This window comes from Strix aluco, chromosome 2 (assembly GCF_031877795.1).
Source record: "Strix aluco isolate bStrAlu1 chromosome 2, bStrAlu1.hap1, whole genome shotgun sequence".
Lineage (NCBI taxonomy): Eukaryota > Metazoa > Chordata > Aves > Strigiformes > Strigidae > Strix > Strix aluco.
The window spans coordinates 60,522,297-60,666,475 of record NC_133932.1 but is presented as its reverse complement, the minus strand read 5'-3'; the positions used below and the strand labels follow the sequence as shown (position 1 = coordinate 60,666,475).

The window sequence follows — 144,179 nt, the reverse complement described above, 5'->3', positions numbered from 1 at the left end:
TATCTGCACGATTACATCACTTAGAAGATGAAATCTTGTCCCTTTTGAGATTTGATTGGTATATATACAATTAATTATCATTGTAGGCTAATACTGTTCTGGAATCAGCTCTAACATCTATCTGTATTCCATGTCAATTTCTCCATAAAGACATCTTCCCGAAGAAACTCACCATCAGAGTCTTAAGCCCTGAACACTCTGTGATGATCATCAATTAGCTGTTAAAACAGAAAAATTCTCCAGTTATTATGAAATATATGCCTTTTATGGATATAAACATTTTTCAGATTTATACATACACTATGTCATCCTGTACCACATCATGAGGAAAGCCAATAAATTATGTAACAATCTCAAAAAACCAGTGATATCACCACAGTCCCTGGTGTAGCTACCTAGAATTATTTGCAGAAGCTATTCCAGGGATGGTATCCAAACTTTTTTAAGGAATGCAAGAAAGCAGATTTTGGACATACCTCACATGAAATTAACACCACTTACTGCATGACAACTTCATATCTTCCAAATAAAAGATTGAAATTGATATGGGAAAAGCTCACATTCAGAAACTTACTAGTAAAATATATTTCTACTGCACACTGAGGCATATAACTCAAAACTGGTCTCTTACAGTATTTAGGAAATATGGAAAGTGTTTCTGGCATCCCTGAATGGAAATTCAATCATTTCTAGCGAGCTTACTCAGAAAAATAGCTTGCTCCAAAGTGTCTGGGCGTGCCTGCTCATACATGAATTCTGTACTTGCAAGTGTCCACATGTAAGTGTCCAATATCACAGACCTATAAATCCTGAAACACTGAATACTTCTATGCAAATCAAATTTCCATGTTATTACATGTTTAAAAATATAAACTTTAGAAAGTACTTATGAAAGAAAAATCCTTTGGTTTTTGACCTATTTACACAGTTTCTATGGACAAATCCATGACCAGGCTTTGTAACTTATGCAACTTGAAAACTTCCTCCTGGAAACTATGCTAGGGCACATGGAAAACAAGGAGGTGATTGGTGACTAAGGGCAAATCATTCCTAACAAATTTGATAGCCTTCTACGATAGGGTTACACCGTTGGTGGATAAGGGAAGAGCCACTGACGTCATCTACCTGCACTTGTGCAAAACATTTGACTCTGTCCTGCATGGCATCCTTGTCTCTACATTATAGAGACATGGATTTAACAGATGGATCACTCGGTGGATAAGGAATTAGCTGGATGGTCGCACTCAAAGACTTGCGGTCAACAGCTCGATGTCCAAGCGTAGAGCAGTGACGAGTGGGGTTCCTCAGGGGTCGGTATTGGAACAGGCGCTGTTTAACAACTTTGCCAGTGATGTAGACAGTGGGATTGAGTACACCCTCAGCAAGTTTGCTGATGACATCAAGCTGTGTGGTGTGGTTGACATGCTGGAGGGAAGGGATGAGCCATCCAGAGGGACCTGGACAGGCTTGAGAGGTGGGCCCATACGAACCTCATGAAGTTCAACAAGGCCAAGTGCAAGGTCCTGCACATGGGTCGGGGCAATCCCATGCACAAATACAGGCTGGGAGATGAGTGGTTGAAAGCAGCCCTGCAGAGAAGGACTTGGGAGTATTGGTGGATAAAAAAACTGACTATGAGCCAGCAATGTGCGCTTGCAGCCCAGAAAGCCAGCTGTGTCCTGGGCTGCATAAAAATAAACATGATCAGCAGGTCAAAGAAAGTGATTCTTCCCCTCTACTCCGCTCTCATGAGACCCCACCTGGAGTACTGTGTTCAGCTCTGGGGCCCCCAACATAAGAAGGACATGGACCTTTTGAATTGGTCCGGAGGAGGGCCACGAGGATGATCAGGGGGATGGAGAACCTCCCTTATGAGGACAGGCTGGGAGAGTTGGGGTTGTTCAGTCTGGAGAAGAGAAGGCTCCAGGGAGACCTTATAGCAGCCTTCCAGTACTTAAAGGGGGCCTACAGGAAAGATGGGGAGGGACTCTTTATCAGGGAGTGTAGTGATAGGACAAGGGGTAATGGCTTTAAACTGAAAGAGGGTGGATTTACATTAAATGTAAGGAAGTTCTTTGCAGTGAGAGGTGAGACACTGGAACAGGTTGCCCAGAGAAGTTGTGGATGTCCTTCCCTAGAAGTGTTCAAGGCCAGGTTGGATGGGTCTTTGAGCAGCCTGGTCTAGTGGAAGGTGTCCATGCTGATCTTTGAAGGTCCCTTCCAAACCATTCTATGATTCTATGAACCTGACCTCTGTAACTATTGTTTGTCCTAAACCTAAAAATACAAACCCTGTGGTTTAAAAACAAACAAACAAAAAGGAAAATATCATTTAAACAAACATATACATTGAGGTTGTGATGGATTATATCTATTCTAGTGGAGACATTTTGTTTTGGATGTGGTTTTTTTACCTTGGAAATACTGTTAAGTCTTCCATAAATAACATTCATAGTAAATGAAAACACAAAGCCTGTTTCTTCCCTGCTTTCTACTTTATGGAACCATGACATAAAACGAACAAGCAGAAGGTGTCAGACACCTCTTAGTCACAATGGGAGCACAGTGAACTTCCCGCTGAGTGCTGTAATGACTATTCCAGGTTTACTTTAATGGAGAATCAAATGAACATCAGTCCAACATGCTTATTTGAAATATCTCTAGAGGGATTTTGTATTAGCTATTTCTTTGTAATTTTCTCCAAGTATCATTAACACCTATGCTGTATTAGAGTACAGTTTATACATATCTCTATCAGGCATTTTAAGAGAATTGGTACCAGACAAATTTCTGAGACAATGTCATTTCCACTACTTTTAACAGAAGGGTAGCTTGCCTCAGGTAGCTGTGGGCCATGGCCAACCCAGATAGCACCAAACCACAGTTTGTCTTAAATAATTTGTAATACAAATGATGCTGGGAAGAAAATTATAATCACTATTGTCTACCACAAGTTGGAGTGCAAGGACAATCCCATGGAGCCCATTCTTATCTATGCTGGATATATCACCTTCACAATTACTGAAGTAGTAAACTGGACTACTGTTGCACATGGTCAGCTTCACTGGTTCTGAAAACCATGTGCTGGCCAAGATCACAGAAAAATGCTTTTGCAGAGTTGCAAGCGTGGACTTGGCAGGATTGCGCTGATGAAAATTCAAATTCAGCATCCTTAGAATGAAAATGGAATTTCAGAATTTAACTTAAGGAGAAACTCTGATTTGCAATTATTTAATTTAGGTTCAGTACAATACAGTTTGGGAAGAAAGTACTTAGGTTACATTTTTAGCCAGGTATATACGTGTGTGTGTGTATGTAGATATATATAATTTATGTATGTATATAAAATTACATTAATTCACCATCTACCTCTGCTGTAAAAAATGCACACAGTTGGGGTTTCAAATCTGCTGACAGATAAAACACATCTGTTTTACTACATGGCTTGACTGCTCAAAATATATCTATGTTTTAACCCTGCATTCATCATTATGCAACCTAAGCAACTCTGTTTCATTTACATATGACATTTTGAGTGCTAGTATTGAGAAGAACAGAAAAACATGTTTATTTCTTCTCAAAAAAAATTTTATGACCTTTAGGGGGCATAGGTCCCTCTCTCATTCTCTCTCCTGGCTCTTAGCAGTGTAGTTTCTTAAAAACCAAAAATTAAAACAAAACCTCTCCTGAGATATTAGAGTCTGAATGCTGCAAATGATTTTATGAGCCTTGTGCATTAATATGCCACAACTGGTGCTACACAGCACCTCCACAGAATAGTAATAACTTCTTTCTATTTCTCTGTGGGAGGATGAAGAAGGAGAACAGTGAAAATCACTTTCGTCTTCTCAAAAAACACCACAAAATATTTCTGAAATATTTTCTGTTAAGAATTTGTATATTTAACATCTACTATTTTTGAAAGTAATCTCATTATTCCTGTTTAGTCAAATTTTTATTGCACAGTCCGTAAGGTGTAATGTGACAAATATGTCAGACAGCCCTATAACAACACAGAAGATGAAGAAATGACACCATCTTTCTAAGATTTCTTCTAGGTTAAATCTCACCCAAGCACTGCCTAGGCCTCATCTAGCCTAAATCATGAGTTTGTACAATGTGCAACTCCAACTTTTCCTGACAGAAACGCTTATATGTAGGGAACTGGAATTCCTAAGGTCTGCTTACAGTTTTTTTAGTTAAATTTAATCCAGGTTCATCAAGATCACCACTTTGTGAACTGACAGGTTATCCTAAAAATGTGCTTTGTCCTCTTTGCAGAAGCCAGTCTCCAATACATTTAACATGCCATTGTATAGCCAGACATATCATGAAAGAATAATAGGCGGTGCTGGAGAGAGCTTCAGGTGATACTGGTATCAATCTGCCTCCTTAAGCTGCTCCTGCTTCAGTTTTATCATATCTAACTCATTCGAAAAAAACTACAAACTCCTTAGCCTCCCTCAGTAACTTACTCCAGTGCTCCAAAAGCTCACTATATTATTCATGTGGTCTGCAGAGGTATGGGAGTGATCTGAAATAATCACTGGCAGATACAAAAAGTAACAGAGAAACTGGGATGCAGGTACAGCCAAGTGCTCACCAGTAGTATGTGCAAGGTTTGGAAATTGCACGCCTGTTCTCAGACCCTCTCCTTTGCCTTTTTGTATAGACATGGACAAGAAAGCCAGCTGGAACAGCTTGTGATTTTATGTAAAATATCAGCTTACAAAACACTGATCTGTCAGACCTCTGCCAGCAAGGCAGACCTCTGCTGGGTCCCCTTGTTCTAAGCTATCATCACATAACAAACTTCAGAGAAAACTGCAGTTTGTAAGGAGTAAATGCATGTTTCTTTGTTACAGAAAGATGCTGAATAAAAATAATGAAACAATTAATTTCAATTAACTGCCAGAGTCTGAGAGAAAACTAACTTGAGGCTTCAGAAAGTAAAAACAACAACCAGAAAGTTCATAAATAAAGCAAAACTGAGAAAAAGAAAAATGGTTAATCAAGTCAAGTAATATATTTGTCCCTTTGAAACAATTAACTCTGCACTTAGAGCTGCAGTAGGGAGAGGAAGGGACAAGGAATGATCACAAATAAAAAGGAAGAACAAGAAAATAAACATAAATGAACAACTGATGCTGCTGCAATTTTCCTCAGTCCGGGCACTGAATCCAAACCTGAATCCAGATTGGAAAAGAAATCAGTAATCCAACAGGTCATTAAAAGAGAAGGAAGATACTTTTAAATGCTGCTCATTAGAGGTTTACTTTAACTGGTTCACACCCACACTAGATACAGTCTGAGCTGTGAAAGTAACCCTGCTGTTTACGGATGGAGATCTGCACCAATCAGCTCTGCAAAGGTTGTTTACTGAACGAATTCAACAGATTTGGACTTCGTCCCGAGGCTGAAGGAGAAGAGTATTGGAAAAGACAGTGTGACTGCTGGCTTCTGGTGTTTTCTTTTTCTTTTCTTCTCTTTCTTTTGCAAGGTATGGAAGAGTTTCCGAGATTCATATTTCTCCTGTTTATGGAGTTTCTATTCAGAAATTTAGTAAAGGGACAGCATTTGCCTGAAAAATCCATTCTCTGGTCTGAAAGATTTTTTTCTTTTTGTCTTTTCTTCTTTTTGCTTTTTTTTGAATAAAGAAATAAAAAGGTTGTCTCTACATTTTATTGCAGGAAAAAAATAATCAGTCATAATTCTACAATTTTTTTTTTTTCAAAATAAAACCTGAAACATGTTTACTGTCCTAAAAACAAATTACCCTTTTTTTTCCCAAGTGAAATTCATTACAACACCTTGTCATAGAAATTGGCCTGAGTTTCAAACATAAGTACAGACACCAAATTTCTGAAAATGTATTTTTTGCTGGATTTTTTTGTTTTATTCTTTTTTTTTTTTTTTCATATAGATGCCAAATCCATATGGAAATCTTTCCAGAGGTTCCCCCTCTAAATACAAAGCTGTCTAAGTCATTCAGATCCTAGCTGTGTTTTGGATGTTACTGATGTCTTCATTTACTACAGGAGAACCCAAGAATCCTAAGCCCAAATCTTAGCCAAGTAAAAAGACAAGCATATCACTTTAGTATACTGTCTTCCACTCATAGATCATCTTTTCATATCTGTAGATACAGTCATGTAAATTTGGGCTTTAAAAACCTGTTCAGTTTGTATGTTTTGCTTTACAGTAAAAATAAAATAAAATTCTACTACTGATATTTATTAGGAGAGGAAGTAGGATTTAGTATTTAGAAAAAAAAAAGGAGTGGAAAAATTGATAATAAAACTATAAAAGAAACATGAAAACAAGTGACATAGAATTATTATCTTGGTAATTTAGAATTTGTGGGGGAAAATTGCTAGAAAGATGTGGGATGCACCTAATAAGACTTTGGCCTCAGCAGTAGTGGTGCAATATCAGTTTATATCTTAGTTGCTTTCTCTTACTTCCCAGACAGATCCCTGGAAGTCTGGACTCACTCAAAGAACTGTTGGAACAGGCCAACCTCACTAAGAAAAATGATCTGTGTGAGTTCTCCATGTTTCTGTAAGAGGGTTTGTGTGGACACATGATTTTCATATATCAGCTGTGTATACGGATAGGGGTTCCCATAGTTTTTAGGCTCAACCCACTTGGCAAAACTTGTAGTCACTGGCTAAGTGGCTGTTGTCATTTCTCGAAATTTAACAAACCATTTCACTCGAAAATATTCAAAACTGTAAAAAGAAAGACTGCTTAAATTTTGTAAGAATCAATGGTGATATCTTTTCCAGACAGATAATTCATTAGCAGGCCTAAGTCTTCCAGGAAAATTTATACTGTCCGGTTTAAGATGCTGCCTTCAGCTTCTCCAGAAGCTTCATGGTGTTTTTAAACACCTTTTCAATAGATAACACATCATCTACTTTCACTGCACTCATTGTATTTGTCAAGAAACAATCAGCAGTAGTCATGCATTTATATGATACACGAAAAGAGACAAAAAACAGTCCACATGTCAGTCAGGAGAAGATTATGCCTTATTAAAAGAGATTAAAACTATCATTTGGCAATGAAAGATTATTTGCTCAAATACTAAACCAAACAGAATAACTAAGTTGTATGGAAACCAAGAAGGTTTAGACATATACATATACATCTGTAGGAAGTTTCCTTCTGCAACCAATTAAATTATTGTGTTCAAAGATCTTTTTAATAAAATACCTCATATGGGTTTCAGTTGTGTCTTACAGATTTTAGCTGATGCGTATGTAATACTTCACACAGCTCTACCCAGAACAGATGAAAACAGGTAACTTTTAGATTGCTAAAATATTCAAAAAAGGTTCTAGGATGGAAACAGGCTTTTTGTTTTTATATCCTCAATTTTCAGGAAAGGAAGACTACTGAAATCCAATTATATATAGCTGTGTCCCTAGGATGAATGTCAAATAGTGGCTCTGTCTCTTATCTTGTCCTTTGACTTTTAGGGTTTTAGAATTATGTCTACAAAGAATTAGTAAGAAAACTAGCAATATCATTTGTATGCTTTAATCTAGTCTTCTATTTATTTCCCTCTGAAGTGCTACCTCTGAATCATACCTGTTTTCTCACACTGCTATAGTGGTCCTGGGCTAGTAGGGAAAAAAAAAAAAAAAAAAAAGTAAGCTCTGTTCTTATTTTATTTTGGCCTACTTCCCTACTCTTAGCAATAACTTAAGCAAAAACTCCAATATCCATATCCTTCATCCTTTCTCCCATATATTTTCTGAGATATTGATTCTTTTTAAAAAAAGAGAAAAGAAAAACCTCAGTTTAAAATTTTCAGAATCAAAAATACATTTCTGTCTCCTGTAATAAATCATTTGAATACAAAAAACTTCTTCAGGCTATCAAAGCATGTGATGCTGAAGAAAGTCAGTATATAAACATCCTAAGAAACAGTCTATAAAACAAGGTATTATGTTCATTAAACATGACTCTTGGTAAAAATAATTTTAAGCAAAGTCATACCAAATGGAAAAACTGGAATAAAGTCTGTCTGGTCACATACTTTTTTAACCTGGAACACAAAACTTCATTTTTTCCCAAAGAATAAAAACATCAGTACAATTTTATTTAACCTGATATCAGTAGAGGTGCTGTTGGTGCCTAACCACACATATAGTAAGAGCAGCTGAAACTGTAATACAGCTTTGCAAAGAAAATCACTAGTGTTTCTGTGTTTCTACAAATATCTACCTTGAGTCCTGCTAAACGTAGGCCTACAGAGCTAGCAGTGGCCTATATTTTGGGGAAAACAGTTGTTCTGCCTGTATATCACATTGCCACAGGTAACCTGGATACTACAAAAACACAAGTAATACAAAATAAAAGTAATCTGGTCTAGAAGATCAGGGAAAGAGACAGGACATAGGTGGTTACATCAGCTGTGGCATGAAGAAGCTCTGAGCTGGAGCTGGCCTGAGCTGGGGAATCCACATGCCACAGCAGTGATTTGGAAGCCGTGTTTTTTCATGTAGGCATATGAAGTGAAGGGTCTCTGCATGGATAATCCAAAATCCATATGATCCCATCCTAACTAATGCAGACTTGGCTATAATCTTTCCAATAATTATGGGCTTAATGATGGATTTCCTTCAGAGTATCTCAGGAAGGCCGAAGAAAGCTCTCAAGTCAAATCAGCGTTGATCAGTGCTCTTGATTTTATTTCCATCCTTAAAAATATGGATTTCAAGGAAGGTCAGTTTTGAGTAAGTTTAACTGTGAGCACTTCAGTGTCTTCAGTGAAGTTCAGCACATTTACAAGAGCAGAGAACTTGGTCATCGAACACAAGTCAACAACCCTTGTGCAAATGGAAAGTAGTTTTCACTAAATTTTTTTTTTTTTTGATATAGCAGCCTTCCCCACCCCTTATTTATGTATCTGTAATTGAATTTACAAGGAATCATTTTTCCTTAAAACTGAGAAAGCTAAGACAATTAGAAAATTAAGATTCTTTTTCCAGAAAAATGGTCATAAATAAAAGAAGAAAACTACTGCAGCATGATGGTTCCGAGATGCTGGGTGGAAGATCTTAGAGCAACTCCCCAGGGAACCCTCTCAGAAAATCAACAAGCCCCCTAATCCTCAGAGGTAACTGTATGAAAATCACTGGATTTTGAAGACTGTAAAGGCTCTCACTGCATTTGTTATTATTTCAAAGGCCTTGTTTCCTCTCTTTCCTATTTCCCAAGTTTCATGGAAGGGACATCAGAAGGCGAAGCAGTACATTGCATTTAACTAAAACACTGTTTTCTGGAAGGCTTCATATAAAACAGGCAAGAACTATAGTTAGCAACAATATCCTAACAACGGACACTGTTATACGTTCATGCCCCTAGCTTTCCCCTTTATGTAGCCATATTCATCTGTCAACCGGCTATTCAAAAGGGAAAATTCATTAGAACATGCTTTATAATGCATTCCCTGAGATCAAATTCATTACTATTCTTGGTAGCTATTTCAGCAATATAAAGCAGACATCATGCTGACTTACCCTTCTCCATTATGCTTGGGTGTCTATTGTAAAAACAGTGGAAAGTAGTAAAACCACGCCTATTTTAATGTTCATATAAAATATTGATCTCTTTTGGATAAAGGTTTTAATTTTTAATGCATAAAATAACATTCCTGACTTTAGTGGTGGAGCTTACAATTTAGGTTATTTGAATTTATTTGTATTTTTCACATGAAAAGAGATTTTCTCTTTCATTTCTGTGAAAACAAGCAAAACCATCGAGACATCTACATCTTCTGGGCTCAATAAAGAACCAAAATGTTTGTTTAATAACAAATGCAGTTTCATTTCTTAACCGGTATATTGGCAAATACAGTTCTCCATAGTTCCCAGGTATAGAGAGTTACCTTTGCTCCCTTCTGGAAAAACGATACAGGTATGCACTATTTCCCAGGAGCCTGATTTCCATAGGAAAGTATATAATCTCCAAGAGGTCCCCAGGATCAGAAGACCAAGCCTATGAAGCATGCCAATGAGGTCATAGCCTCACTCAAGTATAATTCTCATTAAAAGTATATCCTGGGGTTGGGAGACTTCAGCCCTTCTTTCTGCCTCTTCTGCCTCTTCTGATTTTTCCAACTTTTTTCTTTTTCTTTTGATTTAGAGCTGGTACTTGATACACATTAAGGACAGACATCTGTAAAAAAAGGCAACGGCAGGAAAAAGGAAGGGAGGGGAAGGCAAGGCAAGGTCTATGAAAAGTTTTCTCCAATTCAGAAATGTTTTTAAAAGAGAGGAACAATAAGACAGTATTGCACTTTTGCACAAATGCTTGGTGGTCTTGTGTAGAGAAACCTGGTGAAGTACTATGAGTGACAGGTAATCTGCATAGTAATGTCATATGTTGGACTAAACTAGGAATTCAGCCCTTGGTCAGGGCTAGAACCCAGCTTTTCTGAACACCATGCAAGTGCCTAGGCAAGAAGCCCTTACCTCTCTGTGCTTGCAACTGAGGACACCTATGTTGCTTGCTTCTCTCACATAGTTTAAGGCTGGAATGAGTTAAATAATCTCACTTGGCAACTGGACCACAGATGCAGAGAATTTAGTGAAGGCAATGATAAAAATCCTCATACTGTAAAGTTGTGCCCCTTGCAATTTATTCCCAATATCCTGATCAAGCTTTTCGAGCCTTTATGCTTTACAGGCTCCCATTCAGCCAACATCAGACAAAAATCAGGTATCAAATTATAAAAAAGTCAAAGCAAATTACTGGTTTGTAACCCATGATTGAGTCTATCAATCATAGAAAATGACAAGCAAGGACTTAGAGCTAATGCTTGTGGAGAACTGGCCTCTTCTGTGTATTCTGTTTGTTTTCTCCACTAGCTTTTCCATATTTACGCATTCCCTTATGTGGCTTGCTCATCTGTGCATTACGAGTGTAGGCTGTGGGCTCTCTAGGGTGAGGCTACCTTTATATGAAAGGCAGAGTAGCGTCTAACCAGGATTTGTAGCTGTACTGCAAGGAAAATAAATTGATTAATAAAAGGATTTAATTTCACTGAACTTTTCCAATTTAAGAACCAAGAAAATTATTTAACAGGCTATTCTGTTTACCAAATGTTGTATAACCACAGATATATTTTTTTCTCCTCTGACAAGTATATTCGTGCATATGCCAGGATTCCAGAAATACTACGATAAAGGACAGGTATTTTGGATTCCTTCATGTTATTTAATGTGTTTAACCCAATGGGACAAAAGGAATTTTTTTGAATTCTGTGATATATGTCTGGTTCTTTACATAAAACTAAACATCATACGACTGCATCTAAGGAATTTACAAGTTAAGTGGGAGTTTCAGAAACTTGTTCTGAGATAAAGCTGTCATGTTAGGAGAGAAAGATAGTTCAAGTGCACACATATATGTTGGAAATAGGACGGCACATCTGGAATATGTCCTTATGCTTATTATCATCTGAAACACCACTTCTGTACTGACTGTGTGAAAAACCCTACAACATCAAAGTACACTGGGAGAAGATCATCGCTTGGAAAGAACAGCTTACTGAATATGGAGTTTAAGTCCCAGAAAAAAATGGCAAGATGGGAAAGGAAATTCACAATACCTTGTAACATATTTAGAGCACCTAAGCACTCCTTCTGTTCAGAAAAAAACCCTTTTGAATAGGCTTGATTTGCCTATACTGACTACCTTCATTTCTTTTCACTGCATATTCATCATAGTGGTCATTTCTATTTTTCAAAAAAACTGACATGGAAGAGTCTGGTAACAATATGTTTAATTTGCATTTCATATTTTTTACAGTGCTCTTCTTGCAGAACATGATTTTCAAAAGAGGTTGTTGGAGAGCAGGTCAAAAGTTCTCCAGGACAGGCCTGAGCAACTCAAGCGCAATGGGGTCTCCTTGGGGATGATGGTAATATAAATAATAATAAAATGCTAACAATTCTGCCTGCCAGGGTTCCTTCTTCAGGATATTACTGCAGTGCATCTGAATGTGCTTTGACCTGACCAATGCTTTTTGCTTCCCTATTCTGGGAACTCTGTTTCTTCCTACACATTTGTGACTTTCCATTAAGAGAGACATTAAATGATTGAACAGATTTAACCTTACTTTTGGTCAGCAAAAGTCAATGAATTGCTGAAGATTTCTTTTTAATTCTTGGTTTCACAGAAGCTTCAAAACTGCCAAGAGAAAATACTATAGGAGACTTTCCTTCTCAAATCTTAGGAAAACCATACCTTTAGTCATTTACCTAAGTGTCAAGAAACCATCCAGATGCAGTTGCCATAAAATTTATAACCAGAACCTACCTTTAATTAAAACCTTACTGCAACAGCAGAGAAACAGTAGGCTTTTCCACCCAGCCAAGTGGAATCTGCACATTCTGGTTTATAATCCAATTTTTACAATGCCCTTTTCAGAGGAGAATCTCTTCTCTTTCCTGTCTGTCTTCGATTACTGCTGGGCTGGTGCCACTATCATGGTCTGCGTGCCACAAGTCCAAATACGAGTTTACGCACCACAAAAGAGCTGGTCCAGCTTCTCAGTCATTCCAGACTTGCATCTGACAGCACTCTGGAAGCACAGACCTTGCACAAACTGCCAATAAAAGCCAACCTTCCCAACTGCATTCTTTTAAAAGCCACTATTGTTCTCATTCATGACTGAACAGCTCAGCCTTCATTTCAAATGAAAAAAATAAGGCCAGGCTGCATTGAACAACTTCCAGACATTTCCTCCACCCTCAAAGCATTTCAGTGCTATCATAAGGCTTTTGTGTGTAGTACCCCTGAAACTGGTATGGTTGTTATTATTCTCTCCGATAGGACAAAATCTCTCCAATTAATGCCAACTTGATATTTCTTTAATCTTTTAAAAGAAAGTTTCTGTACGTATTAACATGCAGAATTGGAAAGGCAGAGTAGTAAATACATGCAAGGCATAATTTTACTGGCAGACAAGTAGGTGATGTTTTAAATCTGGTGATACTTCAGCTTCTTTGGTAATAAGCCATTTTCATTGTGATCCCAAATTGATATTCTAAGTCATATTCTGGGCTTCAAAACAATGCAAGTGGCTATAATTTATTTTCATTTTACTCAGTGTTATGCTAGAAAAACAATGATCTCCAGGAAGATGTCATGAATGGAAGTGTTTTTAACACAAAGATATCTAGATAGCCCTTTTCACCTATTTTTGATTATGTTTCCTAATTTATCCCTTTACTATAATCACTACCTAAAAATATGCTGCCAACTTCCAGTGTGCTAGAAACCAAAAACAGGGCATGGTCATTACTCAGGAGACATAACGATCTAAAATACAAGGCAAGTGGACAGTTAAATTGGTGAGCTATAAAACAAACATCTGCCAAAGTATATATTTTTTTTAAAAAAAAGTTGTATTTTACCTCAGCTGCTTTCATTTTTTGACACATTTATATTAGGAAAGGAAAAATAAGGATATAGATTATTTATATTGCCTGATATAAAAAATAAAACTGGGTCCTCTGTGGTGAACCAGCAGAGACGGAAATGACCAATATCTATGTGCATGTCAGACAGACTTTGGTGCTTTGCTTCTCATTGGAGCAGGAAGCAAAGCACTGAGGCCTCCCTCCACTGTGCAAGGGAAAAATTGGGTAGATTCAAATTCAACTATTTAAAAAATCCAACCTTGTGAGTAGGAAAGCATTTACAGGAAAACACTAAGTAGAAGGGTGTCTTCGTTCCTACCTTCTGGTGTTTAAGTGACTTTTACTATGAGGAAAACTTCCTTAAAAACCAGAAGCCTCTGCTAAAGGTGAGTCCATGAACAGTTTTGATTAAGCACTGCCCATGGAGGATATAAAGAAAGCAAGCTTCTGTTGAACACACTCCTGGACAGAATTAATCTGTTGGTGTGGGAGCATCAAAAGTCTCCTTCCACCTGGAGGGATTCAGATGCAAAGTTCCCATGAAGCTGGGGTGGGATCATGCCTCAGGCCCCCCAGTGAAGCTGTGCATAAAAATCACTTAAAGCTCACTCTAAGAGGAAGCGTGGAGAGATACAGTGAAAGTGTGAATCTATAGCACACTGATTAGAACATTCAACTGGAAGGCAGATGAGTAGTTATTGATTTATTTTTTGTATCAGGTTGCAAAGTCAAACCCATATCCCCAGTGAAGAGCACTCCTATGAAATACAGACACCTAAGCAGGAGATCCATACAGCCCTGTGGTGAGCTACTTCAGCTACCTAGTAATAAATGCCAACACTAAGGAGGTGTCCCATGTCATTGGGATATGATGTTGTCCCAAATCACCAGTGTTCATCCTCATGAATAGGGCACCTGTCCCAGCTATCTCTGGGATCCTTCTTCTTTTTTCTTTTTTTTTTTTTTTTTTTTTTTTTTTTTTTAAATTAGCTGCTTGAAATAACCCCTTTTTACACAAAATGAAGCAACTAGTATCTCTGATATCTAATGGTCTAGTTGTTCAGCATTTACATTGGAAGTCATAAAGAAGGATAACATTGCAGACTGGCTTTCCTCCATAAAAACAGATAAGCTGGGTTCTATTCCCCATTTGCTTGAGTATTAAAGAATTTTATACATAGTGTAAGTAGCATTAATTAGTGAGCAGGAAAGGACTTTCCTCAGTGTTACATCCACTGGAGAGAAGGTGATGTTGGGTCAAATTTTGACAAACAAAGAAGAAACTGAACTGGATCCTGTACAAATTGGATGAATTTTCTCTCCAATGAAAAGCTGGGAAACCCAGGAACCACTATTTTGGGCACAGTCTAATTTAGTCTAGATACTCAGAACATATCTGTGAAACCAGTCCCTTGGACAACATTAGCAAAAATCAGTGATTACTGTGTCTTGCTGGGACAGTGACAGACCAAATATACCTACTCTGGTTTGGCAGTGGAAGTTACATGCCTGTGAGATAAAGTGGCAGCTGAAGGAGAGTTTTGTGTATCGCACAAGTACATGATGCTGATGTAAATTCCTTCATGGTAAGGAGATGCAAGTTGGCTGGGAAAATCTGTACATAATGGGATGAATAAGATCTGCTGTCCTAATCTCTCTAGAAGAATAATATAGTAAAGCACTGTCTATATTCATTTAAATTTAACATGAGAGATCCTTACTGGTTTTATTTAGAGGATTAATAGTTACCTTATCCAAACATCCTCTTTCCTCTCACTGTTTCCTTCCCTATTACCTGTTTCTCCTCTACAGCTGGGAGGAAGCACCCCTTGGTCCCACAGGACAGTCCACCAGGTCACATTGCATTCAGCCAGTACCCCTCACCCCAGTTTGAGCTGAACACACATATCTTAGAAGTGCCAGAAGCTTAAAATATATGGGCAATGGTAAACAAAGATTAGGGATCAGGAAGTGGGGACAGAGGGAGGAAGCCAGTCATGAAATAGTGAGCTGAGAAGTTATCCCCTCCACTTGTCTCCCTGCTGTTAGGAAGGAGAGATGCTCAGGAAGGTTTCTCATTCAGTACAAGGCTCTCAGCCCTTGTACTGGTGGAAATGGGTATCTGATAAACTCCAATCTTTGTTTCCCTTCTCTGCCATCCATGCTCAGCTCTCCTCTAGGTGCTAGAAGGGAATGAAGTCCCTCTTTCTCCTTCTCCCTGCTCCCCTTCCTCCCTGGACAGACATCCCTTGGCTGCTCTCCCACTGGAGTACCCTTCAGCAGCTCTGCTGATGAGCCAAAGTCACTAGCATATGTGAGGGACTGGCCTTTTTCAGAAGAACCCGGTGACATGGGGCCAGCCGTTCTGCACACAAAACCCTGGAAGGTCCTAATGTGTTCAGCATGTGCAAGCTGATTAAGTTCTGACTACAGGGAAACATATAATTGTCTGCATATAGCTGGAGGTAGTAAGAAGAGAAGTTATTAAACATGGTATAAGCGAGTTTATTAGGAGTAATAGGATGGAATTGAGAAAGCAAACACTTGAACATATGGAAAAACTGCCTGACAATGAGATCAAGTTCAAGTACAAAACGCTAGCATAAGGAAGTGGTAGAAACCATCTTTAAAATTAGACTTAACACTAGAAAATGTGCTGTGGAGAACACGCCTGCCCTGGCAGAGAGATGTGCAGACTGATCGAATAAATCTTTTCTCAGACTCCACGTTTTGAGGCTTCATGCCATCTCTGCTATGATCAGGAGAAAAATGTTATCTTCTTAATATATCTAATGAGCTACTGGAAATTGTAGCTGAACTGAAAGTCACAGAGAAGGTGGGGAAAACAAACAAGGGAGATGAGGCCATCTTTGCACTTATAAAAGCCAAAGAGCACCTTACAGGACTGTGATATTTATTTCCAGACTTGCAATCACCTGTGGCTTTGTCTAAAGATTTTATTATGCATCTAGTATTTTCTGGATGGAGAGGGGAGTGGAAGGAAACCAAGAAGTGGGAGATTAAAAAAGAAAATCCTTAACATTAGGTCCAGGGTGTAGGAAGTGCAAGCAATATGTTTTGTCTTTCTTGCTTTCAGCATAAGGGGAAGAGAGCTGTTGGGAAAGTCTGGCTTGGTTATTTTTACAGCTATGCGACTATTGTTAAACACGCATGTAGACACTGCCGACTGGAAATACCCACCCACCACCTACGTATTTATTGTGAAACCAAGGCAATAGCAGAAGGCATCAGTGTTGCTGTTATCAAGTCAGCTGGGAATACCAGCAATTTGCACATCCTCTCAGCAGCTGGGCGATTCTGCAGCTCCAGCTAGGCAGGGAAATCTCTATTCTCAGCTGATACGACAGTGCATATATGGGTCTAAGAAGGGTTGAATTAAGTGTCAGACATTGCCTCAGGACACAAAGATGCATAGATTTTTCCATTCTCCTTTTTTGCAATTTCTCCGCTTAATCCCACACAGCAATTTCAGTGAAACCTGATAGGTCACTGGTGGGTTGCTTCTTATAACTCCTGTTTTCTTCCTCTGCAGACAGTCTCAAATGGAGCAGCTAAATCAGGTTTAAGTGTCTGGCACGCAAATACCAGAAAAGAGCAGAGGTTTGTGTGGATATACTAATTGGCATATTGATTTTAATGACGGAATAGTGCTTTTTAGGAGGTAAACATGGAAATGGCTAAAGCTATTGTTGCAATTTGGTATTTTTGGAGGGTATTCTGGTTTTAGGACTAGAGATTTATTTTTGAAAAAATTCCTCTCTTGCTCTATTTTATCCTATGTTGCAGTTATACACCCTCATATATGGACTCTGGGGTGTCTTTGGCCTCTTGTACAATTTTTATGTACAAATCAAGAGTATTTCACTGTGTAAACACACACACAAATGAGGCAAATTGAACCATTTCTGTTCCCAACCACCTGCTTTATCTCAGAGCCCCAACAAAGCAATTACACAGCTGAATATGTCTGTGGAATTTCATGCTTTTCATTACAAAATCTTGGCTAAGAATTTCTGAGTTTCTATTTATCATCATTACTGTTAGACTGTGGCAGCATTACACAAGGAAATCAAGTAAGGTCAGTTTCATTATTTCATCCAAATTATATACATTTTCATCATGTGGTTTGTAGAAAATATTGTAAGTAAAATGCTGTGGGGAGTTGATGGAGTACTTACTAATCAATATATCCAAAAAACAATGGCAGGTGGATGCTAAAAAAACATTCAGAAATTATCTAAAGAATTCTGAAGCTGTGTAACGTCACTGTGGAAAAAGTCATTAAACTCAAACATTGTTGGTTTTGATAATATTTCTACTCAAATGCATATATAGCCAAAAGAAAATCAGGAAATCCTACAAGTTTGTGTTTGCTCTCTGTAAGTGAGAGAAAAGACCAGTGTGTGTTTACATCGTTCTTTTAAGTTATGTTTTCAGTCAGCCTGTAAGTGCAATGAAGTTGTCTTCACTTCCATGCAATCTGAAACTCCCCATCTACATTGCAGATCTGGCCTTTGACATAGGTGCCATGATGTGAAATGGCTTCCTCTTAGCCACTGCAGAAAGTGGCTTCTCAGAAGCTTGTCAAGAGTTATCTGAGCTGTCCTGAAGTCTTTGGTAACTCTAATCATCATCATATCTCTTGCTTTTCATTTTAATGTAGATGTATGTGAACAGAATCTACACGGTGACTTTTTCTCTGCTGTGTTCCTGTGCCATGCAGTATTATCAAGGGATTGGTTAGAAAAGAAACAGGCTTTGGAGGTCAGGAGTCTTAGATGGCAGGCTGAATTTAAACTTTTAATTGAGTGGCCCTCAGCAAGCCATTTCATTCTGCACATCAGTTTTCCCTCACGACTGTCATTTGTAATACCATGGATGCTGAGATTTCTGCGTGGGTGGCACTGTTATTAATTATTTGCATGACTCACATCTAAGAGCCCTGGTCACAGAGTCAACCCATCTGTGTTGAACACAGTACAAAACTGATGAACACACATATACAGATTGTAAAACTGTGTGTCAGGGACAAAGTAACAATAATCCATAATGCAAACAACACTAACATTAGCCGTCTTTCATGACTCTTGCAATAGAAAATCCTGAAGGAAGCAGAGCTTTGAAAACAAGACAAATAGATGAAACATCCACTAAAAATGACTTAGTCACAACAAGTTCACTGCTCACCAGCAGATTGTTTTGAAAAGCTATCTGGAATATTTGAGGCAAAGCATCTGTTTCTAGCCACCCCTCCACAGTGAACTCTGCATAGAAGGCATACAGTGAGGATACGTGGAGGCAGTTAGCACCTATATGATGTTACCCTGATGAAATCAAACATCTGAGTTTTGGTTTATTTCATAAGATTTTATTCATTGACAAAGCCAAATGTCATATTCTGTTATCCTAGTCCTTCCCACAAAAGGATTATAGCTGCCTAGTTTATCAGGGTTCATATTTTTGCTAACAATGCCCACATTTCCTCCTCTTTACAGAATGGTAAGACATTAATCTTGATTTTCTACTAATCAGTCCAAGGATTTTAACACTTAATACTTTATGCATGGAAAGCAAAAGAACTGCCAGCATGATATAATTAAATTCTCTCTCATTGACCTTTAAAATGTTTAACAGCACCTCTTGCAGTCACCCAATTACAGTAAATTGCAAGAAAAGCATCCAAATTCAGTCAGATCTCCTGAATAATAACTGCATTCTGCATTCCTGAACCCACAGCTGTTAGCATTGCCATCAAGATGTATTTAAAGAACCTTGAAATAGTAACAACTATATACCAATAGCAATATTAGGTAGAAAATCCTACTTATATCATTGATGATTTGTTAGATATCGGAGACTTCTCTGCAAAATGTTTGATTTTCTGTTCAGAACATGGTATCTAGGTTTTAAAGAAAATAATTTACTACTGTTGTCTCTGCTCTACTTTCTCAGTAACCAAATGTACACAAACATAAAAATTACAGATGTTTCTGATTATAGGTACATAGAAATATCTCTAGGAAGAATCAATGTCCTGGACCACGAGTTTCAGAAAAATTAATACCATCTCAGGCCATTTAGAGGCAAGATTCAAGAACAGATATATGAAAAATTAAATATCAAAACAAGCTTTAAGACTGTCTGTCACTCTCACAGACATGGAAAGGAAGCCAGGGTAGCGACTGCCTGAGTCCTGGGACAGTCCACCCTTTATGTCTGAGAGAGTGCCACCTGAGATTACTGTCACAGACATCCTAAATGAAGATTTTTCTTTTTGGTATTTGTTTAAGGTAACTAACTCTCAGTTTGAATCCCTATATGTATAGGATTATGAAGACACTTTTGAATTGAAAAAAAAAAAAAAAAAAAAGGTTTTGTTTATTCAAATGTTCTTTTTCACAATGCAGAATTTCCATGCAGTAACAGCCAGGATCATGATACACACCAAAACCCCCCTACAAATATTGTCATTTAAAACAAGTCTGAGAAGACATTGGTTTGCCATCTGCATCCTCTGCAGGTTCATTTTCTGGCTATTGATTTACCAGAAATTCCTTCCCTGAGTCCCCCATGCAGGACTGACCATGCACAACTAATTCACTGTGCAAGTGAAGCAGAGGACCTGCATTTCAAGGGATCTCCGTGCTGAGTGAGAGCAGCCACCCTTCTGATTCACACCAGCAAAGCTCTGTTCTCCATGAATCTGACTTCCCTAGACTTTTCCTGCTGTTCAAAGTATCGCCCACTGATAATGCAGAGCAGAAATGGAGGTTTCTTGGCTGCTGGATGCAGACACAACAGCACTCAAGGTTAACAGATGTTTTTGCTTTATCAGAAAATGATCTCAGCTTCCACCCCCTAAATTTCTTATGCTAGGGGAAAATCAGACCAAATCAGCAGAACAGATATTTGAGGAGTGGGAGGAGAACTGTATTTCCTTTAACCTAGGCACCATCAAAAGCCCCAGCCAGCTCTGGCACATTCATCTCCCCTTACTGCTGTGAACGCTTAGGACAGGCAAAAGCCATTTTCCTCTCTGTCCTACTCCACAGCGTGTTCAGGGCAGTTTTCAAGGCTGCTATATGTTTCCCCAGTCAAACATAGCAGCTGGGCCTGTGGCCAGGAGTCCAGCTCGTTGTCCAGAAATGTGATTCTGATTTGGACTTTGTGATGGGTGAGGGAGCTGCGCTGAGCTTCCTTGGGGAAGAAAGGAGTTTGGCCAAAGCTTTTGTAACACAATGCAAGTGTAAACCCCAGAGCTGAGGAATCTATAGTGATAGAAGGAGCTTTGGCCAGCCTCATTTATACCGCTTGCAGCGCAGCTACAACTTGCAGCGTACCTCAACTGTATTACATATAAATGCTAATAGATCATCACCATGTTCACAGCTGTGAAGGGGCACAGGAACCCTTTGACATATGACCTAGAGTAAATGATTCGCACTGACCTCACAGCTGTTTGCCCCTACTTTGGAAGAGGATTAAAAATACACAGAGAGCAAGGAAAGGGGCTCTGTGCTGGTATTCTGCTTGTGTGGGGCCCTCCCCCTTGGAAACTGTAAGTGTGGAAGAGCAGAAAGGCAGGCAGGCTCTCCCTCCCTGAGCACTGGCTCTCTGCAGACTCAGTAGCATCTTAGGTGGATGGGGCAGTAAAACTCAGTAAGCCAGCCTGCCAAGGCTTGGCAACAGAGCTGTAATTATTCGAGCTGTTTGAATTTTGTTTATTTTCTTGATTGTTATATGATTATATAAGTAATCTGTTTTTCATTATTTATTCCTTATCTTTTCAATTTCCTCAGGAAAGAAAGGAACAAAAGAAATTTAATAAGCAAAGGAACCTGAAGTATTTCCAAGGTCTTCTGTCCTACAGGCTCAGGACTAGTGAGAGAGTAAGTTCCTGAGCGTATGATTACAAACTACATCTATTACAAAAGTAGTTAGGATGCTGAGAAAGCAGGGATACATTCTTCCCAGCTAGACTGGTTTATATTGCATAGAAATAATCCCTGGTGCAGGGGTGGAACCCAGACTCCCTACCAGGCTGCAAAACCCTGAGCTTTTGCTCTCTTTCTCATCCACTCATACTGGATCCTTGCCCCTATAATATCATCAAGCTTCAAGAAAAAACATGGTCAAAGCTGAGAAAGTAAATGGTGGTGTCTGAACTTCTGTTTTCATTTTTTTGGGTAAGTAATCACTCTATTTTACAAAAGATGACAGTAGCACCATTTCCTTGGGAGACTGTGCTTTTGTGGTTACCTGTGCCAACCTGTAAGAGAAGATTTGAGGCTTTCACTCAGACTGAGACATCTTGTGATTATTTCTGTGCGTGCCTGCCTAAGCTCAAGAAAGGAGAGGAAATTCAGCCTCACACCAGAAGTCTGCCTATTATTTCTAGCAGGAGCACTTACTTGCTTTTTCACATACACACCTAATTTTTGCCAGTTTGCGAATGCTCCACTATTTCTTACTATGTGAGTAACTGCGTGTCCCATTTTGGCACTTCTCCTAAGGCCAAGAAGCAAAGGTTTAACTGTGGTGGCCCTGTAAGAGGGCAGAGCAGCATTTCAGAGAATCAAGACTCTTTCCTCAGTCACAGAAATCTCTAGGAAATTCACAGCTCCACTTCTTCAGGTTGAGTCTTCTACCAGTTATCCTGTCAGGAATCACGCATCTCTTGTCATACTACTGAGATCTTTCTTGACCTTGTAGGGTCCAAAAAAAAAGAATCTTTCTTTTTAATTTGTCAGCATCAGACAGGATCTGGTTATAGCTCTAGACAGGATATGACACTTTCTGCTTGAAAAAAAAGACCTTTACGTAGAGCAAGTACAAGGTCTGGATTAATTTACACAGTAGGAATTTAGGTAATTCTCTTTCTAAGCTTATCCCATTGGATCTTCATATCTCATTTTAAAATCTTTCAAATCATTGCCCTATAACTTCTGCTGATCTTTGCTTCACTCCTCCTGACCCATATTGCTGCCACCAGACTATCATTCTGTGAAAAGCAGGCACAGCAGTATTTCTGTAGGAAGGCCAGAAAAGGGATAGAGAGACAGAGCAGGTAAGAAACAGAGCAGAAACTGTCTTAGGGGTCCCAGAGGGGTTTTGTTCAGCTAACAGCAAAAGCTAGTTATTAGTAATTAGCCTGCAAAATCAGTTGCCTCCTTACCTCATACCATAATTTTTCCTGGTGTTTTCTCCATCTTTGGCTACAGAAGAAGATTCAGTATCCTTGGCTCTAAATAGTTTTCTCTTCGCTCCGACTACAGTATTTCTGCATAATTTTATTCCAAGAGTACTGAAAAACATAAATTCTCAATCAAATGGCAATCAAAACTCTTAACTACATGAATGTACTGCTAGGCAAAGATACCAGGCAGACACATTTACCCATAGGAGATACAGCACGGGTAGCAATAATATTGGGTGTCACTATAAAAAATTATTAGAGCTAATGAGATTAAGCAATCTATTTATACTAGGAAACAAACTGTTAATTTACAGTACTGGTGCTGCACAATGGATAACTGATACCTAATAAGTAGACTTGTTTTTTACAGGAAAATCTGTGAGAGTGAAGGAGAGAAGCGTATGTTATTACATATGTCACTACAGTAATATATATGTTTATTCAAGTCACCCACAATATAATAAAATAGTATTTATTAAAAGCAATCAAGAGAGAGGACTGCAAGGAGAGGACAAACAACTGCACATTTGCAGCCTCCAGGGACAAAGAAGCCAGGGGTTCCCTGCAGGGCAATTAGCTTTGCTAAGGTGGTAGCAGCAGCCACCAGAAACAGGAGCCCTGCCTGCTGAAACGAACAGGATTACACCGCTGTAAGCTGGGTGGGGTGAGACAGGTCTGTCTTTGCTCCCCAGCTTCCCCTCAGGAAAAGGGGATTTCTCTGCCGACCGACCTATGCCATAAGAACAGGCCTACTCCTAGGGAGAAACACACTAAAAACACTTTAAAAATATTTTTCTTTTCTAAGGAGGTTGCTTCTTCATCCAAGAAGAGGCAAATTAAATCTCTCCCTTCAAGTCCTTTCAGACTAATTTCTTTTCAGTTTTGGCTTTGTGACAGCTTCCCTTTGCTCTCTCAGATTGTGCCTCTTCCCCCAGCTAGCTGTCAGAGCACTGCTTTCTCTCTCTGACTGCTATTTAACATCTGCAAACCCCAGACCACAGGCTCTACCCCCACAAGTCGTCTTTTTTTTTTTTTTCTTTTTTTTTTTTTCCTTGGAACGTGCTTACAGACTCTCATCTTACTAAAATACAATGGAAAAAGACCACTCCTTATTTTGGCTCCCATATTTATGCTACCGTTACAGAAATAGAAGAGACATGCGGGTGTTTGTGCATTGCACAGGGGAATGATTTGACACCGCCACTACAGATGTACTTACCAAAAATACACTTTTGGGTTGCGTGCCTGTGGTTAGCAGATACTGGCAGGTGGAGGGAATCGCTCTGCGTCAGCCATCGGGTCCCTGTCACTCCGGTCCTCCCTGTGTCACCACCGGCAGGGTTTTACCCTCCCCAGTGCCTTCTACTTCATTAATACTAGCAGATGCTTGTGGAGATAAAAGCATCAAAGAATTTTAAGCACTAATTTGACCCCAGAAGGGCATTTACAGTGACTGCTCATGGCAGATGCTGGATAACCACCTGGAAGGTACTAAGCCTTGACTCAAGCTGAAATACTTGACTCTGGGTGCCAGGATCCCTTCAGTACAGCATTCAACAGTGTGCAAAAATCCAGCATAGTTCAGGCCTTCAAGAGAATTTTTACCCACTACTTGGATGTATCTAGGATATTGTGGGAAGCTCAGACTGAAAATGTCTGCAAAAGCTCTTTACTAGATCATGGCACTGTCATTGTACATGGGGATGATACATTTCCAGCCTGTTGAATCACACTTTTTGTTTAATGATCATGTATGGGACCTGGATATGAAAATATTTCAGTGTATTAGTAAAGGTTTTTCTTGTCTGTGAAACCATGTGTTGAAGCATTCTTATGAACTGAATCACTTCATCCTTAATTTATCTCCTAGCTACTTCTCTGGGAGACTATTTAAAGTGAAAACCAGAAATTTTGACTCAGGTTTGGATTTTTTTTTTATTCACAGTACTCTGCTGCTAGCTCGAGTACTATATATTTTATCCTTCAAAATGCCTGATTTATACATTCAAAGTTAATAATCCTTGTTTCATTTAGTTTAAACAGTAACATCATGATGTTAACCTACTATGACTGGCTTAAGGGTGATAGACTTGCTGACACGGGAGAAGTTTTTATCTTGTTTTGTGAGGTGCTTTGAAACTCCTAAGCCCTGACAGGAGAAATAATCTTTCCAATCTCATTACTATGTCCAAGTATAAGCCAAATTTACATAAGCCATTAATGTGATGACAAATTCTATTTTTCAGTGAGAAAAGGCAACCTAAAAGGATAGCAGAGCATACCAATGTCACAACCTCCTTAAATCACATCAGAGCTACTTGTATGACCTTGACTTACTTGAATAGGGAGTCTTTAATGATTACTTGATTAAGCAGCTGCATAGTTTTCATCTGAATACACCTACGATTGCCCCTCTAGGTTAGAACTTTTTAGAAAACACTAGAAAAACAAACGAAAAACAAAATTATGTTTGTTTTTGAAAATGCTCCCATTAGATGCCTCCCAGTTAAACAGACTATGTTTTGAGAGTGGTCTACCACACTCACTGACCCTAGTGATGCTGTCACTGTCAGAATCACTAGTATTTGCAGACATAAATATCACAGTATATATATTTCAATTATAAAATATCAAGTTTGGCAGACTCACAAGGATACAGTAGAAAAATCTTGTGACTGAAGTCTCAAAATCCTTGAGCTTCCTTATATTCTAAGTCCACACTTAATGCTTCAAAGAAATCCTTGATGCTCCATGTGAGCAGAGACACAGCCCCTCCAGAGGTCCGTGCAATCTCCTTTCATCTAAGGAAATTTTGAAGCTCCTTGGCCATTTACTTTGATTCTTGGGACGGAGTCTGCATCTCCTGATTCATTTATACCACTCTTTTTTGAATCAGGACCACTGGGAGGAATCAGAGCACTTGGTGCACAACAGCTGATGTTCTTGTTATCTCACTGTGCTTTGCTGTGCTTTTATTGCTATGTATTATACTTCTAAGATTGTGATCAGCAGTATTAGAAGGCAATACATAATGTATTCAAAACACAGCAAGCTGCAAGTGGAATCACTTCTCTACACAGTAGTATAAAACCATTAAAATGCTTTTAATAGTGCTGCGGCTCATTTTTAAAGAAAAAAAAAAACTTTTTATAACATAAACTGGATTATAAATTCATGCTTTTCATATAAGGACATTCTGTGATCCTTGACTAAAAGGACAGTTCATGGGGGAGTAATGCTTGCCAAGTTCACTAAAGAGTAGCCCGAATTCTCATCAATTCAAACAGGAAATGTGAGAGGAAGAGTGTTCTGTTTTCCTGCACGTCTTTTCAAGTTCAATTCTTTAACTCCAAATTTAGTACTCTTTGGAACTAAGCCTGGTTGAAACAATTGAATGATTTACTATTGTTTAAAAATAAATACAATGACTCTGGAGTATACTATAAAAGTACTTCTGTGGTTATTTTATTTCTTCTTTTGTTTTTTTTTTAGAGGGAGAACAATTCTTCCTCTATCCTCCTGTCACCAAAAGGACAAGAACAATTCAGGTTCTGTTAATTAACAGTGCTCAAATGTTTCTTGACTTCGGTCTGGAATGTTTTTCTTTTTCATAACATGGTATTTCAAAAAAGGGGGATTGAAAGAATAGATTGTGTTATTACTGTATGTACATAAACTGATAGCTAAGTAAATGAGGAATGTATCACAAGAAAGGCATTACTTGGAATTGGCATCAGTCTTCCTCTGTTTTCAATTAAACATATTCCAGGCCAACTCCCATGACACAGTTTTCAGTGGAGGAGGAAGGAGATATACCCTCTGCATTAGTAAAAGCCAAAACATTACAGGGAATTATTCTGTTGACATGAGGCACCCTGCAGGAGCAATATAGTAGTTATACATTTGGGGTGCTGGAACAAAGCTGGGTGAGTGCAGACAGTGCATAACTCTGTCATCCAGCCCAAGGAACAGACGTGAAGCTGCTCCAGCCTTTGCCTTAAACGCCTTTCCCGCCCGAGGTAACATCTCCTTTTCCGAGAGGTCTCGCTGTGCTCCATTCCTGTCTGCCTGTGAAGAAAGAGTTGGCTGGCAAGCCAAACGCAATCATGCTTGGGCTCATGGTTCCTGGAAGGGCTTTTTTGTGGTGACACATTCTCTTTCCACACTCCAGCTAGCCATACGGGAGCTCCTCGGCATTTATGAATCATCCAGACAACCATGTCTGCTAGAAATGCAAGCACAATGTTACAAGACTTCGTTATTTGCCAGCTTGTCGCATCACCATAGAAAGTATTGAGTGGAAATAAAGTTTCACTAGAAACTGATCTGACAGAGGCATATTTTGAGCAGCACCCAGTAGTACTCTTTGGATTCAGGGCACATCCAGCAACACATGAACACACTGGTTTTCCACCCCTCAGTTTGCAAAGAGCTGGGTCCGCACTGACTTCAACCCATCTCCACAAGCCAGAGAAAGGCCACACTAGCCTTCTAGACTTGAGAGGAATGAGGTAAAAAAGCTTATGAACTGCTGGAAACTTGGTTCTACACATGGAAATCAACGAGGCAACATTCTCTCTATTGTGAGCTGGTTGACATACTAAATAAGTTTTCTTCCAAATGAAAATCCAAAGCTGTCTATAGAGACAGCAAATCAGCACCACCTCCAAAGAGAATAACTTGTCATAAGCAACCAGCGTGCAGCAGTTAACATAAACACATAGTCCATTTCATGACTTCAGACCTCCATTAAGTCCAGAGAGGTTAAACAGTCCTTCCCCAGCATTTGACAAGACAAGGAACTGAAAAAATTCCTTAGCTCATTATTTCAACTCTGCTGAAGTTGAAGTTGTGAGAACAATTAATTTACTAGGTTGGTGGCTGTTTGGAAAACTTTAAAATGGAAAAAAATTAATCTAAAAACAAATGCTTTATGTTTTAGTGAAATAAAAAAAAAAAAAAAAGAGCATTGTATGTTTTTTTTCTTAACTTTAGAGGACAGTTCCAAAAATGTCATTTGGGATGAATACAAATACTATTTTATTGTTTTGGCTCTAGATGGCCCTGCGTGAGCAGGGGAGTTGGACTAGATGACCTCCAGAGGTCCCTTCCAACCTCAACCATCCTGTGATTCTGTGAAATGGTCAAGTGAAATTCAAAACTTTTTTTTAAGTATTTCCTTCCCCCCCTCCAAATTAATTTACCTAATTTGATCTTTGAAGTCCTGAGTCCCTCTGGTGTAACATAAGACACCAAATATGGGATTCAGATAGAAAACTTTCAAAACCAAGGAAATAGCACTTCCTCTCCCATTCCTGAGACGCTGCTATTCTTTAGTTTCAAGTACTCTCTCCAGCCCTAGAAGCTGCATCTGCCTTAAATCAACTACTTCATGGGTGGTGAGTTTTTTTAGTTGGTTTTGGTTTTATTCTTATAGAAGTAAGAGGATACAGTATCAAAGGAAATAGGCGTTGAAGATTTTTATTTCGCATAGTCCCTTTTCAAATTTGAAAAAATTAAAACCCCGACCAAAGAAAGGAACACTGTCTAAATGCACTATGGTGATACCAGGAAACAAATGCAACGCAGATTTCTTTTTTTCCCTTCTTGGCACAACTAAACATTTATTATGCAGTGTAACATTTCTATTAGAGCAGTTTGTAGAAAATATTTTTTTTCATTTATTCCCTTACCCAGAGATCCTCTTTTTCCAGCCAATTACATACCCCCCTACTTAACTGACTTCCCCCTATTCAGAATGTGCAAAATGAGATCAATTGCGTAGATGGAACAAGTGACATTAATAGGAGAAACTGTCTTTGATCCTTAAACTTTGTAGCTTAAGACCTTGTTTTAAAGAGTTTTAACTTAATCGTGTTACTGGAAATCCTTTTAAAGACTCTAGCATGATACGGCTTTTTCTCTCTTTTGTCTGTCGTCTACTCATTCATAGTCTTTCATGTGACTCAAAATAATGCATTGTTTCAATTTGTAATTTATTGCTGCTATCTCCCGTAACACCTTGCGAAGAAAGAGGATCAGAGATATTTTTCATAGAATAAACAGAAGTGAACTCCACTGAACGTCACCCTCAGGGCAACAGGGAAACAAGCGCTTCAAAAACAATACAGTAAAATATAGCTATGGATGTCTTTAAAGGCAAATAGCTAAAAGAAGCCACTAAATGCAACTTTTTGGCAATATATGAAACTATACTGTAACTCAAACCTGATTTTCAAGGTGGCTTGTATTCCTCCTTCCAATACATCATACGCTATGGCCCTATGCAGAGAAAAAAAATCCCACACTTTTGGATAACATATGTTCTAAAAGTCATTGACTGTTTCTCTAATCTTTTTGCAGCTTTTCTCTTTTTAGCTGCTTGAAGCTATGCCAATCTAAGATCAACTAAAGAGATTTAGAAAGAAAAAAGTTATGGACTGAATTATTTCAAGTAGGACGAAATCTCTACTCAGTGTACAGAATACACTAGAATCTTAAAGATATTACACAGTGAATGTCTCCTCATTTGCATTTTTATCGCATTAATTACTAATACTGTTCATGGTTTGAAATCAGAAAAAAAACCTAGCACACAGACTCGTAACAAAGGTAAATGAGGAGGATACATTTCAGTACTGTTCATGATTTTCACACTGGCACGTTAAGACAGTCTATTTATTTTTATTTTTTAATTACAATGACAAAAGTCATCACTCCACTGTTTGATCACTGAATCTTCTTATTTTATACTTGGAAATTAAAAAAAAAAAATCTTTTGCAACTCTTGTCTATCACCACAAGCCCAATGAACACTTGTTTCCTAGGCTGATAGATTATCCTTAATGTGGGCTATTTCACTCCATCCTCTGGTAAACTTATTACCTACAAAAAGATATCCGCTCTGCAGAAAACCAAGAAGCTGAAAACTTGCCTGCATCTGCAACTTCACTGTTACTTTGACATCCATGTGCATTGCTTAATACACATACAGGGAAAAAAAAAAAACCCAAAAAACACCACCCAGTGAAAAGCCCCATATTTTAAAGCTGCAATGCCTCGTTTGCTTAAAAAAATGAGACGTCACATGTTGAACCTCCAAGTCATTTAATGTTTCACATAGATACTTAGTAATTTTGAATGTTAAAAAGAAAAGACAGAGTTAACACTAATAACTCAGCTGCTCCTTTTCCATCCAGGTAAACAGTGCTTTTGGGCATAAACCAGAGATTTTACAATTCTATCAAAGACTTACACTTCAAAGTCATACAACAGGCATTTAGAATATCAATGAATTACAACAACCAACAATCTGTTTTCATTAGGTGACTCTCAACATGTCTCATCAATTTCTGAAAGCACCCTAGTAAAATCTATCTAATACAAAACAGAGGACAAGTTATGGAGCATTCATCATGACCTGGATTGCAGTTTTGAGAAATGCCCGGTAGATATCTCAGCTTCACTCTAAGATAATTAAGTAGTGCTGCAGCTGCATTTTTTCCTACTACATGACTTTTGACACCAGGGTGGAAGAGAGGAATGGGTGTCAACTTCCTCCTTTCATTACTCATTCAACAGCTTCATTTTAATCCCCAGCTGAAGAATTGAAATCAGCCCACCTTCCTGATACCTGTTTATTCAGACAATATTTCTCTATTTCCAACCTTAAAATATTTTACATCAAAAGCTTTGATATTTTCAAATATCTTGTTCTTAAATTGAATGCACAGGTTTTCTTTATTTGACTGCTAAGTCAGTGTATTAAAATATTAAAATTTTAAACAAATTAACATATTAATTTCAAACTCGTCATATTTTGCATGTAAATAATCACTAGCTGTAAAAATAAAATTTAAAATGGTTAATTACTGGCAGAATCTACAGTCTCCAGACTTCACAGACAAGTTTCACAATCCAAAAATTCATTATCTCAAAACCAAGGGTCAACAAGAAAGTCTGACTCAAGAGTAAAAGTCACTCATGTACTCATGGCCTGCCTAGAAATAAATAAAAAAACCAACCAAACAAAAACAACCCAAAAAACCCCCAAACACTCTCAATAGCCAGACAGTGAAATTAAAGAACATAGTCCCTAACAACACTTATTTAAGTGATCCACCATCACTTTCCTTCTTGCATCACCAAGATTTTGCTGGGGATTACATGAGTCACAGGAGCTTTATGTAAATATTTTTAAATTGGTTCAAAACATGCTGTTTGAAGTTTGTGTTACTTTACAGCATATTGCAAGTCTTGCTCCCCAAGGGCAAATACCTGCAGAGAGAATAGAAGGACTTCAGCTACAATCAGTTATTGGAAATTCCCTTACAGATCAACTAAGCAGAAGTGGCGCTTTTGATACAAAGTTCAGTTCACAGCAGGGAAACATTTCTCATAGATCAGTTGAGTTAATGGGCTCACTTATTGCTGCTACGTGGATGATGGCAGACGGGCAGCAGAAGGCAAGTGTCATGGCACAGGACTGCGGCGCTGCTTTGAGAGAGACCAGTAAGAAAAATCCAAAACCTGAATATGCTCAAACCATGAACGTATTAATCTGGAACAAACTTCGCTGTTCCTCGATAATGCATTTATATACGTGCTTACATAACACAGTTTAATAGCTCTGCTTCAGTTAAATATTTTTGAAGTAACTTGATTAGAAGAGGGTCCTTAATTAACTTAAAATTTCTTTTTAAATGCAAAATTAAGATGATGTCAGAGAAAGTACTAGATATTACACACAATTTGAAACACTCCATATTTATGACATTTGTTCACTGAACTTCAGAAGCACTGAACAGTTGAGAACCTTTTATTTTTTTATCCTGAATCAAAAGTTGAGCTAATGCTTAACTTCTGAAGAAATGTGGACTTAAAGAAAGCTCCCACTGAAAAGCTCAGTTTAAATATTTGCTAAGCTACTTGGCTACACTCTCACAAAGCTGCTGAAAGAAAAAAGACTTGGTCCTTCAAAGTGAGATAAATATGAAGCTTGACATACATTCACGCATGGCATTTTTTTGAAGGGTAGATGAAAAGGGGGAGTGGAAGACAGAAGGGAAACTGAGGACAGCAGAAGAGTCTTTTACTCTCCCTGTGAAAATCTGCCTAAATTCTGAAACTGAGTTTGTAGCAGCTAGCAGGAGTTTGCACAGGAAAGAGCTCGATATATGGATTATACACCAATTCACAAAGTACTGGGCAAGACTGAGTGTTGCAACAGTGCCAGTTGCTTTCAACCATTTCTCATCATACTGTTACTGGTTAACAGTAGGTCACAGAAGGGTGGGTTCTTGTAAAATGCTGCTTTAACAGGGCTAATGAACCATGGAAGTGAGGCAGATTTGGGAGTAGTGAGTAATGCTATGTATGGTCCTGAAAGTCATACACGAGCAAAACTTACCAGCCCTGCATGAGTGAAAAAGCATATTTAAAATAGTCTTTGTTGGATAAGATACGGAGTTACACGTGCAGTCAAAAAAGATACAGTACTCACATTAGAACAAATGAGCAAAAACTCTACCACATGGCAAAAGGCTGGGGTAAGAACAAGAAGCCAAACCAAATTCTTTACAAACTGAACTGAACACTTGCTAACATTCAAAAGTTTGGTATGTTTTAACTGAGCAGTTCTTTTGATTCATGTCAAAGACACGACTAAAAGCTTGCCAGGGATCGTTGCAGCGTTCCTTCACTTTTCCATCAGCAGTTTCTTGAAGCACATGACATCGTGGTTTAGAGAAAAACGTCAATGCACAAAATTTAGAATTAAGCCAGGCAGAAAGAAAGGACAAAGTTCTGTGTTAAAAAAAATCAACCCTTAACTAGTCCAAACTGTATCCAATTGGTTCTATGCCTACGTCATTATCTCTGCAAGATTAAGCTATCTAGTGGGTAAGAAATAGAATACAATTGACCCAGGAGGAGTAATTTAACACCAATAACTAAACAAATTTTGTTAAAAGTGGACTTCTGAAGTTCTTGATGGAAGATGAAATAAAGGTTTAGTTAGGTGTGCCTGACATCATAAGAATATTTTCTGATGCTTAAAGAAAAAGATTGAAATGAGTGTTCCAGACAGTGTTCAGGTCATTAAGTTGTGAAAATGTTGAAGCAATTAGGGTCATATAATCCAAGTTTAATGAGAAGTCTGAGTTAACACTTTCCATTATCAGTGCACTACCTGAAATGAATTTGAAAATATGCTTTCTGGAGTTTCTTCCATGCCAACTGAAATAATGTTCCACCCCCTGTGTCTTGCTCTGGAAAGACTTAACTCCTAAAAAGAAGAAACAGTTGTTTTTCTACTTCTGTCCTCTTCTTCATTTTTTTGGGATGACGAACCTCTACCTCCTCCCAGCATAAATGGAAGCAAACTAGGTTTAAACATTCAAAAAGATATAAAGGTTTATTAAATGAATCCAGATCTAACAGATATTACATAAATTAAACAGCAATAAAATTTTAATAGGGTTTATGTACAGATCACAGTGATTTTCATTGTGCAATGAGGGCTGACTTTGTAACTTTGAACAGTACTTATGCATGTGAGCTACAACAAGCAACCAGCAACATACAATATTAGTCCAAGTTAACCTCGCAAATCTAGCAGTTCAAACTGATTATGCAGTACACAAATTCCTGCTACCACTATCACTACTTACTACACAACAGAGTATTTATAAAGCAGTCAAGGTTTGCCATAGAAAAGTGCAAAACATGGAAAGTCTGTACACAGTACAGTACAAGAAGGAATCATGCTACAGTCATTGAAAGCTGAAAAATAATTCTATAGCATAGGAAGCACTGCATCACAACTCTTCTGAATGGCAAGCAGATGGGCTGAGGAACAGCCATATCTTAATTGCTTTCAAAACTGCAAAATCCCTGTTCGTCCATTTAAACATAGTTTAGTACCTATATTTGATCCATTAACAATGACTGTCTACAGTGGAAGATCACATTAGTTAAAGCTCAGTAGCACACATATTCATTGATAAGCTAATTTACAGGAAACTCTACAGCATGTTCTCCATTGAAATCATGAAGCATTTACATCATTTGGTTACAAGGCAATTGAGTTTGCAATGCACGTTTATCACTTAAAACCTCAAACTGGGCAATTAAAAATATATATATATATAAAACTCAAAAATAAAGGTTGTTTTTTAATGTTTAACATTCTTGTTCACTGAAGCAGAATACCAAAGGCCTATGGGCTCTTGCAAGAAAACAGTCCTTATGCAACAGTCTATATGCAAAAACACATGTTAACAGGATCGACCAGAATAAACTGAACTTCAGAGAATACCATACTTGAACAGAAAATAAAAAAAGTGTACTAGTCTGCTTAAAAAACCTCATAAATCCAGAGTCCTTAGTGCAGTGTGGATCCAGGGACTTCTGCATGAGCACTCAGACAAAACTACGTTAGTGGGCCATGAAGTCCCAGCAAAGACTTAAAATAAACCAGACTCACTTGTGCAAATAAATAAAACAGGCAGGTAACAACAGCTCATTAGGCTCAAGACTGTAGAGAAAAATAACTGATCACTTAATGCTTCAAAAATGTTTTGGCTTTTTTTTTTTCTAGTTAAGGATTTTAATTAAAAAAATTTGAAAGCAGTTTTGTACTAGAAAGCATGTTGACGAGGTCAGTAGTTAGGCATATGTACACATGGCTCTGGAAATAATGTAAAGTCAATGGATTAGCATTATTAGTAAGATTGTATTTGTTTCTTTAGTCTCTATCATAGTGAGTGTCAGTGCATCCACTGCCAGCAATGGATAAGATTTATAAAAAAAAATCCACTATCTCCTGTTCAAGCACTCAAAACTTCTAACCATCAATGTGGCACATTAGTCAAAAGCAACTTCATTTCCTCAGCTTTGAAGACTTAAACACAGTGCAGTTTTTAAAATTGAAAAAAAACCCAGTATTATATTTAGCACACTTGCTTGTTGCAGTATGTACATATTTAAATAAGAAACTGGTTTTGTAGTACTCAGATTCCATAAAATACTGTAAGCTTACTTGTTAAAAAAAAAAAAAAACCTGAACTGTGCTTCCTCCCCTTAGACAAAGTAAGCTGTGTTTTATGTGCTTCAGTTTTTCTGTTTAATTTGGAATAACTAATTCCACAGATACAAATACAGTGGACCAAATTCATTTTTTCAAGAGAATAAAGTATTTTTACCAGGTTAAAATTATCATTTTCTATGGATTTTTCTGTATTTCATTACACATTCCTACACAGTATTTACTGAGAGGCAGCTGGGGCCATCAACCTGTGGCACTTCCATAACATCAAGATGACTTTGTGATATTCCAGAATTACCACTTTGAAGTATTCCGATTTTGTTACACATTTTGCATTTTTGCAGAGAGTTATGCAATCTCTTAAAAGTTAGACTTGCTTTATGAAGAAATAAATCTAATACCCTAGGATATTGCAAGTTCTTAACAGCTCTTCTGTACTGTTTAGAGCTAAACAAAAGCAAATGGAGGTCATTTTTCCATGAGGAGACTCCAGCTGCAGATCTGTCATAAAATTATAAACATGATAATTTCATTAGTGATTACTAGAGTGTCTAATTCATAAGCATTCAGGAAAATGAATCTTTGGCCTACACTTCTTATGGCATTTCAGATCAAGAATGTGGAAAGCAGTTTGTGGGAGAAACTGTCTATATCATCTACTTAAACAGTTTTATGTAGAGCCATCAGTCATAGTAGTAGGACTCCAGTGAGCTGATGTGCTTTCAAATATTTTTGGTCTAAATATCATAATTTCACTAAAAGTTATCTAAAACCACAACATCCGAAAGATTGTAATTACTTTTTGAAATCGAAGCACTTCAAAATCAATCCCCTATACTAACACAAGTATCATGTAACATGAAAAAACCCTAAAGAAAGTTCCTGACTTGTTCCTACCTTCATGGTTTTGTGTGTTCATATACACAGACACATACATATGCACATACTGATATTTGGTGCTACTTAAAATGAAGCAGTATTGCAAACAGTTCCTAAATACAGTGTACTTAAGCTGCTAAAAAGATGTTAGTACAGAATGAAACTCCTTACATCTAAGGTTTGAACTCTGTACATACGGAATTCCTGGCAGCAGCGACTTTAGGACATTTCCAAGAGCAGGAGCAGAAAAATCCAGCTCTGATTTATAACTCAGTCTTCCCTCTGATATTCTGAAGTGCCAAGCATTCAACAACAACTATTTCAATAATGAAAAAAGTCTGTTATGGCTCGTGCTTTACATTTGGAGAAGACAGCAAGCTTGAGAGAGAACAACTCCTGTTAAGAGCCAGTTAGAGCCCTTTTATCATATGCACTGAATTGCATGTTTACAGAAAGTCTTCACATGAGGAGTCTCATTTCAGACAGTGTATAATCACTCAATATCCTGGTTTGTAAAGAGACATCACTGTAACAGAACGTCATAAATTAGCCATTAAGATGCATCTTAACAATAAAACATGCCCTTGTCTTTCTGCTTTCAAGTACTATGGTTGCAAGTGAGGCATTGGAAATTTTAGGTACAAATCTTTTTTAAAACTTAATTATTTTTATTTTTTACAAAGAATTATAAAATGTATATAAGATGATGAAAAACTCATTTATCCTTTTAAGATTTTTATTCCTAGAGAACTTCTTGAAAAACATTATTTGAAAAATAAAAATCATAGACTCTGCAAAGTACAAAAATTTACATCTTTGCACAGTTCCTGTGCTTTAATTGTATTGTATTCATTATATACATATATACTAATTTGTGCTTTTAATTACACAAGTTTAGTATAAACTTATAAAATTAAGTCTATGAGTTAACTATGCAAAAAGGATCTGGGAATAGCAGGAAACTTAACTAAACCATAAGTTAAAAAAAATTCCTAAAATATACTATTTCAGTGAGTCTACTTCAGAGTAGACTATCAATATTACAATTTACTAATGTCAGATGTTTACAGCAAACAATTATTCTTGCCTGCCTCCAACTCTTCAGATATTTCTTATATACTAATATGCATATCTGAATGCAGTATCATTCTTATCCACAAAAGAAGTCTTCATTTACACATGAACTCCGTTTTCTTCAGACTTGTTCTTAGCGCTTCAATTTCCTTCCAGTTTCTAAGACAAAAAAATAATGAAAAAGGAATGCAAAATACAATGTGGAGCATATGAATTGAACGACAAGTATCAACCTATGACAGTTGTAAGAGAATCCAGGGTACAGAATTAATCTGACAATCTTATTCCTCTAAAGTCTTCATTATTAATATAAAAATCTTGCAATCAAGAACAATCACATCTGTGAAATCAATCTAGATATTTGCTTTTGACACACTCTTTTAAAAGTTTTAAGGACAGAAGGACTTAAATATCTGTAGGCAAATAACTCCTCATCATTGTAGAACACCAAAACCTGTGAGATAAATTAACTTTGTCATTCCATAAGCCTGCTTTACAATATTTTATTTCAGCAGTTTACTTTGTACTATCTATTACTGTGATTCATGTTGGTTTTACAAGCTCTAAGGAAGTATTAGTCACTGTTATGAATCAGAAGATGTAATTTCTGCATACAGCTCTCACTCAGACCTGCAATATTTTGAAGAGGACTCCTAACATTTGGACATACCTCATCCAGTGTAGATTTTGCATTCAGAAGTTCTTGAAAATTTCTAGATCTTTAGGGGGTACTGGAGGCATCTTGTTCCAGTCATCTTCAGGATAAGCTTCAAAATTGGAAGTATCCCCCTCATTGGATACTTTCGGTACTATGGGAGGCTAGTCAGAACAAATACACCAAAAATGTTAGTACAGTTTCCTCAATGAACTCCTCTCATTGGAGCAGAAATTCTGTAAAAGAATTAAACAAAGATTAAACAAAGTGGGTACGTATTTATGAAAGTTTACCTTTTTCACTAATAATGAATGGCATGAGAGAGAGAAGCTTGCAGTGACAGACATGTTCTAATGCTTTTTCTATATCGTGGTTAAATATTGTGATTAAAAGACACATAATACAGATACTATTTTATTTAGCACAAGTTCTAGCTGCTTTGAAGACTGAAGGTAACTACTGCAAAAGATTATTACAACTGCGCTTCCAGGCATGTGCTATTACAGCATAATCTGCCACTCTCCTTCCTCACTCCTCCCCTCTTCTGTGGCCTATGTTCAAAAAGGAGTGTAATCGCATTAGGTTCCTTTCAGCTAAGAACGAGTCTTGATAGCAGTGTGGGTAACTACTTTCTAATGGAAGAAAAAAGCCTCCTCTTCATTGCTTTCCAAAAGATTGATTGCTTTTAAGGAGGCTGAATTGACTAACCTGTGTATGCACTACGTACTATGCTTTTTCCTAGGCTAGCAATAAGTTCAAGCAGGTAAAGAAATAGCTGCACTGTAAAAAACTCATTTCACAAGGATGTCGGTAAAAGCATCTGAATTCAGATGGATCTTTTTAAGGAAACTTGGAGGTGCCAAGAAAAATATTTGTTTTCTATTTCTTTCCTCAGAGGATCCTTTGAATTTCTAGTATTGCCCACCAGCTTCACAGTACCTGTAGTTTTTCCTTGTCTTGTATCTAGCATTGAGACTACTCTGCCCTTCTGGTCACAGGCTCCAAGATAAAGCTCCTTTCTGGAATATTTTATTAGTTGCAGAGGTTAACATAGGGCAAAACCCTTTTCTTCTGTCAAGAAACATTCATCTCTATTCCCTTCTCAATAACAGAGAGCTTAACTATTGTCGTGAACCCAACAAAACACTTTAGAATGAGAAAATCTTACAGACAATCACCAAACTGGTTAGTAAAGGTCATACGTCAGGCAGAACTATAAAGTACAGCAAAAAGTTATTCTGCATCTCCTCAAACACATAGAAGTCTGGCTTCTGCTAGGTCTGAGATCTTATCTGATCTTTTGGGCTTCTCAGTTTGAAACAACACCATCAGCAGGTTTTCAATGGGAAAGAAAGGGTCCTAAGCTTCTAAGCTTCAACCAAAAGCATGTGGCAGTCACAGCATACTGCCCAGATGCTTAAGCAAACACGCAGAATCTGCTCTGCCCAAAATGACTTTCTGCTCCCCTGTGGATAACACCTGGTAGCCCTACTTCCCTGTAAGCATTTTGGCAGGAAAGACAGTTTTGTGAAGTGACACACAGAAAGAGAAAAATAAAAAAAAGAAAGGAAAATCCTCTATTATAGATTAACAAATTATTTTCTCTCAGCTATTACTATTATTTATATAATACTGTAATTTAAATCTTGTCAGGACGATGAATCAATGCTTCATTTGTACAACAGGTCAATTCACACTTTTTACAGGGAAAATAGAGCACTATATCTATTATTTCATATTTTCAATCTCTTCATCAGTATGAAATAGAATGAGATTATGAAAACTAATTCTGAAGGATATAGTTGCCTCCAGAAATAATGAAGTAAATTTCTGACCCAATTCACATCCCTGCTCTGAAGAATAATTAAGCAGCATTTCATCTTCTAAGAGCTTAATGTAACCATCCCACTTAATCCCGAAGATTAAGAAACAAGTTTTGGATTCATAATAATCTGAATGCCATGGTGACTATCTTTTTAAAACGAAAATGAAACACAAAGGATGTTTAGACCTGAGACTTTTGATTTGTATCTCTAACATCCAGTTTTTAATACTATGGGTTTTATTTATTTGGTAATACAGTAGGTTGTCATAAACTTCAGAGTTTAAATACTTACAGAACATATTATCAACCAGTTTGTGTTCTCTGCAGATTTGTGTGACCAGAATTTACAGTAAATCATTTGAAAAAAGTGACTTCATTACAATAGATCTACATAAAATATGAACTGGGTGTAGTAGTGATTAAAACAACCCCAAACCCACACATTCAAAACAATGCCATTTTATTTTAAAGAAAAAAGTTACCTACACCTTTGTATTAAGATGTTGTCTACAAGAATACATCAAGAACATTTTCATCTCTTAGCTATTTTGCAAGAACTCAATTTAAGATACCTACCCAGAAATTCATTGTAAGAAATTAATGCAAAGGAAAGGAAACCAAACATTTAATCGCTACTTGACTGACTGTACATGGCAACCTCTGTTACTGAAAACCACTGCTGTAAAAAATCGTACTAGTTAGAACTTTGAGGAAGGAAAGGAAAAAGGCTGTTTTACTACTAAAGGACTTTAAAAAGCATTTTGCAGTGTTGATAGCTTTTGCAAACATCTGCCATCGTATAATACTAGAATTCAGTGCTATTAAAAAGTATGTTAGAATTACATTCATAAATCCTTCTCTCTCACCTTCCCTATTCTTCCTACTCCCATATGCTTTACATTTTATTAAAGTATTTACCTGAATTGAACTTGGCCCAAACATTTAAAACCCAGAGTAAAATACTTCCACAGACATAAAAGCAAGGAAAAAGAAAAAAAATCAAACAACAAACCACCAATCCCACCTCAGTCCCCAAACAAAAAATCATCTACAACAAGTAGTTGCTTACAAAACCCTAAAACTTGAAACTAAATATTAACTAATCAAATTCAGCAAAACAAATCAGGGATTTTTACAAAAATATTTCATATGCAGACAAAAATGCAAGTAGGCATTCATTTAATTAATTCTGCAGCGTAAAAGGTCAAAAATGCATGTAATTATTGACATGTGCATATACACATGTGCTTATACACACATATGAACAGACAGACACAACAGGCAACAAAACGTCAACAGACCAGCTTAAATGAATGATTTCTTGTTGCGATGTCCTATACAGTATTTTGCAGAATATACCTTTAGTCTCCTTTGAGGTACAGCGTCCCAGTCTATAGACCTGAACCATCGATGTCTCTTCACATCATCTGCTCCATTCTTTAAAGAAAAAAATCAAAATAAATATTTAGTAGCTTATATGTATGCCAAACCATGCATTTCATCGTAAGAACTGTGGTATCAAGGCAGACTAATGGTTTGTCTAAACCTTTTTTTTTCCTCAGGTGATAATCATTAAGATTCTATAGGGGAAATTAGTAGTGTTATTTTCCTAGCAGATCCTGAGTTACAGCAATAAGATCCAAATATTTATTTTTTTTTAGCAGCATTCTTCCAACACAAGGGAGATGAAGAATAGGCTTTAAAATACCCACAAAACCATTCCAACCTCTTCACTTCTGGTTTCTCCAACATTTTAGAGAATGCCTCTTATTCAGATATACTTTCTAATTCTCATACTAATAAAAAAAATAACTGAGGGTTGATGGTGTCTTAAATAAAAATCATTGTCTGGGAAGCACATAGGTCTGTCAAATATTACAGACGTTTAGTGCCGATGAGGTTCTCAGTACTGTGACAAAAGTATATATATGAAAACATTTGTTTTCATTTTCGATATACGGTTAAAGGCGTATTTGTCTTGTAATGATTACTCTCTCCGGGCTGACTGCTTTGATTATGTGCATAAAGAATGAAAATGTCTTTTTTTTTTTTTTTTTTTTTGCTAGGCTGAAGCTTGGTTCAAACACAGACTCATTCTCAAGGCATTAGGCAGTGGGGAAAACCAGCTGTTTCTCTGTCTCAGGCCTGATCACAGCACTGTTTTAATGCACAGCACTCAAGCTCATGCAGCTCCATGGAACGAAGCATACCACCCATTTTTTTTTTTTTCAGATTTATATGGAGTGGGACTATCCATGCTCATATTCAGAGGCAACAGAGAGTAATTTATCACCTATCTCCCTCAAAAGCAGACCTGATTGAATGCTTCACCAGAAAATGCCCAGTGGGATTTAAATCTTTTTAAACCAACTGTCATTATGGAAAAGGATCAGACTTAGGACTGACCTACTGCCCCACTCCAAATCCCACTTCTAATTAGAAGTATTTTTGATTTTGACATTTTATACAATTGTAGAGAAAAACCCCAAAACAAACCAAAACAACCACGTACTAAAAAAATCCCACAAATGCCAGACATTTCCCAGAACCCATGCTTGAAGGTTTGCTTTTGGTTTTGTTTGTCTTCAAAACTGTCAAAATATATAGTTTTCACTGGTCAATAACTCTCTGAATTTTCAGCTTATGAAAGTTTGGTTTTAATGCTCCTGCTGACCCCCTGATAAACACTGCAAAGACTTCTGAAGGATAAGGAAAACATTTATTTCCTAGCTTTTCTTACCAGTCTAAGTTTGTGCCATAAAAGGCTCTAGAAAGGAACTTTAGACAGCAGGTTCTAGCATCTATAGTTATATCAATATGTTCAAGGAACCTGGATGACTGTGCATCTTTTACCTTCTTCACCCATGTCCAAAAAAGCAAACCTCTAACCTCCCCCGCCCAGGGAAATGGGAACTTTAGCTGACTCTAAAGAACTAAAAGATTACACAAGCTAATTTAGGTACCTACAACACTGTAAAAACAATAACAAGTCAATTAATAAAGGATTAATTTATTCTGCCAAAGGGTAAATTAAACTACACTGAGTTTTGTATGGTGCTTTGGTTAGCCTGTTAAAGTACCTGAGTTAGTTCACATGCAGCTAACTTCTCACTGCACTACCAACCATAGCTACTGCACAGCTGCAGAATCAAATAAGCTTGTAATACAGCTGTTATCTTCTTGGCATTACAACTAGACATCAAGACATACACATCAGGACATCTCACAGAATTCACAGGATTGCTTGGTGTTCCTTGTTGACATATCACAGGTACAGAGGTTTCTGGGGTAGGCTGGAATGCTACACGAGACATGTGAGCATATTTTTGACTAGTAAACTATTGTCTTCAGAGGTCTGTTCAGAATAGGATGAATAATTCTTCTTGGTAAAAAACTATTTGACTGTGCTTAATCAGCCCCACCACCAAACTATCAGCACAATGACCAACCATCATGGTACAACAACGCTTATATTCTTTAAAACAATTTTTAAGTTTCAAATTTGATTAGTGCTCCTTCTGGGATTAAACAACTCCAAAGAAAGAACCAAATCAGCTGGTGCCATGTCCTACAGGACTCAGTACTATGTTTCTGGTCTGATGTAAGTCTTCAAATTAATCAGTAAACAGGCAGGGTTTGTTTTGGTTATTTTTTGGGGGGTGGGGGGGGTGGGGGGGGGGGGTAGGTGGAGGAGGGAGGGAAACTATCATGAAGGATAGTATTAATCCAGACAAACAGAAGTATGATATCCAGAAATACACACTTAAACACTGCATTTAGGACTGTACAACTGAAATAACGTATGGGAAAAATGTATCTCACTTTCATGCTTATGAAAACAAAAGCCACAGAAGAGCTGTTCTATATCTCTCCTACAGAACTCTTTCAACCTTGTGCTGTGCTCTGCACTACAGCTAACATTTTATACTGACCTTCATATTTCCTAATCGTCTTGTCCTATCAACCACAAGCAGCTTCTTAATAAGGTCTCTGCAGTAAAGAAAACATAATCTCTGTTAAACAAAAGTAAATTTATATTTGACTGTCATACAAGTGTTACAGAATTTCAGCATACTTCCCTTTGACTAGCTAATATTGTATATAATTTACCCATTCATTTCCTTCATATTTTATACACTTAAGTGTGAATGACAAAAAGGAATAACCTGCTCAAAAATGGACTTGCAGAATTCTTGCAAGTTCCTTTTAGACTCTCTCAAGAAACAAAGAAGAAACACCTTCTCTTTCTCTCCTCCCCAAGTAGTAGCATATCTTTGTATTTTTCTATTTTCCTGGGCATTCAAAAATCTCAAAATGGATCTCAAACCTATTTTGCAGAATACAACTCTAATATATATAAAAAATACAGATAAAGCTGCACCCTCAACTTTATACACAGACATTTAAATTCTGTGGCAGCTAAATATTCAGAGAAACTATGGAAGACCTAGTCATCTGCTTAAAACTAGTAACATCTATAAGCTTTGATTTCATTGAAAATGAAGTCTCCCCTGAGATTCTAGTTCATTGAACGGTTTTACATAAGGCTAAATCAACACTTGAAAAGATGAACCTAAGTTCAGAGACATAAAGTACTTCCATTTTAATAGCAAAGCATTTTAAATATTAAGCACCTGAAAACTCTAACATAAATCAAAGTGACTATCACAATTTCTTGAGTTAGCTTGATTACTTACGAGTTGAGAGAAAAATCTGACTTCACACTTTACTATAAGCAGTTACTTTTTATCTCAAAGATTATTTTGCTATTTATTTTAGAATAGCACATTCTGGTCTCATTGCATAAAGTACCAATGACAGGAAAGAACAGAAGTTTAGCATCTTTCTTTTTTCTACAGCTTCAAATAGACCTGAGAGATACAGTACTTCATAAAATGCTGGGGATCTACAGAGTATGGCTAATTCCAATTTTAAAATTTGCAGAAGGTTTAAAAAAACCTGACAGCTTTATTTACAGAAAAGAATGCAAACGTGTGACACACCTGCCTCTCTTCATCCCTAACTATAACACCTCCTATCACAAAACAAAAACAGTATTCTGTCATCTATCCTTGAAATCACAAAAGCGTATGCACAAAGAATATATGAACTGAGAGTGAATGTGCTAGACTGTTTGAAAAGCTGCTGCATTTGGCAGGAATATAGTTCTAAAATTCAACTGGAAAAATATTCAATTGCTAGATAAAAAGGAGAATAAAAAAGTCAAGGTAGAAAGCAATTTTTAAAATGTTCATGATCATTCCAGCCCATCAATGTTTGGATTAGATTCAGTCATGTGACTGACACCTTTTACAGTCACCTTTGCAGATATACCTGCTTCTCGTTCTTCATTGAAAAGACTACTCCTTACAGAGAAGGCTACAAGAACAACTATAACCAGACTTTAAAATAGAAGTAGGACTGAAAAGAAATCCAGAAACACAGACTAAATTCACAGGCTATATGGCCAAAGATAAATCATGGAGTTTCCTATTCTTATATAACCAGAAAACATTCAATGGATCATTCTTGACTTGCTTCAAAAATTCATCTTAGAAAAGAAAGTTAAGGGATAAGCTTGCTCAGTGATAATGTGACTACAGATGAAGCCATTTGCTGCATTCTGTAGAAACAAATATCCATTAAATAGGAACAAGTAATAGATAGTTTAGTGTTTCTTTATTACATAGTTTCTAAAGAATAATTTAGAAATGATCATGTTAAAGTCAATCCAACAGATATGTTGCTGTATGTATTTGGGGAATGAAATTCTACATCAAGGTCTTTCCAGGCCAGTAATCATTAAACTGCTGTAGCACTGATATTTTGTTTGGTATTTTCCAAAACTGTCTTTGCAAAGAAAAGCTTACAAAAACAAACAAACAAAAAAAAACCAAACCAAAAACAAAACCCAAAAAAACCCCAAATTTATAAATGTATTAGTGGCCAAAGAAATAGGTGGAGCATAATTAATACTTATGTTTTATCAGAAATGAAGTAACACAAAACTCTGTCGACAGTCTTATTTGGGAATTTCTAGTTGGTTAATTTATTAGCATCATCACCACGGCAGAAGCTGCTCTTCAGAAGAGATCCGAACTAATGGTCAAATATGTCAAGGACTTCATGTATACAGGACAAAGGACTTGGAGAAAACATCTGATCAAATTGCAAGATGGCTAACAATAGGGACACAGTAGAGAGCAGTGTGAAGAGATGCTAGCTCAGGGCAGAAGGAACAGCACTTATACAAGACACACAGCAGTTACACAGCACAGCAAGAGGCAGTGAACATCATGCAGCAGGAGGGAAAGCAAAAGTGGTACAAATTCAAAAGGTAAAAGTGCAGGAGGGTGATAGGGGGTAGGTGGGTAGAAAAATGTCAACCAGTAAATTTATGTAGTGCATCTAGGTAAGAAAGACTTCTCAGAGTTCAAAAAGGAAAACAGTTTTGTTGCCTAAGAGCAGAGCTAAAGTTCAATTGTTATAAACACTGTATAGCACTAATATTTCAGACACTGCCTGGATGTGACAGGACCCAAGATAGTCTTCATCCTTACTGAGGTACAGACTTATAGGAAGAAGAGAGAGAAAGCAAATGGGATACAAGTAAGGTATGAAGCAGACTGTCTTCTTAGGTCAAAATAATCTTGGCACTTGCTTTAAGCTAATGGTTAGAGATGTCAAAAACTATGCAGTTGTGCATACTGTGGTTTAAAAAAAGAAGAGGGGTTGACAGAACAAGTGAGATATATTATGCTAATGACTCACTGCAGAAAGTAGGTGAAGCCATGCAAATGAATGAGATCACCCAAAACCAAGGTGTGAAAGGAGGAAAGCCCAAGCTAGAATCTCATGAGAGCCCTTAAAGGCAGGAGTGTAATGGAATTAAGCTGACAAGCACACAGTGAAAGAACATCTGGGAAAGCGGTGTATCAATAACTATGTTGATTAAGGTATCCTACAATTCATGGGCAGTCATGTCCAGACTGAAGAGCAAAACCTGCACAGAAATCAGTGTTGGTCTGTGAATGTCAAGCACAAACAGAAGCTAACAGTCTCTCTTCTCTACTTTTAAATGCTTTCACCATATTAGACAGGCTGCTAGTGATAATAACCTAATTTGAATTGCTCATCTTCTTGTCATACTCTTACATTTTAGTGAATACAATACTATGTGAGATACTCAGTTTTCTAAGACAGTGTCAGTTCGGTATATCAGACAATGAGACTACACTAAATTGGAAACAGCATCAAGATAGTAAGGGAAAACTCTGTTAAAAACAGACACAAATACGAGACACTCATCAGCCTAAGGTGATGTGGACATGCTTGAATCAGAGCACCTGACGATTCAGTGAAGGCTTAAAAAAATCCCCTTCAAATTATTATTTTTGCAAAAGAATTCTTAACAGTTCAGAGAAAATTGGACAGATTTCATTAGATTTGCTGTAGAACATTTTATCTATTTACCTAATGGTGACAGTAAGCAAATACCATCTCTAAGGTCATGTTTTCAAAACACCTTGAATGATTAACCTGGGAATGTAAGAATAATTTCCTGTCCTCACTCACTCAATCATCTCTGCTTCTGAGGAGAAGCTACACATTTAAAAATTGCACTTCCTCTGTTCTAAAGTTTACTAACAATTATTTCAATTATTGAATTTTTAAATAGGGAAAAAGGCATTTCATCTGCAATATACCTGTAACAATTTCAAAATACTACAAATAAAACCCACACATGCATATATAAGACTGCATATTGAACTGGGGCCCTACGATCAGAAGTGGAATTCGATTTTACACTGGAACTTCTGAAATATCAGAAGTTAATTCAAGTAGTTACGCTGAGAGTGATTTAACTGGTATGTATGCATACAAAGGGACAGTCTGGTGTTTGCTTCCTGCTCTCCTAATTTTTGCTCATATTTAATTATCTCCTGATATTTTTCCTCTTTTCTTTCTTTCAGGCACCAACCTGGTACCAATGAGCTTCGTACAAAGTGGAAAAGCATTTAATATTCCAAAATATGCAGAAAAGAGGCAGATACTATCTTAGAACCATACCTCCAGCTTGAACTCTACCAAACACATCATTTTACTTGGACTGCAAGAATAAACGTAATCTAAAATATGTTTTCAACATGGTGTTTTAGAAAACCTGGTATCTGGTCTTCTATGAAGATGCTCTAGAAAGAGTGCTCAGGAGGTGTTTAGAATATAAAAGACAGTGGTAGTCACAGACTTACTTTACATATAAATCCAAATGCCTCGGGAAATCTATTTTGCCAGCAAGAATCTTCTGATATATTCCAAATGGATTGTCATCAAAAAATGGAGGAAACCTATATATATATATACACACAGCAAATTTTTAGAGGTTAGAAAAAGAATTTCTAAAAAAAAAAAATCTTATAAACAGTATTATGTTATAGTAATTCCCTTCAGAAATCATTGATTATATAGTTCTTTTTGGTAGGGCATGATCAATCAAATACTAACTTGAAGAATAACTTAAGGCTGCTACTTCAAAACAGAAAACATTTTTATATGCAACACATTGGACAAAGAATTGAAGTACTACAAGAGATATTTGTTACGTTAATACAGTAAAAATATCAATTATGACACAAACTTTCAGTGTTAAAGTAAAAACTTCTTTAGCCTTATCTATAAAACCCAAGGGTATACTTTCCAAAACAGCATTACCATTTTTGATCTTGTCCTGTAACTGCAGACACATCCTTATTCACTAGTTTCTAGCTAAAGTGTCAAAGGACCCTCATATGAATAGATTGTCCAGTTCAGTCATTTATTGTACCTCTTGAATTCAAGTATGTGTTTTGTTAGAGAAGATTTGAAAGAGACAGACTGTTCAGGACCTGAAATTCTGTTGAAGCGCAGCGGTCTTTCTATGTTGGACAGATAAAGTACTTATTTCATAATCACAGAATCATTCAGGTTGGAAAAGACCCTTGGGATCATTGAGTCCAACTATCAGCCCTACTCTACAAAGTTCTCCCCTACACCATATCCCCCAACATCTCATCTAAACGACCCTTAAACACATCCAGGGATGTGACTCCACCACCTCCCTGGGCAGCCTATTCCACTCTCTGACCACTCTTTCTGTGAAAAATTTTTTCCTAACGTCCAGTCTAAACCTCCCCTGTTGCAGTTTAAAGCCATTCCCTCTTGTTCTATTGCTAATTACCTGTGAGAAGAGACCAGCACCAACCTCTCTACAATGTCCTTTCAGGTAGCTGTAGAGAGTGATGAGGTCTCCCCTTAGCCTTCTCCTCCTCAAACTAAACTGTCTCAGCTCTGGGGATCATCTCCCCAAGATGATCAATAAATCAAGATGCAATTAAAATTCTACACTTACTATTTTCTAGAAAGTTCTTCATGAAGATATGCACTAACAGAGAGACTACTTCTTGTCTTACAGCTACAGTAAGAATGGAATTTTCTGTTGTGCTTCCTTCCCTAGTATAATACATACCCTGATTACTGCAAGAGGCTCAGAGCACGGGTGCATAAGTACAGTTGGTATAAGCAGTTTAGCCCAAGAGCCAGCAAGTTTTCAGAGTGGCAGTCACCTTTTTACAAGTTACCACAGGAAACCTTTTAGAGGAATGGAATAACTAACTACTCATTCACTAGTCTCAGTCCCACCTTGACTTCCATAACATGACCAAAGCATCCCTCTTACCATGCTTCTGTCTCAAAACACCTACAGAAGAAAAGGGATTTTGGGTATCAATCATATTAATAATGTCCAACTACTATTACAGTCCAGCATTTAAAATATTTTCAGATCTCCCTAATGTTTTGTAATTACTTTCTAAGAGAACTTAATGCATACATACACACACAAATATAGTGCTGGTGGCTTTGGAAACCATTGGTAGCATAAACAAAGGGTGACAACAACATTTCTTCATTTTACATTCTTTCCTTCATTTTATGCTACTCAAACTAGCTTATTCTTCAACAAGCACTACACATTATTTCCATCATGTAAGTGTTTTCAGAAGTACTAATTTCTTCAATATTCAGCTGATGGTCAAGTGGATTAGCATTTCCTTTGGAATACTGTAAAATTCAGCCTCAAACCAAATTCCATCATAATAGTTAAGTGAAGCTCTCTGTATGCGTAACGTAAAACAAGTAATACGTCAAAGCACAGAAAAGCATGACCAAACTATCTGGGTTAAGGAAAGACTGAAAAACATTTGTTGGTGGTGTTCAGAAAGCCAGAGTAGTTTCATTATGAAAAACTGAATAGTCTCAGCTAGAAAGAAACTGGAAAATATAAGAATCTCAGGAAAAAAACTACTAGTGTTTTTTCTCAATTCCTGCTTTGACACTAAAGAAGAAAGAAAACATGATAGATATTTAACATGCTTAAAATTTTTCCACACCAGAAAGCCTATCACATGAAGTTTCTTTTTCAGTCAAGGCAACACTACATTCTCCAAAGTTGATAGACAGTACACTCAATTTCCAATTTTGTATTTGTTATTACATAATAGCATCTATAAATGCATAAAGGAATTAGAATGAGACTTTTTAACTGCGTATTACAAAGGTGCCTGCTGCTGTAAGCAGATTGGCATGAAAGGCAGGGGTTTCTTCCTCTATCTCCAAACATTCTGTATACTACCGAGGTGTGAAATAAATAAAAAGTATGTACAAGTTTTTACATATTTCTACATGTTTAAATTGCTTTTTGCTTCCCCAATTTGAAAATCTGAAATTACTATTTCTTGAGAGAAATTTAAATCACACTTGGCTATATAATAATTTAATGTCAATACTGCTTAAAGTGCATTTGAACTGTATGCAAAATGAGAACAGCTTGGAAAGATTGCATGGTTTTCTTATGGACAAACCAAATAACTTGACTTTGATACTACTTGTAAACGTCAATCTTCAACACAGCACAGATTTCAGACAAAACACAAGTACTGTGCTGGAAGCTACCTAACAAATCAACAAACCCCACATTGAGTTTCACACCTTAACACAAACAGCTGCTTTTTTTCCACCAACTGAAAAGAAGCTAAAAAAAAAGTCTCTCTATATGGAACAAGAGCTGCAAACCATTCCTTTTGCTAACTGATGCATAACAATGGCACTGACACTAGTCTCAAAGATAACAGTTTTATCACTGAAGAAGAGAAGCTGTAAAACCTCAAAGGAAAACACACAGGTCTGAGAATATGAAAACAGAGACAGGAACTATTAGCCAGCTAAAATGATAGACCAGCACATCACATATGACCACCAAAGCAAATCTGAAAAACACAAAGCCCTCATTAAATGAGAAAATTCAGGTAGCTACACATCTGAAGACAGTACAATTATGACCTAACATATCTAACATTAAATAACAAGTATATTTTCCTCTACAGTGGATTGTAACAGAACACATTTACTCAAAATAAATAGAACTTTCAACTCTTGTTTAGACTAACCCTATGAACTTGGTATTACTGATCTATTCTGTAAAGATTTTTTCTCATCCCTGGTTCTCCCATTCTTTCCCCTTCCTATATTTTACTATGTTAAACCTAAATGGGCCCTTGCCTTAAATCTAGTATGTGCAGAGCTAGAATTCCATGGGCCTCTAGAGATTAAGTTAGAGAAATAAGACACTGCAGAACAGGAAAGCGTGGTTTTGTTTGTTTGTTTTTAGAAAGACCATTTCCTTAGGCACACATCTACCAATTCTTTCCAATTGCTTTTGGGGTTCAGAGAGAGAAACTTCAGGAAATAACTACCAAATGTCTTAAGTAATTTACTTGCAGACAATAACTTAGTCTTGAAGTCAGGTTTTGTTCACCTTCAAATAATTTACCTTTTTCTTGAATTTTCTTTGAATTTCAAGGAATTAAGTTATCTAGGACTGTTTTTACAACAAAAGCCTTGATAGTAAATATCAAGCCATGTCTTGAGTTGGTGAGGAAAAGTATTTTAGAACACTACTGTCAGCAACAGCAAAAATCTGATGAAATGCTAAAAGTATATGTCCTATGTGACAACCTGCCCTCCTAAAGAAAACACATGCAAGCTACAATCCCTGCACCCCTCAGCCACCAAATCCCAGAATTCTAATAACCCTAAACAAGTAGTATCAATCTATGACCTGCCCTGCCCCCCCAAACAAAAACCAAAACCCAAAATAAGTAACAAAACCAACAATTCAAAACCAAACCAAACCTCCACAAAAAAAACCAAACCAAAACAAAACCAAACCACAAACAAACTCCACCTGAACAGCAAAGAATAAAAAGCAGCAACCAATCATTAGGAAGAGCATGTCTACACAAATACTGTAGTAAAAGCCATTACAAAATCACTGGCAGTAGTCAGCTGCTCTGCCAATCAGCCTTTTAGAAATGTGTAATTTATCTCTATTGGTTAAGAGTCTCTATAACCAAAGTGTTTATATGAAGCTTGGGGGAATCCAGATGTCGTCATTTGAGCCAGACAGTGTCAGGACACAGAAGTTTCTACACAGAAATGATTGCAGCTACTCCCTTTTTTAATGAAGAATATCTACCAGTCATACTTCAGTAGAATACGTAGCAGCCATACTTCAGTGCCCTGCAGTCTTGAGGTCTCAGTGACTCCAGAGATGAGATCTTGCTTGGCTGTCACCTGCAGTCAGTATGTTAACTTCAGAAACCATGTTTCTATTACTGCTCTAGTAGAGTGAACCCTATCAACATCTCTGTAAGGCACTGAATGGAAAAACGCCTAATATCCACTTACACTGAGAGACCAAACAGAAAGTGGTTCTACCAAAACCCATGGTGGGAAGGTAAATTTACAGCTGGGAGACTGCAGCACCCACGCCCATGCTACAGCACCAGACACTTTTATCCACAGCCTTCGTGCTCTGTCAGACTAAGATTAGTGGCAACAAGGCTGCTGGGAATCTCTTGCTCCTTTCATCCCTTTGAGCTGCCAATCAGAGAGGGACCTGGGGATGTTGATTGACAGCCGGCTGAACATGAGCCAGCAGTGTACCCAGGCGGCCAAGAAGGCCAACGGTATCTTGGCTTGCATCAGAAATAGCGTGGCCAGCAGGGACAGGGAAGGGATCTTACACATGTACTGTGGTGAGGCCACACCTCGATTACTGTGTTCAGTTTTGGGCCCCTCACTACAAAAAGGACATTGAATTACTCGAGCGTGTCCAAAGAAGGGCAACGAAGCTGGTGAAGGGTCTGGAGCACATGTTGTACGAGGAGCGGCTGAGGGAACTGGGGTTGTTTAGTCTGGAGAAGAGGAGGCTGAGGGGAGACCTCATCGCCCTCTACAACTACCTGAAAGGAGGTTGCAGAGAGCTGGGGATGAGTCTCTTTCACCAAGTAATAAGCGATAGGACAAGAGGGAATGGCCTCAAGTTGCGCCAGGGAAGGTTCAGACTGGATATTAGGAAGCATTTCTTTACAGAACAGGTTGTTAGGTGTTGGAATGGGCTGCCCAGGGAGGTGGTGGGCTCCCCATCCCTGGAGGCGTTTAAGAGTCAGGTTGACTTAGCGCTGAGGGATATGGTGTAGTTGGGAACTGTTAATGTTGGGTTGATGGTTGGACTGGATGATCTTCAAGGTCTTTTCCAACCTAGACAATTCTGTGATTCTGTGAGAAGGCTTCCCTTGACTAACTTGGGCCACTCACCATTACAGGAAGCAGTGGAAGAAAGGTGAAGCCTGGCCTCCACACAGATCAACTGCATAAATAATGACTTTTTATTAGACCAGTCATCCAAGCCTGCCTGGGTCAGTAGGGATTAGCAGATTTTTATGCTTCTTCTGTCCAAAAATTGCCTCGAGACTCAAAGTAACTGCATATGCAAGCCTTCAGGACATGAAGAAAGCAAGCAGTGGGCAGCCATGCTGTCCTGGGATAAAGTTTTGATGCTATTGGGTGGACTTCACAGCAAATACATGTGATAGATTGGAGCTCTGAAGTGATTATCCATCGAGGAACTGTCTGCTCAGGCAATCTGACAAGCTTGTCCAAACACCAGAAAAGTCAAAGTTACCCTGAACTGACAGTACTGTATAGAGAAAAGGAAGAATAAGTCCATGCAAGGACGTTTAAGTTTTGACCACTCTGTGGGGCTGCAGATCCAGAAGGAAAGGTGATAGATGCAATCCGACATACACTCTGGGAGTGAGAAGGCACAGAGCACACTGGGCCTGGTACTGAAAAGAAGTTCTAACGACTATGAAACCAAAACTCATGAAATATAGTATGTTTCTTCTGAAGCTATGAAAGCCTTGCTTTTGCTTGCATTTGTTCTACTGCACCAACCATGGCAAAACCACTTTTTTTCAAGATGCCCACTTTTTTTTTTTTTCTGCAAGTACCTTCAAAAGATACAGCCGAGACAAAAAACAAGCAAAAACATGCAGATTTTCAGTGCACAAGCAGAATTTCATGTTCTCCCTAAACCAGTTATTTTACCGAAAATAGTATTTCTTTTTTGAAATCAGAGCAAATTCTGACAATTACTTTTATCTACCTAATACTTAAAGTCAGAAACAGTTAATTATATTGATGTCAGAATGTCTGCAGTTTGAATTTGTATCTTTTGGAAAGATTCCTTAACAAGCAGGTTTCAAAACATCAGAAGTAACATTTGAGCAAACTGATTTCCAACTGGACCTTCTAAGCTTTTCCCTATTCTTTTTTCTTTGGTTTAAAGAAAACCAGTTCTCACTAGTAATACAAGCTCTACTAATAGAAGTCTTCCTACGTGCCACTATGCATTTTTACAGACTAAAGCTCCCACTGCAAATATTATTTCACTATGCTAGAAATTAATTACAGGAGTTTCAAAGAAAACCAGTAGTCCTCTTCTTCACCCTTTAAATATAAAGGTTTTTATGTATAAAAATCTAGACTTCAACAAAACCTGAATTTCCAAAACAGATAAGGAAAAGAGCAGCTGTTAAAAAAGTTAAGAAAAAAACCCAATGAAAATCAAACTCAAAAAACTAAAAAATTCCCATAACAGTGATATATGTTCATTTTGTACAGCTTCCCAATTCCTTTCTTCAGAGACAGAAATAAAACTGGTGTATCATTTAGCCCAAATCTGCTATTCCGAATATCGTAAACAGAATTAGTAAAGAATCCTCTATTACTATATTACATAATATTGCTCTAATATAGTAATCATTATCACTTACCCTGACAACATCTCAAATATAAGAATTCCTAGGGCCCACCAATCCACAGCTCTTCCATGGCCTTTGCTTTGTATAACTTCTGGTGCAAGGTACTCAGGAGTGCCACAGAGCGTCCATGTCCTGGAAGGAAAAGAAAGAAAACACCCCACAAAACAAACAACAAAACCAGACTGAACTGAAACAGAAATAACAGCAATAGGACCCCCCCACACACACACATAGGAAGTACCCAACATATATGTAGATATTTACTGTATACAGGAACAAGAGAAAAAAGAAAGACTAGATCTAAAAGACTGCTTTGATGATCCTCTCCAATTCTCCCATAACAGAGATATATGGAAATTAAGAAACTTTTTGGCTGCAGGAAATATCTGTACACTGAGTTCCCAACTGCTGATATGGTACCCTATCCATTAGGCTATATGTTGCTCTGAAATTATTAATAGTGGTTTTCACCCTGCAAACTGCAGACCCTGAGAGTTCACAGACTACTTCTGACAGGCCCAGCAGAAGGCAAGCTTATTCAACTTTGCCAGCAAAAGGGAAACTTTTTGTTTAGAAAAACATCAGGAAGAGGGGGGAGATAAAATAGTAGTAGTTTAAATCAGTAAACAGCTGCAGACATAAGATTCCTTTTACAGTCTAAGTAACTTTTTTCAAACTGTATTGAAATGTAACCTGTCATCACTTCCACAGTATCCATTAAAAGGAAAACATTTTGTATTTTTAATTATTTAAAATATTTACAAGGTCTTGTTAAGCAAGGGTGAGATATGTAACTAACACTATTTTTGATATATTTTAATGTAATTTTTAGTGATAGCTTTCTAATACAAGCTCAGGATATAAAAGTGTTATATTGCTACCTAACTGAAATGTGTATTTCAAGCTCTATAAATTCATGAAATAAACTGAAGCTAAGCAGTTAGTGTTTATAAAGATCAAATTACAATTTGAAAAAAAAAATTATGAAATGATTTCTTTCAGAAATGTAAACTCTTCTTTGTAAAACTACCTATGTAGAATTTGCTTGGCTTCACTACCTTGACTTATGTTTAACTAAGTGCTAGAGAAAAAAACATTCTTTCATTCTAAATAAATTACACTTCCCTGGTAGCAAGTCAGAAGATGAAACTTTGAAAGAGTGCTCACCAATTCAAGAGTGGATGAAGTAACAGCACAGAATAAGAAAGAAAAAAAGCATATTGCATTTTAAGAAGAGTTCTAGTAAGATGTGACAAAGAATATAGTCCCAAAATTAATGGTCACTGTACATGATTTTTAATTTGTAGTAAAAAACCCCAAAACTCTAATTGGTTTATTTGTGAGTGCAGGATGAATCTTCTCCAATCAAGCTGGTAACATGGTCCTGAACAAATGCGTTAAGATGAACAGCAATCACCTTCAGAAGTAATACATACCCCTTTCATGTTTAGTTTTTCCTACCACTGTTCTGCTAAACTTAAACCTTCTTTTTCCTAGACGTAAACGGATATTCAAGATGCACCTTATGGAATCTCAGACTGTCAACATTTTTTTTTTTTTTTTAAGATTAAATAATAAATTTTTCTGATATTGCAGAATTATTTTAAACAGAGCTTTTGGGTGTTTTTTCCTGATTTCCTTTAGTTTGGTTGGGGTATTTTAAGCCTTGGCCTTGATTCATAAAAATACTTAAAATCAAGGAAGAAGAGCTGTACAGTCAATCAAGACTCTAAATCAAGATTTATGATAAACACTGAATTTCTTTAACCTTGATTTTAATATGGCAAAAACTAAATTACTCCAGCTAAACTGTCAGAATGCGTTAAGACACACTATGCACACGTGTGCTCCACGGTTCTTGAAACTACATTCATTATTGTAAAGAATACATCTTTAATTTTTATCATAAAAGGTTGGCATAAATTTTTATTACTAGAAAATATAAACTCCCATTTTCCAAATCAAGCATACTAAAGATAACTCTTACATACACCACTGCTGCTTTACACACTACTGCCATCTAGCAGTTGCCTAGATCAGGACTAGGTAATTAAGAAGAGCTGCAAAGCACAGAATAGTGCTCCAAGTTAAAAAAGCTGTATTACAATCCATTGCATGAATTTTTCTTCATACTGATTTAGCCAGCTCTGCAAATGAAGCAGCTGTCAGTTTTACTGTACTTGGGAAGAAGGGCTGTACAAATAAAGCAGACAGGGCAGGAACATTCATTTTAATGGTGAAGCTAGATGGTTTTCAGGACAATGCCCCACAATGGTCATCCTTTCCTCCCCAGAAATTGCCAACGCTATGAATGCACAAATTCAGCAAGGATGCAGTCTTTGGTGGTTTTCATCCCTTACCAAGGTCATTTACATAAAAAAACCAAACAACCAACAAAAACACAGTCTAAGATTTGACCATGACTTCCAGGACCCACAATAATTTCCTGGTGACAATGAAACTAAAATGACCCTCAATTACCATACAGTATCTTTTTTTATTCAAGCAAAAGGAAAACAACAAATTAAGGACAGGCCAACATAATCTGAAGTCCCCTAGCTGCACTAGGAAACAAAATTTATTATCACCAGCAGATCATTACTTCTCAATTTCAATCAAGAAATTTATGCTTACTAATTACACAAAAACTTAGAAGTAGCTCCAATTTTCTGTCAAGCTGTGTATTTGTGCCATAAGATCATGACTTGTATTTCGTCTTTTGTTGGTCATGAAGCAAACTATTTAATATTTTGGAAAACGCATCAAGTAAATTCTATAAAAAGATCAAATCATCTTTTTTTTTTTAATCATTACTATTTCACGACTGTTGCATATTCATCAGAAAACCCAGATCATCCTCTTCAATATTAATTATAATGCAGAAAAATAAGAACAGACTGTTTCCTTCAAACTCCTACAAAAGGTCCACTGCTCTGGGTTTTCAAGATACAAGTAAGCAATACCTGATATAGGTGAACATGTAATTTTAAAACATGAAAATAAAAAGTCTACTCTGGTCACAAAGATAAGCTATAAAATAGTATTTGCAGGACTTAACAGTATTATTTGAAGAAATTAAGTCTTGATGGTTAATATATTTTAATGTTCTACACCATTCAGTATCCACCTCTGTAGTCCCCGACAGGTTTCTTGCATATGAGCCAGAGATTAACAACAATGTCCTTTTTGTTACTCTCTTCTGGAAGTTTCTCTATAATTAAATCAGTGGAGACTGCTTTGTTTCTAGCCCACAAAAGTTTGTTCTGCAAGACATTCTGGCTTCTACAGTGACAAACAATACATTTTGCAAACAAGACTTGCTGTGTCTTGTTTTTTCTCTTCGATCCACTCTGCAGAACAGTCATGAAGCTCATTCAGCTTAAGCAACAGTACAGAAGTATCCCCAGTATCTTTAACGTTAATCACTTCTCAAGTTTCATAGTTCACATTTTTTTTTAAGGAAAGTAAACTGAAGGAGATGAAATTAACAGTGAATAGCATTCCTCGAAAAAAAAAAAAAAAATCTTGAAAGTCCTAACTTTACCTAAAACTTTCATAACATTGAGTGAAATCTGTGCATTAAAAAGAATACAAAATTCTATGAACTTTACTTTTGTGCTTCTCTGAAACAACACAGGAATTAAAAAAAAAAACCCACAAACAAACAAGCGAGAAAGATCAGAAACGTGTTTAATGGATATACTATACCCAAAAAGTGGTATATGCTTTCCAGAAAAAGCAAGGTCTAAAAATGTAACGATATGAAGTTCAAAGCAAATCCTTTCTATAAATGATTGTTACCTGAAGGATGTAAACAACCTGTCCCCATCTTTGTTCTTGATATATCCCTTTTTTTTAAGTTGTGGCACATCTATTTTATGTGAATATACTTACAAGAAACTGAAAAGGTTATTAAGTCTTCAGTTAAGCAACACCAAGGTGAAAAAGAGAAGAAATAAACAGCAGCTGAGGCAAAGACACACTGTTTAAAATTTAGAATTTTTTTTAAAAGTACACTATGACCGAAAAGGGAGGACCAAGGATAAACAGAAGGACATATCAACAAAGAACAGAAGGAGACAAGAAACCCTCCTTCCTTTCCTCTTCCTCTAGGAGAAAAAAAAAAAATTAGGGTGTAGCCCTTCAAAAATATCCTAATAAGAAGGTAAATGTGCAGGTTGCTTCCCACAGTGGGAACAGGAGCTATGAGACAGCCCCCTCTCTAAAGAGCAGCTTAACTGTAGATGAACATGGTGAACACTTCACCCTGTCCAGTAACATGTGTACAGAAAAATCTCAATTAAGCAGCTACAGAATAATTCATGGTAAGTATTACGTATCAAGAATGTGTAATTGTATTGAAGGTCTCCTGCAGACCATGTTTTATTTTACATATCATGCCTTTTCTTCTCTAGGAATACATTTGTTGGTCCTATGTGGCAGGCTTCCTCACTGTTTGAAAAACATACATACTTTGTGTTTTATTTTCACAATTCATATACACTGTGTATGTGTATACATATATACACATATTCACATACATACACACAAGGTTTATGTGTACAGATATTTGCCATGCACAAGAATGGCAAAACATCTCCTATACTTTTGATCAAATACTGTAAGAAACAAAATAACCTACTGGAGTGCATTAGTGGATAAATTGCTGACAACCGTGTATTTTTACAGTGACAAGAACAACGTTGTGAAAATGACTACTGCTAGTGGGAAGAACACTATGTAGTTCCAAAAAAAAAACACAACTGAAAAAAACAAGCCAGATTTGCATAGATAACTACTTGTGCTCTAACTGATAAAGTCCTTACTCCTTCCAACTTCATGTGCTATATTTATATTACCTGTTGTACATTTATAGGTAAATCAGCTACGAATATAAAACTATTACAGTGTTCTATGATACAATTCAACACAAACTGATCAACTTCACTGCTCCCCCCAGCAATACAGGAAGCAAAAAACCCCCAATTAAAATCAGTACTGATAACTTGATGTCCTAAAATGTATTTGAACAAATTTACTCTTATAGATTCATCTTCCAGATTGAAAAATGTACTCTGATGTGAACTATGACCTTATTTAATGAAGGGTTACTTCTATTGTGCCTTAAACCCACAGATATCCAAATTAAGAATAACCACTAAGTGGCAGTATCTACATGTAAAAAAAGTCCTAAGAATATGTATGAAAATGTCTTATAAAGAGAACATCCTACTTTCTTACATGGAAGTAGCCTTACCTCTTCTTGCAAGAAGTTATTTTGATTTAAAAACAAAATATTTAAAAAAAAAGCCAACGTTTGTAGTCCTATATGCTTGTCCAGTGGAAACTGAATTCAATCAAACATGTTGATATTAAAATACTGTTAAAACTGACTTTTAGACTTTAAGGGTGAATAGAACCAGTGTAATTATTAGTTGCCTACCATTCTGCACTGAGACAACCCAGCACTGTGAGCATGTAACCCACAGGGAAGGAAACTTTATGACCTCCATAGCACAATTTGATTTGTCTCATCTGACTTCTACTTCATAATGGATCCATTAAGAGTAGCTCCCTCAGATCCACCTTAATTTCAAATTGATCTTGTAGAATTTCACACACACACTGAACTGTTGCAAAAGCAGCACCAAACAGGTAAAACAGATGAGGGAAGAGGATGAGCACCTATGTAATGCCTAACTCACTCACTAGGCTGCCTCAACTAGAACAATCGGATGCGGTCTCCCTCAAGAGGTGGCATAAGGACATAATACCAAACCTTGTCACACTGCCTTTCTAATATGACAGACTATTTTTTTTGGATCCCAGTGACAGCTCTTGCTTCCTTTTAGGAGCATGTATTACAATCTTGGAAGAGTAGTTCAATCGGAAGAGAACAGAAAAATCACTTGGGAAAAAACCTCTGCATTATTAATAAGTTTACATATGCTAGTAAAATGGACATAAGGCTGACAGTATTGTAGAAGTTACAGTTAAATAAATCACTTCTGCTGAAGCTGGCTGTATTGTTTCTGTCTAGATTTTGCAGTTTGATTTTAGCAATAGGCTAGTGAAAACACAGTATCCAGTTTTAAAATGTTATTTGGAAATAAATGACATTTCCAAAATCCTTCTACAAGGAAAGCAGAAGGAAGCAATACGTAGAGAGGATTCATGTCTCATTTAACATACTGATGTACGTACATCAATATTTGCTCAAATCGCTTCACTGAAGTCCCTTTTCAGAAGATGACTGCTGAAAACTTAAATATCCAAACCTACTTATACAAAAATATTTTTCTACAGTAGCTTATCTGTGATATCGCTTCTAGTTATATCTAAGGTGTAATACTGGTTTCCATGCAGCCATTTTAAGACTATGATTTCCCTTGTATTAAAGGATTTGACATGTGTGAACCTCACAGAGTTAGGTGAAATGCTGAGTCTGAAATAACTTTTCTTCTTCCAACTGTTTAACATGCAATAACATGCATAACAAAAACTCACTTACCTATCCACCAGTTTTTTAGCAAATCCAAAATCCGTAAGCTTGATATGTCCTTCTTTGTCTAGTAATATATTTTCAGGTTTTAAGTCTCTGTAAACTATTTCTTTGGAGTGCAGGTATTCTATTGCACAAATAATTTCCGTAGAGTAAAACAGTCCTGTGCTGTTGTTGAAACGCCCCATGTTGCGCAGGTAACTAAAAAGTTCTCCTCCTGGCACATATTCCATTAACATATATAAAAAACGCTCATCATGGTTGGTCCAAAATCTGTAATAAAAAGTTTTATTGAATAAAAAAATTACCTCTCTGATTTGTTTTAGAAGTAAATTTCTGTAAAATGATCTCTGTTGTCCCAACTATGTACACAATTAATTTATAGTTCCTATTCTGCAAATAATAAAACCCCAAGAATCTAGCAGAATTATGTAACAGACATTCAAGTAGCTGACTTAACCTGAAAAGTAAACCAGATAGTTCAGGATGCATGCAGCACAGGCCAAGAAAGAAAATCTTTCAAAAACCTGATAGACTCAGGTGTGTTGTACAAAACAGGTCTCTGCTAAGCACCTAACAACTGACTTACTATACTGCCAGTCTCCTAAGACCAGACAATTCTTACACACCTTACATTTTATTTAATCAAATATTGCCAAAGTGATGAGCAGAATCTGCTTTTGTAAAGATGTTTATGACAGTTCAAAAACAGGACACCAGAGAGTTCTTCCCCTCTCCTATACCGACATCCCCAGAAATATGCAACTCCAACTAAAGCATCAGATCACAATGCTTGCTCTCCTACAGTATCTTTAACACAAGCAATAGAAAAGCAAAACTGACAGCAAAACAAGATTAATTTCTGTACCTCAGACTTAACCTATTGATAAGTACCTTCCATTCCTCAGCCTGTTGCCTTTAAGAACTATTATTGTGGTACAATCATTACTAGAGTGCAGTAAAGAGCAGCTAAGAAAGAAAATCATTCCACTTGGCTTTCAAATGCTTCATTACAGTACACAGAAATTCTCTCCCTGCCATTCCCCAAAACGAAGCTGTTTTTCTTTCTACCCACATTAAAAAACTCATATACCACACAGCCAAATGTAATTCAACAGTTAAGAAGAAAATAAGTATCTGGTAACATCTTGAATAATATTCTACCATTTTAAAACAAACAGCTCTCCCTATTACTATGATAATAGATAATGAACACTGTATCCCTACCTACTTTACTGATACAAGAATAGAAGTTACTTTAGCTTCTGCAGTATCACAAGAATGGAAAGATCAAGTATCTTTTTTTCCTTCATTAGCTGGTTCCTACTCAAGGAATAGTCTCTCGAGGAAGATAAGCAGAGCAAACTGAGCTTCCAACCCCTGAGTGGCTTTTGCTCAGTATGATTTTCTTGATACCAGCACTGAGACAACCAAGAAAATGAGACAGACTGTAAGACATCAGCAACAGCTCCTCCATTCCTTCAAAGCAATGAAGGAAGCTGAGCCCAGGCTTGCCTTTTGCTTTTATGACACTACTTTTCTATCACGAAGTCATCAATATAATGAATTGGCTATTGATGATGTTCATAGTATCTTTATTGACTATGTAAAAACCACTCCTGAGATGTATTTTAAGTAATTAGGCAAAGCTACACCTACAGTAAACAAAGAAAGAGGAACAGAAATGGGCAAAACAAAGCAAGCCACCTATTTTCAAACACACGTACAGAAGAGAGGAAGGGCAAAATCTGACAAAGAATACAGAGGGAAAAAATGGATGGCCTAGACCATTAAAACACAGTATTTTTAGTGGAATTAATTTCTTCAAGAACTGACTTTTAAAGGTTTGTCAATCCACAGAAAAATGGATACATTATTTGGTATACAGGAGAAATAGCAAAATAAAGAAGTTTAATATTTGCAATACAGATTGCCTTAAATGGTATATGAATAAAAAAAGGAAAATATCACAGAAGCTGTGATTAGAATAATATGCATGGTGTCATGTAGCTCTATAATTCAGCTTCACTACACGAACTTTGGATACCATTGTGCACTCTTACAGTCAAACAACCTATTTTAGCTTATAGGAATACAAGATATAGTTGATTTTTATTAATTCTTGTTCTCTTGAAAAAAATCAAAGATACACGTCAAAATTACAGCACAAGAGGGACTGCTGCACCCACAGAAGTATGGTACGTCACTCAAACATGTCAGTAAAGATTGCCTAGGAGTCTCCAGTGACCAGCTGTTGCAAGAGCACCAAACAAGCACTTCCAAAAAACAGTTTAAAAAATAAGTAGATAAATAACTTCAGTATCTACAGAAAAGCAGGACCTCCCTATATGCAGGAAAGGCATTTCTCAAAAGTAACAGGAAAAGAAAAAAAGAGATTCTTATATAAAAGTCTTTATATGGAAAGATATAGGAAGGATGAACTCCAGAAATAAATTATGTGCAGCATTACTTTAAAACTCTCCATTATAAAGTGCTAAAAAAATACAGTATTATGCTGCACTGACATATATTCCGTATTTTGCAACCAGAGAAAGATACTACCTATGTTTAAGATGGTGACGCTAAATAAAAACACAAAAGCCAGACCACGTAGATAACACAGTTTAAAGGCATTGAAGCAGAACTACATAGAAATTTTTTTCCCCTTTTTGTTGATCAATTATAGTCAGAAAAAAAACATTTATTGGGTAGGGGGTGCCTGAAAAAAGCTGTTAGCCACACAAAAAGCTGCAGAAAGTTTTATCTGTCATACAGTGATAATCGTCCATGAACGCTTGCTTAACCCACAAATATTAACACGACTTAAAATTTAATGGCCTCACTTCAGCTAGGTTGCTTTGAGTCTCCTTTGCCAAGGGACAAAGGCATCTCATGGACAACTACATGAACAGAGCTGATGCAACATCTCATTGAATGTTTTAACAGAAAAGGCAGAGAGCTAGAAGACATGAAGAATATTTGCCTTGCACACAAGTGAACTTCCACTTGAATTGCATCCCTCCTTCAGTGATTTTAAAACCTCACATTTTGGAAATAAGGGATGAATGAAATCCAAAAGAACTTACCAGTTTAGATTTTTGATCACTTCTGTATGGACATGGACTCTCGCAGCCCTGTCTCTGACTTCTCACCCAAGTTTCTCTATTTCCACACTTGCTGCATGGTTCCAGAGGCACAAACATACTGGGTTGGTTTTTTTGTTTGTTGGTTTTGGTAGTTGTTTGGTTTTGGGTTTTGTTTTTGTTTTTTAAAGAATTTATGTATGTACATAGATATAAAACCCTGTTCCCCCCGTTTGGTCCATATTTTAACGAATCTAACCAGATGTACTCAGCCTCTCCATCTCGCTTTCCTGCATGCATCTCAAACTCTACATACCCTAGAATTCATCTTACTATACTATGCCACACACAGGATTTCTGAACACTGGCTAGAAACTAACAGCATCATGATGCTGGAAAAAGCAACAACGCACCAGGGAAAAAGCCTCCTCCTGCAGGGCTCTTTCCATCTTTCGGGTGACGACCATGTTTTTGCCTCTTCTTTTCCGTCTGATACTTTCTTAGCCGTGTGAGAAGGCTGCACTCCCTTCAGCTACAGATTAACTAAGACTAATTTAGCCTAATTGATTAAGGTCAGTAAATGCAAAACAAACCTTGGTCAATGTCCCTGTATCCATGCATGAGAAAATATAAATGGAAATTAACTGTGCAATTACCCACAAGTTTAGTTATCACATTAATAGATAGGGACTCAGATACATAAAAGGCCTTGTGGTGCTCTGAACAGAAAAGTGTGATGCCTTCTCTCCTTAATAAGGGGATCACTGGGATCACTAGAAACACCACAATTCCATAAAAAGAAGCATTCTTTATGAACTGTGTTTAAATCCTATTTCTCAATACGTTCTATTACTTAACCTCAAATATGGGAATAACAAACCCCAAGAAGTGCTGCAGTCATTTAAACTCTTTAAAGTTTGCAAAAGTAAAATTCACAAAAGTTTTTAAAAAGCAGATACTTAAACCTAATTATATCTTTATCTAGATATCTACAGGACATATGTAGAAGTACTATTTTTCTTGCCATTCTAACATCAAGAATCATTCTAGAAGTCATTTTGATGAGCCAATCCTAACATTACTTCATTAGTATTTTCCCCTCACTTAAGAAAATTCTCTTCTGCAGTAAAGCATATAATAAGTTATTGCTTAAACATTTAAATTATGCCTCTTGATTTTAAATTCTTGATTCTTCTATAATAAATATTTTGATCTGAAGTCTATTTTAGTCTAGATTACATAACAGAAATTAAACGCTTGGTGTTGGTTAAGTACAGAAGAACTTTCAGTGAGACTGGAACACTTTAACTGCACTTTACATATGAGTTAAAGGAATTAAAAAAAATACAACAACTTACAATCTGATCAAAAAGGGGTGGTTGACTTCTTTCAAGACTGACTTTTCATTGTGCACATGTTGCTCTTGCTTCAGTCGAATGACATCAGGAATGCTCATTACTTTCAGTGCAAAGTAACGTTTGGCCATTTTTTCCTTCACCAGATGAACACGCCCAAAGGTACCTGTGCCTGAAAAGTTGAAGAAAAAACATCAATTTATTGTAAAAAAAGAAAAAAGCAAAGACAATTTACTAAATTAAAACCTACAAGAACTCAATTCCTGGTTTGGTTTGGTTTTTTTTCCCCCTTCATCAATCTGTCAGTATTACTTTTCTTACCTGTTTTCACACTTCTTTTTTCTTGGGATTTCTCAGGTTTTAGTGATAATTTAATAAAAATAACAGTGTTGTGATACTGCCACTCTTTGGATAGATAGTGGAAGCATTTCTTGCAAAGAAGAGAAGTGGTCTGGAGAAAGGGTAAGGGAGATGTGTAAAAAAAACTAAGTATGTAACATATAAGATTCAAATGTAACCAATATAAATAAAACAAGCAGAACTATTCTCAAGTGCAGAAGAAAGGCTAGGAAACATTCTCTTAAATTCCAGAGATCAGTCTTAATTTAGATTAGGTGGGGAGGGCTGGGATAAACTCAGCATTCAACTTACATATATCCACAGTGCGTGGCATAAAATAAAAAATAAAATCATCACTGACCAAGAATGTAATATTCAATGGTAATGGATTTAATGATTCCTCAACACAAAAAACCTACTTAACTTTCCATTTATTATTTATTAAAACAAAGTAGCTGAAAATCAAGTCAGGACTTAAAATGTAGGAACTCATAATACAAAGAGTACAGAATATACAAAAATAATGAGAAAAAAAATAATTCAAAAGTCATTTACCAAAGTTCAGTAACTGAGAATACCTCTCTGCAATTATTCAAGTGAGAAGATTATTCCCTTAAATGTACACAGAGAGGTGAAGTGACTCAGTAAGGTAAGGGAGTGATGGGACAAAATACTTAAAAGTTGCTGACCCTTCTAAAAACAAATTTAAAAAAATGTGCTTATAGTGCTGTATTGTTATATCACATGGAAACAGTAGATCTCAGGCACCCTTTTCTGTAGTTAATATATACCTTTTTCAATTCACTCTTAAAAATACAAAAGGAAAATTAAAACATTAAATAATGTATTATGCATCTCTATTCAATACAGTAGTCATTCAAGTTCCTTTTAAGTGCATTGCACTCCAGACAATTATACATAACTGAACTGAGTATTTCTTTTAGTTTGAAATGAAAGTTAAAACTAGCACATTTAGCCACACTGCTATTCGTACTGCAGCACAGTGTTATACATTTGAAGATGAACACACATTTCAGCTCATTGGGTGGTTGCTCGTTTTTTTGTTCATTAAACAATGCCATGTATGTTCCATTAGAACAGTACACCAGATATTTTTAATCCTGTTCTCTGGCAGAAATATGTGCTGCTATAAAGGATGCTTGGCATCCAAACCAATTGCCTAACTCATAAAAGGTCATTCTCTTGTTGAGAAACATCTTTCAAAAAAGTAAAAGTCTTATGCTCAAAATCATCCCCTTTTTTGCATATACCCTAGAAAGTCAGCCCATAGACCTGTTTCAGTATTATTAACTAGTATATGAATTGATTTCAGATTGTGCTGACTGGTTATGATCAATATATACTACAAGACAATTTTCTAAGATGTGCAGTGGGTGCAGGAAGATGAGTAGGCATGTGAAAGGAAACATATTTTTGGGAGAGGCAGGGAGTAGACCAAACAAATCAAACTTCCGAAACTGCATTACTTCGGGAAGGGAGAAAAAACAAGGGAGTTTCTGCCTCTAGTAGGTTCAAGAAACTTGAGAATTCACAAAAATGTTTGGTTTTGGTATGTGTATTCTCACTTAAAACATTTACATTCTATTTAACAGTTATTCTTTCCACTCACTTGTAATATTGTTTAAGAGTATGGCATTTACTAACAAAGAAAACAAAATACTCATATTACAAACTAGAAAGTAACAACTTCAGCAATCCAGTTTTATGGAACTTGCAGCTCCATTACAGCTTTCAAAATCAGCTTTCGAGATAAAACTTCTCACTACACAAACCACCAAAGATTACAGTTGTCCAAGCACAAAAGATTCTATCAAAGCAGTTTTACATTCCCACCTGTCCTGAGTTACAGTTCTTTAACCATGAAAACTGTAAACAGGTCTCAGATAAAGCCTGCTGTTATAGTTAAGTAAGCCATCAGGTTACCCTAGAAAATTTATCATGCAATTAAATCCCTTAACAATGCAGTCACATTACATGACTATACCAGTAAACAACCTTATTTGCATGGGGATGGACTTTTGCGGTAAAAAACCCTGTATTAAAAAAGGCCCAAAAGCTTCCAAACAGAGCCACCTGCTCAAGCTACTTAAAATACTGATTGTTTACATCTATATTAAATGCATAGAGAAAAAAATAGATTATTCAGAATTAGGAGCTGAAATTTTAGTTCTGAGTAAAAACACAGTCAAGAATAACTACAGTTATAATGCACACCAGAACTAAAAATCATCTTAAGTTTTTAAGACTTCCAAATGTGGACTGGGGAAAATTAACAGTACCAACCCCATAAGTAAATGATGGTTCTTTCTATATGCATTTTGATACTTGTATGAACAAAGTGCTTCCATGGATGTATTCAACAGGAAAGTCAGAAATGAACACATATCTAACTGTTACTAGGTCTGTAGTGATCTCATGTTTCATGGACTTGTTCTACTTGTTCTAGAAATTTTTATTTTAGAATGCTTTAATTTTCCTTATGTTATTGGTCTAACTTTACAAATGGTGTTGCTCAGAAATAATAACAGTAATAACACTAGCAATCACAAGTTTCATCCATTTTCAAAGAAGGACCTGTCAGGGACTCATTTAGCAATAGCTCTAACTTTGGAAACATGGCCTCTTTAAAAACATTTCTGCCAGGAACCACAAAGCCTGGCAGGCTATTCCAGAATAATGGTAAACACCTAATCTAGAGAGCCTCCAGGAAAACCAAAAGACCACACAGACAGGCAAGAACATACAGCCTCCCTAACCAGTTTTATTGTTGAAGTGGTTGCAGGCAGTCTTTTTTCAAACATCTTTACCCCAACTTCAAGCAACTATGGAAATCAAGATGACAATACAGACCAAGAAGCCATCTAACATTTGTTTTCAGACGTCTTTTCTCATAATATGAATTTTCTCCCATTCAAGTCTTCTCAGAAAATCCATTAGGCCTACATCAGTTGGTAGTGACATTATCCAGACACACAACCACCACCCTTCCAGCACTTTTGACAAACAATATGCTCTCTTAAAGCCCTAAAGAAAAATAATAGTGATGTTCTGGAATTTACATACACCATTTAAGCTGTTCAGTCAAACTCCTCTCACTGCAAAGAGAAGCAAAGAGCAAACATGGTGAGTACTACGTATTTTTTCAACCAAGAAAAAAAAGACTTTAACCATGGGGGGCCATTAACAAGGGGGAGCAGGGGAACTTGCTGAAACTTAGAAACAGTTGTATAAAATATGCAAATAGAGTTTAATTTATGTCTTTGCACAGTCACATACAGAACTAATCGTTGAGTGTTTTTTTTATTTAATCCTTAGCCACGTTTCAGACAACCAGATAAAGTTTGCATACAAAGATGGCTACAATTCAAATATCTCACTTCAAACTTTTGGTCTGGATGTTCTGCTCGTGCTTTTACCCATTTCTGCAAAGATTTTAAAAATTCTCTTTCTTGCAAATGCGGGTGGCGGGGAGGAATGGGATGGAACATGACAGTCAAGGCCCGAGGCTGCAACAAGGCGTTGTAATGGTTGTTTAGCACAGCCAAGAAAATCCAGCTGTTTTATCAAAACAGGTCTTTACTGTTGTGACTAGGTGGAAATTCTGCCCCTCACATTCATGGAAAGAAAACTTAAAAAACTGAAGGAGCAAAGTGGCAGCATGTAAGATGGAAGCCAAGCTCCAAAAACTTGAGGGAAGGTTTTTGCAAGCAGAAAAAGGCAGGGTTACTAGTCTTCTATCAAAGCACCACTGCCTTCTCCCCTCCAGGAAGGAGACACCAAACTCATGGAACACTTTCTGTTAATCCCTGTGAAAGAACTGTTCAATTTTTTTTCCTGATCATCTCAGAGTTCAACTGTATGAACTGGTTAAATGTGACCTTCTGTGACAGATTTGCACAATATTCTACTAACAGTTATTTAATGTTTAGTTGAAACCAAGAGAACTTCAGAGACTGTGTACCTTTCTGGATGAGTCCTGGGATCTACCAAGTACCACTGCTGAAGGAAGAGCAATGGCTATACACACACATGCGTATCCCTACCTGTCTTCTCTTTATTATAGCACGTAATGAAAGAGTTTTAGAGCAAATATGTGCTTACATCAGAAAATTATTCCTCATGAAACACTTGTTATTAGAAGGTCTGAAGGAGGCTTTGTAGTTTATTTGCACAGTCTCTTTCTCCCTGCTAAGGCATATAGCAAATTAAGGTTTCTGGCTACCAGTAACAAAAGCAAGTGAAGAATGCCTGTGCCATTTGCAACACGCAACACAATTCAAGATTTTCAGGACTAAATGGGCAAACAGAATAAAGCATGCAAAATGCTAACCACTAATCCAGTATAATCTGTTTACAACAGAAACAATAAAATTTCTGGATCCCTTTGCAAATTTAATGTGGTTGCAGAACTTGAAGAAATGCCAGCAACCTTCTCAATTAGGTAACCTTCTCATGTTAAAGCACACACAAAGGGAAGAGGCCAAAAACTGCAGAGGACCAGCTTGGCCTAGGTATGAAATTCAAGAAGGGCATTCTCAGCCCTACAAAACAAGCTGGATTCCCTAACGCCATGCCAAAATATCACAGCCAGTTTCCAGGATTTTACTCTCTTTGAAGCTGGGTAGTAAAGATTCAAGAATGTGGGAATATTTCTAATGCAATTTTAGATACTTTTAATGCTAGGAAAACCAATCCTGCAACTTTTGATCAGCTAAAACAATAGTCATGCAGTGACTATTTTGCTATTGATGTAAGTGACTAATTTAATGCTTAGTTTGCCTCTTTATTTGCTCCCATTAATTAGGCCCAGATGTTCCAGCTTCCTATCCTTTTAATCTCCAGCTCTTTCTTAAAACCAAGTTTGCCTTGCTCAGATAGATACCATCTGTTTTAATGAAGAATAAACTAGGTCATGTGAGATCCATGACCTCGAGGGCTGTTTCTGCATCCCAAAGGGGTTGGTCCTGACTTCCACAGATGCCTACAAAAAGCATCAGATGTATCTGCTTTTATTTACAGCTAGAAGAAACATTTCCTACTGTGCCACATATTAGTCTTTATTGGTAGTCACAAGCACAACAGACTTAATTTTGTTGAATGTCAGAGATAAACTAAGTGAATTGTATCAGATTACAAACTCACTGAATGTCAAATTGGTCTGCCATTTAATCTCTGTCTCATCTTGGGATGGAACTTGAACAGCCTAGCAATACATGTCTTGAAAGTGGGAGTGGTGGTTGTCAATAATTCTTGACAAAGAAGGGGAAGAAGTGGCACAGCAAAGGAAACCAGACTACCCAAACAGACTGGTAATCAGAAGATTAACACTTGAGAGAAAGATATGGGGAAACCGCATGACATAAGCAACTGTGGGCTTCTACAACAGAAGATGTGGTTGGCACATGAACAGGGCAACACAGAACGAGGATAATGATTCTGGACATCATAGTAGCCAAGATCACATTTTTTTAAGTTTTTCAACCCATAGACCAGCATCCACTGAAAATGCCCTGCAGACTACCACTCAACCTTCTCAAATTCAGTGTCCTCACACTGTTCCAGAAACCAGCTGTGGATTGCTCCCTGTAACTCTCAGACCACTGCTTCTATACTTTTGCACCACTCTAGGGGGTTCTGATCTAAACCTGAAAAACACGCTGGATAAATAATTTAGAGGAGGTTTTACAGGCCACCTATTGTTCTGTCCAGAAGTGCATATCTCATACAATTGAATATAAGAAGTAAATGTCAGACAATACTTTTTGCAAAGCTTTTGTATATTCTTCCAATGATCATATATCTGAGGAGACAGTCCGATTAAAAGAGCTTAAAAGCTCTTACAAGAAATTAGAGATGCTTTGAGTAGTGTTCACCATATGCAGTTCTGCTAGAGCAGCTCGCTTCTACGACTTTGTTCATTATTCCATTGTGCTATGATTCAGTTTACAACAGGAACTCCTTGGATAGAGAAAATGTCTTTCTACTCAGCAATAATATGAAATACTTCACAGTAAGAAATATGCCCGCTACATTTCAGGCAAGATCATCACTTTTCAGACTACTTGTCCCAGTAATGTTATTGCCAGTGGCATACCAGTGGTTCTCTCTCACTTCTATTTTGAATTCTAGACTCATCCCTTGTCAAGTTGGAAAGAATGTAGCAATGCATGTTTGAAGTACAACCTAGCTTCTGACTCAAAGATGCTGCTGTGAAAAATTTTCACCTCTCTGCTGCTTTCTGATTCCAAAGATCCGACATACTTTCAGGTTCTTTCTTACCTGGTATACCTAGAACCTATAACAACACACCACTAAAACTACATTTAACAATCTGGAATTTGATACAGTCTCTTTTCAACTTCGCACAAGATTTGATATGCCAAAGAATACTAAGCAATTGTGTCAACAACTCTTGTTGCTGACCCACCCATTTATATCTTTCTGAATTACAATCCTTAAGAATTAAGCACACAGGAATCAGCAGGCTAATTAATACCCATCAGTAAAGCTTCCTGTTTTTCTCATAGTCCAGAGACAGGTTCCTGATTTCCAGTAAGTGCTGTTCAACAGAACCCCCATGATGGGAGTTCCTTTCTAATTCCAGGTAATTACTTTTTTTGGCTCACAACTTACTGGGTCTCTATAAAAATACTGTAAATATCAGGGTGTCTTTAAACAAAATAAGCAGAATCCCTGAAAGTTTCTCCTCTCCCTTTATTCTTTACTTATTTTGAAATAGCAGGGACCAATAAATGACACCAGAAGGTCATCAGCCTGTTGTTGATAAGACAACCTTTAATTCTTTCAATTTCTAAAAAGCGCTTAGAACACTGAATGGAAATGCATGTCCATGTCCCTTCACAAAACTTTAACATCCACAGTCTTCAGAACAATTCTCATAAAACTGGTATTTCCCCACTTGATTCAATGGTATTTTTGTAACTCTTCCCATGCCTCTGCTACCTGTGATTTGTGACACAATGATATAAATAATATGAACAGATGAGTGGAAGAAAAGTTTTTCCTCCCTATTGAAAACAGAACATTGCAAAGTCATTACTACTCTTACCTAAATATTGCACATGAAATGTTGATGGACCTCAACTGCAAAACTGTTTTTTTATAAAAACAGCTCCAATAGAAACCTTCAAAAATTTATTCCTTTTTCACCTACAAACTTCTATACTACTTTTATTGAAAAGAAATTTAGGAGGCCCGCTGAAACAGCATATTTTAAGTGATACCAAACCCCTGCTAAAAGTGAAGTGTATCAATCTGTACTGACCTGACTTTAAAAGAACTTGGTCTATCACATTTTAAAAGACATTCAAATCCTATTCACAGAATTGCTTATTTCAGGTAGGGAGAGATTAACCAAGAGCTCCTTGGAATGAAAATATTAAAGGGTTTTTTTGTGGTTTTGTTTCAAAAAAAAAAAATCTCTCAAACAACAAAAGTCAGACATATAAAACCCAACATCTAGCCACCTCCTGTCTATTAACTGGTGCTCAAAATTCCCATCAAGTTTACAGTAATTCAGGATTCTTTCTAAATGAATTTGTGCTCAAAGTTCAGCTTTTATAACTTTTAATTATTTTTTTCCTTTCAGTGTTTAAAAATACTATGTAACAGATTCCTTAAAATGAAATTGATGAACAACAAACAAATTGATGGAAATTTAGGCTAAAAATCGTGTTACGTTTTTGCCTACCACAAACAAAATAATACATGAACAAGTCACAAAGTAACCACACTCACGCAAAGAGAAGGACAACTACAAAGATGAGTAGAGTATTGTTCTAGGTATCATCAAATCCCAGCTGGCAGGCTACAAGATTCCTTTTGATTGCTTAAAAAAAAAAAAAAAATGCTATGACAGCAACATTTTATTTTATAACCCAAAACAATGAATCCTGATCTTTCTTCAGATACTGTTTAATTTTAGGTCTGCTGTTGTGAATACATGGCTTCTACTTCTTGAGTTGGGATTAGTACTACATTCAAAATCTTGAACTGCATGTCCCAGAAGCATTCTCAGCCAAAAGGGATTGACCTCTAAGTTTCTATGAAGACAACTAACTTGCACTTTATCTCTGGCACTACATAAAGAATCAATTCTGGTAAATCATTAATATACCATTTTTCACTTATTCTACTCTGATGATGAGGTAGAAGTACTTCCCAGTGATTTTTTTTTCCCCCCTCCCAATGAAGGTGGGAAGATAAATGGTGAGTAAAACCTATGCAGGGACATACTAAATTTGAAAAAACAGCTCTGTTGCTAAGTTTAATTCCCACAATCAAATCTTTACCCAAGAGGACAGTAAAGCTTCCTCTCTCATCTTTTGTCAGTACTTCCATCTTCACCTTCAACTACCCTGTTTACAGAAAGCATTTACAAAACTGATTTGGCTAGCTGCTTTACTCAAATTCAGCATGGACATATTTAGTTTGGTTTTCCACAAAAAAAAAAACCCCAAAAATTAAAACCAACACAACCAATTTGCTGTGTCACAAAGTCAAGGGCAGACTTAAAGCCTTTTCAAGTAACTTCAACTAAAGGAAACAGTCATTAAGGTCTTAAAAGTTTAAAACAGCACCTCTGTAGAACAATTCAGGTACACCCCAATTCAGGTACTTAATAGGTGGTTCCAGTAGCTTTTGTTCTGTCAATTGCTACAGCTGAACATATTAGGTCCTACATGTTGCTGCAAAACTACTGTATGGACAAAGCTTACAAATATACCCAATGAAAACAGAAAGCCTTAAAATAAAGTTGACCAGCCAAACAACTAACAAAAGATGGCTGTGACCAAAACTCATGTTCTCATCTAAGAAAAATAAAAATAGCATTTTGATAACTAAGAAACACACACTTACAAATGCAATAACCCGTGAAGGATTTAATGAGTCACTTTGTACCCTAGAAGTTAAAGTTACACTTTACTTCTGAGTCTTATAAAGATCAGAGATATATGCAGCAGCATGGGTCCAAACTTTAACAGCAGCCCCTTCTGAACTATGTGAGCCTAAATAGGGGTACTTAGTAGGTATCTAACACCTGATTAGCCACTTTCTTTTTCAACCCAAAAATATGTGCCTCTGCACACTTCTGGGATTCTTACATAATCAGCATATTTTTGCCTGTCCTGAAACTCAGCTCTTGCAGATTTCTTCCTTTGTTTTCTCCGAAAGAACTACTTGATGCAAGTCAGGCCCATATTAATGCAAAGAAAGTATCAGGCTTAATATCCTTGACTGTGTCCTTTTAAAAAGCAAACAAAAAAAATCTTGTTAAAGTACAAAGGTTTATTATTGCCAAACGAATGTAATAAAAGCCACATTGTTTGTACTTGACCGATTTCCTCCTTCACCAGTGCTGGACAGAAGCCTTTGAGGGACTGGTACCTCTTATAATACATTCCTTTCAATTACATTTCACTTCCTTCTTCATCTAAAGTAGTGCTAAGGAGAAACAAACTGAGAGGGACATTTCACATAGTGCACAAAAACAATATTTTTAAATACTTTTGAAACAGCTTGTCTATTCACTACTTAATATGGTATTTCTACAGTGCTTTTAAAGTATAAGATTGAAGAGTAAATTGTGTTGAAGAGCTTGTGGATGAAGATGATCAAAGACTGACAATTTAAACATACTCAGCACTTTTCAGTTCTCTCGTATGTTTTAGGAAATAGCTAAATAGGCAAGTAATAGAAAACTGTTCAAGATTACCTATTCCCTGCTATTTTGTGTCACCACAGCATTAGGCACAGAAGGCCCTAGCCTGAAAATGCACTTCCATATTTATGCGTATGTATACCAGCACAATTGAGATGTAGCTAGAAAGGCCAGGATGAAATCCAGATACACTTATATTCAGAAAGCAACTTACATCAAATTAGCAGTGAAATTGAAGTTCAGTGGCAGCCAATACCTACTTTTCCATTTCTTTAAAAAAGTTTAACCTTTTTTCAATTAGACTTTTGACTTTCATTTTTAAAATTTCACTGATCTAAGAGCTAACTCAAGGAGAAAAAAAAAAAAAAAAAAAACCTCTGGACATTCACATTGAAGACAAAGCCCGTCCACTGAGTAGTACTTAAAGGCCTCAAAGCATCAGAAGTTTGTTCTTCACATTATACCTTCAAACGTTAAGTTTTTTGTTTCTTCCTTAAATTCTTTCTTCTTTCAAAAGTTAGAAGATTACCACAGAAGACCACATAGCCCCATATCATCTATTTATGGCTGGACATTAAAAGATACAATGGATATATGTCCTGAAAGGCTGCCGTTGTTCTTGGCCTGTTGCAATTTATGCTGCGAACTTAAGTCTTTTCACAATACAGAAAAGCCAGTTGCAGGCTAACAGTGTACAAACAGTAACTGACCAGCTCGTTTGTATCCCAAACACAAACTGAGAGACAGAATTTCTCCATCTTTTAGGCAAACAACCAACAGCTTCCCCAGATACCTTGAGCTGGAACTTCCTCACTTATTACAGAGCTTACTTTTGGACCAGCCAGGTGGAATCCCTTCCAAGTCAACAGAGGGAAAAAAGGCACTTCTCCACTTAATTGAGCAGTTTTTCCCATCCAGTTTATGTACCCAGAAGTACCTATTTCCCTCTGATGATTATAAAGTGATTCTACATATGCAGGTTTGATAGTCATTTATACTTCATAGCTCTACATTCAGAGAGAAGAAACTAACCTCGAAGTTATACAGTCTGATAAGTGCACATAGGATTTCATGACATGGAAATTATTGACACAAAATAATGCTAATTTGTGTAAGGAAGTATACATTTGTGAGATTCAGAAAATAATTGTTAGAAACTCACTATATCATTCATACACATCACCAAAACGATGCCAATGATACCTATACAACTTTATAATCTTCAGCACTGTGACCCAAATAAAACTTACTAGCACAATATCACAAATGTGCTATTAATAAAGTCAGATCATTCATCTAGCATTTTTTAAAAGAATACTGACATACTTAATAAACAGACATTATACACAAGAAAGAAGAGATATAGTTTTTACAAATAATCACAGGTCAAACTACATCCAGTTTGCAAGCTTGTATTTACCCATATAATCTGTAATTTTACATATGTTATTCAAGTTTACAGAACACAAGAGAGTCTTAGAAGGTACTTAAAACTATTGTTATGTTTACCTTACACTTGAGCTGTTATGCAGACAAAAATACAAAAAGATTTCTGATACCACTAAGTTCTTTCCTGGAAATTTCATTTAGTCTGATCTTTCTTATAAATGGGTTACACTAAGTACTAGAGATACTATAATATGCACAAAGGACTTAACTGTTGTAACTAGCAAAATTAATAGCTTCCTGAAAGACTCAAGTAATTTCTTTGCATCTATAAGCTATGAACAGCGTGCTGGGCCACTGAGACCCTGGATGCTATCTTCTGTAAAGTAAGTTCTACAAAACAACATCAAGCTACAAGCCAGGAAGAATCTTCTCCTAAAACACTATTTCAAACTGGAACAAGCACTGCAAATGGATTTATTTTTTGTTAAGGGTTAATACACTGAGAATTCATGAGTGGAACAAAGTATTCCTCAAAGGGAAGGCTTTGTTTACATTCATAAGGCAGTAACAACTAATATTCCTGAGAGACTACAGAGTAAAGATGCATTATGCATTCAGAATTTACTTCACGTGTTCATTACCTTTCCGATTTCTCTCATACTATACCATACAAAAACTAGTGTAACACTGTCCAAGGTGAGGTGATGAAATCACTGCTGTCTGGCACTAGAATGGACATCATAATATTCTCCACATAAAGAGCTATTATGCAGAAAACAGGAAGCAAGTCTAGAATATCCAAATAGTTATATCTGATATGGAATTGGAACAAATACACTAACACAAATATTAAGTTTCAAAATCCCAGTCTCCAAAAATATCAATTAAACATTTCAGAAGAAAATCTCTATAGTGCCCAGGGATTACATTATTGATCGAAGCAAAGACTGAAAGTATTCTTTGTATTAATACCTAATGTTACTGATGACATGCCAATGTTAATTTAACAATCATGTCTAGTGTAAACACTTAAAATACTCTAGCAGAAAAGGACTGTGGTCTTTAAATTTTTCATGCTATTCAGGACTGTATGGGCCACCTCATTGTTTTTTCTCTATAATGCAGAAAAGTCAGTCTTAACTCAATTAAATTTCTGCTCTGTTTTTTAACTTCAGCCTACTATGCAACCGAAACAGAATGGATAGACTAGCTTTTTCTGTTTTAACTATGCAGCTTCTTAACAGGAAAGAAAAGTCACTCTACCGAGTTTCCACAGTTAAAAGCCAATTGCCCTTGTTAGTTTTATACACACAATTTCCCTTCCCTCCTATGTCCAAACTGGGATCCAGTCTCTCTCCCATATTATACCTCTGAATATCATATCCAAGAAACCCATCCAAGCCAATAAATAAGACTTTAAATAGAAGGTGGTACATAACTGACAATTATTTAAATGGACAAAGATAAACCAGGATGAGAACATTTGAGAATTTATGAACCAGTACACCCAACCAACCTACAAATAAATTCCTTTCATGAAACAATCTAGATTTTCAAAGTGACTCTCAAGAAACTAATTGTACAAGAAAACAGAAATCAAGAGGTGAATGGGTTGCTACAGTCAATACTAAAGTAAGTTTCAGAGGCTATGGCATATATCATAACAATATGATTAATTTTGCAACAGTAAGGATAGATTTTTAGCTGATACCAGATGGCATTTTTGTGCTGGACATTGTTTTTTCTTTTTTTTTTTTAAAGCATAAAATCATCTAAGGTACAATATTTATTTTAACACCATTTGCATTAAATATAGGTTGCTAATTTCACACCTCTGAAAACACAGCTGGGAACATGCAGTATGTCACAAACAGGCAAGTGTATAGGTAAACTCCCTAAACAATAAATTTCTCCTCATTCAAAAACAAGATTAGCATACTAGGTTATGGAAATAAATCTCATTTGCCATGACTATTAGCTGCTCCTGAACAAAAATATTTAAACAGTAAATATGTATGTATAATAAAGAATTTATCAGACTTTAAGTTATTCATGAGTCACAATATGAAACTGAGAGTTCTTCATACAGTCACATGAAGAGCAAAGAGAAGGATAAGGTTCAAAATTAAACACCAATGACACAAGGAAATAAAATATCCTACAGTACATATGCTTCAATCACACATAGGCCAAGGCTTTTAAGATTCCCAAACAGATGCTTTGTTTGGACAGGTGAGCACAATTTAGCTTACTTCAATTTATGCTTACCAAACTGCAATATTCACTCCTAAATTTCCAAGCTAATATAAACACTGGAGAAGAGCTAAGCTCGTTAGTTCTTAGAATATTTATATGAAAATGCAGGCAAGTGATTCCAAACCCATTTTATACTATCTGATAGCTAGTTTTATAGAATGACCAACTTACCCAATATAAAACAGTATATGTAGTGCAAGAAGGCTTAAATCTAAGAAAATCAAAACCTGTATTGCAGAACACTACTAAGTCCCATTAATGGCACAGTATATGCTTCTTTAAATTGTATATAATCTTTCAAAATACTGATCTCAAATGTAATTTTTGTTGACAACTGTGTTCAAATTTATGATTTCTAAATTGTTTATGAGTAGGCCTTTCTTAAATATTATCTGTCAATTCAAGGACTGGCTCCATTAAAATTAAAAAAAAAAGTCACCTAATCCTCATGTTGTAGGATTTGAACAATACCATTAAAAAAAACCATCTACATAAATCCAAAAGAAGGAAAAAAGTAGGAACATACATGAGCCCATACCCTACACAAATCTTTCCATAAGACCTGAGAACCGTAAAATCTGAAAGCACTTCAAACACTGTCAAACAAATTTAGTTCAGTTTTTAAATGCATTGAGAAGAAAAGATCACATAACTCTTCACATGTATTGAGTCTGGGTCATTATTAAGGATGAGATTTTATCAACCCAGTGTTCAAGACTCACCTCAAATTGCAGAATCTCAGCCTAACAATTCATCGGATTCACCCACGAACCTGAGGTGACTAAGCTCAAAGCAGTACAGTGGCAAATCACTTAAGATATGTACACAAGAAAAGTCAATTGAGATGTTAAAAAATGCATTTCAGGACAACTGTTTGGACAATACACTAACTCAATACACGTGCACAGGTCTCCATCCTAACTGAACTGCCTAATCTAAAGAATGCCTCAAATGGAAAACAAGGCTGTAAAAAAAAAAAAAAAAAACCAAAAAAACCAAAACCAAAAACCTCTCCATTATCTGTGACAGTCAAAAGCATCAGTAGATCAGAACCTTGAGATCTAAAATCCATCTGTCAGTGATTAGTGTTACCTGGTTACACCCTTTCTCACAAACCTCTACTGTAGACACCAGAGTTTAACTTTTATGTATAGTGTATTTAGAATACTGCATGGAAACCAATTCTCAGCATTAAAGATTTATCAATTGCTCTACTCCATAGGCCATAAGGAGTTATTTCTCTGATCTTAATTCATAATGCTCTGTATGGTCATAAAGAGTATCAAGTATATTATATAGTAGTAATAATAGTGGACTACTACATAGACCTTACAAATAGAAACCGAATTTCCAACCCATCATGTCACAGTTACAGTTATGAGTGAGTCAGCCACACGCAGCCCTTTTTATATCACCAGTATTCTCACTTTCCAGTCACCAAAAGCTATTAGTCATTAATAGTCAAATCTTGAAAGTAAAACCAAGTTCGGTTTTTTTAAGAATCAGTATTTTCTTTTAGATTTTCAGTTATTTCACTCTGCTTCCCTATGTATGTCTTCATTATACCTCAAATTTCTTAGCAACATATATACGTAGATATATGGGTATATACTATATATACACACACACATATACCCATTTACCCAACCACAGGTTAATTTATTTTGTTGTTTACTGACATAGTTGCTTCTCACTTCTGCTCTCTCCCATTCTCTCACCCCATAAAATCTCAGAATTAATTATCTGAACCTAGACTAATATATTTAAAAACAGGATCACAGTCTGCAGTAGAGAGAACAATGAACAGCAAATCCAACACCACTTTGATAGGATAGATTAAATTACAGCTAATTGAATTCATGAGCTGTAGGTCACATGCCAAGAGTACTTGACACGCCCTTGTAGACTGTTTCTCCAAAATTGTAGCATCATTGCTTACTAAGAGGATCACTCGCTATTACAGTTGACATAGCACACCTTTCAACACAAGGTATTTTAAATTATTTATTTTCAAGAATAAGCATTTCAATATGATTTATAATTCAGGACTTACTCTTAAAGAAATAGCACACAAGCACATATGAAATTAGAAGGCAGGGGCAGATATAAATGAACACAAACCCAATCTATCTGGGCCAGGTCATTGGTTCAATATAACCCAAATCAGTCTTAACTGAAAGTTACTGGTATCTAACAGTTATTAGTTTATCATCCATTAACACTTTTTACAGAAGCTGAAGCATTCTAAGTTTTGAGCAGCAAAGATAAAAGGCATACGTCTGCCCTGAAGAGAGATTAAATATGCCAAATCAGAAAAATTATTAGGCATATTAGATAATTCCTGTTCTATGAACTGCCATTTGTTTCAGGTGCTTGCACGTTTCCTAGGAACGAATAACAGTCTCAGAAGACAGGACAGAAACTGATGAAATTATTTCATACATAAGAGGTTCTCCTACATCACTGATGGAAGAGGAAATTAGCATTGCACTATCCAAAATATATGTCCCCAGGAGGTACCAGAAGAAAGCCGTGCCAATGACCAATACAAATATCTTACTTCTTGACATAAGAATTAAATGTTATCCTTCAAAGGATTTGCCAGTACACAAGTTAAGTACCACCAATGTTTAAGAGTCCCTAAGCACCTGTTGTCACTGTACAGTTCTTTTTAGTAAAGTTTACTTAGTTCCTCAGTCTTTAAAATGAGGTCTGTGTAAGAGATGAAAAACTCTTTAGAGACGAATGTGCTTTGTGGTAAATTACTGAAGAGTTTGCACCAAACAAAGGACTTGTCTTGCTCATAAAACTAAACCAACTATGCTAGGGAACGATCTCCAAAGCAAAGTGATCAAACTGCACAGCTTTTTTCCTTCTCTCTGCTCTCCTCCTCCCGCAAGTGTCCTCACATTTCTAGGTGGTTTTTTTGGTTTTTTGTTTTTTTTCTTCCTATTACTTCAATCATTGTTTAATTTTATTTCAAGAATTGTATTTTAGAGAACCAAGGAAGGCCAAGCAACAAAGTTGTGTTTGTTCTCAAACAATGCAGCTCCTAACATCTCTATCAAAAATGAAAGTCAATTAGGCTAGAAATCACAACTAGTCTGGGAGTATCTGGAGTTTTGAATGTCTCCCTGTTACATCCAATTGCCAGCAGGAGAATTTTTTCCTCCCACAAATATTTTAAATGCCAAAACACGTGAAGATTGGAGTGGGTTTATCAGTGTATTTTATTACAGGAGATAAACTGGCAATATTTCATGCAAGAGCACCCAATTTCAGGATATCAGTGAATCCATAGCTGGCTTATTTCCAGATGAAGCAATAACATAAAGATGCTGATGTTGCACAGTCAGTGTTAACTAGCAACGAGTTCAGATCTACCTACCAAATCAAGCATTAGTAACATTCGTTTCTCCACATACAACCATTTAGGGTACCCAACCATGTTCCTAGCCAGACTTTCACACTGTTCTACTTGTTTTGCTCCAAAAAGAAACAGTATCAAGTAAACACAAACCTACCTAAACAAAATGGAAGTGTGTCTCAAACCAGTGTTAAATCCCCTTACCCTACTCTCTTTTTCAAGCATCATTTTTAAGTAGGAGTTTCAACATTATGAACCAAAGGTATAGCTTCACCTATGCATTCATCTCCATTACTGCCTGCCAGCCTTCTCTGACTTTTCATCCACTTTGGTAATCCCCATTTCACTAAGAACGCTCTTTATTAAAATACAAATAGCAATCATGCAAAAAAGTAAAATTCAAAAAGAATAATTAAAATTAACACAGAGGCATGAATCCTCATCTCCAATTACATAGTGTCAAAGCATTTTGCTTGCAATCAACCATTTAATAAGATCAAGATTCAAAGACAAAATTATTTATATTGCAGGCTTTTATCACTAAGGTACACTCCTAGGAAACTCTTAAAAGCCGCGTGAAACAGGCATACTCTAAGCTATGAAACCAGTAACTATGCAACCAACTCCTGCTTTAGTTTTAAGGTAGATGGGTTTATCTACAGACCTGTCAGAAAAAAATAAAGATTGCTGAGGGACTGGCTAATTAGCCACAAACCCAGTTGTCTTCCGCATCTCCGATTTCACAATGTTGCTTCTCTCTTTACTATTAGCATGTATTGCAAGTTCTTCTCAACAGATAAAAGAGTTCACTGATAAGTGACATCACCTGCAGTATAGTACAATTCATATGTATTTCATGTTAAAAGAAATTCCTACTAAACAGGATTTTCAGATTTTATTTCTCATCTGCCTCTGATGTCAGTCAGGTTGAATATTTATGGAATCACAGCCTAGCCACATCTTATACTCAACTTCTGCTCACAAACTTAAAGCATGTTATATTGGGGGGGGGGGGGGGCGGCATAATTCCAAAATACCTTTTTAGATTTCACATGTTAAATACTGTTATTTCACAAAACACATGACCCACTCAAACTGTCCTATCACAGATTTCCAGAGCATTGTTTTCCCAGAATTATCCCAAATCAAGGCAACAAAGCTCTACTCTGCCTAACCTACAACCAACAGTACAGTAGGAACATTGAAAAATTTAGGCCTACCTAAAAACAAAGGCAACAACAACAAAAAAAAAAAAATCATCTCCACCGCCACCAAAATAAATCTTTTAGCTTACAGTAAGTGTTGCAGATAAAGAGTTAATTCTAGAAACTCTCTTCAGGTAGACATTTAGAACAAAGGGTATAGTTTATTTTAGTAAACACTTAACAGGGATAGCTTTCATAGGCTTTACAGCATCAGGAATGGATGTGCCCCAATTTGTTTCTACTTTTCAACTGATGAAGGATGAAATGTATACAACTGAAATCCAAAAAATTAACTTCAAAACCCACTTTTTGTTTTCCCCAGAAGAAATATATTTCTATGTCTTTTAAATTGTTTTGCATTAATTTTGGTGTTACTTCTTTTTTTCAAATTCTTTCTAAATCTCTTCTCAGTTACTTCGTTTTCCTTCTAATGGTTCTGTCTTGTAGGACACACTGTCTTCCCCACAGCTTCTTCCCAGCTGCCTTTTCTAGCAGAAAAAAAAAAAAAGTAACAAAACCAAATTCAAGGAAAATTTTCCATGAACAGATCCAAGGAATCACAGCTACTCACTGTGAAATTACTAGAAGAGATGCAGAAAGCTTTTAAACAGAATGATTTGAATTAAAAGCTGTAATACTAGGATATTTCTAAATATATAATTTTTAAAATATAATTTATAAATAAAGCATTTTAAAATTTATTATATCCCAAATTATATTATTTCCAAATATATTCAAGAATGAGCAATTTCTACATATATGGTTGCTAACATGAATTTATTTTAAGGGGATTGAACTATGTTGGTCACTAAAAAAGGAGGAAGAACAATATTGTTGATTCAGTGTAACTTCTATATCCATCACTTCTGAGTGTGACAACTGAGTGGGTTAAATAAAGGCATACTGCAGAAGTCTTCATAGGCCTCTGAAAGTCACAAAAGTCAGGGAGAGTTTAGTGGCTTCAGAACACAAATTCATCATACCAGCATGCAACGTGAAATATTCTGATGGAAGAGGGGACAAGAATCCCAGTTCAGAAAGAGACTGACCAGCAGCTGTCCTCACTGTTCATTCTCCAGGGACAGACAAGGAGTTACCCACAAATCTTCCTGAAAACAAACAAAGATTTTACAATGCATACTCTGAAGTTATTTTTGGCAGGTCACGCAAATTAAAACTGTACAGGCTATCATCTCCTGCACTCAAGAAGCTGTAAGAAGCCAATACCAATCTGGGGGGAAGAGGTCTGAGGCAAGAAGTCTGTCATCAGTTTTGGGGCAGGTGGCTAGAGGAGTCTGCTATTACAGCACCCAGAAATTTTACACAAACACAGTCAGCTCCCAGCCTCTTGTTTTATATATTTGCCATCCATATAGCTATTACAGTGTATCCTAATTAGTAGATCAGCAAAGTAAAATTTTACACATGGTTTAGCCTGTTTTTGAAGAGTCTACAGAGGGATAGCTCTCTCCAGTAACATCTACCTAAACCATTTTGGAGCATTCAATTTACTGACTGGAAGCACTACTGGAGAAGCACAAAAAGCAACAGTAAGTAGCTGTTTTGCTTTAATCCAGAGAGCTCCCTGCACCTTTAACAATAATGGCAGTGTCATTACCATAAGTATTTCAGATTGCTTGGAGTCCCCACATTTCCCAATACAAAAAGATCAACACTTAAGCAAATGCCACGAATGCTGTGTAAAGAAGATAAGTTTTAATGAAGAACCATAACAAAACTCAAATACTGCATGGTGGGCACCTAAATGGTCACTTTATAAAATTTTGGTAACAAAACCTCCTATGTAAGAATCACATAAAAAACCCAAACAAAAAAACAAACCTTGGCAGGTCCACATGCTTTCCCCTTCTACTAGACGATGTAAAACACTATATAGTCACTTTTTCCAGGCAAAATAATGTATTGCATTGATAGCTTTAGTGCTTTTAAAAAATATGTGTAAGACAATGCCAAGTGTACATGAGAAAAATAAATGCACGCTTAAGTCACCGGTTACAACTGCTAATAATAGTTTAAATTATACAGCTCTTCTGTCTTGAGTTGCCTTTCCCTAGTACTCCAATAAATACAAAATATACCCGAATTCTTGTAAATTGCATGGTAGAATCTAACAAACACCAGCTATGTGAGCTTTCATGAAAAATTAGTTCAGAATCAATCCTTTAAGGAAGTCAAAAATATCCTAGTTTGAAAAAAAAAATTGCCACATGCTGTAGATACTGTATGAATAGTTTGCAGAAATAAAGAACTACTAAGAGCAATAGATAACTAGTTAATGGGTCCTATATATGCTGACAGAGAATGAGCAGAAAGATGTTTTCATATTCCCTCTCTTTCTACATCAAGCTGTAGAATTGTAGAACTTGTTTTATGAGTTTATATAAATGTAAATATATATGCATATATATATATAAAATTTATAATCCAGTAGAGAAAGGTGTAGGTGATAGTCAACCTGAATAGTCAGAAAAGAAACAAGAGCAAAGAAGATTTTATGTAAAAATTAGTCTGTTTTAGACATCATAACCTGTTGGCATAAGGGCTATGAAATACATTGCAAAATAAATAAAAGCATATAACGAATCTACTTTTACTTTAGTATTAAATAAACACTATCCAACAAAAAAAGAGTACAAGACTAGAAATCCAGATACTTCACAAAGTATTCTAATTGCCTGAGGGGTGCAGTTCAGATTTACTTAACTATAATGTAGGTCAAATTGTGCCAGACTTCCCTGCTCCCTCAGCAGACTAAGAAAGTTAAGGGTCAAAGCCAGACTTTGGGAATGGTTCCACTGACCAAATCAACCCAACAGACAAGTCGAACATTCCATTGCCATTGGTATTATACAGAAATATGTTATACCATGCAGTTTGGTCACATGGAGATGATGCTTCCTTCATGAATTTTAATGTGTTTCAGTTATAAATAAATAAACACACACACTAGCAATTTGTCAGAGGTGAAGCGTATAGAAACAGACCAATTGATTCTCTGTGGAAAAATGACAACACATTTACACAAAAGTTACTGTCAATCAATTAATAGACCAGCTATCAACCGCTCCAAGCTGGGATGGGAATGAATAAAAAGGGCAGCTGAGTGGAAAGTTTTCATGAACAAATGCCACAGATCACCACAATTTAAGAGTGGATAGGGCAGCTGTCAGACTTCACCGGAAGAAAATTTGAGTGTCCACACATTTGGAGCACAACTCTGCAATGCAAACACCCTCAAACTACCTTACAGTAGGTATAGATATTAATACAAATCCTTCAGCATGAGCATTACACAGCAGCTCAGCAAGTTTATTTCATGAACCCAAAAGCACAAGCATGTTAGCAATACAACTAGCAGTTGTATTGAAGTGAAAACAGTTTAATTCTAGTTTAGGTGTGCCTGAAAAGGAGAACTGCAATTATATATTCTACAACGTAGATAGGTCCAGAAGAGCACATTCTGAATACTTCCAGTATGCTAGTTTCAACGCTATTTTCCCTGCTCCAGTCATCTTTTGGCCTGTGAGTGAAAGATCTTAGGTATTTACACAGAACAGTTAAGTTGCTTAAATTGAATTGCAAAGCCACAAAATTTAGAGCTCAGTAAGACTGTGGGCCTTAAACTGTGTAAAAACAAATCCTTAAATTAAGCCTCATAATGAGATTGCTATTCTAATGTTTTCAGAATGCTCTTCAGAGTAGAACAAGATGTTTTAAGTTCAAAGAAGCTTTCCAAAATGATAATCTGTATTATTCTCAGAATTTTTTTTTTTTTTTAAGATTATCAATGGGTTCGGGCCAAAACTGGTCACAGAAACACTTATACCCTGTCTGTCTAAATCTTTAAAAAAAAATAAACATCACTTACTACTTCAGAGGTAACATATTTTCAATCACCATCCCCTGAAACCCCTCAAGAAGTCTCTAATTTGCTAATTTAAAGTCTTACCATCACAACTAAAATTATTTCAATACCCTTGAAATATATTATTTACCCAAAATAAAATGGTAATCTACTACAAAGGGAAAAAATCTGAACATTTTTTTTAACCAAAATTAACAAAGCAGGACTATAATTATCCACAGAAATATAATAATGAGACTGACATAAGTGTTTTTTGAATATTTGCTCATTCTGTAACATTCCACTCACTTTCCAAATATAATGTGTTTTGTTAACTACTCTCACAATTTACTCACCTGTCTCCCAGGTGAATTTCCTTAGCACTCTAAATTTACACTCTAAAGAAGAGGCTGTACTAAAGGAAAATTTCTGATACACCTTCACTATTAAAAAATAATAAAAATAATGCAATAGATATTTCAAATAAAAACTGAACCACTGCTCTAACGTGAAGTTCAAACAGTGGTTAAAAGAATGATGTGTCATATACCTCCCCTTTTTTTTAATTAAAAAAAAGGACACCTTTGTTCATTCGAGAGATAGTCTTTCTTTGGGAAAACAGAAATATAGTCTAATTTTGAGAACTGATCTTCCCTAGCATTTCAATATCCCAGGTGCACACTAACACACAGCACTCAGCAAAATTTTACTTACCAACATCTTTGAAGCTGCTAAAAAAACCTCTAAAATTGTGTAGGAATGGGAGGATGCCTTCCCAGCTGAAGACATCCTATTAAACTACTCTGAGTACTGCAAGTTAATGCTGAAGATGTTTCACACTAAGTATCAACAGTAAGGGAATTGTATTGTTTAACCTAAACTAATTTGGTCAGCACCCAGACAGCTTATGCCCAGACAGGCCCTTGCAAGGTTAACACAGAGTTCCCATCTTTTACTTCACAAAAATTCACCCTTTGTTTCTGTACACATGTCTGTGCCTCTCATAACCAAAGTGGTACATAAACCACCCTTTCCCTTCTGTTTACATACTGCCTATCACCCTTACAGTGGATCAAACCAGGACCAAATGCACGTCAGCTTGGGATTGGTTTCCCTAAATTTTCATAATGTAAAAGCCAAAATATCAAGACATCTATCTCCAAAAGGCTGCTCTCCCTGTCCACTACAAACAGTCCAGACATGCAAACTCAGGAAACTAAACATAGAAAAGGTGAGTCAACCCCTAAGAGCCTACACGCTGTCAACCACCAGTACTTCAAGTTCATATTTCCTCCCTTTGAAGAAGGGAAAAGAAAAAAACATAATTCAAATCTTCCTCTTCTATTTTTTTCAGTTTGGGCTGTCACACAACACTTTTCATGGAAGAATTTTTCAACAGTATCTTCACCTGGAACATTAGTTGTATTTAAACATAAACTTGGCAGGGGGAAGGCGTGATGTTAGATGCTTTTGATTTTGTGGGAGAGGAGTTTAGCATGCTTCTTATTTCTGAAATATTAGCACTGGTTGAATTCCAGATTATTTGATTATTTGCATTGAAACAGGCAGTTCTGGGCATCTCTGAGCTATTTATAGGACTTAACAAATTGTTTACCTTCAAGAAAAATATATTAAAGCTCACTCTATAACATACCATCAAGCTCACAACATCAGAGAAAGTATTCTGAATTCCTTTCCACGGTCAGTTAGATATCTAAGTAAGATTGAGGCAAAAGAAACAGGTGACAAGCAAACACTAGCCATTTACTCAACATTGATTTTAAACACTGAAGATATAAAAGCAGAAATGTGAACTTTCAGTTTTCACATGTTCAGACTTCTTCCATATACACTCACTTTTCCGACCTTTCTGAAAGATAAAAAAGAATACTTGTTTCAATCTATTTTTCCAGCCTAATGAGAACAAGAACCTTATGGGAAGGGACCTGTTGCTGCCTACTCCACAATAAACATTATGCTACCGAAATCCACCTCAGCAGTAGATAACAGGAAAAGCAAGAGAAGAAAGCTGAGTCACACCTGGTCATTTTCTCTCTAAACATCAGCTATAACAATAGTAAGGATTTATTTTGGGACAAGTATGATCTCGTAGGAGCAAAAAATGAAGCAAGAAAGACATTCCACAGACAGAGAGTAAAAACAAAATCCAAGTCATTTAGCTTTATGACTAAAGTCTTAAAGATGTACAAGTGTAATGGTGAATTCAGGTCACCATTACAGTCACAACATTCAGACCATGTTTTCTTTCAAAACTTGTGGCATTTAAGGACACTGCCAAGTAAAATAATGAATTATTATTTATCATTTCCGTATCAAGAAAAGGTGACAAAACAGGAAAAAAATGCTCACACATCCCTCAGAATATAGTATTTTTAAATAGGTGAGGACCTTGGTAGTGAAACCAAAAATAACACTTGGTAAGAAGCAAAACTAATTTGAGCCCCTTTAAAAAAAAGAGAGAAAAAAAGCCACCAGTGTTCTTCGCTAGCAAAGAACTTAGCTGTTCTGGCACAGAATTTTTTACTTAGACTATACACAGGGAAAATTGCACTGTAATGTCTTCTACGGGAGCAGATTCCTTCTTACAGCATTAGACTGCAGTTCTGTACCTACTGTCCTGCTGATATGCCATTTGAAATATATTTGGCTAGCACATTTTACGTGTGAACACAGTGAAATTAAGTATTTAAAAACATGTCGCACCTCATTTTTCTCATGTACTTTGTAAAATTTTCCCATGCTTATAAAAATTAAAATACTGGTTTGCCCGATTTTTTATTCTGCATTTGTTTAGCGTAATGCACTTCATGGGAACAGTTGTTTAAAAGAATCTTTTCGAATGAAAAGACTATTATGAAAATATTTCAATCAATTGAATAGATTTAGAAAACCCAATTTACATTTGTAACGCCTTGCTATGGAATTCATTGCACTTTGAAAGATGGGCAGGAAACATCTCACAGGAGAGAGGGCAAGAATAAATTTGTCATCCTTCTCCTCCTAGAGTTCTCTTCCTTCCCCCCCCCCTTCCCTATTCCCATACATTTCATTTAGGAACATAACATTTGTTCTCCCAACTTCACCTACACAAAAGTGAAGAAATATCTTCTGGTTTTCTTGTACTTATTATTCTAGTTTATCTGAATTATACTTCATCATGGCATAATTAAAAATGTAGTATCTCCATTTCAGGATATATGTCAGGTGTTCAACTGCAGCCCCTCTGGCTAGTGAATAAGAAGGTTGTTCTTGTTAAATGCTCATCAAAACCAAGGATGATTAAGAAACTATGCCACTAGTGCTCATGGTCTCTCTCTTCCACTGACCAGACCTACAAAAAGTTTGAAATGGGTTCAGATAAGCATGGGTGGGCCATGAACTTTCAGCAGTTAAGTTTCAATGAACATGATGGTCACAGCATATTAATTTTTGCTTCTGTACAGCACAGAACTACTTCAGACCTGCACAGCTGAGTATGTAAATTCAATTGAGATTCACATAATACTACAGCCTGGTCCAAGCAGCAGCTTCTGAGTGTGATGAGCAAACATTTTTATTTGGACCTCCTTTTTAAGGAAAATGAATTCAAAACCAGAAGTGGTCATCCAGGCACTTTCAGTAGCAAGCAAGACCACTCACCTTTCATATAAGAGGACTATAGTTAAAAAAACCCATACACCTCAAAGGTTCAAAGCCACATCTTCAACATGTCAGGAAGAACCCTCAAAGAAATATTCTTCCTGTTAAACCTCTCTTAGTGCCAGAAACCAGTATGTAGCCCATTCCTGTGCCCTCCCCCAAACCTATAATTTCACTTTACCGGCTAAATATTAAGGCACTTTCCCGAAAAACATAACTGTACTCTAGTCTCTGCTCCCAATGCCTTTTACCAAAGGGCCCACAAATACCAAAACAAAGGTCAAGTCCTGGGATGTTTGGGGGAGGTAAGTGCCCTCTCAATCATTATGCTGAACTGTTCTCCCCTCTTGCTCTTCCCTCACAGTGAGTTCTTTGCTAAACAAGGCAGAGTTTCGAAGAGAAATCTCAAGAACATGCCTGATCCAGCCTGCATTATGGTGGTTGGGTTAACAGAGAGACTTTAAACCTCTTAGACTATTAAGGATATTTAAAACAATAGGTATGATATTCAAAGCAAGTACTGTTTCCAATTATATTTTTTATTTTTACATGAATTTTATTCCATCCTCCAAGAGAAGGTGCCTAAAGTCGGGGATGACCACAATCTCACAGATACCAATGTAATTTTGTTACCTTAAATATTACTCATAAACAGCTGTAAGAGCATGGAGCTCACCTCCTTATTTTGCCACTTTCTCAAATTGATAAGTTTCGAAAGCCATACTGTTTCTAAACCTGGGTACGTCTACAAGCAACAACAATTCTAGTAGAGAAGTTATCAGAACTTCCTGTCCTGGGTATCCCCCTCCACAAACATCTCCAAGTATCTCAGAGCACATAACTTTTGAGAACATCAGCAGAAAGAAAATGGCTATTCTTATCACAGCAATCAAACTGCACGTGACTCTAAACTGCTGTAGTGAAATTGATGACAATACATTAATCTCATTTGTATTTGTGCAGGGAAATCAAAATGGAAGATAGGGCAATATTGACTTAAACCACTACTGAAAATAAATTCCAGATACACTCTTCCAGTATGTGAGATATAAACCTAAACTGTACTTAATTAACTTAATTAAAAAACGTTTAAGCCAAGCAAAAAGGAGTTTTTTCAAGCTAAAGTTACACATCTACATATTATTCTGCAATATTCTGCACTTATTTAACATGCAGCCCATTTAACTCAGGAATGCAATGTAGCATGTTAGTAGGTGCATACAGAGCAGCCCAACCTCATGCAGAGTTGCTGGCTCAGATCTCAGATGCACTACAGACACATTAGCAGGACACTGCATCTTTTATGAACTCTGCCACTCAGAGGCAGGTACCAATGTGTTCAGTTTCAGTATCACTTTGAGGCTGCTGTATTGCTTCCTGGTCAGGAGCTAGATCCCTTCCCTCCTTGCAGCCTTCTACTGAGATGCATATCCATGTCACATAATCATTTTAAAACCAACTTAGAATAAGCCAGCTCAGCTTCTCTGATAAGGTAAGGCCTTATGTATTTATCTGTGCACATTTTTATACCCTTCAAGTTTTGCATTTAGTCTTCTCTCTACAAAACAACCAATGGCACCGTTCATAAGAGATGCAAAGAATGGTCATCTTCTCAGACAGACCTATGTGAGAAAAGAAGGGAAAAAAAATCAAGCTGGGGAAGACAGACAAGGAAAGGAGACTATTCTTTAAGTATCCCGTCAGTGCCCTGATAGGCAGCTATCTGCTCCTTTTACATTTTATTCCCTTCATATCAAGCAGTCTCACTTTTTTTAGGTCTCTCTCCCTACCTTGTGGAATCACAACTTTCCTCTTCCTTAATCTCTAAGGAGCACCTTAAAGAACCCTCAAAAAGATATGCTGTTTAAAATTGACACCAGGATTATTTCCATGTTTCTTCATTGGCCTCAGGAACATTTCATGACTGTTATGCCTTCTCTAAAAATAGCATTTTTCTGCACCCTATGCTTCACTTTAAGTCATAATCCTCTGTGATGACATCTGCATCACAGTAACTAGTCATGATATAAAAGATCAATCACTTCTGCTGAAAACAAAAACATCACAAACCTTTCAGGCAGTCTAATAATGATCTCAATTAATTTCTCAATAAAATGCCTGTTCACATTTCAAATTGGAAAAATTATCTCAAAAAAAAAATGCACTTCAAGAGAAGATAAGATGGTCTTCACCAATCACAACATTCTCAGGCCTTTCCAATTCCATTTTTAAAGAGCCATTAAAACCATTAACTTCACTGAGAAAGGGTTTAAATTGCACCTTTTCGGCTGAAGAGCGCTTAGGGGAAATCAAGATTTACAGCACTTACTGGAATAAATCTATCCAAAATAATTTCACAGTCCTGTAAAGAAAAAAATAATAAAACTTCCATATAGTTGAACATACAAGCCTTCAAACCAGGTGCAAAAACGTATGTTAACTATATGTACGTGTGCTCAAACACAATGCACAGACAGGTACAGTGGCTATGAACACATCATCATTGCTGCTGTCTGAAACGCCAATTTATTAAACATATGTGTTTACTCTGCGACGCCGCTGATCACAGGCAGTTTTTAGTAAGCGTGGTCGATGTGAGATGCAACCTTGCCTTCTACCAAAATGCTACACACGCGAAGCATCTTTGCAGCAGGGCAACGGCGCGCTGGTGTTTTGCGGTACGCTTAGCTGGATTCAGTTAACCCGTCCGGTCTCTTCACCGGCCCGACAACTACATTTAAATGATGAATTTTTTATGACGACGCAGGTAAAGGAAGTTAAACCAGATAAAACAGGTTTCACACCAAAAGGTCCTTCGGCTTCAGCAGCGACCATCCCCGGCTCAGGGGCAGGCCAAGCCCCATTTCAGGCTCGTTCCGCCGCAGACCAAACCCCGCGACCCGGCAGCCCCAGCCGAGGCCACCGGCGGCGCGGGGGCTCGGAGGCGCTCCCGCACAGCCGCCGCGCCGGGACAGACAATGCCAACAGCCGCCCGCCGGCTCCAGGCGCTGCTCCCGAGCCGCGGGCAGGCGGCGGCGCGGCTCCCCCAGCCCCGCGCAGCCCCCGCCGGCGCCGAGCAGCCTCCACGGCAGCCGCCGGCCCCCGCTCCGCGGCGGGGGGTCGCCGTTAACGGCACCTGCCGGCCGCGGAACGGCCGACGGTCCAACCCCGCGGGCTCAGAACGGGCCCACCACCGAAATGAAAGAAACGGGGGGGGGGGGGGGGGGCACCCCAAAAACAGGAGGGCGCCCGGGAAGGGGTCAGACGGCCGTTGGGGTATCTCCGGGGGCCGCGACCGCCGGGCACGGCTGCGGGCGGGCACCTGGGCAGCTCCTTTGTTCCTCGCCGGTCCCGCCGCCGCGCCCCTCCCGCACTCACCCACGGTGGCCAGGGTCTCCAGGTCCTCCAGCTTGTAAGCGGCGGGCTCGGGCGCGGCGGGCGAGCCGGGACCGGCAGGGCTGGGGGCCGGCGCGGCGGGCTGAGGCGCGGCCAGCCCCGCCGCCGCCGCCTCGCCGCCGCTTTTCGCCCCCATTTTGGCCTTGGCGGCGCTGAAGGCGTCCATGGGGCCGAGCGGGCGCCCCGCGGCCGCTCAGCGCATGGAGAAGGGCGAGCCGGGCCGGCGAGGGGAAGGGGGAGGAGAGGGAGCGGCGGGGACGGCAAAGTTTCAGTCTTCAGCAGGCGGGGTGGCTGTTCGCCGGGGCTGGAGCCCGTTCCCGCTGCCGGCTCTGAGGGGGCGCGGAGCCCTTCAGCATCGCGGCCGGCCGCCGCGCCGCCCGCCCCTCGCAGCAGGGACCGCCGCGCAGGCAGACAATGGCGAGGGTGAGCCCGGCCGCGCCGAGCCGCGCCGAGCCGAGCCGAGCCGAGCCGCGCCACACGCGGGGCGGGGTTTGCCTTCCTGCCGCTGCGGCACGGTCCCGCAGAGGGCCGGCGGGGCGGGGAGAGGGTGGGGTGGGGGGAAGCGCGGCCCCGCCGCCGCACGGCGGGAGCGCGGAGCTCGCCCCCCGCCGCGGGCACAGCCCGGGGGTGTCCGGTCGCGCCGGTGCCCTTTGCTCGCCCTTCCCCACCCCCGCGTCCCGCCGGGGAGGCGGCGCTGCCGCGGGGGGGATGGGGAGGGAGAGGGGGATGGAGCGGGGCGGCGACGGCCGCGGGTGCCCCCGCGCTGCCTCAGCGCCGCGGGGGCCGGGGGAAGGTCCCGGGGGAAGGAAGGTCCCGGGGGACTGACGGGGCCCTGCAGAGCGGCGCCCGGCCCCGCCCGGCTTGGGAGCGCGCGTTGGGGTCCCTGGACTGGCTCAGCGTTAGCGAGTGCCCCTCACCCGCGCGTTTCAAAGCGTTTCCCAGGCGTTGTTTTACTCCCGTTTTCAAGTAGGTGGGGGCATCGCAACGGCCACGGCCCCCCCGTGTTCCCTGCCCGAGCCTGGAAAACACTGAGGTGGCTGGTGGTGGCCGGCGGGCGCGCCGAGCTCCGCTGGGAAGGCACCTCACGGAGCAGCAGTCGCGTACCGAATATAGCTCCTTCCCCAGCGGCCAAGAAACTGTTGACAATTATGCTGAAAGACAGGGAAAATTGGTGTGCGAGCCAAGTCACTGAGAAGCGTTCGTGTCAAAATTGGGAAGGAAATCCTAATCTTTTCCACGCCTTGTTCTGGCCCAGTTTTACACCGTTGGCAGCCCCTACCCTACGCTCCAATAAGCAGGATATCTGCAAAGCCCATGTGTAGATCACACAGGTGGCATTTCACATCTTTTTATTAAATGGGAAAACGTGGGGATATAAGGCCTACTGGTTTCTGTGTAGAGTAGGTTCAATAATAATGAGAAATAGTTATGTGTATGTATACAAAAATGAGTATAAATGTATAAATTATAAGAATTACAAATTTATGTACATCTTTCCTGAATTTTAAGAGATCCTTGCAGTCTCGTTTATATCACGATACTCAGAGAATATAACATGTATTTTTTTTCTTTTTGCTTGTTGACATGGAGGGTTATGATTAATCCGGAAAAATGCTTGGTCATCTCTGCTTCCTGTCAGCCTATGAAAAGAATCACCAGTCAAGGAGGATGACATCACTTTTGCTACAAAATTTCAAATTTCATTTGTGTGCTCTTAGGAAGTTTTGCACTTCTGTTTTGCTTTACTACTTAATTTCCTTTTGCGTTATGTTTTGTACATTGTATACAAAAATTATCGTGATTCATGCCTTGACTGGAATATTTTAGAGATTCTGTAAATTGCAAATTGTGAATGTTCTGGCAGGCTGTAAATTTAGTTCCTGTTTGGTCAAAAGATGAGCAAGCCAACAAAGCTCTCTTAACAATAACAGAAAATTTTGTTTAAGGTAACAGCTTGAAAAATAAACATTCATACTTTGAGGAAACCTCCATGTATATAAAAAGGTAACTTTGTTTTTTAGCCAAGTAATTGCAAATTGAGATGATTTTTTAGGAAAAGGTACAAGCTAATTATGGTCATCATTTTCAAGAGAGAGTACCTTAACTTCAGTCTGTCCGAGAAGATCCGTATGTGATCTTCCTGAAACCTTTATTTTTTCATAAAAACTAAGAAATCATTCACTGCTCAGATGTTAAAAAGGACAGAAAATACAGAAGATATTGATTACTTTCAACTGATATTTCAATTTATTCTATGAACGTAGTGATTAAATTACTTGCATTCAGGAACTTAAAACTTCTTTGAAGAGCTTCCCACTGCCGTGCTTCAACAGTTGGTGGCCTGTATGACAGCACACATTCAAAAAGGCTATGATTCAGCAAGGTTTGTAAGCACAGGATTAGCTCCCTTCAATGCAGTGTCTCTCTTCTTATGATTAAAGTTAGCTTCCTACCTTGCTAGACTGGCATCCAAAGCATTCGCTAGTTGTAGTTATAGCAATATAATTGCAATGTTTATATTTAGAATGTCAACATATTATTAGTGTGCTTTACCACCTCTGTATAACCTACTTAGAATTTATCTTCCAGATACTGATTATTATTCAGAATATTTCAGGGAAAGAAAATGCCATTCTTTTTAAATATTATGAGCCTGAGAATCAAAACTCATAACTTCATAAATTGCACGTGGAAGTAGAGCTGGCCGCTGGTTGCAATAGTGGATATGAAACCTAGTTTCTTGCCCAATTTGGCCGCACTTCGTAGGAAAGTCTGCAGCCCTGTTCTCCTTTTTTCTTTCATTTTTGCCACTACTGTAACTTAATATGTGAACATTTGGTCACAGGTACTTTTCGAATAATCTTAGCCTTTCCCTTGCCCTTGAGCATTCATAGTTCTTATCTCTTTCACTTTCTCCACACATGCAGTAGGTTCCTACACCAAGTTCCTTTAGCTTAAAGGAGAGTTGAATGCCTTATGTTTCCATTCCTTTATCTTGCAGGTGCTCACACCACGGGTAAGTTAATTTTCCCTTGGAAGTATCAGATGTTACAGGTGATTCTTTCTGAAGACAGTGAATGCCTTACTAAAAGAGATTTTATTTAAAAAAAAATATATATGGAGAAAAGTAGTTTAAATAGTTTTCTCAATACTCATGATTTTAGTTGATGGTTTTTTTTCTTCCATTTCAGCTGCCAGAAGTGTTCAGTGTACTTGTATTCCTTTATAAGCTCAGAATTTTGAGAGGCCAAAAGGTCCCTGGTGTCAGTTTGGTTACTCCGTGCTGCCTTTCGTGTACGTACCTTGGCCAAACTTCAGTCTGCCACACATACATCCACACCGGTAGTTCAGTGATTCTTTGGGTGCAAAATTACTAACCTACCTCCCATTCCTTCCTTTTTGTTTGTTTGTAGGTTTTTTATTTTCCCCCAGGAAAACTTTGGTTAACAATTTTAAACTCATGGAACGGATTAGAGAATTTCTACCTGACTATATTAATTGATACAATGTTTCTCTGTCATTTTGAGGGAACATTGTGATACACATATCATGCAAATGGAATACGATTTAAGCACCTAACTCTTGGTCTTTTGGTTCTCTGAGAAAGGAATCAGTCATTTAAATGTCTCCATGACTGCAGACAAAAGAGTGTCTCCTGTGGTCTGAGCAGGTTTGCGTTTGTCTACCTGAAAGAGTGCTTTTTTCTTCCCTGCAAATATATAATTTTCCTTACAAATCTTGTTAAAGCCTATCTTTACCATCACTCTCACAGTAAAACCACTATAACAAGTTTGCTAGAGAACCTGTTCAAACCTGTAGGGAGGAAATGGAGAAGTCCTTCAATGGTGGTTATTACTAATAAATAGCTCCATATCTTCTCCTTTTGTCACATTATGTACAGTGCCTAAAAATGTGGGACCGCTCTGAGGAGGAAGAATAACTAGTAAAGATAATTAGTACTGGTATGTGTTTTTCATTTGTTTTGTTTTGCTAAAGAAGCTCGTGATCGGGCAAGTTCTGTGAAGTAAACAAGCACCCTTTCGCGCAAGAAATCCCTGCCTGTGACAAAGGAAAGGGGAAACTGTTCCACCTGTCTGAAGTAGTTCCTTGATAGTATGGAAATAAGACCATTCGTATAATGAACAATCACACATCATGCGAATGTATCTACACATTCATAAAGCAACTATCACACTTGTATTTTAATATGATTATGTTTAATGTTTTTTTAAAAGCATTTAAATGATTATGAGTATAGTGGCTGAATCCCAATGAGAATTTAAGCACCAAGAATATAACGTAGATGCCTACCTCCAAAACCGTGATTCTGTCGAGTCTTGCCGAGTTGATGCCTCGCTTCAGAAGCGCATCGACTTAGCCAGTTCAAACATGGAAATGCTGTTACTAGGGTGTCTAGACTTCTGCCCAGTCTGAGCAAGTTTGTGCCTAGCTTCTGCCAAAACTAGATTGAGATCTGGAAACAAGATGTTGCTTTGCCTACATTTGCTGAGGAACTTGTTCTGTTAAGTGTTCTGAAAGCATATCTCACATCCATGCAAAACTGCTGCCCTCACAAAATTAAGTCGTGGCCAACTTTTTAGAAAAAATTGTTGGAGGAACGCTGTGTTATCTAATAGGAGGCACTGAAATACCGCTGTGCTGGACAAGCTCTTCAAAGACAGATGGGGATGTTTTCTTCAGATGGAAGACAGAATAGAGTAGTGATGCACTAGGACATCTTTTTGTTCATTCTATTCCCCCCAAAAATAGTTATGTATATTCATACTAGCACATCTCATTTTGAATACTCAGGATAGCATGCTGGCTATAGCAGTCATTCAGCAAAAGGAATATCGAGGATTTTTGACCTTAGTTGTATGAAAGGAGTTCTCATTCCAGCCTCCTTCCTTTAAATTACTTAAGTCAACTGCAGGACATGTTCTTCCATATTGTGCATTCCAACTTCACAAACACTCCTTTTTTACTGTGCCCATGAGATGAGGTGTTTGGTTCACTGCTCTGTGGAATGCTGCAAGTCATAGAAATTATATACAGTACAAGTCACATCTATTTATACAATTTATGGTATGTAACTGTGGTGTGTTTTTATGAATTTTATCAAGGTTGTGCAGAGATTACTGTAAAATAATAAATTCTACAAATTATTAAATTGGTATGGGCTTTATCATTTTTTTTTGTAGCAAGACATGCATTACATGAACTTCATAACATTCAGGGTAGTCAAACAGAATAATAAAGCCCGTCTGTTGCTACCAACCTCAGGGAACTAAGCTATCTCATCAAGGAGTCCTCAGATAAATGTAAAATTTCTGTGCTAAGCCATTTTTTCCCCTATATTTAGAGTAGTTAAAGGATTTTTAAAGTGGAATTGCATATAATGTCTTTTCTAAGGCAGACTCATCTAATGCATAAACAGAATAAATCTTTTAATTCAATATTTTTTGAAATTCTATTTGGTTTCATGTTGGTATCTTTGTATCCAAGACTAAGGACTTGCACGAGGAAAAAGAAAGAGCTAAAATATTCCTTTAGTCACAGGCATCAAAGTGAGAAAGATGCCAGGCTTAAGAGTCCATCATATCTTCATTGATTTAGTGTCAGGTTTTCCCCATATCACAGTTTATGCGGGCTTCAGGCTTGGAAAGGTGTGGTTCATTTTAAACTGATCCAAATCCAGGCTGCCACAATTCTGTCCTCCCTCTCTTGCATCAGCAGTCCCACCCACGCCCTTGCTTTTGCATTTGGTATTTAGGTAGCTCCCTGGTGAGCCAGTTCAGGACATAATTCAGGGATTTTTTTATAAAATGAAGTTGTTAGGGGTTTTAGCCAAGTCAGTTCCCCAAATCATTGCCACGCACAAGGTTTTAGGGCATTCAGTGCCCTAATCACTCAGCTGTGGGGAATTCTGAGGCAGGCTGCATTTCCATCAAGCTGGTTCAGCTTCACCATCCACTTTCTTGTGCTTATGCCTTTGCTGTCCCTCCCATTGCCCCTTGAAATAAAACATCAGCCCTTTGAATACTTCGTGGATGTACATGGCTGTAGCTGAGGTCAGTGTTTCCTGTGAATGTTCTTTAAAGAGACCTTCATTCAGTGTTCTGGACGCATAAATCACAGTAGCGTTGAGGCTGGCCATAAAACCAGAGGAAAGAGATGGTCACCCCATTTAGATTATCAGGATTTCTTGTATTCTGGAGGTATCTGCCTAGCTCTATCAGGAAATACATAGTTAGGTTTAACCCAAGCTAGCTCCAGGCAAGAGGCTGGCATTCTCTCTTACTTCTGTAGCACTTAAAATCAGCTAAGCAAAGTCTGGCCCATGCTCCAACTTTAGGCAAATCTCTACAATCTTTGCAGTTTATCTCTAAAATGGAGACGACACCACAGTCCCCAAAGTTTTACAGATACTATGTAAATATGTTTTATAAATATTTATATTCATGGGCTAAATGTAAGCAAGTCTTGTTACTTATTTTTTGAAAGAAAAATGCCTGCATGCATGATAGCTGCATCTTTAAAAATGGAATGGAATTGTGAAAAGAAAGGACATTATCAGTTGAATCCAGCAACATTAATTATGCCTTTATTATCCATATCTGAGATCTTCTGCTGTGATTTAATATATTATTTTCTTAATCTGTTCTCTGGTGTTCTGCAATTCATTAATTTAATTTTATTAAAATACTATAAATTCTGTAAATTCATTCTGTAATGACACACTTACTACTTTAATACTCCACACTGGCCTGATTTATACTTTTATCTTTATCAGTTAATATCCTTATAGAAACATGAGCTAAAGCAGATTGAAAAGCCTTCAAAATATTTCTGCTGATACTCTTACAATTGGATCACTCCTGAAGATGAAGAAATATATTTTAGATTTCTTAGAATTAATTTTTGTACTCTTATGTATGAAATAAAATTTATGTATGATTTTCAAACTCCTTTTCTGCTAATCAAATATATATTTTGCCAAAAAATATAAAGTGATATGACTGATTCATTCTTCTGTTTACAGTTCAGTTCATGAACTGTTCAGTACTTGAGAGTCACTGCAGACTCTTTAAGCAAAATATTTAAGCACCTACTTAATTTCTATTAGTTTTAAGCAAGTGCCTAGATTCTGTTAAAGCCAATGGAATTAGTCACAAGGTGTAATGTTTCAGCGACTGCGGTTGAGTTTACATGCATACTTAAAGTCATGCATGCACTTACGTGCTTTTATGAACAGGAGCATAAGCCAAAAAGCATAAAACTGTTCAAGCAATGAAACTGAGAATTAATCTATTTTCAAATATAAATTGGAAATACATTTTACTCAGGCATCTTACCCATTTAACTATGAACTTCAAAAAAAAAGCATTGTGGCTTTTTGGAAAAGTCAAGTTCATATGTGATCATTATAGATCTATGCAAACCCTAGGTGATGTCCAAGCATATATACTACATAGCTGGTCACATTCACTCCTGAAGGACAATTTACCATCAAGCACTTTACATGTGAATTCATTTAGTGCTTTCACAATTTTTGCTCATTTATGGTGCATTTATTTTTCCTTGTATACTGCTTTTGTGTAGTATAAAATCTGCAAAATAGTCAACATGACAAATATATAGGGCAGTGAATGTTGTGCAATAGAGAATATGAATGTAGATGAGTTCGGGAACATATAAGCAGACCAATAGTTCATTGATCTTGCAAAATACCTAATTACATAACTCCCCTACTTAACTTAGCAGCTGATCTATGGCCTCTGAGCTGATCTTGTTTCCAGTGTTTGTTGGAAGGCAATGGATCATTTCTCTGGAGAGCTGGAGTGGATGACTTTGTCATAGTTCTGTTAAGGATGAGAACTTTTAGAAAGCCAAGGTTCAGTGCACAGCCATTCTGATGTCCAGGTTTCAGACTGATGTAATTTTACAAACTATACAGATGAAATCAGGATTATTTAATTAAATGTAAAATCTGACAGTTGGAATTCAAGCTAATAGCATTTCAGGAGATAGGTAACTGCATTCAACTGACACACTGTCAATGCAATTTCCTGCAAGTCCGAGGAGAATGAGTAAGACAGTGGCTTGAATCAAAGGAAAAATTCATTTAGGAAGAAGAGATGCTTTAAGTCAGCTAAAAATAAATGGAAGCATTCTTTGCCAGCTTTGAGCTTAGTATATCTAGGAATCAGATCACATCCGTCATGAGGCAAAGAAGTTATTCTCATCATTAACAAATTCACTTTATCTAGGCTTATACCCACTGTTTTGGAAAGTTTCATCACATGTTTATCTATTTTTGCCATGATTATTTTTCTTCATCCACGTATCTACTCCTTATATACACAGGGATATGGCTGTGATGACAGAGGCTTTTGTATCAGGTATAATCTACATACACTTGGGGCTGGTTGGTTGCTTTGTGTTTTTGCTGTGATTAGTTAATAATGACACACTTCAAGTATTAAAAGATGGTTGTTTAGATACCAATTCATACCTAGTGGCAATTAATGTGAATCTTGCACTTACTGGTGTCCAAGATTAGTATATAATGTCATTTTGTAAAAGAAATTATTTTGGGGAGTCTTCATCTTACAGGAAAAGGATCATTAGTTCTGATGTTTCCCTCTCTCCATTTTAGTAAATTTCCCCAAATGTATTATGTGCTTATTCACATTTCCTATAATGTATATATCTCTGTATAAAAAAAAATGACAACTTTAAGATGTATTAAAAATTTTTTGATTCTTGTAACTTGGAATCCAATTTTAAACAATTACCATTTAAACATACCGAGTGCTTTCCTTGCCATTAATAAGGCAATTGTTGTAATACAAATTAGTTTGAAATGCTGTGGATGCCTTTTTGCATGCATGTGGACATTCCTCTTGTGCAGAAGGCTCTCACTGGCTCTGACTGTAACTTTTTTCCTCTTTTGGTATATTTGCAGACAAAGGGAACTGCAGGTAGAAGAGATGTTTAGGAGATTGTACTGGAACTGCAGATAACCCTTTGTAGATGCTGCTGTCCTTTATAAATGTGATGGGCAGTCCTGCTGATGTTGAAAACAAGAGGATTTTTGCCATTGATTTCACCAGGCTCACCATTCAGGTCAGCACACCACAGAGCCAGAGACACCTCTCATTAGTTTTCTATTGGAATGAATTGTGAGGTTTTGTTTTCAGCTATGGCTTGTCTCTTCACAGTCCCCAGCTGCTCCAGACAGGCTTCACAAGGCAAACACTTGAGTCTGCAGCCTCTGTTGAACATCCTACTTCTCCATTTCTAGCCATGCTTGAGAAGGGGACACAGCAATCCTCTAGAACCCCTGTTCCTTTTGGTCTAACACAGCGATGCATAAATGGATACTGAAGAATAAGGCAATGACCTTCTTTTAGGCATGGTATAAGGTTTGACATTCTCTTATTTGTGCACCCTTAATATCATGTATTAAACTTTTTAATATATTTTAAATACATTTTACATAATGTAATCTATTTTATCTAATATTGCTGTGCTGACTTTTTTCAATGTATAATTTTAATTCTTGATGCTATTCTGCTCTCTCAGATGTGCCTGTGCGTGTCTGTAACCTATTAACTAGAAATATAAGAGGAAAAAAGTAGGATTAGGGGTGGAGGAGAGGACAAAAAACATAATAATTCTCTTTCTGCACTTATTTCAGAAATATTTTTTTTGTATTTAATCAAATTATTTTAATTTTGAGCAGTTCTATTTTCCTTTCTCTTTCCTGTATGTTATGTGTCATGAAAGCCACACAGGTTTATATAATCTTTTTTACTAAAAAAAATTCTGACTATATATATTTTTATTAGAATATATTTTTTCTATTACATATTTTTGTTAACTCTGTTTTTAAATTGGGCTGCATTTAACTATTTGGTAGATCCTGTAGCATGGGGATAAGGTTTTGATCTTTGGTTGGTTACTCCTTTCTGTGGCTGTTATTCTTCAGATACTTTACTGGCTTAACCACTTTATCAGTGGTGCTGCTTTCATGTTATAAGAAGCTCTTCTCCTCATGTTTATATACTGTGGGTTTCTTATCTGCTTCTGTTTTTACACACCCTTTCATGAGACAGCCAAGCAGTCTCCTTGATTAGAACAAGGTTCATATCTCCCAATGACACTTATACAGCTGAGAAGTTTATCGCTCAAAAATGAATCGAAAACTGTGCCAGATGTCTTCATGTTTTTCACATTGTCCATTAAAAAGGATACCCAAATTCGCTGTAGAAAAGCATGGTATGTGAAAAATAACAAATGTAAATAGTAAATAATAGCAGACATATAGGCTGAGGAGAAAGAGTGTTCCTCTCTGAAAATGGAGTGGAATGCAGGGTGGGTAGAGTAGGGGGAATCAGGGCAGCACTTCCAGGTGTCACTGCCGAGGACGAGGGCTGCGAGGACCTGAGCCTCAGAGACAGCCTCTCAAAGGAGAGCATTGTCAGGGTTTCCTGTTTCAGCTTCCTTCTGAACTTCTAGTTGGGAACATCAGATTTACATTTCACTGGGGACGGAGAAGCCCCGTCTATAGAAACTGCCGAAGAGATAAATTGGATTTGAACATACCATGGCTCATGACATGACTTTCCTGGCCAGCTCTGTCCATATCAAATCCCATAGGTGGAATGGGCAATAAATGCACATATGGAAGCACATGACCTTTTTTTTTTTCTGTGTCAAGACATCTGTGCTGCCTGTAGTTTATGTAAGCTTTGGTTGATTTAGACTCCAGTTATTAAATTGATTCTAAAATTAATGGGAGAAGGATGAAGTTCTTTAGCGATGACTTACCTGGGTTCATCAGTTGTTTTTAGTATCTGAATTTGAACAGCTGGAACTTGGGGAATATTGAAAAGAAAATTACTGTAATTCAGAAAGATAGGTAAGGGGATACAGGGATTCCACAAGAAACAGTGGTGAAGAGACAGAAGTGCTTCGCTAAAAATGCAGAGGTACAAGTTTTAGGGTACAGGTGACTAGGGGAACACCTGGCAAGGTGTTTCTGAATGAGCATATGCTCTTTAGGCTGGACAGCTGATCACCTCATTTTTCTGTCAGTGGTAACACCTGACTGGGCCAGCCTATGCCCCCAGTGGATGTCACACAGGATGAGAGAGTATCTTAACAAAGGGACATGCAGGCAGGTTTTCAGAAGTTAGGAAATCAAGAGCTGAATATGTGAAAATCATATTATGATGGTTTTACAGATAGTAGAGTAACAAGGCTAAATTGGAAGATGGAGACATCAAGTGTTTCTTCAGGTTTATTCAGTGCTCTTCTACTCTTTTATGTGAGATGGAGTAACTTATGTGTAACCATTGATAGATACTCTGTTCACTATAAATATTCAAGATCTTCAACAATGTAGTCTGCTGTTCTACCAAAATTATTTTATTTATAATGTTTGATGGGAAAAAAAAAGACAGCACAAAGATCGCTTGTGCATATGAGAAGAGATGTGAGAATAATTGGTGACACTATTTCTGAGATTCTAGCACTACTAGCATTTATTTGGCAATATTACAAATATTGCGTATCTTAATCTCATTACATCATGGATTATTTTTATTTCTTAAAAATCAGTAGCTATTTGCTGAACATAATATGAGAACTTTAATACTTACTTGAAGTTTTTTGACAGAAATGTTTTAACTTTAGATAAGGTTTCAAAGGTTGACAATTTAATCTCTCCAGCTATACTCAGGGATTTTGAGCAGGGTAAAATCTTTAATGAATTTTAATGGACTCAGATGACAGCCTGAAGCTTTTCTTGGATAAGTCCATTTAAAATGTGTTTCTCAGTTTAGCTTTGTTTCATGAAAGCAAATATGTGTGTTTCGATTTAAGTTTATATATGATTTGAAGTCAGTAGGAATGAAAGAAATGTTTAAGTACTTTGTTGACTAACAAAAACCTAAGCACATACTTAACAGTAAGTGCTTTACTAGATTGAAACTCTTATAGTTTAAACATTTTCTCCAGTTGTGATGAGAGTAGAGTGAAAGGAGAAAAATTACCTTGGATCTCACTGAACCATTTAAATTATAGGCATGGCTCTCTAGGAACCATTTGTACCAAATCAGGCCAATTCAGCAGAATGAAGCTTCAAACTACATATTCTTATTACATGTAACACTAATTTCACTGGGTGTGAAATTGTTTTCTGCTAATCCAAAAGCATGAAATAAGCACAGAGCAAGGAATACCTCATAAAAATAAAGTATCACACTGATAGTTTCTGAGAGTGGGTAATGATTTGACAGAGGAAAAAGGTGCACTCATGACACATGTTTGGTGGAAACTCAGAAATTCACTTTCGAGTATTTCTTTAGCATTTCAGTTTACTCTGTTCCAAAGATGTACTAAATTTTAGTTTCACAAAGCAGGAAAAGCATCAAAAGTGGAACTATTGATGCAAAGGAGATATGATATTAGAAATGTATATTTTTGTGGTTTTATGCATTTGCTGAAAATACAAAATAATTTCTTGCCAAATGAACCCTACAGTGAAGTGCAGAAATAAAAGACTAGCAAATGATACATCACTGACACATGTAAATCTCTGTGCTAAGGGCTTCCAAAAAACTAAAATGTTTTCTATTAGTCCACATGCATTAATATAATCTAAAGAAGTGGGTTTCCCCGTATTACAGAAATACCATAAGTTGTCATTAGAAGTGATTATGCATTAGATATCTCAAAATAAAACTGCAATGATATAAATATCCTGGAAAGATTATTCTTTGCATGAGAGGAAATTCTGCATCTGTTCTGAGGAAGTGTTCCTGCTGAAGCTGTGACAATCATTCAGGGCCTTGAGAATACCTCCTCTGCAGTGAAGCCTAGTAAGGTCTAAGTAGGGAACTGTTTTAAGATGGAGAAAACTATATGACCTCTGGGGCCCTTCAAGACCTCCACAGAAAGATTTCTGGTGGTATCTGTTTGTCCTTACTTAGCAAAGTTTCATATCATTACAATAAGGAAATGTTAATATAAAAAATGTTATGAGAATTTTGTATGTTGCCTCCAAAAAACAACTCAAATTATTAACTCAGTACTTTATTCTTTAGTTTTTGCTTTTGTAACATGTAAACATGAACATAAAGTAGTCTACCATTTACTTCAGTCTATTTCAGTATTTCTGGTTTTATCTAGGTTTATGCTAATGAAAATCAGACATTTACCTGACACAGTTCATTTATGTGGCACAGAGAACTTTAAAACAAGGTTAGAATCAGAATTTATATTGCCATATTTTAGTTTGAAACAAAATGTTTTGAATGTAAGACAAACTTGCTTAAGGGTCTAACATTTTTCTTCTAGAGACACATTTGATAATTACTTGAGTTCCTCTATGACAGTTATGCTTTGCACCTTCTCAAAAGCCTATAATTACAATATAAATTGCCATGCTGTATCTTTGATTCTCTTTTAGAAATCTCATCTAAAATTGAGTTTTTTCACTGTTTAAATTTTGAAAACAGGCACATTCATTCAAGATAGCACACAGCTTTCTGAACAAAATTCCATTTCTTGAGTGCAGGGGAATTACCTGGTTTTTATTTTCACTCTGCAAAATTCTCTTTCTTTCTCCCTGAAGAACTAAATTATTTCTGTAGCATAAAAAGAAGAAAGAGTGAGCACTGCTAACTACACTAATGTAGTACTGAAACCAGAGTTGCAGAGCCTAGTGGACTGAGTGGGGAACTAGTAGTCATCCATGAGTGAGCGGAGACGTGAGGAGGCAAGGGCAAGTGCGGTGTGGGTAAAGCTAAGACTTTACCTTTGATATGCAGATTAGTAGTATACAAAATCAAGATGGAAATGCAGATGCCTTATCACCTCAGTCATTGGGGAAGAATGGGATTCAGGCCAAATTAAGCTGCCCTCAGCTGATTGTTTCTTCTTCCCCCAGCCCCTTCCACTTGTCCCATCAGTTGCATAACCACCCAGTGAACTGTCCTGGAAAAGTCATCAGGCTGAAAAATGATGCAATAGAGACTGCTTTATTTAGATTCACCAGTTTCTTGGTTTGGGTCACCACATAGCTGCAAAAGTGGCTTTCCCAGAAAAAAGCAAGAGGCGGTCAGAAACCATTCTATGGTTCTATGAATAGAGGATGTATGTGAGCCGTGTGTGATAGTGCTGCAGCTGAAGAACCCACATAAGATGATGACCTCAAAGATGTATTTTTGTCAAACAGTTTCTTGCCATTGACTCACTACAGAATATAGTGGAGTCACAACACTTACGTTTCCTCCTGAATCTAGATATCATCTAAAGCCGTTTCATAAGACCACTGTTCTTCAAAAAAATCCAGCTTACATTTGCTTACCTACATTTAATTATGAAATTAGTTGCTTTACCTAAGAAATAATCTGGTTCATCAAAATTTATGAGAATAGTCAGAAAAGACACAAAGATAGTGAAACCTGTCTTTAGTGATTTCTAGCATTCTTTGGACTGCATTCACAGTTGAATCTTAAACTGTAGTCCTTGACAATATACTCCATGAGTTGATTCCAAGTGATTTATTTTGTATTCCTATTTCTTTTCATTCCTATAGTGTGTTATCTACCTTATATAACATAGACATGTGTTTTGTTGTTGTCTTTTTTTCTTATTTTGGCCTTATCCTCACAAGTATTTGAGAATAACCCATCTTCATGCAGCTGAAAAAGAAATCTGACATTCTAATGTCTATTTGTTTTGTTGTAATCTTATTACTTCAGTTTCTCATCAGAGCCAAATTCAACCCAAGTTCTTACCAATCTTGAGTTCTTTTTATCAGTTATGGTTCTTTACTATCTTCATTTGAAGCACATTGCCACAAATATTGGACAGGTCCCCATATGAATTTCTCAACCGTTATTATCAAGGTGCTATTATCTTCTCTGATTTTTGACATTTTTTCAGTCCTTTTTCCATTGTTTCACATCTCTGTTTTTTCTGTCTTTAACAATCTCTTTTCTTTGTTCTGTAATTGCATCTCAGCATTTATAACATAAAATATGTGAAATCTGTCATGGCTGCTAGTTTGAAGACTAGACCCTGTGCTACTGAAAAATACATCTTAACTGTGTTAGGTTTTGTTCTTCCTCATGACATATTTAACATTTCTATTTCTTTATATTTCTCTCTATCTTTCACCTATTTCATCATTCTGGAATACAAACAGTTTGTTTTGGAGCTCTTGCTACTTTTTGTTGTTTAGTAGCCTACAAACCCTCCATTCTATCTCATATTTATTTCTGTAAAACATGTAACAATTTCTGGCATATTTCATTCATTCTCACTCACAACTGTCTTCCCTTCTGCTGTTTGAGATTTATTTCACCTTCTGTAGTGGCATTTCTACCTGTTCTGTTTATGTCTTGCATACGTGTCTTTAAAAAGTTATTGATCCCTAATGATTCCATTTTTTACTCATTTAGCAGATTTCCTATGCTATTGTCCTTCCCCGCCCTTCTCATCCCTTTTGCATATATTTATTTTATCAGCTGAACCCTTAATTTTTTTCAAAATCTGTTTGGCAAAAATTCCCTTTGAGTGAGTCATGGGTTGATTAATTGTTGCTATGACTGGTGATAAATGAGCATAAGGTAAATACAGCAGCTGGATTTCCCTAAAAATGAAATAATGAAGAAGTTAGAATTTGTTTTCACTGTGAAGGGTGGAAGAGACTCCATAGTTATCCTCACTCAGGATTTTGGAAGCAGTGAAGTCATGCAAGTACCCAGCTGACAGAGCTTTTTAACTCAGGTGTAATGATGTCTAATGCAGCAATGCTGCTTCTATGTTGTACCCGGTGAATACATTAACACTATTGGGCCCTGTAGTTGTGACCTTAGCATGGTAATGTTTTTAAGAAAACATCAGTGAAGACCATATGGAAATAAAAGTTCAGTCAAAGAGGAGAAACATGCTGGCAGAGTATGATATAAGATGTATAAATCTGCTGCTTTAACTGAATCTTGCAGCCCAAGGTATCCATTTCCACCTCTGGTCTCACTGTGCTCTTCACAGCAATACCAGAGTCACTTCACTGCTAAGCTTTGTCTGGCAAAAGGCCCTGCAGAAAAGCCCCGCAGAGAAGGTGCAAAATATTAGCCGAAAACTAAAAGAAATAGCTTCAGGCTTCCTAATCTGTTTTTTTTTTTGAGGTTGAGAACAGCCCTCTTTTTGATCCCTGCATCACTAGCTCCAGAAAATGGGCCACTCAGTAACCATTTCTTCTCTCTGTGATTCCTTGGCCCATGACATTTCTGTATCAGCTTAAAGAGTCTAGGTGATGCCAGAGGGGCAACCAAGCCAGTCTTCTGCGCTGCAGGGGGAAGAACTGTACGTGCCAGGTCTCCTCCCAAGCTGACTCTCAAAAGAAATCAGGCAGTTCTAGTTTCAGAAATAATTCCTGCCTTGAGTAATGAAAGATTCACAGAGCAAATGATATATGTCCCAATTCTGTAAGTGCTTTTCATAGTTTATGAGAACTGCTAATTGATAAGCAGAATTCAGCCTTTGTGTAAGACTTTCTGAAGCATCTCCCATAGGGCTAAGCAACACTGGACAGTTTAATATTCTCTAGCACATTCCCAGGTCCTTATTAATATGAGGATGAAGCATGCTATGTCAAATTGTTCACTTGAGAACAAGTCTTTTGATCTTGTTTAGCATTTATAACTAGAACTTAAAAGTCAGGCTAGTTTAGGCAGCTACAAGAGTATGGTCCTCACTCTTTTCATATTATTTCTCATTAGATGTTCTTTCTCCCACAGTTTATTCTTTTTACTAGCGTTTAACTTTTCCATTCTTCTAATTACATATTGCTGAGTGTACGCTTTGTTCCATTACCTCTCTTGCTCTCTTTTCATACCTGTTACAGAGTCTCTATTGATTTTAAAGGTCATTGTTACTGTTTTGGATTGCAGTAGAAAGCAGACATTGATAAATGAAGGAGTGGATATGGCAGTGGTTGTACAAATGTTCTCTATTGCCCAGAAATTACCCACTCTTCTGGTTTTCCCAGGAAATAAATTATCATTGTTTTAAAATCATACTAAAATAGTACTGTATGGTAATTTCTTCTGAGGATTGTTTTTAAGGCTGTCTACACTTAAGAGTGAAAATTCACTTTTGACTCCTAAATTAAGGTCTGAGTTTCATTAATGCTCAACCTCCAGTAGTTTCACCCAAGACAGTTGCTGCATACCCTACCACATCAGAAAATCATACTATTGGTGTATCTATGTAGACATAAGAAGCCAGTTTTATATTTGGTTGAATTAGAAGATTTCATTATTTTTTTTACATTTTCAGGAAGAATTCACATTATTTTTAAGTTCTTAAGGATGTGCTTTCATTTGAAAGGACAGGGATTGTCCTATACATTGCTCACTGGAATGAATTAGGAGTGACAGTCACAAAAATACCATGTGTCCATCACACTGCTTAGGGTTTCAAATTTTCTTTGAATTGTCCTTTTTCCAAATTAGTGAAACTGATACAGGTGTTCATGGTCATTCAATAAATCATGAATAATATTTTCTACTAAGTCTTGTGCCAATAATCTACTTTGCGGTTCTTCAAAAATATTACTTAGATGCCTTATTTTTCATTATTTTGAAGAAATGGATAAATAATGAAAAAAAATTTGTTATATTGATATCCACCTTTCATCATGTATACAATTTTAGAACATGCTACACCTTTAATTTATATACTTTTTGCCAGATGATTCCATGGTCATTAACGTGCCTTCAGATTGCTACTGTAATTAGTCACCATGTAATCTGGAGCCTAATAATCATATATAAATTCCCTACTAATTACCCTGTAATCTACTATTTGTGATTAGAAGAGCATCGGATGAGTATTTCTACTATTATTAATCTCAATTTACATGATAATTATAGGGCTGTTACAGATTTTTCTTGTTTACTCGCTTGGCTATGTTGTGTAGCATTTTGCTGTGTTAATAAAATACTGCCTTTTTATGTTCCTCCATTTTAATCGCTACTCAGCCAGCTTCTCCTTATATGCACTTCTAGTCTGCATTGTTCTTGGGGTGGTACACATGCAGGTCACTACAATAGGTCATCCTTTGTTTTCTCTGAAAAGTACCTGGGCAAGTTTTGAGGCTTCAGGATATAAGTCAATGTATGTGTGAAATAGTTACAATGCTCATGTCTAGTTTAAATATAGGGTGAAACTCTGCCCATGCTGAAGGAAAAACACGGGGAACTGTTGTTCTGTGGATCAAGAATGTACACATACCTGCTCTGAAGTTCAGAAGGAGGCAGCGTGGTTGGATACTTGGGTGAAGATGAAAGGGGAAAAGAATAAGGCTAATTTAATGGTAAGGATTTACTATAAACTGCCAAACAGAAGGAGTAGGTGGATGAGGCTATTTTTGTGTAGCTGTGTAATACATCAAAATAGCAGGGTTGTAGTAGATGGTTTTAATTAAGTTTGTATCTTTGAAAGAGTAATTTTGCTTTTCACACAAGGAATAACAACTTGTCAGATGGACACAATATTTTTGTTTAAATAAATATTTACTACTAGCAGTTTTAGACGGGATTTTAACTAGCCAGACAATACCACTTGAAAATCCAAAGACAGAAGACATGTTGGTATAAGTAAGTGATTATGATGTATCTGAGATTCTAGGAAGAGGATGCATGCGTGGAAGAGGAGAATAAAGACTAACAGAAGTGTATTTCAACAAAGAAGACAAAATCAAAGTGCTGTTAGCTAGCGTCTCTTGGGAAGATAAAATGAAAGAAGGATAACTATCAGGGTAGAAAGCTATAGCTTACTTAAAGAATTATTTAAATTTTGCGACAATAAAAAAGCGCGAGAATTTAACAAATATAAATTAGAGAAATTATCTGAAGTCAGTAAGATGAAATCCAATAAAGAAAAATGCATGTTAAGGCACTTGGGGATCAAAAAAGACCCCACAATGCAAAATGGGGAAACACTCTTGAGGCAGAAGAATTACAAAAAAGGATTTTAGAGATATTGCATACAGCAACATAATAAATGTAAATCAACAGTGTGATGTGGTTAAAAAAATGCAAATTTCAGTCTAGGGGGTATTAGCAGACATGTTATACATAACACAGGTAGTAACTATTTTGTTTTTTCCAGATCTAGTGAGGCCTCAGCTAAAATGATGTGTCTAATTTTAGGAATTACTCTCTGTGAAAGATGCAGGCAAATTAGAATGAGTTCAGAGGAGAGCTAAAAATGCTAGGAGATTCAGACAGTATGATTCGCTGAGGACAATTTGAAAGCACTGAGTTAAGTTAGTCTAGAAAAGTAAGACTGTTAAAGGATACATCCTCCAGTGTACACAGGCTGTTACATAGCGATATTCAGTTATCTTCCATGTCCACTGGTGGACAAGAACAACATTGAGTGATTTTGCAACAAGAAAGGTTTAAGTTAAATAGAAGAATATTCAAAACACATTGATAATTAATAACAGGAACAAGCTGCCTAGTGTAAAAATAGTATTTCTATTATTGGAGACTTTGAAAGAGAATAGTCTAGCCTGTCTCAGAAGAGGGAGGTGGACTCAGTAACTTTTTTGTTCTTATGCCATTTTGACATTTGCAGGGCTCTTTTAAATTAATGCAATAACACCTTGGACTTTGGAGAAGTTGTATGAAAGAGTTGTATGTGGGTAAGAGTGGAGCTGCAAACTGATATCCTACAGCTGGACCCTGTGGGGAATAGAAGGCTAGGGATTTGGTTCAATACATGGAAAATGTAATGGCAGAGTACATGAGTGAGCTTTATGCCTTCTTACCACTTACCAGTTTTTATACTGGATCACTGTATCACAGGATTTAGTATATGATCCCCAGAAAATAGATAATTAGATGGAAAATACACTGAGTATGTAGTATGAAATTGCATAGCTCAGCTACATCACAGTATTTGAAAATTTTCATAATTATAGGGGTTAAGATTGATGCTAACAATTTAAAATAAAATAATTTCCACTTCAGTGCCTTCTTTCAAATGCAAATTATAAATTTTCACTATAACTGACTCATTCTAATAAGCTTTTATTCTTGTGGGTGATACATTATCAGTCTTATTGGAATCATCAGGAAAAAATGCAGAAATTAACATAAATACATGAATAAATCCAAATGAAACTATACCTTTGGTAATCAGATAATGTTCTAAATAAAAAAACCTCACCCACCTTAAATATTGAAGAGAGACTGACTTTCAAGGAAATGCTTGGAAAATTTGAATGCTAGAGCCTTCCTCATCTTAATTTTTTTCAGTGTTAAAACTTTACTTACATCTCCCTATCAAATCAATGTCAGTCATGAATTACAGAGAAGTCATTCACTCAAGACCTAGCCTTGTACAATGGAAGCCATGAGTACATAACCAGTGTTACAATTAATACAATGATTTAACAGCCCATTCAGATCATCATTTGCTTTTAGAGAGGGTCAGAGCTGCTACCCAGGAATTATCTGTTAACAGTTTTCACACTTCTGAGATTGAGTGTCCATCCATGCTGTCTGACTACAAGATACTTTAGAACTTTGCACCTGAAAAATAGATGTCACTCAAACACATTTCAAATTACAACACTTCTCATGAAAAGAAAAAGCCAACATAAACCAACAGTAAACATTTCATTACTAATGGAAAACAAAACTGCAAAGTGTAATGCCACACAAGTTGTTGGTTTGCTCTGAATAAATAGTAAAATGATAGTTTCACACAGTGGCAGTCTTTATGAAAGTAGTGATATACTAATGTACTCTTCTTGTATAGATGTGAATGATCACACTAAGATACCTATCTAGAATAGGTTTCCCATTAACTTATGTAAAGGAAACAAAAATAAAGGATATTTATTTTTATGATAACATAAATTAGTGTCTTTAAAAGCAACACACTCATTAGTACCAGGGTGTGAAAGGAGTAAGAAGAGATGTATCCTTAAACTGCTGTAAAATCTTTTTCCTACAGGCAACTAATCCGTATGTACAGTTGATAGTTCGGATACAATAACAATATTCAGAATGTTCCTTCTTTCTGAACCATTACTCATGAAAATAGAGGTAGTCCACAGTGCTAAGTTTCTATCATGTTTTGCTGTCCCTTTTGAAATCCAGCCATTCTAGGTTTTGAAGAACTGTTGTATGCAATCACTGGGTAGATTTCTTAGATTTCATCAGTAAAAAACTTAACATTATATCCTGGGATAAATAAGGGATCTGCCGTCACTGCCCCAGGCACTATGAGTGATGTATGTACTACCTAAAATTAGGCTTGCAAGTTACAAAGCCATTTTGCTTTAAAATCCTGTAGAGTTCATGATGAGGGAGAGGCTTCTAAATTAGGCCTCCTCTCTGAACTGGAGGATCATTTTAGGAAAATCTCTCTGATTGCCTGCCTCAAATATAGAGCTGGAAAATCCTGGACTGTCAGCTGGAACTGAAGGAGGAGGCTGTGATACACAGCTCAGCAGAACTGGGACAGGGCAGGGAGAAACCCAAGCTTGGCAGCTGGGATCATCAGGGACAAATCTGATTATTAGTGAAGTATTGAGACAAGATGGACAAATTGTGGGAGTGAGATGCTGAAAGGGGGAAATCATCATTGTGCAGTCAAGAAGAACAGAAAAGGGAAAAACCAGGTAACCCATGAGGTAAAGCCTGGTGTGGAACAAATTGGAGAAGATGTAAAAGAGCGGGTAGAGACTGAAAAAGGCTCTGTCACCACAGTCACATGCTCCTATTCAGAAATTAGGGTTGAAGTAGATCCTCTTTGAGTGCCATCAACTCTCTGTTGTAGTTCCCGATTCTACTGATGACCTATACAGACCATCACTATAATACAACAGTTTCTGGTTTATTTTGTTTTACTTCAGTTTACATTTTAGAAAATTCATACAGAGAAGGACACATTAAGGAAATACAATGTTTCCAAGTACTCAAAATTAAGAAATGCCAGACAGAGGCTTGCCTCTTATGCTTAGGTATTACCATTATTTGCATGATCACAGGACCTGGTCCAATAGGCCTGCTTTTATAACAGAGGTGATTGTTATCACAGCACCTTAAGTTTCATTTTCACTGCAGCTGGAGGCTTTGAAAACTTAGTGTCTCACTTTCTATCAAATAAACACCATCTACTCTGTGTTCTGCAATTATTCACTGAATGTAGCAAAAGAATAATGAACGTGTAATAACATCCATGCTAATGCAGATGATTTAGTGGGAGTCTGAATCAAGGTGGCATAGGTAACCTTAATTTAGTTGCTTGACTTTTTATGAGAGCTTGATTTTGTCCATTGATTTCTAGTCTGGGCTGTTCTTTGCCTTGACTTTAGATTCAACACTCTAAAATTGCCTGTGAAAAGTATGAATTACCATGGGAAAATATCTCTCTGCAATCTAGCTGGTTTTTGTTTATTCTGAAGAGGAAAATTTGCTTTTAGAATTACAGAATCGTCTAGGTTGGAAAAGACCTTGAAGATCATCCAGTCCAACCATTGACCTAACAATGACAGTTCCCAACTACACCATATTCCTCAGCGCTATGTCGACCTGACTCTTAAACACCTCCAGGGATGGGGACTCCACCACCTCCCTGGGCAGCCCATTCCAACACCTAACAACCCGTTCTGTAAAGAAATACTTCCTAATATCCAGTCTAAACCTGCCCTGGCGCAACTTGAGGCCATTCCCTCTTGTCCTATCGCTTGTTACTTGGTTAAAGAGACTCATCCCCAGCTCTCTGCAACCTCCTTTCAGGTAGTTGTAGAGGGCGATGAGGTCTCCCCTCAGCCTCCTCTTCTCCAGACTAAACAACCCCAGTTCCCTCAGCCGCTCCTCGTACGACATGTGCTCCAGACCCTTCACCAGCTTCGTTGCCCTTCTTTGGACACGCTCGAGTAATTCAATGTCCTTTTTGTAGTGAGGGGCCCAAAACTGAACACAGTAATCGAGGTGTGGCCTCACCAGTGCCGAGTACAGGGGTAAGATCACTTCCCTGTCCCTGCTGGCCACGCTATTTCTGATACAGGCCAGGATGCCATTGGCCTTCTTGGCCACCTGGGCACACTGCTGGCTCATGTTCAGCCGGCTGTCAATCAACACCCCCAGGTCCCTCTCTGACTGGCAGCTCTCCAGCCACTCCTCCCCAAGCCTGTAGCGCTGCTGGGGGTTGTTGTGGCCCAAGGGCAGCACTCAGCATTTGGCCTTATTGAAACTCCTACAGTTGGCCTTAGCCCATCGCTCCAGCCTGTCCAGATCTCTCTGCAGAGCCTCCCTACCCTTGAGCAGATCAACACTCCCACCCAACTTGGTGTCGTCTGCAAACTTACTGAGGGTGCACTCTATCCCCTCATCTAGATCATCAATAAAGATGTTAAACAGGAGTGGCCCCAAAACCAAGCCCTGGGGGACACCACTCATGACCGGCTGAAGCTTTCTCATACAAGTTTCACTGGAGTTTGTTATCCTAATTTCTGGGCAGTTTTATAGCAATATTATTCATCTATTTGTGATTATTTCTTTTTCTGTTTATGTTCATCCCTGCTTGATAGTAGATGGTTTCAGTTTCATTTTTAAGATAGAGGTATTTTTTCTGTCAGGATTTCAGATTTATTTTGCAGTGTGTTGTGTTCTTGGTATTGTGTCATAGGAATATTTTTCTCCAAATACAAAAAGTTTTATTATTTCTCTTCTGATATTTTCGCTATTTCCCTTCTCTCTATTCCAAACTAACATACAGTAAAGCTTTTCAAGAAAGCTAGAAACACTTTACCTGACAGAGTCATTTTGCCTTGCTGCCTGATTTGTATTATTCTTGCAGGTTTATTGCTGTGGTCATAGAGTTTTTATTAGTCACACTTGGGATGTGCATCTTGATTGTAACTGGACAATCAGTGGCAAGATTTTATTCTTATAAACAGTTTATGAATACAAAGCAGATTTTTTTTATTCAATTGTGTTCTTTATCCCTTGTATTTTCCTTGACCTGCCCTCCTTCTAAATCTTGGAGTGAGAAGCAATCTATTTGTATATTTAGGCAAAAAAGTTCCTCATCATTCCGCCCCAAAAATTTGGAAAAAAAATATAGTTGATTGAATGAAGAAGTAACAGCATTTGAATGAAAATGTCTTTAAAATGTAAGAACAAGTAGAAGGTAAGAGTATAGATGAAGAAAAGAAGATGGAAGAAACCTGGTGAAAAGATGAAGGTGTGTCATGAAGAGGGAAGAAAAAGGAGAAGCAAAGAGTTTGAAGGACTCTGTCTCAATGTCTGGAGGCATCAACATTTGCAGTGTGCAACTTTACCTTTTCCTGAACATTTCTTCTGTACACAAGTGGGATGACCTGTGTCCTTGGAGCTGTTGTGACAAGACAGGTAAATCAGAAACACAGTCTAGCAAAAAAAGAACTGGTCTCTGGAAGATGTATAAATCCATCCTCTCCAAGGCTTATCACCCTTCTCTTTCATCTGAATGTCTCTGCCCTCTGGGAATGCTGCTGCCCCAGGACTGTAACTGTAATCCCAGAAGTTTGCTCCCATTGTGATCTAGTCCTTCATTTAGTGGTGCCTGTATCTAGCTCGTAAACTACTTTGTGCAACTCATCCTCCACAAGTATAAGAGTTGCAAAGTATGCGACAGGACAAATGTTCAAAAATGCTCTGTGTAATGCAATTTCACTCATGGTACAAAAATAGCTACATGTAAACCCTGTGGACGATAAGAAATGAATTATTAAATAGTGCCAGAATAATTCATCTACTGGTAGATTTGCTTTGTGGGAAGAATGAAGATGACTGGATATACTGTGATAGCAAAACACTACTGAACAGGAGACAGACAAACAGGCAGAAGCTTACTTGCTAATTATCACTACTAAGAAACTGTTAGTGAGTTGTCTGTGTGCCAAATGCTGCTTTCAGAGGGTAGGGTACAGTTTATTCTACATTGCTTGTTCCCTCCTTTTCCCCCTCTTTCCCTTATGCTACCCAAATGAAACCAAATGGTCTTCAAGAAAAAGGCAGCATATGTTTTTAGTAAATAAAACTGTTTCTGGCTTTCTTCTCCCACAGACATGGTAGCACATTATGGGTAACCTATTTGACTGTTCTTGAGGAGAGCGTGGTCATAAATTTGTCGGATAACAGGAAGGTGACTATGGCACATTCATTCCATGCTGCAGTATTTGCTGCACATTAGAAAGCTGGAAAGTTCTCTGGGGAGGGGAGAAAGGTTTAAATGGTGTCTCTGTGGATCGAGCAATAACCTCTCCCTGGAGCAGTATCTATTCATGGGTATCACTGACAGTTGAGATACAATAGATAAATAGTGACTTCTGACAAACACTGGATTTTAAATGTACGGTAGGCACCAAGAATTTAAGTAGTTGGGTCAGTCAGTGTGTTTTCCACTTTCTTGCATAGTCCTGTTGAATAGGTGCCTGTTCCTCTAGTATTACATTCATATTAAATATCATTTAATTAAATTCAGCAACACAAGACATTTGAGAAACTAAAAACCTGAAGGTTGGCAGTTAGAGAAAGGATAATTGGGTCCTCAGGCATATAAACCAGCAGAAGACAATGTTTGTTTTTTGGTATCAAGGGACCAGTTTGATTCGGAAGAGACCTATTTCTTCATTCCCTGACTTTGCTGGCCAGGTAGGGAATTACTTTAAACATGCAGTGAGAAGATGTGAATGTTTTTAACCTCGCACAGCAAACATTTGCCAAAAACTGTAGGTAAGTCCAGTGTGGGTGATTACCTAGTAGTGTTCTAGTAGAATCAGTAGTGAAATAATTGATGTTGAGAGAATTGTCACCAGACTTCAGCAATAACATCCTGCCAGGAAATATGAGGCAATTTATGCCATTTCAAGCCATTGTTCCAGACTGTAAACTCAGAGAGACATCGCTGCATTGATTACACACTCATTTTATGTTTTAAAGCACTGGGACTAGAGATGTTTTAAATATAAATCATGTATCTGGAAGATGGCAGTTTAAAAAAGCATCTGACATAGTACAGCAATATGCCTAGGTCTGTAATCATATTATACACATTCCCTGGCAATAAGACCTAGCCAAAGTGGATGGGATATATCTGGCAGTCATTACCCTTGGCTTTATGTGTGCAATAGAAAAATGAACGTCATTATGACGGGTCTCTCTGGTCCTAATGACTTTGTGGATCTTGTGGCTAATTATTGTCAGGCCACTGATTACTTTTGTAATAAACTATATAATGTTTTGAAAAACTTCTTTACATTTGGACATTGCTCTGGCAGCCAGAAACCAAATCTGCAAAATCAGATGCTTGTCTCAGTGGAGGTCCTGTGACCTCAGTAACTGGTGATCAGGTTTATTACCTGTCTAAGCATGGATTTAAATCACTAGTGTTAGGTGCATGACCCTGACATTTTAGAAATGCTTCTTTTTTCTCCTGACTTTGCATTTCACTATGGTATGATTTTTCTCTGGTGGATCAGAACTATAGTAGTGGCCAAATACCAAGTGACTTTTTCATTCCATTTGCTTTCTGCAACCAGGAGAGAACATACCAGTATACCAAAGCTTATTATCATCTCCAACTACTCCTAAAATTATCTGGTTTGTAGAAGGATTTAATGGGTGGATTTTTACACTATTAAACAACATTACATAGTTAGATAGAAATCATGTACTGAGACCTGTTGCTTGCAAGTAGAGTAGGTACGGCATGTACCAAGCTGGAAGGTATTTTGGACTAGGAGCTCCTGAAGTGTTTTGTGCACCTGCAGGCCTGGAGCAAAGTAAAATCAAGTCTGATAGCTAATACCAAAGAACAGGAGGCACTGTGTTTTGATGCATACCACATGGCAGTGTCACCCTTCCCGGCCTTTTGAAGGAGCACAAAGTGAGCTGCTTCCACATCTTTGCTGGGCTGGTTCTTCTGGCCAAGGCAGAGGCAGGCAGAGCCAGGATCCTGACCTTTATTTTTACATCTGTTTCTTTGTGAGAAGTCTCTGACTGTTTTCAGTATTAGCTTTAAACAAGCTCTATGAGGGGGAAAACCACCTTGTATTCTGAACTCTATGTCTTTTATGGGATTGCTGTAACTTAAGGTATGATGTTAGGTTTATGACTTAAAGCAGGAAAGACTGGCAATCTCAGAAGCACATGTCAGAATTTAGAATGAAGTTATGTTATTATTAGACATTTTTGTATTCTCTTAACTACAAATATGTTGTCTTTCAAGGTTGATGTTTACATTAAAGCTCTTATCAGTGCCAACAAAAGCAAGGCTTGCCTCTCTAACAATAGGAACCCTGTTATTACATCTTGATGAGTGCTAGGAGAAAAATGTCTCCCTGCTGCCGTTGCTCAATTGGGCAGGAGCAAGCAGTATGAAAGGAAAACATGTGACCCATCACAGCTTATCTCTGAATGTGACCGTATCAAGAAAGTGGGGATGTTTTTTGCAGCCTGTCACCCAGAAATACTCCAGCATCTCTGCCTATTGTTAATTTGCTGTTAGTGCTGTGGTAGCCTGGCTCCACTAGGCTGCTGCCTGGAGAATGTTAGCGGTAAGGGGTTAATGCAAAAAAAAAAGAGATGTAAAATGGAAAACAAGATGAAAGTAATTAGTCAGCACAAATGATGCTGAGTCTCTTTCCAAAAATAGCAGATTTAACATTTCTTACGAGCAAGAGCAGAAATATCTCAGTGACATTGGCTTTACGGTAGGAGAAATATAAATAGAATCAGGCAGTTATGAAAGCCGTTGAAAGGAGAAGTAGAAAACACATGAAAGACCTTGGAATCACTTAATCTGATTACAAAGAAGTAGGAACCTCAACATTAAAGCTAATCTTAATATTCTTAAAATTAATTAACAAAATAAAAATAATTAAGATGAAATAGGAATCAGGCAGCCTCACTAGTCTGTTAACCTAATTTGGTTGGAAGAGGGTTTGTTTGTTTTTTTTTTTAAATGAATAAGTTATAAAAGCCAGAAGGATAGATGGACTTGACTTATTTTCTCTCTTCCTTTGTCTTACGTAGGCTGTAAACCAGTTGTCTGATTACCCTTTCTCATTTGGATCACCTCTTTGTTCAGTGGGAAACGGTTTTAAAAACTCCTTCATTTTCTTTCTGTTTCCTGATGGATTGTATCACTGCAATTTTATTTAGAAAAAAAACCAATAGAACAAGGAGAAAGATGGTAGACACAAAGCAGAGTCTTATTTTTAGGTCATTGGTTTGTTTTGGCACAGTTCAAAACTGACAGTCAAGTCTTTGGATGTGAATCAGCCCTTTGAAACTTTTGCTGAGGTCTAAATCTGATGAATCCTGCCCTTAAATGCTACCCACACACTTCAGTTTGTGCCCACATTTCTCCCATTATATCTTGAGGCAAGATCCAGCACCTATCTGGGAAAAAAAAGAGGCTTACATAGAGCCACTAGCTTCCCCATGGTATGAAGAGGTAATGCATTTTTATTGGTCTTTTTTGAACATAGTCTGAAGTTCGAAAAGTCATTTAACTTCAGATGGAAAGCAACAAAAACACTTAGAGTTGACATGCTTTTGCCTGAATCTTTGGCCATAGATTACTTTGGCACAAAAGCAAATGGCTCAGATATACTAAAGAGGTTGTAGGGAGAGTGTTCAACTGATCAGCATTTGTGGATGTGGGTGTGGTATGTTCACAGGAGGTATGGTTTCAGGTTTTTCTAAGGTACTCCTGGGGTTTGGACTAATAAATTATTCAAAATAAAGGATGATGAGCGTGTCAGTTTTTAATGCAAGAAATCCAGTCTCTTTTGCCAACAGTAAACTCACTTGTAATATTTAAAAGGCTTGCATTAAAAAAAGGAGAACCTAATAAGTAGTATGAAAAACCTACATAAAAACAGCGAAAAAAAATACCCAAAGCCCATTGCAGAAAGAAGTACTAATACAAGTAGCAGAGCGAAGAATTCAAGGATGTCCAATGGATAGAAAGTCACCATGGAAAAACAGCTCTAGTTTTCTCCAGTGATGAAGGACCGTCAGGCAAATGCAGCCTTAAACAGGAATGGAACCTAATATGAGGGGTGTGCTCTATGTATCATGTTGCAGAGAAGCCACAATGATTTACCATAGCCTAGATTTACTGAGAGTCAAGCAAGGGTCAGCCTAGGGTTATGTAAGGACTCCTGCATTCACTAAAGCTTGTCAGACTGCAGGCAGCCAGCTAACTCTGGAAGATAGCTTCTCATGGCTAGAAATGAGGGGAAAATGCAAGTGCTTACAGTTGCACAGAGATTAAAAAACTTAAATATTGTTTGATTAAAATTATCAAGTAATTGCTAACTACTAGATTATAGGAAGATGACCCAGAAAAAGTCCCAAGATTTTCCATTAAAAGTGCTGTTTGTGATAGATGAAAGGAAGCAGGCAAATGTAGGCTCTATATGTTTCTGCTCAGGTAATCCTGGTACTGCATCTTATTCTAGATTTGCAGTTCCTTCTGACTGCTCTGACTAGAGCTGAGTTTACACCCTGTGCTGGGTGATTGAGGCAGTTAAAACTTGCAGCTGGGATAGGCCAATGTGTTCAGAAGGCAAAACTTTTAGTTTTGTTCTCTGCTTCCTGTCTTTCCATAGAAAATTCAGGAAAAATTATAGGTGACAGGGAAATCAGTGCAACAAGTTGATGTTTAATAAGCCGCTGTTCACTTGAATGAAATGGAACAATTAACCTCGCTAGTGTGACCTGCAATTTGTCTCATTCATCCTGTAGTCTAAAGTAATGCATTTTGGCTATTTAGATAAAATTAGTTCTGCTAAACTAAAATAGAATTTAGTTCTGCTAAAATGACATAGAACAGTACTGCTGGCATATAATACTTTATATTTTCACATATAGTTAATAAGCAGTTTTCAGCTACAAATAGTACAAATTTCACTACACCATAATTGCACTTACAAAGGGAAGTAAATGATGTTCATGGACATCTGTTGCTGCCTTGTATGAGAGCTGCAATGCCCTACAATTGTAGATAACAAAGAACACTTTTACAGTAAATATTTTGCTGATCAGAATATGTCCACTGTATCCAAATGGATCATTCTTTCTTCTCAGAGAAGTATTTGAGGTATGACCTCCAAACTAAGTGATGAACACTTTAACACACTGAAGCCTTAACAAAAACAAAAACAAAAAAAAAAAAAGAGAGAAAACCAAATTTGTTTTGGACTTTTGTCTCCTGTTTCCATTGCTAGAAATAGCCATTCAGCATCAGTACATCAAAAGCCACCTTTGCATTCAAGGGATTATCAGCTCAAATCCAGTTGCAAGTTTCTAAGCCATTTTCCTGTTAAAAACTATCATGGGCATGTAATCACATTAGTTGTTGACTGACTTCTATTTGGGCAAGGCAGAGTGTCATGATTGATGCAGAAACTTGGCACATGCTAGCTCAGGCCAAAGAGCATTTTTAAATGGATTATCCACAGAACAGCTCTTGATACAGGATCACAGAGGAATCCACAGCTGTGTTCGCCCATCTCTATGCCTAATGCTTTTTCATGGCTAGTCAGTGGAGAATTACTGAAAAGCATTTTGTAGAGCTATTCTCTATCTCTTGTGTATGTTTTTGGCTTTAGGCTTTCTTTGTGGATTTACAGTGGATCTGCTATACCACCAGATACTCTTTTTTAAGTCTATCATTGCATGCCTTAAGGCAGGAAGAGCTAAGAAACTGTATATTTTATATGTAAACATTTATGCAAAATATACTTATGTATTCACAAAATAGAGGAAAAGTTGAAGTCATGATGCTGGTAGATTACCATCTAGAAAATAGCTACATGGTGAAGGGTAACCCACATCAAAGGTGCAGCATAGATCAATTTATGGTCATACTGTTAAGATATGAGGGTGACTGTTAATTACATACATGTTTCCATGCATTATTCCTTCGAGTTTAGTACCAGAACAAACTTTGTGAGCGTATATTAGCACATTCTAATACACCTCACACTAGCCTAACTCTAGCATTCCTTTGTAACATCAATACTTTCAGGGGGACTGAATCCTGATGGCATCAGCCACATTTTCTGATTTTTATGGTGGTGGCTTACGTTTGAGAACATCTCCAAACTTCCTTCTCCTTTTGGGGTTCTGCATTAGTATAGTATTACTTGTGGTCTTCATGGGGGTTAACCTAAATCAGATACCTTGATCCTGCCAGCATCAGATACATTCACTTCCCAGGCCACACCTGTAGACCTGAAACTATAATGAGAGCACTCCACCAGCTCAAAATTGTCTGCATATGACTTCTACTTCAGAAGTGTGGTATGAAGAGAGTCCTTTCTATTCAAGGGAGCTCTAATAGGAATCAGGATGCAGCCTGTCAGAATGGATGACCCTCTTTTCTCCAAGGCACAGCATGGGGAAGAACAAAATTACATAGGAGACACACACACAAATGAAAAAAGCAGGCCAGGAGAACATATGGAGCAGAGTAGCAGGCATACAGAACATCAGAGGCACACAGAAAGCCAGTATGCTAGCAGGATATTGGAATTACATCTATGCTTCAAGAGAAGCATGTGAGAAGGGCATTTTTAGTTCCTTTAGCAGTTTGCTTATTGAAAGAGCTTTTATTATGCTAACTCTGTGATCACTGCCCTCTGAAAAATTACCCAAAGAATGTATTTGGAGTTACTGGGTGAACTTTGTTCTGTGTTGCCAGCATATTTTGTTTGAACTTCATGCATGAACATGCCCATTTCTCAATATAACACTCTCAATTTTCTTTCTCTTTTCATGTAATTCTGCAGCTGCTTGGGAGAAAAAGCAAAAAGATCCATTTCGTTTTGACACTTACGAATGCCTTGTTCAGTCACAAGGAGAAAAGAAATCAGTGATAGGACACTCAGATTGTGTTTAAGTCACCCAAGTCTTTAACTAGATCTTGCCCTAAAAATAACATCCAATCTAGTGTGTGTTTATGGGAATAATTTACATTATTCTGTGTGTGTATAAAACACTTAAATCACTGATTTTACAAGAATAGAAAACTTATTTTCCATCCAACATTGCACTCATTCTAAATTTATATCTTTGGCATAAAAAACAGAGAACAAAATTAGGTGAAAGGATGAGAGAAACTTGACTCATGCAGTAATGTGATTTTTCAAGGTTCAGCATGTGGATGCACTGGCAGACAGAATTGGATTAAGTTTGTCTTTTGAAATGCTTTCCAAAATATTTTGAAAACATTTATGTTACAATATAATACAAATCCAAATAATTCAGAATTACATGATAAACATGATTAACTTTGTAGTGGAAGCTATTCAGAATGTTTTAGGCGAAAACTGTTGCCACCCTGCTGAATTAAGAAAGGGATAATATCACTGTAATGGATATTTTCGTATTAGTGTATGTCATAAGGGTTTGTAATTAAATAGTCTGTGATGAAATTGCATATGTCTGTTTTGACAACATGTTGTTTTAAAAATAAATTCCCTTTCATCATTATCTTCAGACACCTACACACTGATAGTCTGTAGATAATTTTCCCCTCTGCCCCTCCAAAAGGACCATACAAAAAACATATGTTTTCCTTTATCTTCTTGATCAAGACCATATTTTATGCCCCCAAATTACCCTTTAGATAACTGTATTTTTTTTATTCTGAATTATTTCTGTTTTCTTTTGATATGCATACAGACAGATGGGCAATTTGATCAAAGATAGGCTCCATTTAAACTATGAATGTGAATCAGAGTCAGATTATCCCAGGCTTTTTTGCCTGTATATATATCTGAACTATTGCAACATATTACAGCTAGTAAAACTGTAGTGACTTCTTTGCCCCAGAGGTACATGTATTTCAAGGTGTCCTTGTGATATTGGAGACCAATCTTGCAATGGATGTGATATTATCTAGTGCTAATAAAAAGAGCTGATTATGAGCTTTTACTCGTGTCAGTTCCACTGGGAAAATATCAGTGCAGCCTCATGTGACTAAATCTTTCCATTCTTAACTGCAGAAAGAAAGATTTTCCTTTATAGTATGTATTAGTTTCTTCAGTTTGTATCACAGGGAGTTAGGTACTCTCTCTATAAATACACAAAGCAGAATAAAGTGAATACCAATTACAAGTTTAACTGGGTTTCTTTGCTGTGAGGGTGTTATACTTCAATAACAGGTGAATAATAAATAAATGACCATGGATTCAGAGTGACTAAGAACATGAGGCTGGACCGGTTGCCACTGAGGTTCTGGAGTCTCCATCCATGGAGCTGTTCTAACCTGGGCTAAACCAAGACAGAGCAACCTCACCTGTCTTGGAAGTTCACTCTGATTTGGGACCTCCAGAGTTCCCTTTCCTCTTACATACAGTTATGCTTATATACACGTTTGTATGTGTATTTCTTAAATGTTCATCATGACAAAATCAGAAATCTAATGATCAGACTTTTCACATTTCCTCCCTTCAATGATGTAAGCATCTGGATATTTGTAATGAATACAGTATTTGATAACAATTTTTATGATGATTTGTGGTCACCTTTTTTCCCACTACTGTATGTGCCTCTCACTGCTATCCAAGTAGCAGTCAGTGCTAACAAATAATCTCATGCTATTTTTGCTGACCATTCTTTTCAATTATTCCTACACCTTTAAGGATCGTGCTACCTACATTCAGTCACAGAAGAACACAGAGATATTTTGGCTATGCAGTTCAAAAGACTGTTTCAAAGAAGTTACAGCTGGGGTTGTAACTGTGTAGCAGAAGTGTTCTTCTTACAAAATTAGTTAGGCAATGTTACTACCACTCCTGAGCTCTGAAACAGGAATGCCATAGCACCATCTTTAAATTGGGTTTGACCCAAAACTTGTGCGTGTAACAGGAATCATCCCAAGCTATTCAATAGTTTTTGTATATGGCCTTACGCCAAGCTGGTAATTTATCCTTTGTTGTAGTTCTGTTTCCATGAAAAGTGACGGAGTTATGGCAGAGGCATGGCTGACTTTTTGGATGACAAAAATATTATCCTGCTGACTTGGCCATCACTGAGAAAGATATTGAAAGGGAAGAACAGATGTTTCTTTGGTAATGTGAAGCCCTTGGGCAGAAGAGGACTGCTTCATTATTATGTCACCTCTTATGAGATGTTTGGTTTCTGCTACTTCTCTAAATTGCTTTCAGCACAGAATAAACTGGATGCAGTGCTCAATGTTGGTACAAACCAATTCTGGAATAAAAATTTGTTGACAAGGAATAAGAGATGAAAATAAAGCACAGAAGTAGAAAAGGCAGTGATGAAGGTAGGCTGTTACTTCAATTTTCTGCCTGCAAATGCAATGTGATATTGTCTCTAATGAAATAAATACACACAGCAATATTTCTTAACAAGGCAAACCCTAATTCTCTTTTATTACAAATACAGAGTTTAATGCAGAAGTCTTCTCCCTCACTTCCTTCCTCTCACCCGCTCTCCTGCGTTCCTTGCAGCCTGTGCCTCAATCAACCCTACACAGGACCCACCTTTCCTGCCTCCCTACTGCTGGTGTCTCTCACTCTGCTCCTGATGGCCACCCTGAGGGACTGCCCTGTCCCCCAACGGGGTCTGGCCTCCCTGACCAGCCGCCCTGGCTGCCCCCACTGCCCAGCCTCCCTCATGGCATGGCCTGTGACCGCAGCCACCTCTCACACTGTCCCTCACCCCAGCAGCATCCCCTGGGCCTCCCGACAGGGTGTCCCTCGACTGCCAGCCCCATCACTTGCCAGGAGCAATTTTGTCAATGGGATTTCATTAAGACATGCCACATCGTGGATGGACATTTAACTCCCTGTGTGCATCCGGCATGTTCAGGGGCCTGGGGACGGCTGCTGTGCTGGGAGCAGCTGGCTGGGGTGGTGGCGTGTGGCTGGGCTCAAAAGCCAGCTGGAGTGGGGAAAAAACCCTTTTCCTTGTGCTTGCTAAAAAGGAAACAAGCTAAACAGTCAAGGAAGGAAACTAATTCTACTCATTAATTTCCTCAATTTTCTTAAATAACTAGCATTAGACAAATGATACATTTCCACAACTTACTGCTTATAGTGACCTAGGTATGCATAAACTGGGTGGGAAAAAGGTAATTGTATGACAAAGTTTCTAACTACTGAATAAAAACTCTGCTTATATTTTTTATATTGAAGGCATTGAAAAACAGAATTGCAGCTTAAAAATACAACCTCTTTAATAAAAAAAAAAAAAAAGATGAAATTTAAGACTGTGACAATCAACTCTGACAGATGAAAGAAAGTAGTTGTTGGACTTACCGTCCTTCATCAGCAGTCTGAACCTCCATGGACAGGTATTGGCCAGTGTTGCGTAAATGATACTGCATTATTTTGGATTTGAATAAAAAAAAGGATGGCCTCAGTCTAATATTTAGGGATGTATGTCCTTGTTGCTTGAATTTTAAGTTAAAATTATATGTATTGTTGCATTCATTAGAGGACAATTACATCCCAATGGGATACTTCAGTTAAAGTAATAGGGTGATAATGATTATTTGGTGCTATCATTCCCGTGTTCTTGCTTTATCTTTCTCTAAAAGGATTTAAGATATTTCATACTGTTGATCTTTATTATGAAATACATCAAAACCTGATACCAGACAATTTTCAGTTCTGCAGTCCTTGTGACTGAATTGAGTTATTCTGACCTCTAAAGATAAAAACAAAGCAAAAAAAAAAAAAAAAAAAGATTATATTTGGAGCAGTCCAAGAGGGAATCACCTACTCATAAGTAATGAAAATGCATCTGACAGTCTGACTACCCATCCCTAGCCCTGTGGTAGCCTTCTGGCAACAGCTGGTGACATCAGTTCAATGAGTTTGAATTGCACAAATATGGAGAGAATTTACAAACTTGACCCTTTCCAAAGGACCAAGAGGCAATAATCTATGATCACTGTGTTAAATGAAGTTGTCAGTGACAAAGCAGGACTATAACTTTCCGCCTTAGTCTGAAGAAATTTTTCAGAAGAAAAGACAAATAAAAGTGCAGCACCTTTCCTGCTGCTGTGAATGGGCATATGCATGTTTTAGTAATTTTGTAGGAAAAGAATATTGAGTATTCTTACTTGTGAATCTACCTCTACTTGACTACTATTTCTTCTTTCACTGCTTCAGAAATCTTCATTCAGTGAAATTTGTATGAAGTAACAGCAGAAATCCATTTGACCAATCGGAGTATACAATATGATGCATAGTGCATGCCAGAGCCTGCTCTATTTTGCGGTCTTCTGTGCTTTGAAATAGGTTTTGCTCTTCATTTCACTGGCACAACAGACAGCACAACTCACAGGTGTTACAACATTTTCATGGCAATGCATATTATTATGGACCTATAATCTATGCCTTACATGCATGACAGATTTTTTAAAAAATCCTCCATCAATAGGATTTTATCTACTCTACACAGAAGAGCACTTCTAATCCATGTACAGCTGGTATAAACATGCCTAACACTTTAATGAAAAATGGTCTCTGAACAGTGATCCTATTGTTTCATTTAAACACAAAAAAAATTTGCTCTTCGATTTTTATTCTTTTTTTAGTTCTGAAAAATTTTGCATTCTCTTCTTCTGGCTTTCAGTTCCTTATGTTAATTTTCTACATAACTTAATATGGAATTGAGTTATTTAGTATAGCATTCTTAAACTGTCCCACAAAATTTTCTGAGACAGTTATCTACTACATCTTGATTTAATAACTGCTACAAAATATGTTTATTATTAATAGAAACATATATACTTAATTTCTAATACATTTAATCAGGTTTTGCGGTAAGGCACAGTACACTAGGGAATAAATAAACAAAAAGATAGGTTTATTTATAAACAAAAAAAGTCTAAAACAAACACCAAAATGAAACATTGATTAATTATTCCCTTCCACGTATTCTGAGAAGCTCCCATAAGAATATCTGCAGCTGTAAGGCATTTCTGAACAGACATGCAAATGATTGTTTGGGTTTTCTGTTTGTTTATTTGTTTGCTCTGGAGTCAAAAAGCTCATTTCAGCCTCTGTGCTGCTCCAGTGGAACCCTCTGTGTTTCTTTGTTTTTAATGGAAGCAAAATGGTGACCTTCATGTTTCAAAATACTTTTCAACTAACCTAAAAACTAGCCCTTCTAAATCTGTTTAGCTGTTTTGATCATAATATGTAAATTCATTTTGTTAGGAGATGTTTTAAAATAGTTGATATGCCCTGTTTATGACTGGAGATGTATTTCAGGAAATATAAAAGCCCACAAGCAAACCTCTAAGAGGAAGCAACTCACAATTATAGTACCTTTATTTTGACTTACTGGATATTAATTCAAGTACTTTGCCTTGTGCATGCTTTAATAATTGGGCATTTTAAAAAATGAAGATTTCAGCAGCAGAAATATATATCCATACTGCTGTCTGACACAAATATGTGCAGCAGTGATTATTTTTGTTCGTTCATCCATGAAGCTTCGCAGATTTGAAATATGCAAATACTTTGCACTTCTGTAGACACAATGCAGCTTACATCTCCTCAATAGGCTGGTTTGTAGGGAAAATGAATCTACAGTGTTACAGTACTAGTAAAGCTATATTTCACTTTCCTTAAATAAAAAAGCCCCAAACTGGATAACTGCCTACATTATGCAATTATATATTTAGTTGATCAAACAAATATTAATGGCATGAATTTAAACATGGAGAGATAAAATGCATTCTGCTTGAATAAGCTGCTAGCTACAACAGTTCCATAGATGAGGAAATACTTTAAGGAAGTTATAACCAATTTTTTGTTTTGTTTGCCCCTTTCCTCTTATCCAAATACTTTAAGCATTTGTTACTGCAAGAGCTTGAAAAATTAATGGGACAGCCTGATAATCTGTAAAGAAGCAGTAATTTATATTTGGATGGCATATTTGTCCATCAGCAATCTTTGAGGAGATTAAGAGATGAGTTATTTACACATTGGAGTACCTCATATAGACTGTTGTGGATTATTTTTCACTGTGTGACTTCGGGTTCATGAAAGTAAAATTCCTTTTTACTTTGGCCAAGTTAACTGGTTTAAAACTACATTCATACAGAGGGGATGCAAGTACACCATTTTGTATTGCTGAAACACAGGAGAACCGTACCCATTTCAGGCTAATAGCATCAGTCAGCTCTGTTACTGTCCAGCAGAAAGTTTGTAGAAATATATCTATAATCCATGGATTTTTACATGCTCATTTTCCCTTCTTTGTTCATTACTCTGCAGAATGAAGCACATCCATACAGCATTTCATAGGGAAGCTGTAAAACACTGACTTGAATTTAGTACAGCCAAAACCATATTTCTTTTTAAAGGAAGTCTGGGTATAATAGTACATTTCAAGACCAACTGGAACCAAATTGACACTGAAGCAACAAGGAAAATTGTCTCTAAAAATGTATTTCACAGCTTCTGTAGAACATACTCTGGTATATTAAAAAGCTCATTCAAAAATCAGAATTATAAATATTTTGATACAAAACACAGGTGCTGGACATATTTTCTTCCACAAATTTTTCAGAGATATCAGAGAAAACTTGAGAAAAATTTTAAGTTATGATTTTGCTTAGTAGCTGCAATTGTTACTGTACTGCAGAACCGTTCTTTGGGTATTTCACAGTAAACTTCTATTATTTGTGTGTGTGAATATCTATGTAATCCGCTGTAGCTGCCATTAATGGTAAAATTGTTTGCACTGATGTTCAAGGTATCTTTTTTATACCTGAAGGTATAAGAAGTCACGCAAAAAGAGGCTATGAACTCTTCCATTTGCAATGCATAAACCATACTGTGTGGCTAAAAGAAGTAATGCAGATTGAACAGTGACTGCTTCCACTGGAGTTTTCATAGTCAGCTCCAAGAATTATCAAGATCTGAACCCTCTACCCCCCTAGGGTGGCTCTGCTTCAGCAGATGGGTTGGACCAGATGACCTCAAGGTGTCCCTCCCACCCCCAACCATTCTGTGATTCTGTGACTGTATGTGTGTTTTCTCAACAGGATTTTGGAGTTACGACTTGTTTCACTGAATCATTGTTACAGAGATTGACATCTAGCTCTTAATACCATGAGGTAGGGAGAAGTACTACCCAAAAATATGCATGCAGCACTATTTTTATCTTATAATTTAAATAAAGATATAATCTCAACACTTGGCTGGGTTTCTTGGGCAGGAATGTATCTGCTAAGTAGTGCAATCATTGGAACTAAATACGCTGTGCAAGTTGGAACAGGGATTAGGACAGGAAATGGGATGGGGTTTCCCCCTTCTGAAGGTGTGGCAAAGAAATGGTTTTCCAACCAGTATATTCCAAATTAATGAGATTTTCATTTATTTTCATTCAATATTTTTAAAAAATATTTTACACTAAATTCTTAGACATATTTGTATTGTATGACCAACTTGAGCTTTACATTAACTGTTTTTCATTGGCAGAAATCCTCTAATGTCAATCCATTGAAGCATCATTAGAAGAGGCACACTGCGAAGCTAGTATTTGGTTATTGTTGAGTTGCAAACAAGAAACATCTCTACATTGCAAATGTCTGTGGGTTTTGCATATAAGTATATGGCAATTAAATTCTATTGCATATTTCCATACCTTAACAGGCTTTTTAATTTTTTTGAAGTATTTTTCATTGCTGAAAGTTCTGAACTCAAATACTCTCTGCAATTTCCTTGAAATGTCTTTGCTCTTAATTTGCTTGCATATATTCTTAGTCCTAATTCTGTTTTGCCTTTAAAGTTAATGGACTATGACTTTTCTTCAGTAAGGATCAGTTGCATAGACTTTTCTTAAAAATATCGGTAAACAGCACAGGCTTTCAGACCAGTTTTTGGTTGACAGACCAGTGATCTACCACACTGAAGGTACAGACAGACCCTGCTAAGCAGAGGACATGGCTCAGGTAGAAAATGTCATTCCACATATACTGTTTTTTGTAAATATTCCAGTTTCAGTAATGCGGATCACAGTTTTTTCCCAGCCATAATTTTCCATTACCGTGTTTTGTAATTTTATGTTTTGTGAAGACTGCAGTATTCTGATTTTAAGAGAGCATATGACTTTCTAAGCAGTGTTTACTGGCTTTGGTGAAGTTATTTACAACTCTGCAACATGACCACAAAATGAGAGTGATTCATGACAGTTCTGCTTGGGTAGAGTTTAGCATCCTGTCCCACCTGCTTCAAAGAGGCATAGGTGATCACAGAGGAACAGATTTACAGGCACTAAGGGATGAAGAAAATCACAGAATATTCAATTTTTTTTCACTTAAATAAGACTTATACCAAATAGGTGGAGGTGTAACATTAAAAAAAGTTCCATTATACATGTGATTTATCGCTAATAATCCCAATTTTACGATGGTGATTTAGTATTAGGGCATATTATCACTCTATACACTCCTTGCGTAGGTACACTCACAAACATACATGTGCACACCTGTCTGGGAACTGGAGGAAAATACAGAGGAACACAGTTCTTCTACTGCATGAGAATGCATAAGAAAACAATGTTCCTTACTACGGTTCAAAATCTGACCAAGCATCAGACTCCCCTGAAGTGATGCTTTTTGTACACATGGTATTCAAGGTTTGCTGAATTCACAGTTAAGAAATTCATGAGCAGCTGGGCTCGTGGGTGAGTGTGATGTGTGTTTCTATGTGCATGTGATTTACACAAAATGTGATGCAACACAGAAAAATAAAATAAGCCCTCATCAAGAGCAACCAGCTCAGCAGAACAGGGTTGGTATGACTTTACAAGAAATGCATCTAATGCAAAAGTATATGTTTCAACAGTGAGAACATTTCAAAACATTTGGCTGTGGTTTGGAATACTTGTTAATGAGATCCAAAGAGAAAGCTCTGGGTTTCTGGTTCTGTTTGTTTGGGGTTTTTGGGGGTTTTCAACCCCTTACACTGGTCTTAGAGCCAATTGCAATACTGACATTGGACATGCAAGATTTTCACTTTGTGTGAAAATGTGTAAAGGTGCAAAAGAAAAGGAATACTATTGTTCCCCATGAATAACATAATTTTAAACAGTTGATTTTTGCCTGTATTCCGTGGAAGGGGAGGAGGTGTAATGATGTAGTGACAAAATTATTTCTGCGTAGAGTGTGCTGTGGAGACTTACTTAATGGGTAATGTGCAATGAGGTGAGAACAGAGCTGCTGCAGGTGTGCAGCTTTGCAAGGTGCTAATCAGAAAGCAGGTGAACATAAATAAGGAGCACAGATAGTACTCCTAGAAGTGATTTGGAACAAAGGTACAGTGCAAACTCAACATCTTGTAACTTACAATGATAAAAGGTCCTGATTCTTCTCTGTTTTACCTGAGTTAGCCATAGCTGAACAAATTGAGTCCAGAGTACATGTTCAGTTATAGATCTTAGAAACCAGCAATCCCTACCCTATTATAAAATTCTGATGAGAAACAGAGAAAAACCTTCCTTGTTAACTCACATGTGGGAAAGAGTGTCAGGTTTTAAAATCTGTTGTGGGAAAGGGAGTGTTGATAAAGTTAAAGAGATTACTTTTTCAAAATTTGTGCAATAGGCTGTTTAAGCTTAAACTGTCATTTGAATGCCAGCTGCCAAACAAATCCAACCTGATATTTCCTGGGATTAAAAAAAGCATTAACTGTATCTATTATTAGGAAAGCTAAATAGGAAGAAATTCTCTCCCATACTTGACCATTCAAGTCTAAAATGCTTCCACTGAGACAATAAATCAAAGTTCCAAACATTTTCATGATCCAGTAATCAAACAGAAAATTGCGATTGGGCAATCAAATACTTCATTTTGATTGTCCGAAAGTCCTGAATTCCAGTTTTGATAGCTATTTATTTATTTATCATGAAAATAAAATTGACATTTAAAAATCATATTCTGAATAAGAGAAATGAACTTTTAATTGAAGGTATGATTTCTGAACTATAAAGTTCAAAAAATATGGAAACATGGCATTATTTCTTCTTTCAAAATTTCATGTTCATCAGCATCTGTCGTACTTTTAAAGAGCTCAGTTTTGTAAAGAATGCTATCACTGTGCTTTGATGAGTAGGCAGACCGTATTTCCTTTGGGGTGTATTCTTTGTGTATAATGTTTTCACATTCAACTTCTATAACAGGAGTTTGTGAAGATAACACAATGCAATAAAGCAATTATTTAGTCCTTTTTTTTTTTTTTTTTCCTTAAGATATTATGGAGGAATATAATCTATTATATCTTGCAAAAATGTATTTGTTGCCGTCAATAAATTTGATTTACTCAAAAACCTGTGTGGCTTGGCTATGTTTGAATGTTTCAGAAGATTGTTATTTGTGTGGACTGTTTGTAAATTTGCCAGATTGCAAAAAACTTGGATTTGGTTATTCAAGTAAGCTGTTCAAATGTGGAGTACATTGATTTCAGCACCTAAACTCGATTAATATAACTTTCTCAGATGAAAGTATTTTTATTCTTGCAACAGTTCAGTTAACTAATAAAAGTTGCCATTTTCTAAGTCAAGAAATGAGGCATGGAATGATTTAAGTTCTGTGACATAGAAATCCATTTAAGGATAGGTAAGTACTGGAATAGCTTTTTGTGAGAAGTAATTTCCTTAACAAACTTTTCTAAGTTCATTTCCTAATGAACTGTGCAGGTCAGACAGGTGGCAATACTAAGTAAATGTCTGTAAGTAATGCAATAGATATAGATGGTCTTTTTAAGTGAAGTAGGGAATATTCTGAGATATCATAAATCCCCGGTTATTTTCATAAGGTTATTTTTAGTTCTATGATTTAGTCAGCTGACTGAGATTGAACGAGATTTTAATGGCAGATAATGAAATACCTTTCAGAATCTTGTATATGCAATTCATACAAAGTCACAGAGGAGGTACCTAGAAAATCAAAGAGCTGAGTGACAGTCTCCTGGGGCCCAGACTAATGCTCACTCCATTGCACAGCCTTTTCTCCTTCAGGTAAGTTAACAGAACTGGTCATGTTTCTAATTGGAGGGACATTAAATCTTTGCCTTGTGATTGAGTAAGAGTACATTTCACCTTCAAGGTCTTGTGTATAAGAATTTGAAATAAAAACCTCTGAAAATTTTGTCTATGAAATCTATATATAGTTAGAGTCTGATTCAGATATATAGCAAGCTTCCAAAAAGTGAAAAGTTTTTAATTCCCATTCATGCAACCAGTATTGTGTGTCGTTTTATAATCTGTGAAATCTGAGGATCCCCTTGTATTTTACTCTATTCTCAGCTTCTCAGGAGTGTGTGTGTGGTTGCATGTGTCTTTAAGAAGGTCAGAATGCAAGACTGCAGTGTCTTTCATTTTCAATGGGCTAGAAATTGAAGAGAAATAAAGGAATGTGGTGCAGAGATCCATTCAGGTGGTCAGTAGCTGATTGTGAATTGTACATATTGTGAGGTATGGATTGCTTTATGAACTTACATGCTGTTCCTAGAGGAGGGTCAATATTGTGTAGCATTCCTCTTCGTTGTGATGGGAATACCTTCCTCGCTCTAAAGTAATATTCAATTCTTAAAAGTAATGTACCATGCAGTAGCGGAGCCTTTGGTTAGTGTGGTAATAAAAAGAGGCTTAATTGGAAATTCTTTTGAGAACTTGCATGTACTGTACATTACTAGCCTGGGGTAGGTCATTCCCGCCTCCATTAGTTTTCTAACTGATAGAACACATTTACATTCTGCAGTCTCTGTAAGTAGAGGATATGGGGTTTTTTCCCCCTGCTGTTTTCCTCAATACACTTGCACTTTTTTGTTGCATCAGTAAAACAGGCTGATGTAACAATCTGGTATGTATTGCTTAAAACTACTTCCATTGTCTTTAGACAGGTTGGCTGCCAGTTTAAATGGGTTTGTTGAAACAAAGTGCTTTTACCAGGCTACTCTCACTTCTTCTCTTAGCAACAAGAGGTTCTGACGTTAGCAAGCTTATTTTGGAAAGCTCTGCTCTGTTTGGTATGGGATCAAAGCACCCCAAGGGCTTGAAGTCAAACTTTGTAACTTGTAACTTAATTGTCAATCTACAGAACCCTCCTAGAGTCAAAACAAAGATTTGTTTCCCCATTTTTTTAAAAAACCCCAAACAACCAACAAATTGTAAATATGGTAAATAAATTACTTAGGGTAACAATTAAGATGCAGTAATGGGTCAAACATCCAGTTTGCTATTGATATACACTGACACATTAAAATCAAAATAGTATTAGATAGCCTAATGGCATTGAGAAATCTGTAGTTGAAATTATGCAGTATATGTTTAAAAAAACCAGGACATTCTGGTAAAAATAAAATAGAACAGTTGTACAAAAATAATTGATCTGAAAAACAAAGGTAAAAAAAAAAGAAAAGAAAAAAAAGGAAAACTGTATCATGCCACTTTACTGACCCCTTTTTTCCCCCAAGAATCAGCTGAGTAAGATTTTATTTGTAAAAATGTTTACAGGAGGGACAAAGCTAGAAATGCAGATAAATATTCCTGAGAATTCTCAGCCTGGGAAAGCTCCCAAGGGCTTTCAAAGCTTGTTCTGTGGGTGTCAGGGGAGGGGAAGGAGAATTTAGCTAAGAAAGGATAGAGGACAGTAATAGTACACATTTCAGTGTGATTTGAGCATGAATATTCACACACCTAAATTTAATCACTTGCCTCAATTGTTTTACTGAGTTTGGAGCCTGAGGACAGCCTTGAATAACTGAGAACTGTCAGACTGTACATGAAGGAAAATACTCATATTGTGTGTCTGAAACTGTGTTTTGGCTGCACCTCTGGCTTTCATAGATATTATTCATGTCCAAGTCTTAATAATGACTTTGACCATCAGTTTGGGCCTCCCTTTGGCCAGGCTTTGATCACTCTTAGAAGCAAAGTGCTGTTCAGTTCTCACTGACTTCAGCAGGACTTGAGAGCACTGAGTTTTTAAAGGTATGCACAGTATGGTGAAAAGACCAAACCCATATAGTGCTTATTCAAGAGGGGGTTTTTCAGAATTGGAAAGAGGTGGTCATTGGGAAGAGGAATTTGGAACCATCAGATGTTGCCTCTGGTGTGTCATCAGATGTGTTTCCCTTTTATCTCCAGAGTGTGTATATATCAATACACATCAGCGCTAGAGAGGGAGCAGACTTGATAAACCCTTGAGAACTCTATGCTCATAGGACAAATATTGCTATGAAGGAGACTTAGAGTCACTGTCTGCAAACAAAGCAAATTCAAGGGGAAAATCCTTCTGAGCTAACCTTTTTAAAGTAATCCTTTTAAGATTTAGTGTTACTTCTGTTTGACTTGATTTCTTTTTTAAACATGTAAGACTGTAGTTCTGAGAAAGTTATTTTATTATAAAATGAATGACAAGAGGTATTTCCAGGGCTTTTAATGTGTAAGCTACTGCACAAACCTACAGCTCCAGCTGCTGGCATATTTTCCTGGATTTTCTCAGCATACGAGTAGGAGAAAACATGAAGGTGAAAAGGCCCTAAGAAAACAACCTTTTCTGCATAGGGAAAAAAAAAAAAAGTAATAAATGTTCCTAATTTTTCCTATGCCTCCATATGTTTAGAGACCATCACTTCCCTTTTCAAGGTCAGCCTTGCATAATGTAGCCAATGGATCAGCAGGATGTATTAGTAGCATGGCACAAATCACAAGCTAGGCTGATACACTGAGTCACAATGCTGATATACACAAGTTATGTATATGACTGATTTACCCAGATATCGTTAAAGTCTCCTGATTAATCTTTGTGCCTGGCTGCCAAGAGGAATGAGTGGATAACAGGTTTCAAACTAAAAGATAAAACAAAGCTGCTAATTTAGATAGAACTCATTGCTTTTATTGTCTCTTGACAAAATAAAAATGCAAATAAATTACTGCATATTGTAAGACTGGACTCATGCCACCTGTTCAAATGATAAAACAAAACCACAATTAAATCAGAGAAGTTGTTAAATATATCAAGAGCAATGACAAGGAATAAAATACCTTCCCTGAGGAATAAATTAACAAATAATCAGAAATATTTTTTTTCTTATATACCTATTATTTCTTTTGTGATTTATTGTTTTCTTTTATGAAAGACTACTATGAATCTATAAACAAATGAAATATATTTCAGTACACAGAACAAACACATAGTTTTTATATGCAGGTAGGTATTTGTTGCAATTAATTTTAGACTAGTCCTATATCATTGCTTTGTTAGCTTGGTATTGTCTGTCAATAAAGAAAAAAGAAACATACAGCAATTAATTCTGATTGTGTTAAACACTACTAGTAGAATATGTGCTACAATAATACTGCAGATCATGTGACACTAACTTTTTGAACTTGTTTTTCATCAAAAGATTGCTGACGAGGACTTCATTTTGCTTACTCAAGAGCAGATATTTGTCTGTAGAAGTTAATTCAAAAGTATTCCCAGTAGACTTCTCTTCAGGGAATATAATGCTGAGTCCTAGGAAAAGAGAGCAGTGGGTAATGTGTGTGCTTTGCCAAACATCCAACAGGTACTGAGTTCTTGAGAAATGTGCAATTTGTCCCAATGTAAAGCAAAGTCTTCCATAATTCAACACATACAAAGGACTTCTTTTCTCAAATGGTCTATTTCCTAAACGAAGTAGTTTTTCTGTAATAGGTTAATCCTACAAATTACTCACTTAAACAAACAATCTCTGTTTCTACAAGAAGATTCATTAAGATTAATAAACTGTTTTATTAAAGGCAAGCCTAGCAATTGTTGGACTTGCCTCACTATTTCATTTCTCCGTGTTTTCATTTTCTTCTACATTTGCCAAATATGAATCATTTGGGTGCATATTTCTGAAGCTGGGTTGATCCTGGAATGGGATTATTTTTTAAATTGAAGCCACAAAAGTTTGGCCATTATTGAGACAAAAGCTAAGGAACAAAATATGGACCTCAGTCTGTCTATGAATAATAATAATAATAATGCTTGAAAAGCCTTATGTATAATGGATTGTTATTATAGCTGTACATATCTATATAGCAATAAATGCTGTTGACCTTTCTTCCTTGCGCTTGAAGAATGAAATCAATTTGAGAACTGGGTATGCAATGTTGTCATGGACATGTCTTCTAAAACCCAGGCTAGAATTTGCAGACATTTGGCCATGTTCAAAACCTAAGAAAGAAAAGTGTTTTGGGGAGTGGATGCCTCTTCTATTTTCCTGTGGACTTCCTTGAATGTTCCATATGTGGTGAATGTGTGGGCTCGGACCCATCTTCCTGCAGTTCTAGGTTTTCTTCAGTAGCTATCCTGACCTGGATACTTGAAATGAGGAAAGAGGTTTTATCCATTTCCACTGAGTTCTGAAGTAGATGCAGGATCTGTGTAGGAAGAAACAGTGTAATCTGAATGAAGATGGGATGGGAACCAGATCCTCTTTCGTCCGCTGTTGAGTGTGTTGAAGTGGAATGAGGAAAGGTGTGGGTGACGAAAGGTGTGGGTGAGGAGGTTGGGCATAACAGAGCTGACGATAAGAATCTGAGGAAAGCTGATGAAAGAAGTCCCAGGGAATAGATAGCTTAGGAAAGGAGTAGACACTGAGTTGAAGACTGGGGCTGATTACTTATCAGGTAAAAAATTTGAAAGCTGGATGAAAGTGGTGGTAGGAAAGAAAGAGCTATATCAATAAGAAATGTGAGAACTTTCTAGGTGAAACTGAAACTGAATAAAATGTTTAGGGAGTGAGATTGTGACTGGAATCCAGTGAGCTGAAGAAATGTAGGCAGGTGAGTGACTGTCCAGCTAACAGAAGTGAGTACTTGGAAATGTGTGGACAAAAATATGCAGGGTAAGCACCTGGGGAGGAGAAAAAGGTCAAAGAAAATGGTCATTGAAGTGGGAGCAAACTGAGAGTAGGGAAATTATGAGCCCGATAGTACACTATGTAGCACATAACTACCTTTATATTTCATTTCTAGTGTTTCCACAAAACTGAACTATAAACATAACAAAAGTAAGAGGAGAAATATTTTAACTTAATTTGTATATATTGATCCCACATATATAGGAGGCCCAAACATTCATTTTGGGTTTCAGTATTTCCCACTTTATACCTCTCCACAAAGGAATATTGCTCCAAGACATCCTGCAACCTTGAAATAGGACATTTAATCCTTTGAAAACCTGACGAGCCACTCCAGCAGAAGAACCTGGCCAAGTCTTCAAATTAAAAGGCTTTATGAATTTTCTCAGTGAAATTGCCAGAAGATTAAATCCAAATCCAACCACCTTAACTCTCCTTCCCGTATGCATTACCTGAGAATTCTGCTTTTTAATTTAATGAACTACACGTAGAGAAAGCACTCTGCAGTATTTTATTAAGAAGATATTAGAAACAGCTCAAAATGTATATGATCAACAGAGTTCAATGTGCAAGTGCAACATCAAGGGTCATATGTGGGAGACCGAGAAAATCAATACCTTTCTCTTCAAAGGTGGGAATAAAACTAACCATATATGAGTCTCTGATATTATAAAAAAATCTCATGAAACCTGCTGATAAAACAGTATCTCGGGAACTAATGCTTATCCACAAAAAATATATATAATACTGCTACTACTTTAGGTTGTGGTTTCATAGCACCTATCTTCTGTGGGTACTCACTGATCCCTCACTGATAATCCAGAAAAGAAACTGTGCAGTTGTTTTCCTCTCAGATTATGTTTTAGCTAGCAGCAGGTGGATCTAGACCTCCACAGAAGCAGAGCCTGTGGCAGCCTAGGTATTGTAGGACTATGCCATGAGGCTGCAGGCTCATACCCTTCTGATGACTCATGTGAAAACTGGGATAATGAGATCTAATGAAATTTCCTTTTTTCTGATTTTGTGTATGTAGGTTAATACTACAGTTTGCAAATATTAGCTGTATTAAAACAATATAACTAAGGACTAGAAATTAAGCTTGAAAGATTAGGAAATGTCAGAATTACAGCTGATTGAGTAACGTTCTTTTGACCCTATCGAGCACTTGTGGTATGACTTAGTCTTTAATTACATGATCACATACTATTTTTCCACAGTAACCCTACCTCATTTAGTTAATAGGTCAGCCCTGTTCCAAGAATGGTCCAAGCTTGTGTAGTTAAAGATGCTGATAGCTTACACGTGGAACCACGGTTTCTCATACCTTAGTTCTCCACATCTAAATTGGGTATAATTATACCATGCTGTCTCACTGGTGTGTTGTGAAAATAAGTTAATTGGTGTTTGTGCATCACTTGGTGACTACAGCAGGCTACAGGAAAGCCCAGGAGGAAAATAATAATTTTGTATCTAGGGAAGGCATTGAGTCACGTGCATTAGACAGGGTGCGGACCACATTTTGGACGATGAATAATAAACAAGATGTGGAAAGAGATCAGCAGTGGCATCAGATATCACATGTTGGCTGCACCTGATTTTGGCAGGTGAGCAGATCCTGGCTCATCTACTTGGAAGGTAGAGGAGAGGAAGGAGCTGGGGCACAAGAAGTAAAACAGTTCAATGTGTGCACTGAAAAAGACATTCACTGAAGGGAGAAAAAAGC

The 144,179-nt window shown here is 37.2% G+C and overlaps 1 protein-coding gene across 1 annotated transcript; it reads right to left on the bottom strand.

The window, feature by feature from the left end:
- Positions 1–33,046: 33,046 nt before the first annotated feature.
- PRKX (protein kinase cAMP-dependent X-linked catalytic subunit) lies at positions 33,047–94,895 on the bottom strand. Its single transcript, XM_074814902.1, has 9 exons — positions 94,444–94,895; positions 65,285–65,453; positions 60,853–61,116; positions 54,354–54,473; positions 47,391–47,486; positions 43,071–43,128; positions 40,498–40,575; positions 37,329–37,477; positions 33,047–36,817 (listed from the first exon to the last, which is right to left on the bottom strand). Exons 1-8 carry the CDS (start codon positions 94,625–94,627, stop codon positions 37,352–37,354), a joined length of 1,095 nt encoding a protein of 364 aa, XP_074671003.1. The 5' UTR covers positions 94,628–94,895; the 3' UTR covers positions 33,047–36,817; positions 37,329–37,351.
- Positions 94,896–144,179: the final 49,284 nt, after the last annotated feature.

What these genes read in the sequence shown, in the direction of transcription:
- PRKX (XM_074814902.1), bottom strand. Translation starts at nt 94,627, where the DNA reads ATGGACGCCTTCAGCGCCGCCAAGGCCAAAATGGGGGCGAAAAGCGGC. An exon ending in GACGATTAGGAAATATGAAG is followed by an intron (nt 40,576 to 43,070) that starts GTCAGTATAAAA and finishes TTTTCTTTAAAG; the next exon opens with AATGGAGCAGATGATGTGAA. An exon ending in TACCTCAAAGGAGACTAAAG is followed by an intron (nt 37,478 to 40,497) that starts GTATATTCTGCA and finishes TGTTCTGACTAG; the next exon opens with CCTCCCATAGTACCGAAAGT.